The 144,179-nt window shown below is 40.5% G+C and overlaps 2 protein-coding genes across 4 annotated transcripts; both read left to right on the top strand.

The window, feature by feature from the left end:
* The first annotated feature begins 33,079 nt into the window (after nucleotides 1–33,079).
* Nucleotides 33,080–109,624, top strand: LOC142150027 (interleukin-17 receptor E-like protein). Of its 3 annotated transcripts, XM_075205284.1 has the most exons (11): nucleotides 33,080–33,254; nucleotides 57,917–57,944; nucleotides 62,174–62,323; nucleotides 64,922–65,025; nucleotides 68,054–68,168; nucleotides 76,530–76,574; nucleotides 81,783–81,922; nucleotides 87,338–87,409; nucleotides 87,910–87,964; nucleotides 106,197–106,366; nucleotides 109,549–109,624. In XM_075205284.1, exons 1-11 carry the CDS (start codon nucleotides 33,087–33,089, stop codon nucleotides 109,606–109,608), a joined length of 1,107 nt encoding a protein of 368 aa, XP_075061385.1. In that variant the 5' UTR covers nucleotides 33,080–33,086; the 3' UTR covers nucleotides 109,609–109,624. The 3 variants fall into 3 exon arrangements, with proteins under 3 accessions (XP_075061385.1, XP_075061386.1, XP_075061387.1); XM_075205285.1 differs by lacking the exons at nucleotides 106,197–106,366; nucleotides 109,549–109,624 and adding an exon at nucleotides 92,306–92,508; XM_075205286.1 differs by lacking the exons at nucleotides 57,917–57,944; nucleotides 62,174–62,323.
* A 1,276-nt stretch (nucleotides 109,625–110,900) lies between these two features.
* Nucleotides 110,901–136,508, top strand: IL17REL (interleukin 17 receptor E like). The gene is made up of 7 exons (XM_075205283.1): nucleotides 110,901–110,981; nucleotides 111,119–111,264; nucleotides 112,816–112,881; nucleotides 115,746–115,803; nucleotides 117,593–117,706; nucleotides 123,637–123,704; nucleotides 135,676–136,508. Exons 1-6 carry the CDS (start codon nucleotides 110,945–110,947, stop codon nucleotides 123,702–123,704), a joined length of 489 nt encoding a protein of 162 aa, XP_075061384.1. The 5' UTR covers nucleotides 110,901–110,944; the 3' UTR covers nucleotides 135,676–136,508.
* Nucleotides 136,509–144,179: the final 7,671 nt, after the last annotated feature.

Raw genomic sequence — 144,179 nt, 5'->3', positions numbered from 1 at the left:
TATCGTTTGGCATGTGGGCAGAGGGTGGCCCTATATGTGAGTGTGTGGCATGTGAGCAGTGGGTGGCCATATATGTGTGTGTGTGGAAAGTGGGCAGATGGGGGCCCTATATGTATGTGACATGTGGGCAGAGGGGGGCCCTATATGTGTGTCACATGTGGACAGAGGGGGGCCCTATATGAGTGTGTGGCATGTGGGCAGAGGGGGGCCCTATATGTGTGTGTAGCATGTGGACAGTGGGGGCCCTATATGTGTGTGTGTGTGTGTGTGTGTGTGACCAGAGCCGGATTTAGACCTCATAGGGCCCTAGGCAGGATACTGTTTTTGGGCCCCCTCCCTGAAACAATCCATAGCACTATATTTTTGCAGCCTACCATATACCCCTATAGTTACGTAGAAGTGAAAGCATGTGCCGCCGCATGCCTACCATATACCCCTATAGTTAAGTAGATATGAAAGCATGTGCCGCCGCGCAGCCAAAGGAGGTGAGGGCGTGGCTTGCATCTTTGGGGGCGTACCTAACATGTGAAAAGAGCAAGGCCACCCTGCTGCAGAAAAAGGCACCCCTAAATAATTACCAAGCAGTCCCGTTTTTTTAAGTAGTTGGGTCAAAACAACATAATAAATATTGAAGTCAGGGCAGAAATACTTACTTAAGTTGTTTGCAAAAATAATACGCATAAATCCAAGTATGTGCTCTTGTCACTTTTGTCCCTCTATCATCACACTGTGCCCCTTTATTGTCACTTTTGCCCCTTCACAATATCACATGTGCCCTTTCCCCATCACCTCTGTGCCCATCACCATCCCCACCTCTGTGCCAATCACCATCACCACCAATGTGCCAATCACCATCACCACCTCTGTGCCCATTATCACCTCTGTGCCCTTCACCATCACCACTTCTGTGCCAATCACCATCACCACCTCTGTGCGTCTTCACCATCACCACCTCTGTGCCCTTCACCATCACCACTTCTGTGCCAATCACCATCACCACCTCTGTGCCTCTTCACCATCACCACCTCTGTGCCCTTCACCATCACCACCTCTGTGCCCATCACCACCTCTGTGCCTCTTCACCATCACCACCTCTATGCCCTTCACCCCCTCTGTGCCAATCACCATCACCACCTCTGTGCCCTTCACCATCACCACCTCTGTGCCCTTCACCATCACCACCTCTGTGCCCTTCACCATCACCACCTCTGCGCCAATCACCATCACCACCTCTGGCCCTTCACCATCACCACCTCTGTGCCAATCACCATCACCACCTCTGTGCCAATCACCATCACCAATTCTGTGCCCCTTCACCATCACCACCTCTGTGCCCTTCACCATCACCACCTCTGTGCCCATCACCACTTCTGTGCCAATCACCATCACCACTTCTGTGCCAATCACCATCTCTGTGCCCTTCACCATCACCACCTCTGTGCACTTCACCATCACCACTTCTGTGCCAATCACCATCACCACTTCTGTGCCAATCACCATCTCTGTGCCCCTTCACCATCACCACTGCTGTGCCCCTTCACCATCACTTCTGTGCCCCTTCACCATCACCACTTCTGCGCCCCTTCACCATCACCACTTATGTCCCTTGTTTTACTTACCTTTCTATTGCGCGCTGCCCCTCCGTCAGCCCAGATGTAAAAAAAAAGAAAGAGTCACGTGATCGCTCGTCGGGTCCCGGCAGCCTCTCCTCCTCTCTCTATCACTGTGACACTGAGAGGAGAAGAGGCTGCCGGGACCCGATTCGCGGCACCCGACCCCCCCTCCCCCGATTTGTGGTACCCCCCCTCCCCCGACTCGCGGCACCCCCCCCCCCCACACGAGTCGTGGGGGGGGGGGGGGGTGCCGCGAGTCGGGGGAGGGGCCGAATTTTTTTTATTTTTTTTTTCATTTTTTTAAAAAATTACTCCTGTCCTAACCAGCTGTACCCCCCCAGAGCCGCTAGGCCCTAGGCAGGTGCCTAGGTTGCCTAGCGGTAAATCCGGCCCTGTGTGTGACATGTGGGCAGTGGGGGCCATATGTGTGCGTAAAGCATGTGGAGGGCATGAATGGCAATTTGTGTTTGTGCAGTGCACATCATAGCAATACAGGTTAATTTTACACATTGTTTAAAGTGCAATCCAACACGGACATAACTGTTAAATGGAAACTTAGTCTGCAATACAAGATAGTTTATTTAAATACTTATTTGTGAATATTATTAGTAGAAGTGTGTCAGGTGTGTTCCAGACCAGAAGATATTTGGGGTAGTTGTGATAGAAGGGGGGAATGCTTTTTATAGACAAATTTCCTGTCAATAATCTGACTGAAGGACTCTGAAGTCATCCTCTTTTACGCTGAAATGACTGATAACAGATAACAATAGCTTGTACTGTTTTGCATAGAAAGCGTAAATAAAATGAAATGAAAATGAAATATAGCAAGTTCTGTAAAGGTAACATCTTTTTACTCATATATTATTAACTATTTTATGTAAGGAACTTGTATTTTAGGGTCTGTGATCTTTTGCAGCTAGATTCCTCTTGAAATCAGCTAACTGACATGACTGTCTCACTCTGACTGGAGTGGAAAACAAGCAGAATTTTATTTACTTGATGTCCTCAACTAGTTCACATGGTCTTCACCTCTTAATGTCATTCCTTTGTCTAAAGCTCATTTTCAGCAATATTTTCTTGCCTGTTTCTACTGTATACAGTAAATCAAAACATGTGTAAAATAATGCTAAACTAACAGAGACCAGCTCCATAGACAACGGCCACTAACTAGCATTGGTCACCCATGAACAATGAAAAAGGCAGGTTTAAATAGATTACACTTCTTCCATAGTCCTAGTTTTATATACAGGTGATACTTCCACCTTGGAAAGGAATGCTCATCAGGTGTTCTGCTTGATTCCTCTCACTGCAGACACACCCTGTAGAAAAATATCACTGTAAACTACTACTAAACATCTAAGTTTAAATCACATAAATGTCATCCACCTGTTTACCTTTAAACTAGGTGCACTGTTATGCAAATCTTTCTCGCAATATATGTATATATATATATATATATATATATATATATATATATATAAAGAGAGAGAGAGAGAAGATAGAGAGAGAGAGAGAGAGAGAGAGAGAGAGTGCAGAGGATCTATGTCTTTTTTTTGTTTATACAACATAAGTCCCATCTCTCTTGCCCCCCATTCTTTACATTAATTAATTCTAATTTGTGTCAGATGAGTCCCAGGTCCCCCATGGCTGCTAGTGCTTGGGAAAGACTTACCTTTAAAAGCTGAATGCTGGTAAGTGTCACAGACGTGACCTTAGTACCTGCAAGTATTGGCACTACTACACCAGGAGGCGCGGAGTCTAACACGCTGCTGGTGTTCACCAGGGACCCCCGCAAGGAAGTTTGGACTTAGCGGCAACGACGTGCAGGTCGCGGCCCTCCCAGGTAGCTACTTGCGAGATATAGAGAAACACGTAGTTAAACAGGCAGAGTCAGGAACCAACCGGGCAGATGAGGTACCGAATCAGGAGACAGAGAATGGTCAGCAGGCCGAGGTCAAACCAGAATATCAGGATGGAACAAAGGGAGAATCCGAAAGCGAGGTCAGGAAGCCGGGTCAAAACACAGGAGACAGGATAGCACTATACAGGAACGCTGGAGACTAGATAAACCAGTTGCTCTGGCACCCTAATGGTGTCAGAGCAGACTTTAAATAGGAAGTGATGCCTCCTCATTGGTGGGCAGAGGATCGGTGGTCAGCTGTTCTGACCGCCGACAGGAACTTGAAAAACGCGTCCCGTTGCTATGGCGACGGGCGCGCCTGCGCACCACGTCGCCGGAAGACGCGTCCCCGTTGCTTGGCAACGGGGCGCTCTAGAGACAGACGTCCGTCCCTGCTCGAGGAGGAGGCGCAGGGACGGCGTCTGACAGTACCCCTCTCCTTACAATTGGGGGAATCACTGGGTACAGAACGATGTTTCAGGAAGTCAGTAGTTTAGGGGCATGCAAATCTTCTTTAAAGACCCAAGATCTCTCCTCTAGGCCGAAGCCTTTCCAGTGTACTAGGTATTGGAACCGACCTCGAACTTTGCGTTCAGCAAGAACTTGGCTAATCTCATATTCATTGTCCATAGTAGTGGAAATGGCCTGAGGAACAGTAGAGGTATGAACAAATTTGTTTAGGACCAGCGGTTTGAGGAGGGAAATATGGAAGGTGTTATGAATCTTCATCTGTGGAGGGAGTTGGAGTCGAACCGTAACTGGATTAATTACTTGAGTTACTGGGAAAGGACCAATGAAACGAGGTGCAAGTTTCATGGAAGGAACCCGTAATTTTAGATTCCTGGTGGACAGCCACACTTTGTCCCCCACTTGGAGAGCCGGCACAACTCTTCTATGATGATCGGCAGAAGATTTATAATGCCGTCCGGATTTCAGAAGGTTCTCTTTGGTGGTAACCCATAACTTAGCCATATCTTGAGTCATGGCATGGGTGGCAGGAACCGTGGAGGAGGTGGAAGAGAACGTGGGGAGGGTAGGATGAGTCCCATACACAGTGAAGAAAGGAGAAAACCCAGAACAATGGACATGATTGTTGTGTGTGAACTCGGCCCAAGGTAGCAGAAGACTCCAATTAGATTGGTTAAGAGATGAGAAACAGCGAAGGAACGCCTCTAGATCTTGGTTTACTCGCTCCGTCTGGCCGTTCGTCTGGGGATGATATCCAGAGGAGAACTTGAGAGTAATACCTATATCTTTGCAGAAGGCTCTCCAGAAGCGAGACACGAACTGGACACCTCGGTCAGAGATTATTTCCAGAGGACACCCGTGGAGACGAAAGATTTCTTTGATGAAGACTTGTGCCAATTTGGATGCAGATGGAAGGCCTTTTAGAGGAACGAAATGAGCCATTTTAGAGAACCGGTCTACTGTGACCCAAATGGTGTCAAAGCCGCTGCTGGGTGGCAAATCAGTAATAAAATCCATCGAGATGCTGGACCATGGGCGATCAGGAATCGGGAGAGGTTGTAACAATCCAGCGGGAGATTGTCTAGGCACTTTGTTCTGGGCACAAATAGAGCATGAGGCTACAAACTCTTGGACATCCGTACGGGCAGTTGGCCACCAGTAATGTCGTGATAACAGCGAGAGAGTCTTCTCAGTACCAGCATGACCGGCAAACCTAGAGGCATGAGCCCAACGTAACGCCTTTAAGCGTAGATGTGGTACTAGGAAAGAACAACCCACAGGAGGAGTACGGGTGATGGCTACAATACAGGAGGGTTCAAACACTGGTGGAGGTACAGTAGTGGGTGAAGAATCGGAGACATCAAAAGAGCGAGAGAGGGCATCAGCTTTGGAATTGAGATAACCAGCACGATAAGTAAGAATGAGATTAAAGCGGGCAAAGAATGAGGACCATCTGGCTTGCCGGGGGTTGAGACACCGAGCATCCCGGAGATAGATGAGGTTCTTGTGGTCGGTGAATACAGTAACAGGATGACGTGCCCCCTCTAGAAGATGACGCCATTCTTCAAGCGCAGACTTCACCGCCAATAACTCTTTATCCCCTATACCGTAGTTAGATTCAGAGGAAGTGAATCTCCTCGAAAAGAACCCACATGGCAGTAGTCCCCCATAAATGGATTCTTGTGAAAGAACTGCCCCGACTCCTACTGCAGATGCATCCACTTCTACCAGGAATGGTTTATCTTGATCCGGTTGAACAAGCACAGAGGCGGAAGAAAAGGCTTTCTTGAGTGCTTCGAAGGCGTCGATGGCCTCCGTGGGCCAAACATGAGGATTAGCAGTTTTCTTAGTCAGAGCGGTAATTGGTGCGATGATAGAAGAAAACCGTGGAATGAACTGCCGGTAATAGTTGGCGAAGCCAATGAATCTCTGGGTAGCTTTCAGACCCATAGGTCTAGGCCATTTGAGGATGGCAGATAGCTTGACTGGATCCATCTGTAGACCGGACCCTGACACGATGTAGCCCAGGACGGGAATCTGTGGCTTCTCAAATACACATTTCTCAAGCTTACAATACAACTTATTGGCTCGTAGACGAGACAGGACCTCTCTTACATGATCACGATGGCTGGTCAAGTCTGAAGAAAAGATTAAGATGTCATCCAGATAAGCTACTACGGAGATGTAGAGAAGGTCTTGGAAAATCTCATTAATAAAAGATTGGAAAACAGCGGGGGCATTGCACAACCCGAAGGGCATGACTAGGTATTCGAAGTGGCCTTCTTTAGTGCAGAATGCAGTCTTCCACTCGTCTCCTGAGCGTATACGGATGAGGTTATACGCCCCCCGCAGGTCTAGCTTAGTAAAGACCTTGGATCCAGCGATTCTATCAAAGAGCTCAGAGATGAGAGGTAACGGGTATCTGTTCTTTATGGTGATGGCATTCAATCGCCGGTAGTCAATACACGGCCGTAGGGAACCGTCTTTCTTCTTGACGAAGAAAAATCCCGCGCCAGCGGGAGAGGAAGATTTCCTGATAAAGCCACGTTGAAGATTCTCAGAGATATAGGTGGTCATAGCAGTGTTCTCAGGGAGAGATAGGGGATAGATTCTGCCCTTTGGAAGAGGTTTATCAGGTAGTAATTCAATGGAGCAGTCCCAGGGCCGATGGGGGGGCAGGATCTCGGCTGCAGCTTTGCAAAACACATCTTGATAAGCAATATATGAAAGTGGCAGTTCAACGTGTGGAGATATCAGATGACAAGGAAGAGAGGTCTGGCCGGGTTTTAGACCAGACAAACAGGACTTAAAACATTGTGGGCCCCAAGAAGTAACCATCGCACGATTCCAATCAAATTGGGGTGAATGAAGCTTGAGCCAAGGTAATCCTAGAATGACGGTGTTGACAGAACGAGGAAGAACCAGGAACTCGATGACTTCAGAATGTAGCACCCCTACCGTCAGCCGAACAGGAGCGCAGGCGTGAGAAACAGACCCGTTGGAGATCCGATTCCCATCTACCGCGGTGAGGAATAACGGCTGAGGCAATTTGATAGTAGTTAATTGGAGTTGCGATGCCAGAGTGGCAGAGATGAAATTTCCGGCAGAGCCGGAATCCACAAAGGCTAAGGTCTCAAAGGGGCCGACAGAGGTATGCAAGGAGATGGGCATGAGGCAGTCATTGCTAGAAATGGTGTAGGGAGTAATAACTCCAACTCCTAAATCGGCCTCCCTTCCCGATTAGGAGGGGGCGTTTCCCGGTCTCTTGGTACAAGATGAGATGGTATGACCAGGATCTCCACAATACAGACATAGGTTTTGCTTGAAGCGACGTTGACGTTCCTCGGCGGACAGCCGGGAACGGCCGATTTGCATCGGTTCTTCATGAAGGACCGGGTTTTGAAACATGGGAGCAAGGCGAGTAGAGGACCGTCTGGAAGTGGCACGTTCCTGAGTCCGCTCACGGAAACGTAGATCAATGCGATTGCATAAAGAAATCAGGGAATCCAAATCAGCGGGAAGCTCACGGGAAGTCAACTCATCCTTAACTCGGTCTGAGAGTCCTTGCCAAAAGGTTGCTACCAAAGCTTCGTTATTCCAACTGAGCTCAGAGGACAGAGTGCGGAATTGTATAGCATACTGCCCGACGGTCAGGGATCCCTGGTGGAGGTTAAGGAGACTGGAGGCAGCCGAGGAGATGCGTCCGGGCTCATCAAAAACCTTGCGGAAGGTTTCAATGAAGGTGGTGACGTTGGACAGCATAGGGTCATCTCGCTCCCACAGGGGGGAGGCCCAAGCAAGGACATAATAAATGCCACCTTAATGCGTTCAGAGGGAAAAGATGCAGGACTACACTCGAAGTGGATAAGACACTGATTAAGGAATCCTCTGCATCTTTTAGGCTCGCCATCAAACTTGTCCGGTGGAGAGAGTCTCAGGGCTGTAGAGGAAACCACTGCAGGAGAGGAGGAGGTGGCGGCGACTACCGCGGTAGTCACGGGAACATTTTGAGCAGAAGCCATGGAGACCTGGAGGGTCTCAAGACGAGTTGCGACTCCTTGGATACAGTGAAGTAACTGTGCCTGCTCCGCTTCTTGCTTCTCCACCCTATGAGCCAAGTGGAGTAGAAGGTCACGTGCAGAGGGTTCATTAGCTGAGTCGGTTGACATGGCCAGAGCAAACTGTCACAGACGTGACCTTAGTACCTGCAAGTATTGGCACTACTACACCAGGAGGCGCGGAGTCTAACACGCCGCTGGTGTTCACCAGGGACCCCCGCAAGGAAGTTTGGACTTAGCGGCAACGACGTGCAGGTCGCGGCCCTCCCTCCCATCCTGCCGTATAAGTCCAGTGGTACTGCCGTATAAGTCCAGTGGTACTGCTGTATAAATCCACTGATCCTGCCATATAAGTCCACTGATCCTGCCGTATAAGTCCAGTGGTACTGCCGTATAAGTCCAGTGGTACTGCTGTTTAAGTCCACTGATCCTGCCGTATAAGTCCAGTGGTACTGCTGTATAAGTCTACTGATCCTGCCGTATAAGTCAACTGATCCTGCCGTATAAGTCCAGTGGTACTGCCGTATAAGTCCAGTGGTACTGCTGTATAAGTCCACTGATCCTGCCGTATAAGTCCAGTGGTACAGCCGTATAACTCCAGTCCAGTGGTACTCTCCTGTGACGCATATAATTTTTAAAGGCTTTGCCGAGTGTGTGTTGTTTAGAGGTAAGCTCTCTTGTGCTGCATATAATGGAGAACAAAAATTTGGAGGATAAAGTCGGGAAAGATCAAGAACCACTTCCTCCTAATGCTGAAGCTGCTGTCACTAGTCATGACATAGACGATGAAATGCCATCAACGTCTTCTGCCAAGGCCGATGCCCAATGTCATAGTAGAGGGCATGTAAGATCCAAAAAGCCAAAGTTCACTAAAATGATCAAAAACAAGAAATTAAAATCATCTAAGGAGAAACATAAACTTGCCAATATGCCGTTTACGACACGGAGTGGCAAGGAACGACTTAGGCCCTGGCCCGTGTTCATGACTAGTGGTTCAGCTTCACACAACGATCTAAGCCCTCCTCCCCCCCCTCTAAAAAATTTAAGAGAGTTAAGCTGTCATCAAAAACACAGCAAACAACTCTGCCTTCTAAAGACATGGCATCACAAATCCCCAAGGAGAGTCCAAGGGTGTTGTTGGTTGCGATGCCTGACCTGCCCATCACTGTATGGGAAGAGGTGGCTCCTTCCACCATTTGCAGCACTCCCTCTGCATATGCTGGAAGGATCACCCACAGTGCAGTTCCAGATTTTGATAATGAAGGTGTCAATGTTGTACTCCAGTAGGAGGATATTGATGTAGCTAGCGCTGAGGAGGAAGTTGACGAGGAGGATGCTGATGTGGTTTGCTTAAATGAGGCACCAGGGGGGGGAAACAGCTGTTGTCCATGGGATGAAAAAGCCCATCGTCATGCCTGGGCAGAAGACCAATAAATCCACCTCTTCGGTCTGGAATTATTTCTATCCCAATCCGGACAACAAATGTATGGCCATATGCAGCTTATGTAAAGCTGCAATAAGCAGGGGTAAGGATCTTGGCCACCTAGGGACATCCTCCCTTATACGTCACCTGAAGACCCTTCATAATTCTGTGTTTAGTTCAGGAACTGTGGCTAGGACCGTCAGCAGTCCAGGGACACCTAAAGCCCTTGGTCCTGTTGTATCCACACCAGCAACACCCTCCTCGTCAATTTCCTCCTTGATCGGGATCGGAGATAGTCCTGCAGGCCATGTCACCGGCATGACTGAGTCCTCTTCAACATGGGATTCTTCCGGAGGATCTGCAGTGCTACGCCTACTACTGCCGCTGCTGCTGTTGCTGCTGGGAGTCGGTCATCTTCCGAAAGGGGAAGTCGTAAGACCGCTACGTCTTTCACTAAGCAATTGACCGTACAACAGTCGTTTGCCATGAGGACGAAGTACGACAGCAGTCATCCTATGCAAAGCGGATAACTGCGGCCTTGACAGCTATGTTGGTGTTAGACGTGCGTCCGGTGTCCGCCATCAGTGGAGTGGGATTTAGACGGTTGATGGAGGTATTGTGTCCCCGGTACCAAATCCCGTCTAGATTCCACTTCACTAGGCAGGCGATACTCGGGATGTACAGAGAAGTACGAAAAAGTGTCCTCAGTGCTCTGAAAAATGCGGTTGTACCCACTGTCCACTTAACCACGGACATGTGGACAAGTAGTTCAGGGCAAACTAAGGACTTTATGACTGTGACAGCCCACTGGGTAGATGCATCGCCTTCCACAGTAACAGCATCAGTAGCAGCATCTCCGAAACGCCTGCTCGTTCCAAGGCAGGCAACGTTGTGTATCACCAGTTTCAGTAAGAGGCACAACGCCGACAACCTCTTAGAGAAACTGAGGGATATCATCTCGCAGTGGCTTACCCCATTTAGACTCTCCTGAGGATTTGTGGTGTCGGACAACGCCAGTAACATTGTGCGGGTATTACATATGGGCAATTTCCAGCATGTGCCATGTTTTGCCCACACAATAAATTTGGTGGTGCAGCATTATCTTAAAAGTGACAGGGGTGTGCAGGATATGCTTGCGGTGGCCCGCAAAATTGCAGGACACTTTCGGGATTCTGCCACTGCCTACCGAAGACTGGAGCACCATCAAAAACGCCTGAACCTGCCCTGTCATCACCTCAAACAAGAGGTTGTGACGCGCTGGAACTCCACCCTCTATATGCTGCAGAGGATGGAGGAGCAGCAAAAGGCCATTCAAGCCAACACAGCCACCTACGACATAGGCAGAGGAGTGGGGATGCGTCTGAGTCAAGCACAGTGGAGACTGATTTCCGTGTTGTGCAAGGTTCTCCAGCCGTTTGAACTTGCCACACGAGAAGTCAGTTCTGACACTGCCAGCTTGAGTTAGGTGATTCCCCTGATCAGGCTGTTGCAGAAGCAGCTGGAGAAAGTGAGGGAGAAGCTGGTAAAGCATTGCGATTCCACAAAGCATTTAGCTCTTGTGGATGAAGCCCTTTGTACGCTTTGCCAGGATCCGAGGGTGGTCAGTCTTTTAAAGTCAGAGGAATACATTCTGGCCACCGTGCTCGATCCTCGGTTTAAAGCGTATGTTGTGTCTCTGTTTCCGCCGGACACAAGTCTACAGCGGTGCAAAGACCTGCTGATCAGGAGATTGTCATCTGAAGAGTACCGTGACATGGCAACAGCTCCTCCTTCATTTTCTTCCACACCTGTGGCTGCGAGGAAACAGCTGAGATTTCCTAAATGACCCTTTGGCGGGGATGCAGAGCAGGCAGGAGCGAATTTGAACATCTGGTCCGGACTGAAGGACCTGCCAACAATTGCTGACATGTCTACTCTCGCTGCATTGGATGCTGTCACCATTGAAAAAATGGTGGAGGATTACTTTGGTGACAGCATCCAAGTAGACATGTCAGACAGTCCTTACTTGTACTGGCAGGAAAAAAAGGCAGTTTGGAAGCACCTGTACAAACTGGCTCTATTTTACCTGAGTTGTCCCCCCTCCAGTGTGTACTCCGAAAGAGTTTTTAGTGCAGCGGGGAACCTGGTCAGTGAGCGGCGAAGGAGGTTGCTTCCGCGAAATGTGGAGAAGATGATGTTCATCAAAATGAATTATCAATTCTTCAATGAAGACCAGCAATTGCCCCTAGAGACTACAGAGGGACCTGTGATTGTGGAGTCCAGCGGGGACGAATTGATAATGTGTGAGGATGAGAAAGTACACACTGAAGGGGGCGAGGAATCAGAGGATGAGGATGAGGACGACATCTTGCCTCAGTAGAGCCAGTTTAGTTTGTACAGGGAGAGATGAATTTCTTTTTTTGTGTGGGGGCCCAAACAAACCAATCATTTCAGCCACAGTAGTTTGGTAGGCCCTGTCGCTGAAATAATTGGTTTGTTAAAGTGTGCATGTCCTTTTTCCGCAACATAAGGGTGGGTGGGAGGGACCAAGGACAATTCCATCTTGAACCTCTTTTTTTTCTTTGCCAGCTCGTTTTGTGGGGGTCCAAACGAACCAATCATTTCAGCCACAGTTTTTTAGGACCTGTCGCTGAAATGATTGGTTTGTTAAAGTGCGCATATCCTATTTCCCCAACATAAGGGTGGGTGGGAGGGCCCAAGGACAATTCCATCTTCCACCTCTTTTTTTGGCATTATGTGCTCTTTGGGGCCTAGTTTTTCAAACTGCCATCCTGTCTGCCGCTGCAGTGCCACTCCTAGATGAGACACGTGTTTGTGCCGCCCACTTGTGTCGCTTAGCTTAGTCATCCAGCTACCTCGGTGCAACCTTTTGGCCTAAAAACAATATTGTGAGGTGTGAGGTGTTCAGAATAGACTAGAAATGAGTGGAAATGAATGTTATTGAGGTTAATAATAGCGTAGGAGTGAAAAAAAAACAAAAATCTGGATTTTAGCAGTTTTTATGCTTTTTTTAAAAAAAATCAGAACCCAAAACCCAAAACCTTGAGGGGGGTGTTTTGGCAAAACCCATTAGAACCCAAAACCCAAAACGCGAAAAGTGGTCGGTGTATATATATATATATATATTGTGGCAAGAGCCCGCTACTGCAGGAGCACACGCGTACAACTTCTTCCTTTTTATGGTTCTTTAAAATTTTAGAAAGCTCAGCCACTTGCGCTTTGACCGTTTTTTCTTTATCATAGCGCCATTGGTGATAGCGCTGGGCTCTGCCTGGCCCGGAAACTCCAATGCGAGCCAATATCTCAGACTTTAGACACAGATAATCAGAGGCCTGTTCCTCATCTAGATCCATATAAGCTTGCTGAGCTACACCAGTCAGATATGGTGCCAGTCTCTCAGTCCAATCTTTAGGAGGCCATTTTGCCCTTTTTACACCGTATACTTGCACAGCAATTATGGAGACCATTAACGCTTACTATACATAGTCCAGCTCTCTGTCCAGATCAGCCAGCTAGCCCAGCGTTGATCTCCCTGCACAATGAAACAAGCAGGGTTTTATACCTGACACTCCTCCCACAGGCCTAGCTTGATGGACAGGTGACACACCCACCTTCTCTTTAAAAGGAAACGCCCATCCCTGGTTCTGTTTAGACTATCAGACCCACCCAGTCTGTTTGCTGAGAGGAAGCAGCTTTTAAATCATGTAAGTAAACCAATTTTAAACTACACATATGTTTTTACCTGGTTTAATCTCCACCTAGGTACATAACTGTGCCAATGTTTTACTCTACTTCACTGCTTTCTCTGCATATTGCCAACTAAATGTCTCCTTTTGTTACATATCCCTCCCCCTAGCGTCTCCAAGTAGGGGGACGTGGACTTTGCGAGGAGCGCATATTTTCGTGACAACGCATCTGCATTTTTGTGTAGAATCCCAGGCCTATGTTCTACTGAGAACTTGAAAGGTTGTAGTGCCAAGAACCAGCGGGTTACCTTGGCATTTACCTCCCGGTTGTTCTGCATCCATCTTAATGGTGCATGGTCTGTTATTAGGGTGAACTCTCTGCCTAGGAAATAATAGCGCAGAGCTTCTGTAGCCCATTTTATGGCGAGACATTCTTTTTCCACAGTGGCATATTTTTGTTCCCTTGGAAGCAACTTACAACTTAGGTACAGGACAGGATTTTCTACTCCATTCATCTCCTGTGACAAGACTGCACCTAAGCCTACACCAGAAGCATCAGTTTGGAGGAAGAACCTCCGGGTAAAATCTGGTGCTTGTAGAACTGGAGAGGAACAAAGAGCTAACTGAAGATCAGACCAGGCGGTTTCTGCAGAGTCAGACCAGGTTAATCTATCTGGACAACTTTTTTTTAACATGTCCGTAAGTGGAGCAGCTCTAGTGGTGAAGTGGCTTACAAACCGCCTGTAGTAACCTACTAAGCCTAAAAAGGTTCTTAACTGTGACTTTTTCTCTGGTCTTGTCCAATTTTTGACTGCCTCCACTTTGTCTAGCTGGGGTTTTACATGCCCTAGACCAACAATGTACCCCAAATATTTGGCTTCTCTCATGGCTATGGCACATTTCTCTGTGTTAGCTGTTAACCCTGCGGACCGTAATGAAGCTAAGACCGCCTCAAATTTGGCTAAATGTGATCCTCAGTCTGGGGTATAAATCACTATATCGTCCAAGTAACCAGCTGCATAAGCTGTGTGAGGTCGTAGCAATTTATTCATAGCCCTTTGGAAGGTGGCAGGTGCCCCATGCAACCCAAAGGGTAGGACTTTATATTGATAGAGACCATCAGGGGTGGAAAATGCAGTCTTTGGCTTGGCCGTGGAAGTCAGGGGAACTTGCCAATAACCCTTTGTTAGATCAAGGGTTGTTAAATAATTGCTACCAGCAAGATTTTCCACTAGTTCATCCACACGTGGCATCGGATAGGCATCAAACTGCGACATAATGTTTAGGCGCCTAAAGTCATTGCAGAACCTAATTGTCCCATTGGGTTTTGGGACAAGCACAATGGGACTATTCCATTCACTAGTGGACTCTTCAATTACATCTAACTGGAGCATCTTCTCAACCTCCTTTCTCACGTCCACCCGTCTGGCTTCTGGAATACGATATGGCTTCTGCTTGACAATGACTCCTGGCGCAGTGACAATGTCGTGTTCGATTAAGGTAGTGCGCCCAGGAATGGAAGAGAAGACATCCCTGTTCCGGCGAATCATTTCTTAAGTCTGTTGTCTCTGCTGAATGGACAAGGCTGGCTCTATGGGCACTTCAGACTTTTCAATGGCAGTACTCACTACCTGAGGAGAGGTTTCTTCATCATGCCAGGGTTTAAGGAGGTTCACATGATATATTTGCTCCTCCCTTCTCCTACCTAACTGGTGGACTCTGTAATTGACAGGACCGACAGCCTCTAGAACTTCATATGGTCCTTGCCAATGGGCGAAAAGTATGCTTTCCTGGGTAGGAACCAGGACTAGGACCTTGTCCCCAGGCTTGAAAAAACGAACAACAGCACTTTTGTCATAACTTTTCTTCTGTCGTTCCTGAGCCTCTTTTACATGTTGCTGCACAATGGGCCCTATCTTTTCCTAACCTTTCATACATTTGGGACACAAATTGTACCAGATTTGGCTCCCTGGGACCTTGCTGCTCCCACCCTTCTTTTAACATATCCAAGATACCCCTGGGCTGTCTCCCAAACAATAACTCAAAGGGACTAAACCCTGTTGAAGCTTGAGGTACCTCACGGGTGGCAAACATCAAATAGGGAATAAGAGTGTCCCAATCTTTTTTCTCTTGAGCCAGTGCTTTCCTGAGCATGTGCTTTAATGTGGGGTTAAAGCGTTCCACCAAACCATCTGTTTGTGGATGGTATACAGAGGTGTGAAGCGCCGTAACCCCTAGCAACTAGCACATGTCCTTCATCAGTTTAGACATGAATGAAGTACCCTGATCTGTGAGAATTTCATTGGGTATTCCCAAGCGTGTAAACATCAATACAAGTTCTTTAGCTATGGTGCTGGACATTATGTTTCATTGGGGAATTGCCTCTGGATACCTGGTTGCATAGTCAAGCACCACTAGTATATATTGGTGCCCACGTGCGGATTTTTCCAGGGGCCCCACAAGGTCCATAGCTATCCGTTCAAAGGGAACTTGTACTATTGGTATTGGAATGAGAGGTGCCCTGTACATGGGCTTGGGACAGGTTCTCTGAAAAATGGGACAGGACCGGCAATACATTTTCACTGCCATGTGTACACTGGACCAGTAAAACCTAAGCAGAACTCTTTCCCGTGTTTTATCCACCCCTAGGTGTCTCCCACAGACATGTGTATGTGCTGCTTTTAACACTAGGGTTACATGGACCTGAGGAACCATTAATTGTTCTACTTTTTCCCCCTGTACATTAGCAACTCTATACAGGAAATTATTTTTAACAATAAAATATGGTATACCTTCTGCAGGCTGGGCGGCTTTCGCTACCTCATTTACCTCAGTCACACTTTTAAAGGCATGTTCCAAAGTGGCATCATTAAGTTGGTCTCGAGCAAAGTCCTGCAAAGGAAACAAAATTGGTATTGCAGACCAGTCCGTATCCTCACTGACAGGCCGGGTGGGCTCATCTGCAACATCACCGACCAATGCTAGTTTGGACCATGTTTCCCCACAGTTGGATGCTTTTGTGGAACTCCTGCTGTGACTCCCAGGATGGCATTCCGGTTTGGCGGCTCCCAAAGATCGATGTCCAGATGTTGTGGATTCTTAGGCGGTTCCTTTAAGACCGGGCTTCCGACCGTTGCATCAGTTGCCGGCATGTCCGGCCGGATCCGCTCACCGAGGACATCATTAAACAGTGGGAAGTCTTGCCCCAAAATGAGTGGATATGGGAGTTTAGGTGGTATGGCAGCTACCACCATAACAGTTTTGTCTTTGAGTGTGACTAGTAGTATTGTTCTCTCATACTCCTCTGTTGTGCCATGTACGCAAAGAACTTTCACTTTGGGTAACCGAGAAGTTATGGTTTCGGGTAAAGCAGAGCTGGAAACCAATGAGAGTTCACTCCCCGAGTCAACCAAAGCCAGAACAAGGTTTTGGTTGATTAGCACAGTCCAAACAAACAAGGACTTCCTGATGTGGAAGTCATGGTAAAACAGCTTGGAAATGCAGGTCCAATATGTGCTACAGAACAGTCCATGGGTTCCTGTAGTTTAGGACACTCTGCCTTAAAGTGGCCTGGCTCACCACATTCAAAACACTTCAGATTAGACAGCTTTGCACCTGGCCCTCTGTCCGTAGCAGTTTTGCCATTGGGCCCTGTGACAAGGATTGTCAAACCTGGCTTTTGGCATGGCAGCGGCTTTGGCACAAATGCAGGTTCTTTAGTCATTTGCTGCAGCGCACAAAACCTTTCTACCACGGTGGCAAGCTCTTCATAAGTTTGTGGGTCTGATTGCAGAACCCACCTTTGCAAATCGCGGTTAAGCCCCGGATGCAGTGATCTATCGCCAGAACTTTAATAATCCGAGAAGGCAAATTCTCCTCAGGTTGCAGCCATTTCTTTAAAATTTTAGAAAGCTCAGCCACTTGCGCTCTGACCGGTTTTTTCTTTATCATAGCGCCATCGGTGATAGCGCTGGGCTCTGCCTGGCCCGGAAACTCCAATGCGAGCCAATATCTCAGACTTTAGACACAGATAATCAGAGGCCTGTTCCTCATCTAGATCCATATAAGCTTGCTGAGCTTCACCAGTCAGATATGGCGCCAGTCTCTCAGCCCAATCTTTAGGAGGCCATTTTGCCCTTTTTGCAAGTCTCTTGAAAGACACCAGATATGCTTCTACGTCATCAGCTGGTGACATTTTCTGGAGAACAGGACCAGGTGGTTCATTTCTGTCATGCCTCACCTGGCTTAACTCTTCTCTTAAGAGCCTTGTGTTTTCCACCTGTGCCTCGGCGACTTGTAGCATCTGAGCTTGCTGCTGTTGCTGCGCAGCGGCCACATTCACGAGGGTTCTCAGTACTTCCTCCATGTTGACGTCTGCAGGGTTGGGTAGCGGAAACTTGCTTCCCGGAGCATCCCACTCCTGACACCACTTGTGGAAAGAGCCCGCTACTACAGAAGCACACGCGTACAACTTCTTCCTTTTTATGGTTCTTTATTGTCAGGATGGTAATAATGTTTTGACACCGTATACTTGCACAGCAATTATGGAGACCATCAATGCTTACTATACATAGTCCAGCTCTCTGTCCAGATCAGCCAGCTAGCCCAGCGTTGATCTCCCTGCACAATGAAACAAGCAGGGTTTTATACCTGACACTCCTCCCACAGGCCTAGCTTGATGGACAGGTGACACACCCACCTTCTCTTTAAAAGGAAACGCCCATCCCTGGTTCTGTTTAGACTATCAGACCCACCCTGTCTGTTTGCTGAGAGGAAGCAGCTTTTAAATCATGTAAGTAAACCAATTTTAAACTACACATATGTTTTTACCTGGTTTAATCTCCACCTAGGTACATAACTGTGCCAATGTTTTACTCTACTTCACTGCTTTCTCTGCATATTGCCAGCTAAATGTCTCCTTTTGTTACATATCCCTCCCCCTAGCGTCTCCAAGTAGGGGGACGTGGACTTTGCGAGGAGCGCATATTTTCGTGACAACGCATCTGCATTTTTGTGTAGAATCCCAGGCCTATGTTCTACTGAGAACTTGAAAGGTTGTAGTGCCAAGAACCAGCGGGTTACCTTGGCATTTACCTCCCGGTTGTTCTGCATCCATCTTAATGGTGCATGGTCTGTTATTAGGGTGAACTCTCTGCCTAGGAGATAATAGTGCAGAGCTCTGTAGCCCATTTTATGGCGAGACATTCTTTTCCACAGTGGCATATTTTTGTTCCCTTGGAAGCAACTTACGACTTAGGTACAGGACAGGAGTTTCTACTCCATTCATCTCCTGTGACAAGACTGCACCTAAGCCAACACCAGAAGCATCAGTTTGGAGGAAGAACCTCCGGGTAAAATCTGGTGCTTGTAGAACTGGAGAGGAACAAAGAGCTAACTGAAGATCAGACCAGGCGGTTTCTGCAGAGTCAGACCAGGTTAATCTATCTGGACAACTTTTTTTCAACATGTCCGTAAGTGGAGCAGCTCTAGTGGTGAAGTGGCTTACAAACCGCCTGTAGTAACCTACTAAGCCTAAGAAGGTTCTTAACTGTGACTTTTTCTCTGGTCTTGTCCAATTTTTGACTGCCTCCACTTTGTCTAGCTGGGGTTTTACATGCCCTCGACCAACAATGTACCCCAAATATTTGGCTTCTCTCATGGCTATGGCACATTTCTCTGTGTTAGCTGTTAACCCTGCGGACCGTAATGAAGCTAAGACCGCCTCAAATTTGGCTAAATGTGATCCTCAGTCTGGGGTATAAATCACTATATCGTCCAAGTAACCAGCTGCATAAGCTGTGTGAGGTCGTAGCAATTTATTCATAGCCCTTTGGAAGGTGGCAGGTGCCCCATGCAACCCAAAGGGTAGGACTTTATATTGATAGAGACCATCAGGGGTGGAAAATGCAGTCTTTGGCTTGGCCGTGGAAGTCAGGGGAACTTGCCAATAACCCTTTGTTAGATCAAGGGTTGTTAAATAATTGCTACCAGCAAGATTTTCCACTAGTTCATCCACACGTGGCATCGGATAGGCATCAAACTGCGACATACTGTTTAGGCGCCTAAAGTCATTGCAGAACCTAATTGTCCCATTGGGTTTTGGGACAAGCACAATGGGACTATTCCATTCACTAGTGGACTCTTCAATTACATCTAACTGGAGCATCTTCTCAACCTCCTTTCTCACGTCCACCCGTCTGGCTTCTGGAATACGATATGGCTTCTGCTTGACAATGACTCCTGGCGCAGTGACAATGTCGTGTTCGATTAAGGTAGTGCGCCAGGGAATGGAAGAGAAGACATCCCTGTTCCGGCGAATCATTTCTTAAGTCTGTTGTCTCTGCTGAATGGACAAGGCTGGCTCTATGGGCACTTCAGACTTTTCAATGGCAGTACTCACTACCTGAGGAGAGGTTTCTTCATCATGCCAGGGTTTAAGGAGGTTCACATGATATATTTGCTCCTCCCTTCTCCTACCTAACGGGTGGACTCTGTAATTGACAGGACCGACAGCCTCTAGAACTTCATATGGTCCTTGCCAATGGGTGAAAAGTTTGCTTTCCTGGGTAGGAACCAGGACTAGGACCTTGTCCCCAGGCTTGAAAAAACGAACAACAGCACTTTTGTCATAACTTTTCTTCTGTCTTTCCTGAGCCTCTTTTACATGTTGCTGCACAATGGGCCCTATCTTTTCCTAACCTCTCATACATTTGGGACATAAATTGTACCAGATTTGGCTCCCTAGGACCTTGCTGCTCCCACCCTTCTTTTAACATATCCAAGATACCCCTGGGCTGTCTCCCAAACAATAACTCAAAGGGACTAAACCCTGTTGAAGCTTGAGGTACCTCACGGATGGCAAACATCAAATAGGGAATAAGAGTGTCCCAATCTTTTTTCTCTTGAGCCAGTGCTTTCCTGAGCATGTGCTTTAATGTGGGGTTAAAGTGTTCCACCAAACCATCTGTTTGTGGATGGTATACAGAGGTGTGAAGCGCCGTAACCCCTAGCAACTGGCACATGTCCTTCATCAGTTTAGACATGAATGAAGTACCCTGATCTGTGAGAATTTCATTGGGTATTCCCAAGCGTGTAAACATCAATACAATTCTTTAGCTATGGTGCTGGACATTATGTTTCATTGGGGAATTGCCTCTGGATACCTGGTTGCATAGTCAAGCACCACTAGTATATATTGGTGCCCACGTGCGGATTTTTCCAGGGGCCCCACAAGGTCCATAGCTATCCGTTCAAAGGGAACTTGTACTATTGGTATTGGAATGAGAGGTGCCCTGTACATGGGTTTGGGACAGGTTCTCTGAAAAATGGGACAGGACCGGCAATACTTTTTCACTGCCATGTGTACACCGGGCCAGTAAAACCTAAGCAGAACTCTTTCCCGTGTTTTATCCACCCCTAGGTGTCCCCCACAGACATGTGTATGTGCTGCTTTTAACGCTAGGGTTACATGGACCTGAGGAACCATTAATTGTTCTACTTTTTCCCCCTGTACATTAGCAACTCTATACAGGAAATTATTTTTAACAATAAAATATGGTATACCTTCTGCAGGCTGGGCGGCTTTCGCTACCCCATTTACCTCAGTCACACTTTTAAAGGCATGTTCCAAAGTGGCATCATTAAGTTGGTCTCGAGCAAAGTCCTGCAAAGGAAACAAAATTGGTATTGCAGACCAGTCCGTATCCTCACTGACAGGCCGGGTGGGCTCATCTGCAACATCACCGACCAATGCTAGTTTGGACCATGTTTCCCCACAGTTGGATGCTTTTGTGGAACTCCTGCTGTGACTCCCAGGATGGCATTCCGGTTTGGCGGCTCCCAAAGATCGATGTCCAGATGTTGTGGATTCTTAGGCGGTTCCTTTAAGACCGGGCTTCCGACCGTTGCATCAGTTGCCGGCATGTCCGGCCGGATCCGCTCACCGAGGACATCATTAAACAGTGGGAAGTCTTGCCCCAAAATGAGTGGATATGGGAGTTTAGGTGGTATGGCAGCTACCACCATAACAGTTTTGTCTTTGAGTGTGACTGGTAGTATTGTTCTCTCATACTCCTCTGTTGTGCCATGTACGCAAAGAACTTTCACTTTGGGTAACCGAGAAGTTATGGTTTCGGGTAAAGCAGAGCTGGAAACCAATGAGAGTTCACTCCCCGAGTCAACCAAAGCCAGAACAAGGTTTTGGTTGATTAGCACAGTCCAAACAAACAAGGACTTCCTGATGTGGAAGTCATGGTAAAACAGCTTGGAAATGCAGGTCCAATATGTGCTACAGAACAGTCCATGGGTTCCTGTAGTTTAGGACACTCTGCCTTAAAGTGGCCTGGCTCACCACATTCAAAACACTTCAGATTAGACAGCTTTGCACCTGGCCCTCTGTCCGTAGCAGTTTTGCCATTGGGCCCTGTGACAAGGATTGTCAAACCTGGCTTTTGGCGTGGCAGCGGCTTTGGCACAAATGCAGGTTCTTTAGTCATTTGCTGCAGCGCACAAAACCTTTCTACCACGGTGGCAAGCTCTTCATAAGTTTGTGGGTCTGATTGCAGAACCCACCTTTGCAAATCGCGGTTCAGCCCCCGGATGCAGTGATCTATCGCCAGAACTTTAATAATCCGAGAAGGCGAATTCTCCTCAGGCTGCAGCCATTTCTTTAAAATTTTAGAAAGCTCAGCCACTTGCGCTCTGACCGGTTTTTTCTTTATCATAGCGCCATTGGTGATAGCGCTGGGCTCTGCCTGGCCCGGAAACTCCAATGCGAGCCAATATCTCAGACTTTAGACACAGATAATCAGAGGCCTGTTCCTCATCTAGATCCATATAAGCTTGCTGAGCTTCACCAGTCAGATATGGCGCCAGTCTCTCAGCCCAATCTTTAGGAGGCCATTTTGCCCTTTTTGCAAGTCTCTTGAAAGACACCAGATATGCTTCTACGTCATCAGCTGGTGACATTTTCTGGAGAACAGGACCAGGTGGTTCATTTCTGTCATGCCTCACCTGGCTTAACTCTTCTCTTAAGAGCCTTGTGTTTTCCACCTGTGCCTCGGCGACTTGTAGCATCTGAGCTTGCTGCTGTTGCTGCGCAGCGGCCACATTCACGAGGGTTCTCAGTACTTCCTCCATGTTGACGTCTGCAGGGTTGGGTAGCGGAAACTTGCTTCCCGGAGCATCCCACTCCTGACACCACTTGTGGCAAGAGCCTGCTACTGCAGAAGTACACGCGTACAACTTCTTCCTTTTTATGGTTCTTTATTGTCAGGAAGGTAATAATGTTTTGACACCGTATACTTGCACAGCAATTATGGAGACCCTCAACGCTTACTATACATAGTCCAGCTCTCTGTCCAGATCAGCCAGCTAGCCCAGCGTTGATCTCCCTGAACAATGAAACAAGCAGGGTTTTATACCTGACACTCCTCCCACAGGCCTAGCTTGATGGACAGGTGACACACCCACCTTCTCTTTAAACGAAAACGCCCATCCCTGGCTCTGTTTAGAATATCAGACCCACCCTGTCTGTTTGCTGAGAGGAAGCAGCTTTTAAATCATGTAAGTAAACCAATTTTAAACTACACATATGTTTTTACCTGGTTTAATCTCCACCTAGGTACATAACTGTGCCAATGTTTTACTCTACTTCCCTGCTTTCTCTGCATATTGCCAGCTAAATGCCTCTTTTTGTTACAATATATATATATATATATATATATATATATATATATATGTATGCACAAATCATTAATCCATTGTCACGGGCACTAGGAGTCTTTGCCCAGGATATCACCAGATGATGGACTTACCAGAGTAATATAGCTGGTACTATGGTTCTCTGGTAGCAGGGTGATAACGGAACAGGAGAATCAGTAGATGGTGAGAGAATGCTCGAGGAAAGTCTATGACTAGCAGCAACTGGTAATGAGTAGATGTATGTACACGAGGAACCAGATGGACAAGGAAACGTGAAGAGAGTCAGTGGTCTGCGTATAGCAAGTTGTACCACTGCTATAGTGAGGAGGAATGTCCAGGAGTAGCGAGGAGGTAGTGAGAGTCAGCGGTCTGCGATAGCAAGTTGTACCGCTGTCTATAGTGAAGGAATGGAATCCAGGTGAAAGTAGGTAACGGGGAAGTCAGTGGTCTGCGTATAGCAAGTTGTACCACTGCTTATGTGAGAGGATACTTGAAACTGGTGTCACAGGGAACAGGAGTCAGTGGTCTGCGTCAGCAAGTTGTACCACTGCTATATATATGTGAGGATGGGCACGGGGAAATGAAAGTAAAGCAGAGTATACACGGGCACACAGAACTTGATCCCACGATTATATCCACAATCCAACAATAACTGACAAGCACTGCTTGAAGTATACAAAGTCACAATAGCTATCCAGGCAATAGGAAACAATGTCAATGGTAACAATAGCTTCAGTGGATAGGAGACTGCGGAGGAGAACACAACTCAGTCCAGATGGATATGCAATACAAAAGCAAAGTCAATGGAAAGTATGCATACCGCGGTTCAGGAGAGTAGGCTGTCAGAGAGACGTGCAGGAATACCTGAACGGCTGAAGGCCGGCAGGAGGAGAGACCACTGGAGGGTGGAAGCGGTAATCAGGTTGGTGCAGCGCACGGCAGGTAATCCAGAATCAACGAAGCAATACTCAGGAAGCAGTAGTAAGTGAAACTGGAAACATGATGAAAACGGGAGAGTTGAGGCTGTCTGGTATCCAGTAGTAGTGGTGGAGGCAGCGGAGAGAAGGCACGCTGAACACGGGAGAGTAGAGGCGGTCAGGAACCCTGTAGTAGTAACGGAGGCAGCGGAGAGCTGACACGATAAACACAGGAGAGTTGAGACGATCAGGAACTCTGTAGTAGTAACGGAGGCAGCAGATAGGAATCAGCTGAGTGCAGGCACGATGAACACAGGAGAGTTGAAGTGGTCTGGAAACCACAATAGCGGTAAACAGGAATCAGCAGGAGCTGAATACACGAGGAACACAGGAACACCTTCAGAGGCTCATGGGGAATGAGACTCCAAGATCATGCAACCAGGTAATGATCACAGGTGGTTTAAATAGGGAGGGTTGCCTGATCATCCAATCAATTAAAAGCAACATGTACTGAAGGTTTGATAAGGGCTGCACATGCGCAGACCCTCAGGATGGCGGACGGCCACGGTTCCTGAACACATGGGAAATGGCACTCACAGTCCGGTGAGTGACATCCATATTGAGAACACACTATAGGTACAACAGTTTTGCAAACTCAATGAAGAGCTTGAGTATAGCTTTTTTGGTTCTTCTTGGGATAGAAAACCTGTAGTGTGTACTGACAATCCATTCACTTTAAAGCTCAACGATCCCGATCAAAGAGTTGGGGAATGCGTACATTTGCCCCGGGCGCAACCACATGACAAATCTCTAGTGTATGTACACTTTAAATCATTCCATTTAAGATAAAAATATATTTTCACTGGAAAGTATTATATCGTATTATCATCATCATCACCATTTATTTATATAGCGCGACTGATTCCGTAGCGCTGTACAGAGAACTCATTCACATCAGTCCCTGCCCCATTGGAGCTTACAGTCTAAATTCCCTAACATACACACAGACACAGACAGAGAGAGAGAGAGAGAGAGAGAGTGACTAGGGTCAATTTTGATAGCAGCCAATTAACCTACCAGTATGTTTTTGGAGTGTGGGAGGAAACCGGAGCACCCGGAGGAAATTCACGCAAAAACGGGGAGAACATACAAACTCCACACAGATAAGGCCATGGTCACGAATTGAACTCATGACCCCAGTGCTGTGAGGCAGAAGTGCTTACCACTAAGCCACTGTGCACATTATGATATCTAATTGTAAATTTGAGAAATATATATTCTTAAGAGGCTTCACTATGTATCTGAAATTGCAGTAGTTTCAATCGACATTTTAGTTAACAACAGGGTGATCTTATTGTAATTGTTTTATAGCAGCACTGACGTGACGGGATGACAATATAGGAAGATAGATATAGCATATATAGTGCTTACAGTGGATATAAAAAGTCTACACACCCTTATTAAAATTGCATGTGTTTGTTATATAAAGTCTGAAATTAAGATAAATCCTATCAGACTTTTTCCCACCTTTTAAGTGATCTTGCAACCAACACAATTCAAGTGAAAAACAAAATAGATAATTTTCAGGAAAAACGTGAAAATAAAAAAAGTACAACACCCTGTTTGCATAATTGTGCAAACCCCTTAACTAAATATAAGAATTTACTATTACTTTAGTGCCTGATCTGTTTTTTTGTTTTTTTTTTAATTTTTTAAACCCTTTGGGGAAGATTTAATTTCCTGCATTGTTCTTTAGAACAGTGTGGGGTCCACATTATTACCTTTACTACGTAATTTTAACCCTGATTTTTGCCTGCGGCTCACAGAGCTGCGAGTAAAAATCAGAATTACCTAAGTGACGGTAATAATGTGCACTATTACCGTAGTAATGGTAATAGTGTGAAGAACAACACAGGAATTTAAATCTTCCCCTTTATGTATTTTGTTCTTCATTCTGACAGTCAAGATAGCTCAAACAGCATGCGGCTTGAGCTATCTCATCTGTGTGAACCATGTCTTTTTTTTTATTTTTTTACTAAAAAGTAGTGTTTATCTATGTAGATTGGCAAACACCACTTAATACTTGGAATGTTCTGTGTACTTCCCATGTTTAGAAATTAGGATGGCATTTTTAAACCATGCAGTTTAAAACCATGTGTTGTTTGCCCTATAGCATATTGCTCAGATTTTAAAACAGCAGAAAACCTGCTGTTTAAACAAACGGCAGGTCAGTAAATCTACCACTAAAGGGTATATTTATTAAACTTTGGGTTTAAAAAAGTGGAGATGTTGCCTATAGCAACCAAACAGATTCTAGCTGTAATTTTGTTGAATGTACTAAATAAATGATAACTAGAATCTAATTGGTTGCTATAGGCAACATCTCCACTTTTTGAAACCCGCTGTTTTGTAAATATACCTCTTAGGGCTAGATTTATTAAACTGCGGGTTTGAAAAAGTGGAGATGTTGCCTATAGCAGATTCTAGCTGTCATGTATTTAGTGCACTCTACCTAATGACTAGAATCTGATTGGTTGCTATAGGCAACATCTCCACTTTTTCAAACCCGCAGTTTAGTAAATCTAGCACTAAGTGTCTTTCATGTGTCAGATAAATGACATGGGCTGTTGCTTTAATGCTTTGCCCATGGTAAAAGGTTGTATCTGTATGGTGTCCCACTGTATAAACCAGATCTGCCTGCTGTTCTGGAATGTCCAGGACACTCCTAAATTTTGTGTAATTATCAGAGAGCCCTGGAAAGGAGGCATTTCTCTTGCCTCAATGACCCAAATTACTGAAAATCATGTCATCTTGGCCCAGTCCCTGATATAATGCAATAGTAGCATTATGTTGCGGGTGCCAAAATAATGTTATTAGAAATGCCATGCCCCCATGCATTTGCCACTTGATGTTAAAAGTTGGCAAGTATGGTATTAACAGGTAGGGTCCCCGGAATGCAGTAAGCCTAGTAAGCTCGGGAGGAGGGAGCTGCGTTTACAGAGGTGACATCCTCCATGTTCTGATTCAGAATAATCAGAGTATGCTGTATATTCTGCCCTGAAAAGTCAGATTAGCTAGTTCAGGTACAGTATGTCATATACAGTATGTCTATTGCAATACGAGTTCTGCAACTGGTACTACAATAACCTTTGCTCATATTTTAAACAGCCTATTCAGCATTTTTTATCAATTCTAATAATTGCCTTTTTAATATGTATTGAATTTCACAGATTTAGGTGGCAGGGTTACAGAAAAGAAGGGAGGGGAGGATTCAATCTGGGTTACAATTAGAGATGTGCACCGGCGACTTTTGGTGTCTCGTGTTTTGTGTTTTGGATTCGGATTTCCGCGATGTTTTGGGTTCGGATTTGTTTCGCAAAACACCTGCCGAAAGGTTTTAGTTCGGATTTAAGGTTTTGGATTCGGATTTTTTTTGAAAAAAGCATAAAAAGTTCAAAAATCAAGTTTTTGGGTTTATTTTCACTCCTACGCTATTATTAACCTCAATAACATTCAATAACAAGCATTTCCACTAATTTACCGTGTATTCTGAACACCTCACAATATAGTTATTAGTCCAAAATGTTGCAACGAGGTATCTTTCTGGACTGCGTAGTGGAGTGGTCCCCACAATATAATAAGAAAACCATCAACTGGTCTTAATCGCACCAAAAAATGTACCTGGACTGCGTAGAGGAGTGGGTCACCACAATATAAATTAAAAACCCTGAACTTGTATGATTCGCACCAATAATGTACCTGGACTGCGTAGAGGAGTGGGTCACCACAATATAAATTAAAAACCTTGAACTTGTATGATTCGCACCAATAATGTACCTGGACCGCGTAGAGGAGTGGGTCACCACAATATAATTTAAAAACCCTGAACTTGTATGATTCGCACCAATAAATGTATCTGGACTGCGCAGAGGAGTGGGTCACCACAATATAATAAGAAAACCATCAACTGGTCTTAATCGCACCAATAAATGTATCTGGACTGCGTAGAGGAGTGGGTCACCACAATATAATTAATAAAAAACCCTCCACGGGTCTGAATTTCCCCCAAAAAAATTCTGGACTGTGTAGTGGGGTGGCCCCGGTACTAAATTTGATACCTGGCCCACAATACCTCCTCCAAGTTCCAAGTGTAGTGTTTATAACATATTAACACTACACTAATTCTAGCACGTCAAACCCTCTTGTTTTAAATAATGACAGGGCATTTAACTTTTGATTAAATTTTTGTAATTTGTTGACATTTTCTTTTACTTTTTGAACATGGTAAACGACTGTTGAATGGTCACATAATGCCAAAAAAATAGTTGCAAGATGGAATTGTCCTTGGGCCCTCCCACCCACCCTTATGTTGTTGAAATAGGATATGCACACTTTAACAAACCAATCATTTCAGCGACAGGGCCTACCAAACAACTGTGGCTGAAATGATTGGTTTGTTTGGGCCCCACACCAAAATAACAATTCATCTCTCCCTGTACAAACTAAACAGGCTCTACTGAGGAAAGATGTCGTCCTCATCCTCAACCTCTGATTCCTCTCCCCCTACAGTGTGTACTTCCTCCTCCTCACACATTATCAATTCGTCCCCGCTGGACTCCACAACCACAGGTCCCTCTGTACTATCTGGAGGGCAGTGCTGTACTTCATTGAGGAATTGATTATTCATTTTTATAAACATCATTTTTTCACTGTTGTGAGGAAGCAACCTCCTTCGCCGCTCACTGACCAGGTTCCCCGCTGCACTAAAAACTCTTTCCGAGTACACACTGGAGGGGGAACAACTCAGGTAAAATAGAGCCAGTTTGTACAGGGGCTTCCAAACTGCCTTTTTTTCCTGCAAGTAACAATATGGACTGTCTGACATGTCTATTTGGATGGTGTCAGCAAAATAATCCTCCACCATTTTTTCAATTGTGACAGCATCCAATGCAGCGACAGTAGACATGTCTGCAATGGTTGGCAGGTCCTTCAGTCCGGACCAGATGTTATCAGCATCCCCACCAGCGGCTCATTAAGGAAAACGGAGCTTTTTCCTCGCAGCCATAGATGTGGAAGAAAATGAGGGTGGAGCTGTTGGCATGTCACGGTCCTCTTCAGAGGACAATCTCCTGACCAGCAGGTCTTTGCACCGCTGTAGACTTGTGTCCGGCGGAAACAGAGACACAACATACGCTTTAAACCGAGGATCAAGCACGGTGGCCAGAATGTATTCCTCTGACTTTAAAAGAGTGACCACCCTCGGATCCTGGCAAAGCCTACGAAGGGCTTCATCCACAAGAGCTACATGCTTTGTTGGATCGCAATGCTTTACCAGCTCCTCCCTCACTTTCTCCAGCTGCTTCTGCAACAGCCTGATCAGGGGAAGGACCTGACTCAAGCTGGCAGTGTCGGAACTGACTTTTTGTGTGGCAAGTTCAAACGGCTGGAGAACCTTGCACAACACGGAAATCAGTCTCCACTGCGCTTGACTCAGGCGCATCCCCACTCCTTTGCCTATGTCGTAGGTGGCTGTGAAGGCCTGAATGGCCTTTTGCTGCTCCTCCATCCTCTGCAGCATATAGAGGGTGGAGTCCCAGCGCGTCACAACCTCTTGTTTGAGGTGATGGCAGGGCAGGTTCATGCTTTTTTGATGTGCCTCTAGTCTGCGGTAGGCACTGGCTGAATGCCGAAAGTGTCCAGCAATTTTGCGTGCCACCGCAAGTATCTCCTGCACACCCCTGATGGCGGACACCGGGCGCATGTCTAACACCAACATTGCAGTTACAGCCGCAGTTATACGCTTTGCAATAGGGTGACTACTATCGTATTTTGTGGTCATGGCAAACGACTGTTGGACGGTCAATTGTTTTGTGAAAGACTTAGCGGTCTTACGACTTCCCCTCTGGGAAGATGACCGACTAACAGCAGCAACAGCAGCAGTGGCAGTAGTAGGCGTACCGCTGCAGGATTCCTCGGATGAATCCCGTATTGGAGAGGACTCAGTCTGGCTGCTGACTTGGGCTACAGGACTCAATCTGATGGAGATCGTGGAGGAAGTTGACGAGGAGGGTGTTGCTGGTGTGTATCCAACTGGACCACGGGATTTAGGTGTCCCTGTACCGATGACGGTCCTAGCCCCAGTTCCTGAACTAACCACTGAACTATGAAGGTTATTCAGGTGACGTATAAGGGAGGATGTCCCTAGGTGGGCAAGATCCTTACCCCTGCTTATTTGAGCTTTACATAAGCTACATATGGCCATACATTGGTTGTCCGGATTTGGATAAAAATAACTCCAGACCGAAGAGGTGCATTTTTTGGTCTTCTGACCAGGCATGACGATGGGCTTTTTCATCCCATGGACATCAGCTGTTTCCCCACCTGGTGCCTCATTTACAATAACCACATCACCATCCTCATCATCAAGTTCCTCCACAGTGCCAGCTACATCATCAATAGCCTCCTCCCGAGCCACCTCTTCCCGTACAGTGATGGGAAGGTCAGGTTTGACAACCACCAACACCCTTGGGGATTTGTGATAATTTCTCTTTAGAAGGCAGAGTTGTTTGCTGTTTTGTTGCTGACAGCATAACTCTCTTCAATTTTCTGTAGGGGGGGGGAGGAGGAGGAGGGCTAAGATCCTTAGGTGAAGATGGACCACTAGTCATGAACACGGACCAGGGCCTAAGCCGTTCCTTGCCACTCCGTGTCGTAAATGGCATATTGCCAACTTTACGTTTCTCCTTAGATGATTTTAAGTTTCTCTTTTTGCTTTTTTTTGAGAACTTAGGCTTTTTGGATTTTACATGCCCTGTACTAGGAGATTGGGCATCGGGCTTGGAAGACGACGTTGATGGCATTTCATTGTCTATGTCATGACTAGTGGCAGCAGCTTTAGCATTAGGATGAAGTGGGTCTGGATCTTTCCCTACTTTATCCTCCAAATTTTTGGTCTCCATTATATGTAGCACAAGATACTGCAGAATGTGTGAACCTGGTAATATTGCAGACAGTACCAATGGACTTATACTGCAGGATTGGTTTTGCAAATTTTGTTGTAATTTATTTTTTTTAAAATTATTTTTTTGTATTTTTTTTTATAACTTTTTTTTAATTTTTTAAACACTTGGGAATAATGGGGAAATAACTATGCCCTTAGAAGCACAGGACACAGGACCACTGGACCACTGGACTGAACAGGACACAGCACAGGACCCAGCAGCACCACTGAACTCAAAATTGACAGAGCACAGCACACAGCACCACTGAACTTTAACTGTTGAATGTGTGAACTTGGTAATATTGCAGTACCAATGGGCTTATACTGCAGGATTGGTTTTGCAAATTTTGTTGTAATTAATTTTTTTTGTATTTTTTTTTTGTATTTTTTTTTATAACTTTTTTTTATTTTTTAAAACACTTGGGAATAATGGGGAAATAACTATGCCCTTAGAAGCACAGAGCACAGGACACAGCACCACTGGACTGAACAGGACACAGCACAGGACCCAGCAGCACCACTGAACTCAAAATTGACAGAGCACAGCACACAGCACCACTGGACTGATATTGCAGAACACAGTGCAGCACAGCACAGCACAGAACTAAACAGCACAGCACAGAACTAAACAGCACAGCACAGAACTAAACAGCACAGCACGAGATCTACCAGGACAGAGGACCACCTAACACACCCTCCCTCTACCCTGATTAATGCCTGAGTGAAGATGGCGGCGACTAGCAGGGAATTTATAGGATCCGAGTATCGCGAGATCCGACAGCGGGATTATGACTCACAGCCTCGGTTTCAAGTTTTCATTTGGCGCCAATACCCGGATCTGTCTCGGATCCTACTCGGATCGGAAAGGTTCGGGTGGGCTCGGACTCACAAAATCCGAGTGCGCTCATCTCTAGTTACAATCATGAATACAAAGATCTATTCCTCTCTTTTTCAAGCTAAGAAAAATCTCGGACAATAGCATAATACAGGACATGTAGCAGAGATGTAATCTATATTTGTTTAAATGAGGGGGGTGATAGTTAAGGACAGGGGAGGGCTGGCAAATTTTAGCCTGGGGAAAAGACTTGACTCTGCAACCTATCTAATAGGAAAACAATGCAGGTGGCCCGGTGATTCAGGCCAAGGTAGCCCACTATGGGACTGGCCTGGCAGATGCCACCTGCCCCCCCAGCCTAGCCTGCCCCGGAGTGTGTTAGTCGGGTAAAGTTCTAGGTAGGAGATAGGCTTACAGAATGACCGGTTCAAATATCCTCTGTTTAGATAATTAAAATCACTACATATCCAGGATGACGTTGGGAAGGGGGGGACCCATAAATATGTGCTATAAAATTAGCTGGAGAAGTTGAAGAGGACGCCTGTTACATACTCAATGGATATAATTTCTGAATTTTGTTAATTACTATTATAAGTGAAGGAGGGTCATTTTCTTTTTCTTAAGAGGATGCCTAGGCAAACTGTGATACTGATCGGTCTCATCTTAAATGCAGCAAAGTGTTTGCATTTCCTGGAACGATTGCCTTTTTAATGTTATTTGTTTACATTGTTACCAATGCATTTTGATATTATGAAATATAACCGCATGTTGAAAGCATTGGGAATACAGATAATAGGGATGTTTGAAGACGTTGGATATTTTGTGCTTTTCACTTTTTTCTGTTTAACATTTGAGAACAGAATATGAGTTTTAATGTGGCTATCATAAAGATCAGCGATCCTTAGATTAAATTAAATTCTAATGTACAGGAAGTGGGAACAAATTCTTAGTGCATACAAGCAAAATGATTATATTGTAAATTAGAAAAATACCCAGTAAATTCTACATATGTTTATGCAAGGTCATACATGTATTTATTTATACATTATATATGAATTAAAGCTGTAAAAATAATAAATTACACTTCATAAATGCCCCATTTTTTCAAATTCTGAATTACAGTTACACAATATCATAAAAATAATATTGTATCTTTATTTCATTCTGACCTATTGAATATTTCAAATTATAATTGCTTATTTCATACCCCTCATACTATAACTCACATATGATGTAATTGATTATATTATTGTCAGCTGATCTCCACTGTAAAATGAATGCTGACATCACAGAAAATTTAAACTCAATCAGGGAATGTCCTCTTACGTAACTTGGGAATCAAATGTAACAGTGATTCATACAATACTTTCCTCCTACATTAAGGGACATACCACCAATCGACAAGTGAGGGCGTGTTTGACAGCATAGTATAAGGAGGTTTTTTTTAACAAAGACAACAAGCTGGTTTGCTGTTCTAGTTCCCTATGTATACAGAACTATCAGTGAGAATAGACATGAAATTTCACAATGGAAACTGTTGCTTTCTGTACTGGATAAGTTTAGGGTCTCAATTTTTTATTATATTTTTTTTTGGAATTGCTAACTGCCATTCGATACAGAGAATTACAGAATGTGGGATTACATGTACCCCGGTAAGTAGTTTCACCTGTTTCATGATTGTAATTTACAATTAAATAACATAAATATAAATTTTAGCGTACAACTGAAATATTCCTTTCAGCATGAATTATCAAAACCAAATACATTTTATTTTTGTTGGTTATTTCTAATTCTTATAATGTATAAGAAAACTGCTTGGTGATTTGAATAGCCTATAATATCGTTCATAATCTGAAACGTTGGTATTTCATTGGTTTGATTTTTTTTTTCATATATGTATTTAATATTGATGTTATGGAGACATATATATGTATGTATGCTCAAAACATACCAATAGACACACGTTTCTAAAGTGCTCTGCTGCTGTAAATGCTTCAACTTGTTTGTGTATAGTAGAATAGTATTTTCACAAGCACTAGATGTCACTGTTGTTGATATGATATGAACCATGATAGAATGCTTTTCTGTAAATGATTTTCTGTTACATTTTTTATATAAACAAAACACTATCCACTTTCTGGATTTACTAATGTATGTATTCGTTATTTGTAAAGGTTTCCTGCTCGCCAGTTACACATAGTAAATTAATATAATGTCATGTTTGCTGTATTATTATTATTATTATTATTACTGCCAGTGCTAACCATAGTTGCATACTCACCTGGAATGTTCGGGAGACTCCTGAATTTCCAGTACTTCTCCCAGACTCCTGGGAGAGCAGTGCACCCTCCCACCCACTTCCCTGGTGTAGTGGGTGATGATTGGACCTGTTGAAGCGATTCACAGTGAATTGCGTTGTCCTGGCCCTCACTGAGCGATGCTGCAAAATACAGCAATGCGCCGTGGGGGGTGGGACTGTGATGACACAATTCACATGGACACATCTCCCACACTTGGCACAGGGAGGGGAGATCTGAAATGTTGACAAGTATGGTGCTAACAGTGTTGACATTCCCAATAATTCAATCGAAGTGGCTGTATGTGTGCACATTTGTGTGCATACTTGTGTCAGATATGTTTTCTCATTTCAGAATTTGAATCATGAAAGTTACATGCTTGTGAGTAAAATATATCTACTATTGGTAGCAATTTACAGTTGTTAATTACACGGTTTATTTTGTGGAGCGATATTATTGAAATAAAATAAAAGGGATACTATCCAGTACATTTTTAGGGGTATTCTGTGCATTATGAAGGGGCACACAGCGTGTTGTACTCTGCGAAAGCACTTGTATTTTGCAACAGCACTGAGCTGGTGGTGAACAGGACTTGTCCTAAACTTTAAATAGGTATATTTATCACCTACTAGCTGTACTTCAGCAGAGAAGCGTTTGCTTAGGTGTAAAAAAATGTTCAAACACACAAAAGTGTTACATGTAACAAAAGCAGTCCTGATGTTCCGTCACTCATACGATTACGATTATTTTAAGTAGTATTTAGGGGAAAAGAAAACTTTAATTTCATGAACGGAGTAGTTCTAAAGTGACAGAAAGTTGGGCTATGCTGTGAGTTTTGAACAGTGCCTAGGACTTAAGCAGACTTGTAGTTTACACAATTGTCTCCAGAGGGTGAAAACTAGTCGTGCTCTAGGTTAACCATCTAAGCATCCAATACGTTTCGGAAATGAAGTCCTATGTGGACCATAAAACAAATCAAATTGCTAGCCCAGGCAAGAGACTGTGCTGAAACCGTCACATTTTAGTATAATGCTTTTCTGTGACCTTAAGTTACAGCCCAGTAAACAGGACATAGATAGCCATGGGCATTAAGAAACTGGTTAGCCTATTAATGCCCATTTAGTGATTTTGTGTCATGCAGACAGGGGCTTTAATCTCCTATGTGCTGTAAAAAAGACACAGCACATCAGCTGCATGCTGCTGCAAATATGGTCGCACACATTGAGCTGAGCTGTTAATTGAATAGTTGCGAGCCGCTTGATGAAACCCAATCACTGCATTACTGTGCATGCGTCAGGCCCTGCACATACTCAGAAGAACAGAGTGGGGCCTCTGGAGGATGGTTCGGCATTGTTGGACCTCCACGACCCCAAATTTTGCTATGCAGTCTAGCAATGTTATTCCCCTGATTTTATAGTAAAACAAATAAAAAGTTTACTGTTTCTTTCTGTCCTAACTGGCTGGTACACCAGCCTCAGTGAAAGCAAAAAGACAGTTGCTGTAAAAGTGAATATATATTTGAAAAATCACCCAAGATCTATTCTGACCTACCAGAGGACATTCTGATAATAAAATAAATACATACAAGTAAAAAAGTAAACTAAAAAGTGAAAGAGAAGCATGCAGAGCATTTCAATTGCTTGTAATGTTCCCTATAAACATGAATTTTTGTTAACCAGCACACAGCAAACATGCTAAAATGTATCTAGTCAAAAAAACGATAAAATTCCCTCGTCATTAAAGAGTTAAAAGGGTCTGTTATGTCAAAGTATAAACAAGTGTAGACAACCAGAGGCTCTCCTGCTGAGGCTGAAGAAAACCTTCCAGTTTGTTGATGTACATTTAAAGAGACATCATAATAAAACATTACTTATCCTAAAAATCAATGTTATGTAGTACTCTTGCCTGATTTTTTCCTGGATAGTAAGTGGTTTAAAGTAGTACTTGTTATTATCTGTCCTGAGAACTGTGTTTCCTGCCTCTCATTGGAGTAAAACAGGAGTCAGCCTGAGGCTATACAAAAGTAAGCCGATGCTAAAAATGACATAATAATGTTTATATGAAAAAGAAACAGAGCTCTTGTAGGTACAATGCACAAAATGATAAAAAGTTCTACAAACCATTTTTGTCCAAAGATCGTGTAGGATAAATATATACATTAAGGTAACAATAGTTATCAAAACACTATAAAACACAAATTGAGGTTGCATTGGAACCTGATGATATCATTGTGACACTGCTGTGTAATGTGATTGGCACTATATAATCAAACAAAAATAGTAATGTATCATCTGAAGCTCTGCCATGATAGATCACTAAAAAAGGAAGCCTAATGCTAACCATCTTTCAAATAAGCGAATATTTAAAGGGTGCGCAAAGTAAAAATTGTAAAAAAGAGAAAAAAAATAACTATTTGAAAAAGTAAGCAATGTTTTATTTTACTGATAAAGCATTTTTTCCTTACAACGCCCCCGACTAATGCCATCATGACGTGAATATAGCTGTAAGGTAAGCTTCCTTGGGCAGACCTGCCGATAACTGACAAAAGCTATCATTGGTAGGGAGAGGTTCTTAAATAGGGATAGCCCTTAATCCAATGATCTCCCATTTTAGAGATTTTCTCTATTTGATAAATAGACCCTATAACTGGCTATTTAAAGATGATAAATATGTGGGTTTGCTGCTTTAAGTGCAAAGTCTAAAGAAACTGCCTTCATTGTAAAACTACCAAATTCCATTTTCTATACCACCACTTCTAAATTTCCACCTTGACCAAAATATTTAAATATGAAACTCTGGAGTGACTTCTAATATCTGTAATATACAGTAGATAATATGTAGCACCTTATAATGCCCAAACTGTAACAAAAACAAAAAAACATACTCACACATAGGAAAACTTAAGCTGCCCAATAACGCATAAACATATAGAATAAACATACTGAAACAAACACATACATTGCCATATATACTGGCACATATTATACACCTTGCCCCTACCACAATACACCACCTATCCGCCTTTCAGACCCCACACCCAAATAGTAGCCTCTGTTACTGATCATGTAGCCCCGCTCTAAGTGGATGCACCAGTTCACACATTAGTCTTCACAGGCTTACATATTCCAGAGCCATTAGGGTAATGCTCTAACTGCTGCAGGGCCGTCTCTTCCATTGGGCACGATGGGCAGGTGCCCGGGGGCCCTGCAGGCAAGGGGGGCCCGTCCGAATCCTAAAAAAAAGAACTGCATTGCCCGGGGGCCCATAAAGTTGTTAAGGTGGCCCTGAACTGATGGAGGGTATATGAAGTACTCACCTGCTTCTAGGTCCAGTGAGATTTTCAAAGATAGTAAAATGTATAATTGGCACCTACTGATGTCAGAATGTACCTTTTATCTGTACATATAAGTCATTAGATAAAGTTCATTAATATTAATACAGATATATAATCATCCACCCATTATAGAACATCTAAAAACCTTAAAAATCTGCATAATTATTGTTTGCATTACAATATATTTATACATGTTGACTCATACTTGCCAACTCTCCCGGAATGTCCGGGAGACTCCCAAAATTCGGGTCGGTCTCACGGACTCCCCGGAGAGCAGGCAAATCTCCCGCATCCCGCAACTGCCTTCCCAAAATGACATGATTCACAGTGAATCGCGTCATTTTGGCCCCGCCCCGCGTCAAAACAAAAATTTCCGTTGCGGGGCCAAAATACCACTTTTGCCTACGCCCCACCCCTCCCGCCCTCCAGTCACACTCTCTACTGGACAGCAGTTGCCGAAAGTAGGCAAGTATGTGTTTACTTGTTTCCAATAAAACTAATTTTTAAACTATTATAGAGCATTTAACTGGCATCATAGTGGTTAGCACTTCTGCCTCACAGCACTGGGGTCATGACTTTTGATTCCTGACCATGGCCTTATCTGTGTGGAGTTTGTTCTCCCTGTGTTTGTCTGGGTTTCCTCCCACACTCCAAAAACTTATTAGTAGGTTAATTGGTTGCTATTAAATTAACTTTAGTCTCTCTCGGTTGGTGTATGTGTATGTTAGTGAATTCACACTATAAGCTCTAATGGAGCAGGGACAGGTGTGTACAGTGCTGCAGAATTTGTGGCACAATATAAATAGCTGCTGCTGCTGATGATCACTTATTTTTATATATTTAATTTTCATCTCTTCCTTTGTTACATTGTGGTACTATGATTCATAGGAATACTAACATTCTAGTGTTATAACTTCAATGTAGCATAAAAGCACAAAGAGCGCTTACAAATTGGTTAAAATAATTTTTTTCTGCAATGTCAGGTGTTCAATATGTACTTCTCTGCTTAGTTTGTAATCTAAGAACATAGTCATAACAAAATTTCGAGCCTGTAGCACCTGGTGGCAGAGCCATAGATTTAATAATTTTACACTTTTGTAACTGTATTTCTCAGCTCATTTGGGACTATGGTAATTAGTTTTGCCTATTCAGATTACATTGTGTCAACTAGTTATTTCTACTTCTTTTATATTTAGGAACTGAAATCCTCTATTGCATTTCAATACAGTATTTAATTATTATTATTACAGTTGATGAGTATATAGAGTTATGAAGTTCCTAATTTGCTATAAAGTCAAAATGGCTTATATTTTATTCTAGTTTAAACACATCTTTTTAGCTGTGCTGTAATATGTAAAATAAAGCATATTTATATATGTAACAAGTCTACTGCTTTTTTCCCGCGAGTGATTTCTCATCTTGCTTTCCAAATGGAACTGTAACGGGTTATCTGAATCTGATACTAATCTTGATTAGCACTGGCTTACTAGAGGTGCGGAGTCTAATGAACTTCCCAGTGTTCACCGAGAACCGCCGTAAGGACGGGATGGGCTTTGCTGCCGGGAGACACAGGTCGCGGTCCTCAGGTTCACCTCAAGATATAGTATAACGGGAGAAAGAGCAAGTAGAGAGAGCGTAGTCAAACAGCCAGGACTGGTACACAAGGGAGCAATGTAGTGCAGAATCAGCGAGCAGGCTCAATGTGAAGAATATCCAGGTTCGGTACAGAGGCAACGTCAGACAAGCCGGGTCAGGTTCACCAGAAATCAAAGAAGAGTCAGCAAGCCGGGACGGTACACAGGGGCAGGAGAGGCAGAATAGTCACACAGGCAAATACTGGTACACAGGAGTTCACACAGGGGCTGCAAGCACAGAGATCCACGAGAGAACAGGAGCCAGGAAGCAGACAAGTTGCTCTAACACTCACCAAGTGTCAGAGTGAAGATTAAATACCAGGTAAGATTCAAATCCTCCACCCCGAGTTGCGGTCATGTGCCCGCCAAACCCGGAAGTGCGGCTTCCGATATCAGACAGAACGGTGCTGGAATGGAGTAGAGGTAAGTCCGTAACAGGAACATAATGCAAGTGAAATAAAAGCAGGTCTGCTGTGCTCTACTACACAAGAATATGTCCAATAACTATGTGGATTATAAATTTGCAAAAGAGCGCACAGGAAAATAAAAAAATCTTTTAATGATAAGGCATAAATGATAAAACAATTAAAAAAAAAAATTTTTTTTCATTTTTGTTGTTTTCATGAAATACATTATTACAATGTTGTTAATGTCTACTGAACGTAAAATACATTTTTATAGTTGCCTGTGATTGCAAACACATGTTATAGCATGCATACACACTGCCAACACAATTAATCAGGTCAAGCCCTTTAGCTGGAGCAAGAGATACGACAGAAAAACAAGTGACTTTGAGACGTTCAGAGCTCGATTCGTATGTGGCTTTATGCACTTGAGTTTGGCACATCCTTACTGTACATTGACAATGGCAAAACGCCCCTTTCACGCCCAGTTCACTCTACGAAATCGTGGGCTGTACTAAGTGTCCTTTGTGTACAAAGACACATGAGACAGGGCTGCGTTCACGGATGTATGACCCGGTTCTGGGCATGCGCAGAGTGATTTTGAAGATAATACGCTCAAAATCGGCAGATACGTGCCTTGATGAATCAGGCGCTGTAATAGAAAAGGTTCAACTTATACTCACCAATAAAGTTAGGTAAGCTAGTAAAGCAGGACATGTTGTAAAAATCCTTCTGGAAGGAAACAAACATATTTTTGTTATTTAAAAATATTCAATCACGTTATATAAATAATTACTTAAATGTCAAAATAATTTCCACCTATTTTTGATGATTTAGCCACTGTAATTTATTTAGATTCATAACATTTGGATTTTGATAACTATCCTTTTTTTCAAAACCTTTTTTGTTTAGACAATTACAATAATTTAAGTTCTTTCCAAGAAACAGAAGAGCCAAAGGGCATTCTCTGCTTATAACCCTATTTTTTTCTCATCTGTTATTAGGTAATGGCTTTCAGACACAGCTGGAAAAATGCATGGATGGTTATGTTATAAAGTTTATTTACATTATGATTCTCTGAAAAGGGATTTTACATTGCAAATTGTACATCGAAATTTAATATGTATATAATAACAATGTTTGTTTGAAGAGCTATGATTAACTATTATTTCTTAAAATATTGATTTGAAGCTTCCGCATACAGTAACTTGCTCTAGACAAATGCTTGGATGTTTTTTCAGGACATTTCGGTTTAAATGGGAAATGAATGTTATACTTGACTACTCTCCCGGAATCACCGGTGGGCTCCCGAATTTCGGAGAGTCTTCCTGGACTCCCGGAAGAGTAGGCAAACCTTCCGGATCCTAAAAAAATGCAGAAATTCACGTCATTGAATGTTGAGGGTGGGGCTTAATCACATCATTAAGCCCCGCCCCCGCTATTCAATGTTGTGAATTTCTGCATTTTATACTGGGGGCGGAGCTATGGTGACGCAAAGACATCACCACACCCCCTCCTACCCCTTTACCCCTGTCACATAACCTGTCCTCCAGGATCTCCCGGAGGACAGAGTCACAAAGTCACAAAGTTGGTGAATGTACATATGTGATTTTGCAAGCTATTTGTTAGATTCACAGTATTCTTAAACTTAAAGGCACTCTATTCCAATTGTTTTTAAGATTTTCTCTTTGTGTTTGTCTAATGGAAATATTTATAGATAACTATAAAATAATATGATTATAGGGATTTGCTTGTTTAATATAAAGATATTACTATTTTTGCTTTCAGATCTCACTATTCAGTAGACTGTCATTTCTTTGCATCTCTGCATAATCTTTATATCTTCTTCCAAAGCCTTCCTGTAAATGTTCTCCATTTGTGATAATTCTTTTATAATAAACAAACCCCAATCCCTACATCTGAAATTATGAGGCTATGGTTTGGGTTTCTCTGTACTTTATGGGCTTGATTCATCAAGGCACGTATTCTGAGCGCAACCCACGTTCAGTATTAGATGCACGTATTTAGGCTTTGCATACCCATCAAGGCACGAATCTCTAGATAAGTGTGCTTTTGAAATCGGGGGCAGGTCTGTTGTGCTCTACTACACAAGACACTGCAAAATACGTCCAATACCTATTATAAATTCGCAAAAGAGCGCACGGGAAAAGAAAAAAAATCTTGAATTAATGTCACCTGTTAGTAACAAAGGCATTAATGATATAACAGTTAAAAAAATAAATGTTTTTTTCATTTTTGTTTTGTTTACATGAAATACATTTATTAGAATGTTGTTAATGTCTACTGAACGTAAAATACATTTTTGCATGTGATTGCAAACACATGTCATAGCATGCATACGAGACTGCCAACATTACTGATCAGGACAAGCCCCATGGCTGGAGCAAGACATACGGGTAGAAAAATAAGTGACTTTGAGATGTTCAGAGCCCGATTCGTATGTGGCTTTGTGCACTTGAGTATTGCACATCCTTACTGTACATTGACTACGGCAAAACGCCCCTTCCATGCCCAGTTCACTCTCCGAAATCGTAGGTTGTACTAAGTATTCTTTGTGTACAAACACAGAGCAGACAGGCTGCTGTCACGGACATATCTCCCGGTTCTGGGCATGCACAGAGTGATTTTGCAGACAATATGCTCTAGTGTCAAGGAAAGTGTATGACACCATTTGATGACAACTATGATGCCATTGTGGTTACCAAACCCTCATTTAATACAGATAAAAGCTAATCCCTGAATATTTGTTGTTGTTCAATCCAAATAATCAGACTGACAAGAGGATATGTGTGTGTGTAGGGGTGGGGGGTAGATGGGGCTGAAGGTCCCGAGGCTCTGGCTGGTCCAGAAACTGTCACGTTGCCTACAATTACTGATGACATGGGATTTGTAGGCACATGCGCAGTGCTCTGGGGGGATACGCTGGGGAGTATTCCCATCAACTGCACAGTGGGTCCAAGAGTCTATCTCTTGCTACTACTGTAGAGCGTTGAGGTGAGGGAAATAAAGCACTGGGCAGTACCCACTATCTCTCACAGCCACCAGTTAAGGGTCTCTCGAGTTTCAGTTTATCTACTCTATTTTATACACTATTGTGGTGAAGTGACAGATGATTAAAGGTTGGGGGGCCTTATTTCCTCTAGTCTTGGGGCTCGTGATCGCTCTCCACGGTCCTGCAAATAGTGCACCTAGATTCAGTGTCAGCAAATGAGGCCTACTGGCAGACTAAAACTACTCAGGCCATATGTCCACACTGCATATATCATTTTCGAGCCAGATTATTCATTGAAATGTCAGAATTCTTTAATATACACCATATGGCCTCATTTAGAGTTAGGACAAATTCCAGCAGGAAAAGTACAGTTTTGCATCATGGCAAAAACATGTTGTGCTGCAGGAGAGGAGAAGTGTGTGACAGATTTAGAGTTAGGAGGGAGGAGCATCCTAGCTGAACTCTAAAACCTAATGGAAACATAAAGCTGTCGGTATTTGTGTGCTGCATGTAAAAAAGAGAAGTTGCACTTGCACTCCTTGCCTCACAACAGTGTTTGTCCAAGTGCAAACTTGCACCCTTTAGCTGGATTTGCTTGTAACTCTAAATGTGGCCTTAGTCTATCATAATTCAGTCTGTATCTAGACGTGTGTGTTTACACTTCTTTCAATACTCCCAACTTAGACACATTATTATTATGTGTTAACATTCAGAAACATAGGATTAGATCTATCTGGCGTCTAAGCTCATTCACAGTTTTTATTAGATCCAGGCTTCTCCCTCCAGCAGGGAACACCAAGTTATGATCTCACAGGAATTCCCTCATGTATGCAGATGTCTATCTTCTGCACTTAGCACAGCATTCTCTAATATAATGCCTGTTTCCCATCTTTTGCTCTGCACTCTATTTGTGTTTGTCTGTGAGATATGTGTCACCTTCTGTCTCTTATTATTATTCTTATTATTCTTTATTTATATGGTTCCACAAGGTTTCTGCAGTGCCGTACAAAATACAAAGAACGTTACGAACAGTGAACCATACAGGATACAACAGTACAGAACAAGACAAGTAAAACCAAGACTCCTGTAGCTCCAAGCATAGCAAGTACAGTGATGTTGGAGAAGAAGAAAGGGAATTAAGACAGAAGGGAATAGGACCCTGCTCATAAGAGCTTACATACTAAAGGAAGGGGAAACAGACAGCAGGTAAGAGATGAGTCAGTGAATGGGATCAAGAGCTAGAGGAATGCGAACAGGAAAGAAGGAAGAGAAGAAGAAGGATGAAGACGGTTAGGTGGAAGGTTCGTAGGCTTTGAGGAGCAGTTGAGTTTGACTGTGCTCAGATTAGGGAACAGAAGAAAGGGAGGAGTCAAGGATCACACCCAGGCAGAGTTGGGGAACAGGAGAGATGGTGGTGTAGTTAACGGTGATGGAGAGATCAAGGTGGGTTGAAGATTTAGAAGGAGGGAAAACAATGAGTTCAGTTTTAGCAGTGTTAATTTTGAGAAAGTGTGAAGGCATCCAAGAGTAGATGGCAGAAAGTCAGAAGCACAGGAGAGGATGGTGGGGGGTTCAGGGGAAGAGATGTAGAGTTGAATGTCATCAGTGTAGAGGTGATACTGGAGACCAAAGAAACAGAAGAGATCTCCCAGGGAGGTAGTGTACAGTGAGAAAAGAAGAGAGTCGAGAACAGAGCCCTGAGGCACTCCAATGAGAAGGACGGAGGGGGGTAAGGAAGAGACAGGAGTGCAAACAGATAAGGAGCGGTTGTCGAGAGAAAGAAGGGTCTGCAGAAGGAGGGGGTGGTCCACGGTGTTGAAGGCCGCAGAGAGGTCCAAGAGAATAAGCAGGGAAAAGTGACCCCTCGATTTGGCTGAGATTTAGCCCTTTTTATCTTATAGTAGGTCTGTGTCTCTCTTAGCTTATGGTGGTGGGAGGCAGGGTGATACTTGTAGTCAAAACATATAGGAAGTACTATGGAGGTACTACAAGTCCCTGAAAGCCCTGGCAGCCATTGTCACTACCAGCGCTAGAACTACAAGTAGGGGTACCTCACATTCGTTGTACCCCTGCTTTAGTGGTAGCTGGCCCAGGCTATAGCATTGGTGCTGGTTACTTTTTGGGGGGGTTTGGGGAGGACATCATTTAAGAGTGTTTTTAATTAATATTTTTGAACACTGGGGATGACTGCTGTGTCTTTAATCTGGTCGCATCAAGATATGCTCAGAGCATATCTAATCAGACGGGTTGGGGGAGCAATAACTGGGAATGTCCAAATGCCAGGGTTTGCCCTCTATAGGCCAGGTACAACCAGAGCATGGCCCCAGGACCCCCTTTCTCAATGCCAGTAAAATGAGGTAGTCAGTATTCAGCGGTGCACTCTCCAGATTGCAGCGAGCATGGGAGGTTTGTTGGCTAATTCAGTCCATGATTGGCTAGGTTATGAAATCTGTCAAATAATATACTGCATTTATTTCAAACATACAAATGCATATTTTTCATTGGTTTAATGATGCCACACCAAATATACATTTTAATGCTGCTAAATTGTAGTGATGTCTATCAGTATGTCAAAATTCATGTAATTAACTTTCTTTTTTTCCCTGTAATTTATTCTCTGTATGGACAATGAGGAATGTCTTCTTCAATGCCACAAGGCTGCTTGGGAAAAGTCCAATTCTTTACTTACTATATTCTGTAATCAATTAGAATAAAAATAATTCCTTAAGCAAATGGTTTAACCATACCGGACGCAATTCTAATAGTAACACTCGTCTGAATGCATGAAGGGGTTACTGTCTCTAATAAATGACAAAAGCTGAGTATCTATGTTTATTTTTATGCTGTTTTCCTCTACAACACAAACAATCATTGTACCCGGGAACCTCAGGGAACATGGTTGAAATACAATGCTAACTGAGGCATTCAGTTGTCTTTCTAGATAACTGGCTGATGTCCTTTATGGCACTAAGCAGCATGCGTAATACCTGAACAAACACATTCACATCTTTATTATTTATAGCACTAAGGAAGAAACATTAGTTTTGAATTTCCCTGTATACTATTTCCTTGTGAAATTCTCTTTGTGAGACAGTAAATCATTTGCATGCTACCTTTCCATTTCTTCCTGTATTTACTTCCCCCTTTTGTTAATCTAAAAAATGAAGAAAACAAAGCAAAACAAAAAGTCACTAGGTTACCTGGTTAGTGAAAGTGTACCCACATCCACAGCTAACAGCAAGCTGACAGTGCCTGCAGTGAGAGCAATCGAGCAAAGCATTTGTTGAGAACTCCCTTTTAAAGGCAAGGTCAGAGTGTCTCCTGTCTGTCAAGCTAGAACTGTGGGAGGAGTGTAAACTATTTAAATCTGTTTTTTGTCAGTGTACATGCATGACCAATTCCAGACAGTGGCTGGTGTCTAGTTTCTGTCTATTTAGCATTAGGGTCATGAGAAAGTGACTTTATTTTGCTGATTACTTTGCCATCCTAACAATAAAGCAAAGTAAAAAAGCAAGAAGTTGTTTGTGTGTGCATCACCACAAGGGTTCCTGTGGCACTATATATATATATTAGAGATGCTCAGGCTCGGTTCCTCAGGAGCCGAACACACCCGAACTTAGGGGATCCGAGTACCGAGTCGAGTCGGCTCGGTACTTTCGCGCTTTTTCGGAATCGAAAACGAGGCAAAACGTCATCATGACGTCGTCAGATCTCGCGAGTTTTGGAATCTATAAATATCACCCTCCACGGCGATCTAGCGCCATTTGAGAGAGGGACACAGAAGGGGTAGCATAGAGTGTAGAGCAGTTGGGCAGGCAAAGTTATAGAATTGAAAGAGGAGGGTAGTAGCAGTGTTAAACAAAGTAATCAGTGACATTCAGGAGAGCTGCAGTGTTAAATCTCATTGCAGAAAAATACAAATACTAGTGCTGGCAGGGTTGATGTAATTCTGCAGTCCAATTCTACTGTGTTATATAGGTAAAACATAAAGGAGAACTGCGTTGCTCCATTACTAATTGTCATTGCTGAAATACAAAAACTAGTCCTTGCAGGCTTTTCTTCTAAATTTGCACCAGAAAGTGTACGGTGTTATCAAAATGGATTCACAGCAGTACACAGAAGAGCAGGAGCACCAAGCAGCTGCTGGCACCAGTCATGATGATACTACGTCGTCTGGTAAAGCCTATGTAAAAGTACATAGTGTGTTTAAATCAGGCAAACAAACATGTAAAAAAACACCTTTTGTCATGGTCAAGAAATAAAGAGCTGTAATTCAGGCAAGTTATCTGCAGAAAAAACTAAAATTGCAGACACGCCATTCTACACACACAGTAGCAAAGAAAGAATGAGACCTTTGCCTTTCTCCATGAGTGCGATATCTGAAACTGTTACTGAGGCATCTTCTTGTAAGGTCAGTCGTGACCAAGCAAGACCTTGTCGTTCGGACTCCGAAAGTGGTGCCCAAATACTTTTATGTGTAAAAGCCGAACTGGAAGAAAACAGTAAGGCATTAGAGAAAAATGTATGTTCATGTTCAGAAATGACACCAATCCCTGAGGAGAGTCCATCCACTAGTGCTATGTGTAATCGTGACCATTCTGATAGTGTACCCATAAAGAAGGCCCCTTTCAGCATTTCTACAGATGTGTGCCTGAACTGCCCGAATGTAGCCGGTGATACACAAATTGAGGATGCCACTTTGGAATTGCAACAGGATGAGGGGTACATTTGTGTAGCCGACGAGGGCACTAATGATGATGTTGATGAGGATGATGTTGTTTGTGTAAGTCCTGCACCAGTGGAAGCAGTTCTGGCACGTGATAAGAAGAAGGGCATTGTCATGCCTGGACATAAGACCAAAAAAGCCACTTATGTGTGGAATTATTTTTACCCAAATCCTGCCAACAGTTGTCTAGCCATGTGTAGTGTATGTAAAGCCACAGTCAGTCGAGGGAGGGACCTTAACCATCTAGGAACCTCATCCATGTTGCGCCATTTGATGCGAGTTCATGGCAAAATCAAGAAAGTTATTGGGGAGTTATGTTGGGAAAATCAGAAAGTTATGCTAAAAAAATAACAACAAGCAGTCTTTCATCAGCTAGGACCCTTCTCTCACCTACATCCCGACACCTGCAATCTATGCCCACAACACTGTCCTTGTCAATATCCTCAGTAGCGATCAGAGTTAGTCCTGCATCCAAGTTGCTAGAGCTAGATGACTCCTCCACTATCCTGGATTCCTCCAAGATAGAAGAATTCTTGAGCATTAGTCCCACTGCTGCTGCTGGGGGTGAATCTTCATCTCAGAAGCAGACCAAGAAGACTACTAGTAGTTTACAACAATTGACTGTTAAACAATCCTTTGCAAGTGGAAGCAAGTATGAAAGCTGTCACCCAGTCTCAAAGTGGACCACAGATGCCATGGCGACTGTGTTAGTTATAGATCTGCATCCAATATCCACTATTAATGCAGCTGGTTATAGACAGCTACTTGAGGTCTTGTGTCCCCGTTACCAAATTCCATCATGACACCATTTCAGTAAAAAAGCTATTCCTCCCCTGCAAAATTCCATTCTACCCACTGTACACTTAACCACAGATATGTGGACAAGCGGAACTGGGCAAACTAAAGATTATATGACTGTGACAGCCCACTGGGTTGGTGATTCACCTTCACCAGCAGGAACAGCAGCAGCATGTACCCAAGTACATCACATTTGTCAGAGGCAGCTACCCTGTGTATCATCTGCTTCACTAAGAGGCATACAGCTGACAATCTGTTACAAAAAAAAAGGGATGTCATCGCAACATGGCTTATCCCGCTTGGACTCTTCTCAGGATATCTAATTTCTGATAACGCCACCAATATTGTGAGAGCATTACAGCTAGGTGAATTCACTCACATTCACTGTTTTGCGCACACAATAAACTTGGTGGTGCAGAGCTTTTTAAAAAATGACAGGAACGTGCAGGAGATGCTGTCTGTGACCCGTAAAATATCTGGACATTTTCAGCATTCGGCAACAGCGTGTAGGAGATTGCAGCAGCTGCAAGAGCAATTTAATTTGCCCTGCCACCAACTGAAGCAAGAGGTGGTGACAAGGTGGAATTCAACCCTGTATATGCTTCTGCGTATGGAGGAACAGCGATATGCCATCCATGCTTACTCCACAATCCATGACACTGGGAAAGGAGAGGGGGTGTATTTTAGTCAAGCGTAGTTGAGAATGCTTTCCGTGTTATGCAAGGTGCTGAAACCATTTGAAGTCACCTGTGAAGTGAGTTCAGACATTGCGAGCTTGAGTCAAGTTATTCCCTTAATTATACTTTTGGAAAAGCAGTTTAAGAAACTGAAGGAGGAGATTAAACAAAGCAATTCCACTAAGTATGTCAGGCCAGGATCCAAGAGTTATCAAAATCTTGAAATTGGATCACTACATTTTGGCGACTGTGCTTGATCCTTGGTTTAAGAGCTATGTCTTCTCTTTGTTTCCAACTGACCCAGATATGAAGAGATACAAGCAGCTCCTCCTTCAGTTTCTCACTCAATTGCTGCTAGGAAAAAACTTAGCTTTCCCAAGAGACCCAGGGATGATGCAAATGACTCTGTACCAAATTTGACATCTGGTCTGGTCTAAAAGAATTGACCAAAAACCGTAAAACCTCTGCTGTAACTCCACCTGATGCTACTATCAACATCCAAAGGATAGTGGAGGATTATTTTCACAGCAGCATAGAAACAGACACATCAGACAGTCCCTTAACATACTGGGAGGAAGAAAAAGGGAATTTTCAGACTCATGTACCAACTCACTTTGCACTGCGTAAGCTGACCACCTTCCAGTGTGTACTTGGAAAGAGTTTTCAGCACAGTCTGGAACCTTTTCAGCAATCGGCTTATGAGGCTACTTCCTAAAAATGTGGAAAAGATGATGTTCATAAAAATAAACTTCAAGTTCCACGAGGAAGGCCTTTCCCACCAATTACATCAAAATACTGAGACTTCTGTAACGGTGCATTCCAGCGTGATGAATAAATAATGTGTGAGGATGATGTACACACTTATGAGGGTGAGGATGAGGCTGAGGATGATGGCAACAACATCTTGCCACAGTAGAGTTAATTAACAGCACTGTTACCTTAGGTGGCTTAAGGCCATTGTTACCTCGTTTTGTGGGGGCCCAAACAAACCAAGCACTTCAGCCACAAGGAGTGGCACTTTTGTTGCTGAAGTGCTTGGTTTGTTAAAGTGTGCATGTCCTTTTTAAGATCCAACATAACATGGGGTGGGAGGAAGAGCCCGGGAGGGCCCAAGGACAATTCCATCTTGCACCATTTTTCCTTTCAGCTACTGCTGTGTGCCAATGTCACCTACATGTGCTATATATTGTTGTGTGCTTAGCAAAAATCTTAGACATCCATTGATGATGCAGATGACTCAGCACAACATTTTGACATCTGGTCTTGTGTACTGTAAAAGTATTGACCAGACTTAGTGACACCTGTGCTGTAACTCCACCGGATCCTTCTATCAACATCCAATGAATGGTGGAAGATTATTTTTAATTTTTTTGAACGGTATAAAGACAACAGTTTTATTAACAAAGAACAACGTTGCTTGCAGAAGTAATGTAAGCATGGATGTCTAAATAGACGTGTATATGTATGACCTTCCACTTTGCTGCTGTTTCATCAAGTGTTTGTAATCTGCACTTTACATGAAAGGTACTTAACTAGATTATAATTTTGTGGGACTTGGGGCTGATTCGAAGCTCATGATGAACTGGTTTTTTGCTGGAATTACAATGGCTCTATTTAGTGCATTGTCTGGCACCCTCGATTGGTCTGTGTCTGATAAGAGCACGCATCCCGGAGGGGGTCAGCGCTCGTTGCCATGTATTAACTGTAGAATTACCTCACTTATCTAAGAAACATGTGGAGCGATCAAATGAACCATAACTGGTTTCATGATCCAAGGACAATTCCATCTTGCCCCACTTTTCTTCATGTGCCAATGTGTCCTAGATGTGGTAAGAACTGCTGTGTGTTTGAGTCATTGCTCTGTCACTTACCATCCAGCCAGATTGCTGTAGTATTTGTCCAAAAGTGTATGAAAATAATATTGTGACCTGTGAGGTGGTCAAAATTGACTGAAAATTACTTGAAATTAGTGTTATTGGGGTTAATAATAATGTAGGATCAAAAAAAGAGCAAAATTATGTGATTTTAGCCTATTTTAGCAATTTTTGATAAAAAATCCAGATCCAAAACCAAAACCAAAACACATAAGGGTGGTTTTGCCAAAACCAAAACACGAAGCTAATCCAGATCCAAAACCACTTCACAGGGGTCAGTGGGCATCTCTAATATATATATTTTTTATAGACATATGCCCAACATATTTGAATTTCCAAAAACACATATACCTTTAGAAGCACTAATATGTAATAACTTAGATTTCTTTCCGGGAATAATATAGGTAATCATGATCATGATTATCTTGTTTGAAAATAAGCTGCAAACATTATCACAACCATAATGAGTATTCCCTGAGGTTTTGATGTCAAGAAGTTAAGAAAATATATAAAATAATAGATTCAGCCAAATGTAAGGCTCTAAATATAAATATTTTAAAATTTACTTGCATTTGTATGGATTTCCCATTTGTATGTTATCAAAAATAACTACTCCAAAAATAAAAAAATACATACTCCAATTAGCATGATCATAAGACTTGGTACCACCCCCACTACCCAGGAGACTTTGTCCACCAGCCAGGGAGGTTTTACATGATTAAGTCAGACATATCGGTTTCCTTCAGTCACAATGAGAGGGGATATTGAGAGACTGGTTATGATCAGCAGTTTTTGGTGACAATCATACCAATCTACTTAGGTGCTTTTATGACCAACAATGGTCAAAGAAATTACCAGGAACATGCTTGTTTATACAACAACATATTGAATATTCCATGGTACCGCCTTAGTAGAAATCTGTTTACTCTTGGTTTTTAAGAACATGAATTTGAGGTTACATGGGAGATACCCACACAGAGTATCAATTGTATTATAAATATAAGCATACTAGTTTAAATATTTGTACAACATTCACTCTTCGTCTGATTGATAACATTGTTGTTACTTACATAAATTGCTTAGTTTGCACCATTTTCACTAGGAATAAAAAGTGTTAAGCATTTCAGTGTTCTCTGTTGTACACTGCTTTATAAGGGGATTGATTCAGTTTGTAAAGGACAAATTAGCCCAAACATAATCTCTCTGACAAATCACTTGGTAATACTATTCACACTTTTTTTTTTTATTTCAAAAGGGATTTCTAAGTAACTAATCAACACATTTATGTCTCTTGGTGTTCAATTGTTAGCGAGATCCCCGGAAAAATGAGCGCTCAAAATATATTAGCGTTAATACGGTAATATGCGCGTAAATACCGTTAATACGGTAATTACTCACTGAATTTCATCTCGCAGCTCCCTGAGCTGCGAGATGAAATTCAGTGAGTAATTACCGTATTAACGCTAATATTTTTAGAGCGCTCGTTTTCCGGGGATCTCGCTAACAATTGAATACCCCCTTTTTATGTCTGTCTGTTTCTTCTTTTTTAACATAAATTAATAACATATATTTATTCCAGTTACTGGGAGTTATAGCCCTTTGAGTACTTTTTTCTTTCTTTCTGTTCAAATACAATGAATAAAATATATTATTTCTCTTTAGCTCCCTCTGCCTGGAACTTATGTTCTAGTTGTTATTATGTAGCAGTATTTCTGTATTGGTATCAGGTAGCCAGTTATTAGCATGGCATGTAATATATTTATCCACATAAATTACCTATAAACTTGTGTGGGTTGCACAGCTGTTTTAACACAATTGTACCTGAAGTTAACCAAGATCTAAATGTTTAGCTTTAGTCAGCTTTTGCATCCTCATTTCGGTCACAAAATGGCATTTGTGTTGTGGGTCTTTGCATTTAATCTTAGCTTGAAAAGGTTGAAGTCGGGGACAGTAATGTCAGATCTCTTATCATGTAGCCATAATCATCCTTTTCTAAATTGTTTCCCATTACCTTCTACTTTGTCTGTTGTAATACATTTGTCTCTTGCTCCTCTGTTTCACCATTAAAGACAGGTTTGCAACCTTTAAAGTATATGTAAAAGCAGCAGTGATGTACCGAATCCCAGATTCAGTTCAGGCTGAATTCAGTCATTTTTGTAAGAAAAGACACATCAATGAGATCCCATAATCATCATCATCATCACCATTTATTTATATAGCACCACTAATTCCGCAGCGCTGTACAGAGAACTCACTCACATCAGTCTCTGCCCCATTGGAGCTTGCAGTCTAAATTCCCTAACACACACAGGAAGGACGGACCAGACAGACGAACGGGCCAGACAGACTAGGGTCAATTTGTTAGCAGCCAATTAACCTGCCAGTATGTTTTTGGAGTGTGGGAGGAAACCGGAGCACCTGGAGGAAATCCACGCAAACACGGGAAGAACATACAAACTCCATACAGTAAAGGCCATGGTCAAAAGTGCTAACCACTACGCCACCGTGCTGCCCATCAAATAATAATCTTACATGCTATAGGACTATGGCAGTGTAGACTTTCACTTACTTGCGGCCCAGCCATGCAGGAGATTTCATTATCAGTCAGTCACAGGGATGACCTTGGGGGGAGAGGACGATAATTAAAGTTAACAACAAAGGCAGGAGGAGAAGGGGACAATAGTGACAGCAATTCACTAAGAAGTGGGCAAGTGGAGGACAACAACAACAAGAAGACAAATGGTGGCAAAAACAAATACAGGAAAAGAGCTTAAAATAATATGCATATAGGGGGAGAGGAGGACAATGGCACTGGCAGCCAAAACATTAGGGCGCAAAAATTACAGTTGGACAGGACAACTAATTGATGACAACAGGGGGAGTGGAGGACAAATTAGAAGGTAACAACAACAAGCTCAACCATTCACCTTCATGGGGCAGAGGGGAATAATGACAATGGCAGGAAAAGAGGAGGACAAATGGCAACATACATTTTGGGGGAAATCAGGATAACAATTATAGTTGGAAGAAAGATAAATTGGTGACAACAGGAGAAAGAGAAGAATAAACTGGTGAAAACTGGAGGGAGAGGAGGACAAATTGGTGACAACAATTGGGAGAGAAGGACAAAATAGTGAAAATAAATTAAAAAATTAAATTACATAGGGGAGAAGTGGACAGCAAAAGGTGGAGATCGACAAATGGTAACAGAAATATGGAGGGAAAAGTCTATAGTAACATTTAGACTGGAGCACAAAATGAAAAATAAAAGGATACAGTGAAAGAGGAGGAACAAATGATGACAACAGGAGGGAAAAGCAGACAAATGTCTTTCTCAGACAAATACAGTTTTCTCAAAGTAGACAATTATGGTGATTGTTATTCGTTATCTAGCAGCAAAGAACTGTAGACATTTTTGATTACAGATCCAAAAAGAAACAGTTTGTAAAGTGACCAGTATACTTCAATTATACTCTTTCTAGAACCAGCAGCAGAATTGTAAGGATAACTAACTATAACTATTTTCATAGCTTCAATGATCACCAGATTTCATTAGGGATCCAACTGAATCATAAGACGGTGGATTTGGTGCATCCGGAGTTTTGAAAAAACTAAAAAAAATGCATTTGGGGTTTATTTGGATTATCATGTTAGGTTGTCATAAATTTGGACTCACCATGCAGCATAGCAAAACTTGTGGATAAGGCCCAAATTCCCCCCAAACTGTAAAAAATGCAGCCAAACTCAGGTCTAAAGTATTGTTCTCACCTGACATTACTATTTGGGTGCATGCAACACATTGAGACCTTTGTAACTTGTTTAAAGAAACAATTTGGACAGCTGTCATATTATTTAGTGTAGCAAATCTAACTTCAACAACTTGGAAAAATAGAGTAGTTATGTACAAGGAAAAATAACTTCTTTATCTGATAACCAAAGCAATTTTCCCATTCTGCTTCAACACTTGTACAATTTTAACACAGATAAAGGTAAATTACCAGGAGCACAATTTCCTCATCTGTCCCTAAAGTAATGTATGTTTAAAACTCTTCCAGTATAAACGTTGTCAAACAACCACTCTCAATGGAAAGGTGATTCCCAGGCAGCTGTGAAATTACAGCAATAAAGACCAAAAAAAACAATGTTAAATGACTAATCACAAATTCAGAGAATTTGTTCTAGGGAGTCAGTCAAATGTGTATAATTGAAAGGGATTTTCTGGCGGGTAGTACATAATAAATTTGCGGTATTCACCTCCATTTTCCATCATGATTTTTTTTTACACTAACATGCATACTGAGCGCATCGTACATTTGATTTAAACAGCACGTAAATCGGCTCTGTATAATCCCAAAGTCAACAAGGAACTGATCTAAAGTTACATGAGCTGTAAAATACAGGTGTAGTTTTACTCTGCTCTACTAGACCAGACACTGCAGGATACGTACATTACCTATGTTGAATATAAAGTCTCAAAAGAACGCACAGTGAAAAAAAATATTAAGCAATTAATGTCACCTGTCAAAAATATAGTCATTTATGATAATAAATAGATTTTTTGAAAAAAATGTAAAATAAATGTTTTTTATGTTTTTTTCTCCCGTGAAAAAACATTTATTAGGCTGTCCTTAATGTCTACTGTACATAAAATAAATTTTTATAACTGCTCCTGATTGCAAACACGCTTTCGCATACATACTCAGCCGTCAGCACTAGAATTTGGAACTTAAATTAGCCCCCTGGAGCAAGAGATACGGCAGAAAACCAGCGTACTTCTGTGTGCGCCAGAGTTTGACTTGGACGTTGCGTCATGGGAACGTCCTTACTGTATATTGCCTATGTGAGTCCACCCACTCCCCACCCCATTCACTTCCCTAAATCATAGGCTGTAATAAGTGTCATTTGTGCTCGAATCTGACTTGGACGTGGCTATCTTCTGTTGCTTTTTTTGAGTATAAAACCAGCAGATACCTTACTGACGCAGGCCCTCTGTGTCCATTTTTTCACAACAGCTAGCTGCATATAACTAAGTATATTGAACTAAAGTTTGAACTACACACACACACACACACAGTGGCCTAGTGGTTAGCACTTGTGCTTCACAGCACTGGGGTCATGAGTTCGATTCCCAACCATGGCCTTATCTGTGTGGAGTTTGTATGTTCTCCCTGTGTTTGCGTGGGTTTCCTCTGGGTGCTCCAGTTTCCTCCCACACTCCAAAAACATACTGGTAGGTTAATTGGCTGCTATCAAAAATTGACCCTAGTCTCACTCTCTACCTCTCTGTCTGTATGTATATGTATATGTATATGTCTATGTGTGTGTGTGTGTCTATATTAGGGAATTTAGACTGTAAGCTCCAATGGGGCAGGGACTGATGTGAATGAGTTCTCTGTACAGCGCTGCGGAATTAGTGGCGCTATATAAATAAATGATGATGATGATGATGATGATGATATCAGTCCACCATCTATGTTGATATTTGCACAAAAGAAAAACTTTACAAGTTTAAAAAAATAGCGTTTTCTTTCTATAGACAGATAATCCGTTTTAGTGTAAGCAAATACATTACAGGTTTTACAGTTATGGAATTCTCTGAAGATTAGCTTCTAATTTACCACAATTGAAAGAGTGGGTACCTTCCTTGTATGTTCTCTTCAGAATCTAAAGTGGGCAACTTTGAAAAAGCCCAATAGTACATGAGTCAAAAAAGGGTCAAAAAAAAACCAAAGCAAAAACATTTCTGCTTTGCTATGAGTGGTGCGCAAAAAGGCCACTTGCTAGAGCTCTAACCAGGCACGGGCTGGGAGATGGAAGCCCGGGGGGCAGACAGGCGGCCGCATCACATGACAGGGGATGCGGCCCCCTGTGCGCTGACGCGGTCGCATCTCATATAATCAGATGCGGCCGCAGGGGGGAAATTATGTAGTTTGCATCGGGGGGGGAGGGCATCTGACCCAGCCGTTGCCCCCCTGCCCCCCGGGCCAGCCCGCCCCTGGCTCTAACATTCTATTAGACTACTTTTGCATGTTCTGACACTTATTTTATTTAGCTGCAGCTTTTGCAAGTATATTTATTCATTTTTGCCCTCGGTGATGGGGGGAATTATTCAGTGTTTGAACTAATCATTTTTTTAATATTTGTGTACCTAATCTGCATGAACACAATTCAGTGATGCTGTTTGCAAAGCAAACAATAGCACATAGGGGCACATTTACTAACATTGCAATTAGATGGAACATTTGCACTGAATCACAGCAACCCGTCTACTGCAAGTTAGATAATTAAAATGAGCGTTTAGTCGCTGACGTTTAATGCAGATTTTACACCTAAATGCAATGTTAGTAAATGAACCATCTAAATTTTGATTCAATATACACGGAGAGCAGTTTAGATGCTGGTCTATGAAGCATGTTCTACAGGAACAGCACTCTCAGTGTCTGTTTTAATCCTCACAATATCAAAGACAGTACCACTATAAATATGAATAAAACCATATGTACTTCTCAGACTGTTTAGACTTATCCATGGTCAGACAATGCCTTAAAATATTGCTGTTGGAACATAGGCATGGTCATGGAAACAAAATAAAAATGAAATTATAGTACAGTCTTCACACTTTGCAAATAATATGATTAACTAAAAGAAGAATATCAAACACACTATTTTAGGTTTAGTTTTCCCAATATACAAAAAAGCAGAGAACTTCTCTACAGACTTTTCTGCAGTTCATCCCATAGAGGCTGTTTAATATGTGGATTACAGGTGTGGCTATAAATGAATACAGCTGTTGCATGACACTATTATCCTGTTAGCAGCAATTTACAACATTTTCATCCTTTAAATGAAGAAATAAATCTACATTGTGTTAATTTCTATTTTGTGAAAACTTTAGGTACAATTGTAAGTTATGTTGCAGATTGCAAAGGGTCCCATGAATGTGAATGTCTGCAACAGGTTGTCATGTTAGGAGGAATGTGTTCCTCTAACAAAGCAGACAGAGTGAGTGACAGCTTGGCAGCCTTGTTTTGCAGAAATGCACTGTAAGGATTGGTAGATTCAGTGATGTCACAGCAGCTCAAATGACTGCATTCTCATCTTTTTGACCAAATAAAAAATCTTGTTAGGTCATGGTTCTAAAGACATGGGAGGCACGTCAGAGGTTTGTAATGGAGTAGGGAAATAATTTTACACTGCAGCTCAGTTAAAAAGTAAACTAACATTAATGTATCTAAACTTCATGGTTGATATCTAAAAATAAACTTTTTGTGGCACTACTAGAGTTAAACGGTTCTCTGCTGGGTATTTTATAGTGCCCAGGGGAAGGCTGGCACATTTTAACCCGGGGGGCAAGACTTGACTCAGCAATCTATTTTAAAGGGATAAAACTGCAGGTGGCCCAGTGATCCAGCCCATAGTAGCCCACTATAAGACCGGCCCCCAGCCCAGCCTGCCCCTGATAATGCCCCATAAAATTCTTATTATGCCAAAGTCCTTAATATGTTTGAACAATAATATGTATGTTATAAGTAATATACATCTATATTTTGTTTTTAGGCTGTTCACTGTAAAAGTAGACCAACATGTAAGTATATTTATATTTTAAAAATAATGTTATTTTTTACATTAGTTAACAGCATATTCATAGATCTTACCAAATTAAATGAAAAATGTCATTTGCATTGTTATATTCATTCAGTAGTGTGTATGTTGCATGCATTTGTGGTTTTTATTGTATAAACTGTATAGAAACAGTATGCTCCAGTAATAATTTTTTAGCTTAGTTACAGATATGCTGTAAAATGAGGGAGTTCCCTAGGCTATTTCTTTTTTAACACATGTAGGTCTTCAGTTTCCTTAATCTCTCCAAGCCACAGACCATAAATCTTTGTCATGTTCTTTATTATGACTCTTTACCATGAAGAAAGGTAGGGCAGCAGGGTGGAAAATGTATGAGTCACCAAATGCAACATGAGTAGTAATGTTTTCATAGTCTATAAAATCCATTATGTTGTAATGGATAAATGCACTTATAGATTATAATTGAAATTGGAATATACATACTTAGCTTATGTAGGCCTAGTTGATGTTAACAACGTAAGAATAATTAACATCGAGTCATTTATTTAGTTCTCATCACAAATCCACATCAGCAAATTCTTGGATGACATGTGATTTTTAAGACAATGTGATCATTTATGAAATCAACAGAATTATGCTGCACAAAAGGTGGGGTTTTCCTGCTACAATGTCATCTGCCTGTTTTTGCACTTGTTGGTCCTGTTTTACATCCTTGTACCAGGATCTGCCTGTGAAGTTGATATAAAGGAACAATATGTGCCTTATATGACATAGAACTAGGCTTTTGTTACGCATAGCTGTCTAGTCACAATTATGCAAATGCTTGCATAGCAAAATAACTAAGCAATATTTTACTATGAGCACCCTATTTACATGAAATACAAAGGGTGGAACATGGAGGTATTTACAGGTTTTCCAGATGTCACAGGATTTTTCAGTGAGCAAAAACACCAGATTTTAACATCACATCAGAGGGTGGCATTATCAAATATTTGGATTAAATTTAGGTGCGCTTACCCTGCAGTGTTTATGCAGATAGCTAGCTTTGTACTGCTTCTTCTGCTAAAAACAAAAGTCACCTCCTATAATATTTATAGAATTGAGAGTATTTATTTTGCATATTGACAGCAGGTCTCAAGCGTAACAATCAGCAATTATTATGCTACTTTAACCACAATTAGCTTTTGTATCTCAGATGTTTATCATAGCCTACTCCATATTACTGCAGGCAGCATCATTTTGCTAATTTATTTGAAAATATTTCTATGTATGTTTAATACACCCTGTTCTCACAGCAGTGTAGGACAGTAACATACATAAATAAATCTCTGAATACCTTCTGCTCAAGTTTCAGGTGATTCAGTTTTAGGATGCAGACCCTTCCCAACAGCTTAGAGACAATGTGGGACTATATGCCAATAGATGGGTATCTAATATAGTGATAGCACCAATATATATCCCAAACTCGACTTTAAAATGTCCTTATACATATTGTTGATATCTGTCTTCTTGAGACAGTAACCTGCCAGAATGTAACAAACAAATAAAGTCCAAGCTAGAGATTTGTCAAACCTTCTAAAAGGAAAAGTGGACATGTTGCCCATGACAGCCAATCAGATTTTAGCTAGCTATCATTTATCTAGTACAGTCTACAAAATGATAGCTAGACTCTGACTGAGTGCTATGGACAACTCTTCTGCATTTTCTTTTTAGAAAGTTTGATATATCTACCCTTAATACCCAAATAATTTTATTTCTCAAGATAATAAGTGGACAATCACATTGTAGTATAATGTTGCCTGGTATTCTGTGGAATCAAAAGAAATGTTAATTCTATATATTTTTTCATGTATGTCCCATGTGCATTTGCCCAAATGGTGTGTGTTTGCATTGCCTGAAAGCACCCAACAAGCTGTGGGTGCATTTTTGAGCAACTCATAGTGCTTGGACTACAACTTTTTGATGCTGTTGAGATTTCACTTAACATAGTGTAAGGATGGAATGGTTATTCTTCAATTATCATCCAAGAGGTTTTACCTGAAATTCAAAAAAGTCTCTGCAGTTGACATGTTAGAAGCTCATTAATGATAGATGGATAGAATTATCTTTAGTTAAACCTCATTTGAGTATTATGTTTAGTCCTGTAGACCTCATCTTCTAAGTACTAATAACTGCATAAAAAGAACTACATCAATTATATAAATTATTAGGTTTTATGCTGAAAAACCTATGAAGCTCAACATCTACATCTTAGAGCAGTGATGGGCAACCTAATACACTTCAAGTGTGAGTCCCTGTGACATTCAATGGGGTTAGACATTGCCTTCAATCTCAGTAATAATTACAGTTTTATACACACATACTCATACTTTGTTCCATTATTCTTCCCTTCTGCACATCTCATCGCCCCCAAAAATAAAAATATGTTTTTCCAAAATGCAAAAATAACTGCCCCAAAATTACCTTCTCATCCGCACATACCTTTAGATCCCACATTTTCTGCAAAATACCCTTCAGACTTTGCCACAAGTCACTCAAACCCCCACAGACTCTCACATTAACTGTCCCCACCCACCATAGTACCAGTTACCACCCACTACTAATTAACAACGAATGACCTCTAGTTAACAACTAATATCCATAAAATACCTATTAACCACCAATAATTAATACTACACTGTCCAAAAAGTGAACTTACCTTTTTAGTTAGTCAGGATTGAGGGAGAGCCACTGAACTGTTCCTCTGCTGATCCGTCCTTCCTTCTTCTACAGTGTGTGGTAACGTGATATGAAAGTGGCTGCTCCAATTGTGTTCTTCTTTGTGAAATGCTGAGCTTCACTCATGCCCCAGCTTTAAATTGTTCAATAGCAGTCATAGTGGGGGATATCCATGGAAGGAGCTGGTAACTAGGTTGCAGTGGAACCAGATGTCTCAATAATTTGGGCGTCAGACCATCTCTATCACAGATCTCTTTATTTACTTTCCTCATCATTCCAGCATGATACTTGAGTTGCAAATAACACTAAAATAAATATGTATAGCTCCTGTCTCCTCTAGCACAGATCTTAGTCGGATAGTAAGAACATGGATATAGCATAGATCTCCATAAACTCCCACTGCACACACTCTGAAGACGTCTCCAGGTGTTACAAAGACAGTTCACATATCTTGAGTTGTAACGCACAGTTCACATATCATGTTACATGGGCCCAGTGGTTTCACACTTGCAGGTCACATGTCAGCCTCTCTCTGCACTCCACTTACAGGCACACTTAGGCTGTCTCCCCTCGCTAGACATGGTAGATCCTCAGTGCTGCCATTATTAATTGGTTCCACACTGCTTTGGCAGTGACCTCCCCTTCTTTATTGGGATTCTCCAATTTATTCACTCAGGGGCTCTTTTTTATTGTTATGGGGACTCATTTCCCTTATTGTGGTTCTTTGAACTTGGGGACTTCACCCCCTCTTTATATGCTGCCATACTCTGAGGTAATTTCTCCCTCAAACTTGTCCAATTTCACTCATATTCTCTCTCTTTGGCACCTTATGACAGAAAGAACCAAATTTGTCAGGGGATCCCGGGACCTCCTCTCCTCCATCCTGGGTCCCTGGCTGTCCCTCTCTCGCCATACACTTCTCCTCAGCTCATACCAGCTTTATGTTATGCAACCATTCCTAGTGTGCCTTCTCTGGGTCCTAGTGCTGGGTCCACACATTCAGTCAATGGGAGGTGTGAATAACAATGCCAGGGGGGTGTTACAAACAGATAAGTGTTTGGGAGGGAGTCAAGAATAAAGGGTTGCAATAAGTACATGATGGAAATATATTACAGAATATGTTACATTATTATTGCAAATGTACAGACTATATGGGTGTCAATAATCTATACTATGTTTATAAAGAATGGTCTACATCTTAAATTTATTATTCATTCTTTTAAATGAATTGCTTACTGTGGTATTATGAAAGGCTCAATAGCTATACTGTTAAAAAGAGGCATTTGTAGTCTTGATAAATACATATATTCTTAATTTATATTTCAATATTTAGAATCTTAACCTTGAACATTAAAATGTATTTTTCATTTCCAAGTATAGTATAAATACATTGTTGGTTTTAAAATTCAGCATAAATTCTTGATATTTTGCTACTATCCAAATATTTTTTTCTGAATGTATCATTGTTATATTATGTCAAATTATTTTGGTTTTCCTTTATTTATATTTTTGCAGATGACATTCTATTCCTATTTTGCAAGACAGCCCCTGCTTCTTTATCACCTCATGTTCTGGACAATATGAAAATATCTACAGTTATGAAATGTACACAGACTAATCGATGTTCACTCTATTTAAATGTAATTGGAACAGTAATTCTTAATGGTATGAACCTCTTACCTTACTAATATCATTGTTCACTAGTTCTTGGTATGCAAATAAGTAGAAATGAGTGAGTCGATTGTTTCGGGACATCAAAACAATTTTGTGATATGGAATATTTATAAAAGAGCTCTGTGTTAATTGCCATGCAAATGTGGACAACTAATCGATGAGCATTAATGTTAGTCACTGAGCACACTCATAGTTATAACTCCAATAATATATATATAATTAACCTGCTGACATGACAAATCACCTCCAGTTACAAACCAGGCTGGTCTAAAGGAGAGGTTTACTAAGGCTTAAGGGAGATGTGTAACTTATCTTGTTTAACAACTGCTACTGCTGTGGTTGCTACTTGTCAGTAAATATATGGCCAGTCAGTACAAAATACAATTTCCCTTGTTCATAAAATATAGTAATGTTCAATTAGGTAATAGTTTCCCTTTAACTCAGCGTCATTGTGGTGGAAAGCCGTTACACGGATGTTGAGGTGGGTCATTATGACCCATGTATATCTTATGCCTGATTTTAAGGATGATTTTAGAAGATTATTAGTATATTTGGAATAATTAACTAGTGAATGAGATATTTTGACTTAAGTATGTTGCTGACTTAAGTAGGAAATCTTTTAAAATTAAAACAAAACAAAAACAAAATCATTTTTACAACTAATCAGTTTCACCCAGCTTATCCCTATAATCGCTGCAATATGAAATCAGGTGTCCTGGGTATATAACTATGTAACACGCGTGGTATGTATGAGTGGTCTTGCAATCATTTTTAGCGGGGCAAACATGACATCTTTTTCGAACTCCTGGTACTTTTGCTGGTGTCTCCTCTGAAGATTCTCCAGTGAAATCTCTAATTCTTTCAAGCATTTCTCTTGGTAAGCAAAGTATATCTTTGCGGATGCACAAGTGTTCATTTAGGAGAGCAAGACCTAAGGTTTTGATGAATTTATGTTGTTTTTGCGTCACACTATTATTGTTTCACAGATATATTGTGATCGCATTGACTCCAGACATATTTAGCATGGCATACAAAAAGGCAGGGGCCATTTTTTCGAGTTGCGGATCACATCATATGTTGAACAAAGCTTGTCTGCAACATCTACTCAAAAGAATAAATAAAACATCACATACTAAAATGACACAAAATTGTTACAAAGACATTGAGATGGGGTCATAAAAACCTTTTTGGGCCTGTCTAGTTCTCTACGCTGACGCCGGCTGACTGAGTGGTAGTAGGAAATGGGTAGGGAGGGGTCTTTACTCCAGTTACTGTGAGGTTTGGCAACGTTGCATAGCTAATACCGCTTTCATACTGCCGCCCCAAAGTGAAAAGACACACGTAATTTAAAATGCCCCGGGTCATTATGACCCAACCTCAATGACGCCAGTTGCTATTTTAAAGTAGAAGTTTAGTTATGTTGCATACTACCTGATGCATAGTAGTGTTAAAAGTAAATATAAATTTATCTGTAAGTTATGCAGCTAAAAATAAACACTTCCCACACAATACAAAATACAGCAAAAGAGCAAAGTCTCTGGATATGAAAATTACATCTCTATACCTTCTACACTGCTCATACACAAATAGATCTGTAACTCAGATTGTGCACCAAGTGACTGGAACTGTGTTCAATTCGTCCACCACTGGGCTGGTTAATGCTGAAAATGATCAATGAAATCACATGCTATCCAGTTAATGTGGCTGCCCAATAATCACACAACTGACAGATCATAATTATTAGGTGAAAATTTCCCAGTACCCTAATTGATTTCCATTACATTTTATCAAAGTTGTTGGTTGTTTTGTGTCCATGTATGCACAGATTTTGGACCAGGTTGGTCTAAATTAATGCTTGTCTTTTTTACTAAATACCACAATATATTATGTTGTATATGTAGCTTTTTGTCCTAATTGAGTATCCTTAGTATAAAATACCGATTATGGCTACTGTGAAGTAATAATTGGAGAACTACGAAAACTTGTGGTGTGTAAATCGTGCTATAATGTCCTATGTCAAATATTATATAAGCTCTGCCGATGAGGGAACATATAGAAAAAACCCTGCAACCACAGGTGTTCAAGTTAAGGACATGCAAATGACAGTGTTATATCTTTTTGTCATGTTAATTTCAGATAAATCAATGTCAAAATATGTATAATGTGGCATATTTTAAATGTATAGCGCTATATATGCTACACTCAAAATTTTACAGTCACTTCTAAATGAGGCCCTTAATTATTATTTACTTTTTTAGCAGTTTAGTTATTGCATTATGTTATTTATCATACATAGCTGAAATAAAATACACCGCAGGAAATAACAATACAGTTTTTGCTAATGAATACTATAAATAAAATAAGCTATGAATATATATATATATCAGTAACATTTCTGGTCTACCTGGATGAATTACCCATAATTCTCATATAGAACAATAAAACTCGGGAATAGAATCTTTTGAATGTTCAGTATACATGCATAAACCCTAAAAAAGACTGTCATTTCTTTTACATGACTCATATTTTTCATTCCTTCATTTAAACATTACTATGATAATTGACAGTGTAACTTTAATTTCCTTTTAGAAAATATCCGTGGAGTGAAAATTTGTTCCATGACATTGAGCTCTCAACGGAATCAATGCATGAATGTGAGGATTGCGAGGAAAAAACAGGAAAAATCCCAAAAGGTATACAAAAATGATGCCTCAACAATAATCCTTATAGTGTACACTACAAACATAGTGATAGTCAAGAAAAACATATGTCATGTATGAAGCACAGCAAAACCCCTGATTTTGCTTTGGTGTGTCCTGATAGCCTACATCGAGCACATCAATTTGTATGTCTACTCGTCACCTTTGGGAGACACCACCGCAAGTGCACTTATTTGTAATGAATTATTATTGGTGTTTATTTAGATAACACCACCATATTATGCAGTGCTGTACAGAGAATATTTAATTATTCACTGCCCCATTTGTACTTATGGTCTAAATTACCCACCACACACACACACACACACACACACACAACACTTGGGTCCATCACAGTCAGCAGCCAATTAACCTACCAGTATGTTTTTTAGACTGTGGAGGAAAGCTAAGCAAATACAGGGGGTACATACAAACTCCACACATTTAAACCCCTGGTCGGAATCAAACTTTTGACCCCAGACATTGTCAGGCAGCGATGCTAGCCATTGTGCCACACTGCTGCCCTGAATCAAACTTCAGATTCCTACCACTAGTCCCTTTATACTACTTGGTTAAGTCTGATTTGTAGTTTAAATTACACATGAAAGTAATGGGACATCAGGACTGTCTTTATTACAGGTGGAAATTGTATGTGCAACTGTTTATTACATTACTCGGAATACAACTGGAAATGCTGAAATGCAACTTTGAAGTGCAAAATAGGTCCGATTAAAAGTGTAAGACGAGACCTGAAGACCCTGACTCTGAGCGGGTGCAACAATGAAGTGACCACCTCTGCACAGCATGGAAAGCCCTAACAATATTCCCTCTCCACCCCTTTATCTCATTGCAATAATCTTGATTCACAAGATGAAATCTAATTTCTGCACTGCTCAGCAAAACAAGGCACATGGGTGCGTCTTCTCCATAGGCCTTCACTACACCCCTCTTCCTGTGCAAACTGCCTCTCTGTAAATGCTGCCATCTTGCTCTGTAAGCTCATGCACCTCAGCAGAAATCTAAGCGTAACAAGCCACACAGCCAAACCAATGCTGCCTTTGCACTACGCAGCGGACAATTTCCACTTAATGAAAGGCCATTTTTTTAAATGTCCTTTAAAATGTGTTTTCCTCTCTTTGGAGGCTACAGTTATAGGTAAAATTGTCCAAAACACACACTGTAAGTTCTTTTTTTAATTATTTTTCTTAAAATGTTCTGAAAAGCTTGCAAACACTTGTACAGGAAATCTTATATCTGAGCATATAATGCATGCATCAGTAGATATTGCCATATTGATTTTGTGGCTGAATATGATTGTAAAACATTTATAAACACCAGGGAAATGTGCTCATCATGGTCAAATGATCAAGACCAATTGTAAAATGCATATATGCCGTGATGATTTTCAGGTGGGCCATACAGATAGGATGCTGTAGGGACTGGAGCCATTCTATACAGATTGCCCACTGAGGTTGGAGCCAGAGAAAATAAGTCATCGGTGTGAGTGGGATTCAATCTTGGAAAACATGTAAACTAAATGCTTACCACATACCGACTTTTATCTATAGTATAAAGATTTTTTAAAACAATTTTTATTTATAATCATGTTAATAACTGATGATAAGCCAACGTTCCCCTACAAAATATAATTTTTATCAGGGATACCCATTCCTCTGCAGCAGATTTTTTTCAGTCTGTTTCTTAATAAATATCCCCATATTCCTGTCAGGGGCGGGCTGGCAAATTTCAGCCCGGGGGGCGCACAGGCGGCCGCATCACATGACACACGATGCGGGCGCGTCATTGATGACGCGGCCGCATCGCGTGTCATGTGATGCAGCCGTCTGTGCGCTGATGCGGCCACATCGCATGTCACGTGAGACCCAAACAGCGGTTAGACTGATGCCCCCCTGCCCCCCGGCCCAGCCCGCCCCTGATTCCTGTAAATTCTTAAAGCATGCCCCATTATCCACCCGTGTCTGTTAATGCTTAATGGACATATTTCTGTATTTGCTTAGTATATATTTGATAAAAGCTATTTTAAAAATAAATTGAATAGATTCAAGAGCCTATTGAAACCATCTGAGGTGCCAGTGGAGTACACATGCAGCATTTATTGGCCTATGTATTAATGGCTACATTTCACCTCGTTAATTATGATCCCTTATCACAACAATAAGGGATAATAGTACGTGGCCATTTATTAAAAAAATCATCCCTGGATAGTGCATCCAATAAAAGTCTGTCCCAGCAATGATTTTACTTTAGCATAAACTCTAGGATCTGACCCAGAGTCTTTAATGCGCATGCAAGACCTTAGTGCCATTTTCATTATTTAATGGAGGGGAGAGCATGAAAGCTGCCAGAGAGGGATCCAAACATCCCTTTCCTGAAATGCTCTCATCATAGGGCAGAATGTTTAACGCCACCTTCAGATGTCATTAGCCATTGAGGTCAAGCTTCGAAAAGCCTAGCTTTTTGGAGCTTAATAAATTAGCCCAGACTCAATTCTTAATAGGTACAGCGGTTTAATGCAATATCTAGCCTAATGCAGGAGATAGCTTTGATTTCTCCTGCGTTAGGCTTTCGTTAAATAGCTCTGATACTTAAAAATGTCTAATCCATGCATAAAAGTCTGTTTCCATGTGGTTTAAGGCTTAATATATAGCCCCGTTAGAGAATCTAGATTCTTCATCAAAGACATTGTTTAAATATTCTATAGCATATGATTTTTATATAATCTTGTGTTTAGCAGTTGTGGTACCTTTAAAAATGTGTATGACCTTTAATTACTGCCTCCATAATTAAGGAAGTATCTTTTCTGATCTTGGCTGCAGTGCGGGAAATCCCAGAAGCGGCAGATAATGGGAAGTAAACATAAGTGTAATCTAGGTCACACTAATACCTGGCATGCTGAGTTATGTTATCGTTCCTGGCACATGGAAGGCTTGGACTAAAAGGAAACTGGGAGCAGAAATTATGAACCTGAGTTTGTGCTATAATGGATGCATTTTTATTACAGGTACATATTCAGGCTAACTGCTTTGAAGTTGGTGTTTCAGAACATGTTTATGTTAGCATGAAGACAATCCCAGATTATTGTGGTGTTGAATTATCAGAGCAGTATCGTGTAGAAGGTAAGATCATATAGTTCATTAATTACTATGTGAAATGCACAAGGATGTATTTACTGTGCACTTTGTGTTGACCACTGTGAATATATCAGTTTGAAGCATAAAGCGTAATGTGTATGCTTATCAGAAATTCCAGCTGTTCAAAACCAACCTGTTTGTTATCTTCCATAACTATTGATCACAGGACACTAAACATGATACATTTCCTATATACTGAGCCTTAGATACTTTTAATATATTATCATTTATGTATAAACAATCTAATACATTTTACTAATAAATAAATGTGGATTGGAACCTTAATAAATGTGCATTATTTATAAGTGTAAGTGTAAATGTGTGTGTTATGAATCTGTGCGATTGCGTCATAACACGTGGCGTATTGATCGCAATCGGACGGTAAAACAATATTAATCAATTTGGTTTACTTCATCCAATTATTTGACTTCCACTATTGTCACAGCCCCTTTTCATTACCTCAAACGCCCCTTGCCGTGGGGATAACATCCTCCATGCTGCAGTGCCAGGTATTATTCTCCCGATGCAGCAGAGTACATTTAAAATGTATGGTTTTAAGCTAGAGAAGAAACCGCACCAAGTAACCCATATAATTCCTCGGGGTGTATATATTAGTCTAGCTACATAATGTAGCTAGACTAATATATACATTTAAAATGTATCTTTTATTTATTAAATACACTTTAAGTAATTATTTTATACAATTACTAGCGCCTAGCGCTAGTAATTTAACCCTTCCTGCAATGACCATTAACCTTCCCGGCACTGGAGTACTTTTAAAGATGGCTGTCACAGACACTCACCTGCTATAGCAATATCATCTGCATTTTCAGCTCAATGTACTTGTTTTAAAGTCACTGTAAATCTGTTCAGTCACTTTTACAATTAATACTATTAAACCCTGTAATGTAACCAATGACAAACTCAGGACTTCTGAGGTGGTATTTCAGGTGTAAAAACTGAATATATACATTAACTATCATTGGGGCAAACACTGGATTCTTATTTAATGGCATATTATTTACTTGCAAATGACTTCTGTTCTAGTATCTTCTACAAACTACATTGTATAAGATTTTATTGTGGGGATTTCGAAATTATTTTAATTTTTCTTCCTGGAACATTTTTTTTTAAAATATTTCTGGGCTTAAGGGGATTCCAGTCATATATGTTATTGTCATTCCTATTTCTAGTTATAAGCCAAAGGGTTATAGGATGAAGATATTGCACAATGTAGACTAAATGTAGTTCACAATTCAGGAGATGTGTGGAAGTTTCAAGGTACCCAAATATTTTTCACAAGAGGTCCCAACTTTTATTAAACTTGAAAGTGATTTCAGCTCTACCCATTTTCAATGTATTTTTTTTGTTGATTTTAACAATGTTAAAAGGAACATTTTCTTTCATATGAATCTTTTTTCAAAATTTATAGTATGGTTCATATTTCCTTGGTCCCTCTGCATGAGTCAGTTTATTTCAATATTACTGGTTGACATTATATAAAGGAACACACAACTGACCATGCATTTGAAAATGTCTGTTTGCTGTTCCACACTGTTAAAAGCTGTAGCAGCCTTCACTTTCTTATCTTTAGTATTTTAACACACGGTCATGTTACATTTTGCAGTATTCAGGCATGTGGTTAATATTCAGTTAAAATGCTACACTGAAAAACATGTGTTTTTAATACTTTGTGTAGCAAAACAGGCAATAAGGTTTTCAAGTCACAAATTCTGTAGCACTGCAGAATCATTGCAGAAATAACATACATGAATATGATAAACACGAGTTTAAGCATGAAAACAGTAAAGCATAATAACAAATACAGGAATACAATTACACATGATAGTAACATCACAGTGGCGCACGCAGGGGGGGTTTCTGAGTCTCCAGAAACCCCCCCCTGCGCTAACTAAATGGCAACTATAGCGGCACTGTCTTATACAGCAGCCGCGGCGCTGTCAAAGAAGCGTCCGCGGCGGTGCTGTAGTGTATACAGCACCGCCGCGGACGCTTCTTTGACAGCACCGCGGCTGCTGTATAGGATAGCGCTGCCTAAACGGAGCTGCTGCGCATGCGCAGTAGCTCTCGCGCGGGTTGGGGATTTTTGGTTTTTTTGGGTCGTGGGGGGAACCCCCCCTGACAATTCTCCGTGCGCCCCTGCATTAGGTATATATAGACAGTGGTGGACTTGTCAGGGCGTCAGCTTGCCCGATGGCAAATGGTACCTATGGCCCCCTAATGCTGTGGGCCCCCTTAAACATTAGACAATATGTTAAAAATGTTAGTAGCTTGAAATATAATAGAAGTTCTAATATTATTACTGTATGCAGCTAAAATTTACATTGTATTACTATTTTAATAAAATCCTTTTTAAAGTATACTTTATATTTAAGAATATAATAAATAACTCATCTCTGAAAACAAAAATTCTGATTCAAGTTATGTGAGGCTGACACATACGTTACATAGGCTCGGATCTTTACTATTGCGACTGCTCAATGAAGCTTAGCTGGGGATCCCAATCCTGGGATCGTGACGTGCAGCCGAAGTCAACTCTGTATCGAGCTATTGCAGACATTGGAAATTGACTCTTTGGAAACAACATTGCCAGTTAAGAGGCAGAGTTAAAAGAAAAGTATGGCAGATGAGCTTATAGATGATGAAGGAAATTCCTCAGATTCTCTAGTTGATTTTCGAGTAAATGTGTTTAACCTAGTAATGAACCGTATTGTCCTGTCAGTAGATACACACTTTGTACAACACAAAAGTTGTATAAAGATTTATCCTGCAATGTTTAAAACTATTGCAGAGAAGGGCCTTGATGATGAAGCATTGGAAGGTATTATTAAGCTGTCTCTATAAATCAGCAAAGATTAGGTAATATCGGAATTTTCTTTTGCTTTAAACTTTAATGTATTAAAGTTATTGCTTAATGATGGTGAGAATATGGATTCCAGGTGCAACAAGTGTAAAATTTGTAGCACTTGCTCATCGTATGTTCTAAAAATCCTGTCATCCAACAGACCTCATGACAAGGCATATGATAACTTTTATGAACTTTATAAAGTCATCTGCACACTATCAGTTACTTAAGTCCAATGTGAGAGGACATTTTCAAAGCTAAAGATCATAAAGACAAGGCTGATAAATTCACTGTCTGAAGAGAACTTTCCATTGAAAGGGAATTGTTAGATGAATTAGAAGCAGAAGCAATTATTGATAGATTCGCACAATCATCTAGTGAATTTAAACGATTACTCTTAACATAGTGGATTGCATGAAATATGCTTTAGAAACTTTGTACCGGTTAATATGTAAAATGTTCAGTACATGCAAACTGTTTAAAATGTCTGTTATTTATTTCAAATTAATTTAAAAAAAAAATAAAAAAATTCAATTATAACAATCTTTATTTCAGATAAACTTTAATTCAACTTTTTTTTACACTGATGTATTTTTTGAAAATTAGATTTTTTTCATATAAAAATTAAATGATAGCCTTATAGTTGTGGGTGGTTCCCCTTTGTCTCCTAGCAACCAATATTTGTAGACCACTGTATATAGAGAATGAGTGATGTGTGAACAATAGAGATAAGAGCACAAATTCCGTGCATGTGAGTAAACAAACAGCATAGCACTCCCACAAAGTTCAGTAAAGGACAAGAGCAGGACCTGATTAAGGGTCACAGCCGCCCTAGCGCCCTAGGCTACTACACTCGTTGACGACCCCCCTACCAATATGTGTGTAAATGTAAATATATATATTATTAAGGTGCGTCTAATACATGGGTGTGTCTTATACAAGGCGAAATACGGTATATATATATATATATATATATATATATATATATATATATATATATTTATTCGGAGTCCTGTATTTAAAATGTGCAAAAATTGTATTATAGTGCAAAATTTTAACAAACCCTGAATGATTCAAACATAGCATTCCATTATGACCATATAAAAACAACCCTCTACTACAGACATAGACGATACAATATATGACATTTATTTACAATCATATACTAACATCTACCAGCCCTGTCTATCTAGTATCTAGTTAGTTATCTAGTGACCGCTGAAACTACAGTGAGCATCCACATCACCGCCACACAATACTGATATCCTGCCCTCACAAGCTATTTCATCACCTCCCCCACCAGCCAATTCATCCCCCCTGTCATTTTTATCAACCCGCACCAGACAGTTTATGACCCCCCTATCCAATTCATTAACCCCACCTCTAGCCAGTACATTACCTCCCCATTGCCATTTCATTAATCCACCCCTATCCAATTCATTAACCCCCCCCTTCTAGCCAGTTCATCACCTCCCCATTTTCACTTCATTAATCCACACCCTCTAGCCATTTCATTAATCTCCCCCATCCAACTCATAAGCCCCCCTCCCTCTAGCCAGTGGCAATACACTGCAGCCACACAGACAGGGCAGCTAACAGCATTGGATGTGCTGTTAGCTGCGTGATTGGGTACAGGGAAATGCTGAACAGCCCCTTGAGACCAGGGGCGGCCCCATTAGAGGAGGAAAAAGCCAATCACTGGCATTTGAAGAAAAAACCCCCCAAAAAAAACAGCTTGTTAGTGTGTCGACTACCCCCGCCAGGACTCAGCACCCCAGGCTGCAGCCTGATAAGTCTAGTGGTTAATCAGCCCAGGACAAGAGAGAGGAACAAAACTGCATGTAGTCTCAAAACTTTGATATTGCAATATCGTGCTTGTGTGAAAGATCAGTTATCTGAAAAAAAAAATGCAGCTAGGACATTTCAGTGACATAGAAGAGGATAATCCTTAAATTCATTCTGTTTGAATTGTATTTCTCCCCACTGCGGCTACTAATGCAGGAACAGAGATAGGGCCTCATTTAAAGTTTGATGCATAATGTGCGCCAAGCATACTAAGAAGAAAATTGGAAAATTGATGTTGCAAAATTGTGCTCTGGCATATAATGTGTTAAATCCGACATGTATCAAGATGCGTCACAACACAGCAGTATTCTACACCAGGCATATAAATGTGTACACTTATGCTCAAAGATAGAGTAAAATTGTGGCTTGACAGTATTAGTAATAAATGTGAAAGTTGCTTTACCCTCTTCATACACAATGCAATTTAATGAAGTGTTATATACACAAGAGACAATAGTGTCATGACAATGTTATTAATAAATGTAAAAGTCGCATTTTTCATATAAAATGTAATAAAATACAAACCACTCTCACATCTGTTGTTTACTGCTAAATCCAATGAAAATCTTCTTTCCTACAGAAGTGTAAATGTAACTGACAGATCAGAAATCCGAATAGATGTCCGCAACTTAACATAATATAGCCACAATGCTAGTGAGTAAAGCACTTTTAGTTGGAAAAATCAATATACATACAGCCAGTCAGAAGCAGCAATAGAGTACTGCTGGTGTCATCATCATCACTTTCACTAGGCCTTAGGTACCTACAAAAGACTTGCCTCTAGGAACTGCATCTGGTGATGTATCACCAGATACAATTAGGTTGCATCTCCAGATGGCATGTTACATTTATGTATACATAATCTTACATGTCCCCTGTTCTGACTCTCCAGGTAAAAGTAGCTGCAAGTCTAAGATGCTTTCATATCTAAATTTGGAAACATTTTGGTACTCAGGCACAGTATGGCAATCCTATATGTACGCCCCACATGGACATGTGTCCAATTCTAAGTGAGGCCCATAGTTGTTTCTAAAAAAGCACTAGGCATGTAATGAAAAAAAATATATACCGTATATACTCGAGTATAAGTCGACCCGAATATAAGCCGAGGCACCTAATTTTACTACATAAAACTGGGAAAACTTATTGACTCGAGTATAAGCCTAGGGTGGAAAAGAGCGCTAATTTAAAAACCTAAATAAAAATGATAGGTTCAATCTATGAAATTATTTTTAGCTAAACCATAAATAACAGTAGATGACAAGGAACATTTATAAATGATTATAAAATCATTGGCATTGGGTACAACCTAACCTAAAAAAAAAAAGGGGTAGGGATATAAATGTATGAACATGGTGGCTGTATTGTTTGTTCATTATGTAATTGCACTGTAAATTTTACAAAAAAAAAAAAAGGAGAGAGAGAGAGAGAGAGAGAGAGAGAGAGAGAGAGAGAGAGAGAGAGAGAGAGAGAGAGAGAGAGAGAGATTTTCACTTACCCCGCAGTGGAACGCATATGCGTTCCAACAACAGGAAGTTCGGCATTTGGAACGCAAGTTTGCGTTCCAAATGCCGAACTTCCTGTGTTGGAACGCATATGCAGAAGTTGAAGCCCAGGGACCGGACACCAGGTAAGTTCACCCGTGTATAAGCCGAGTGCCCTTTTTCAGCATACATAAGTATGCTGAAAAACTCGGCTTATACACGAGTATATACGGTATATATAGAGCATAGACAGTATATATAATAAATAGTGGACCCTTTACAAAGCGCAATGGAGGTACGTCTTAAACCCCCTTGTTTTTGGACCAGTGCGCCTAGATGTTTAGCCAAGCACATATCAATGTGCCCGCCTACTCTTACTGATAGATACTGTCTATGTAAATATTGCACTGCATGACAGGCATTTGATGCTGGTGGAGAAATGTTTGTAAGGATGGAAGTCATTATTTCCTGTACGTGTACCACAGAAGTGTACTCCTGGCCCCAGGCTTGGAAATGTCAAGGATATTTAGTACCGGCATGTTAACAAGATGTTTGATTAGCTTAGTGTTTATATACAATGACATTCAGATGGTTTTCACTATTCTAATGTACAGTGACATTTAATATCACATGTTAAGTCCAAATAAAGTGTTACAAGTGTTAAAGCCTCCTATTAACCCATTACTGTACTCTCTAATATATAAGACGTATTCATATAACATGTATTTAATTTTATTTGAATAATACAGAGAAATTATTCCCCCAAGGGCTGATTTAATACAGTCAACGCAATTTCTGAAATATTCTCCAAATTTTAATTTTTATTTTAATAACTAATATGCGATTTGTACTTAAATGTAAAATAATGCTGTTCTGATACAAAGACAGATCTTTTATTTTTCAAACCACAAATCTCATTTACTAATATTGCATTTAAATACAAACTTTGCACTGAACCACAGCAACCAATAAGCAAATAGCTAAATCTGCATAGTGTAAGGCAGATAATGAAAGCTGGTATCTGACTGGTTGCTGTGACTTAGTGCAAATGTTCCACTTAAATGCAGTATTAATAAATGAGCCCTTGAGTTTTTCTCAATGTGTTAATGGCAGTGAGGGGGAGAATTTGTGTTGGGTAAAATATGGTTAAAAAAGTGTTCTGGCTGCATGTCTTCTGTGTAACATTTGTATTTTTTTTCTATAGTGAAATATAATTACGTGTAAACACAATTGTTAACAAGGGTACAATACTGACATCAGTAATATACATATTATAATAAATTATTGTACACTTATGGATTTAATTATTTTAACAGGCATATAATGAGGCAGAGTGAGCCAATTTTTACAGGCAGGATGATTCGGGGAGTGGCAAAATGTCAATTGGTGGAATGGTCATTTTCTTGCTGTCATACACTAAAATCATGGTTTCTACCTTGGTGGTAGATTTTATACTGATTACAATGAATATAGTTTTCTTTTATATTTTACTCCCCAAGGTTTAAGGAATGAACAGGGCAAAATCTCAGTCATAATAATTTGGACCAATATTATTTGTTCATTTGACCAATTGACTCTGTTGCCCCAACCCTTTCCCAGCATCTCTGGCACATTTTTTAAACTATAGAGGGGCAAAGGGCATCAAATGATAGTTTCACAAAACAAGTGTAGTGTTATATGACTTCACATGAAGTGGGCAGACTACAAATATGTCTGCTCATGAATATGGCCTGTAGCTATCTCGCCCAACATTTTTTTCTCATGATATATCATTTATCTATTGTTACTATTTTTTGGTTATTGCCTTTATTACTTAGTATTAGGTCCAAGGGTTCAGGATGGGAGTAATACTAGCAGCGACACTATTTACTAATCAATTTTTATTGACTTCACAATACATTAAAAGAACGCAGAGATTGTACAGATGCCAATACTTCATGGGGCTACTTACAGCAGCAAATTACATGTCTTGTTATATAGCCAGTTAATTAGGTCATTAAAAAACAACTGTCATTTGATAAGTATGTATGATTGTACATTAATTAAATTGTAATTCATTATTGTGTTTACTTAAATGCATTGAATGCTAGATTAAAATGTTTGATTTTGCTTTTCAGGATTATATTATAACAATATGTGTTTTATTTTCAGATTGTCACAACAAGGATGTGGGAGTCAATATGTTATCATGTATATGTAAGTTACAATACTATGCTATTACTTAAGCAGTAGTGTGCTGAAAATGTCCGTTTCACGTATAGTGTATAATGTGCATTTAAAATTGCGGCAAAATGTTTTGTATAAGCAATTGTAAGTAACAGCCCTGAAACCTACCTTACAAACCTACCTTAACTTTGTTGTTTAGACCATAAATCTTTATTTAATCATATATTATATATGCATAATATACCAAAAGTATATATAATAAGCATATTAGAATTCACCCACGGGGGACATTAAAAGCAGATGGGCCTACATAGGACAAGGATAAAAGGGTGATAAGAAAATTAGAGAACCACCTAGAACCATGAGTTGCCCTGGTTTTAGCTTAAATATCATACTGTTACATCTGAGCTTGAAAAATATAAATCCTGGAATTCGCAGTGGTTGGCAATAGGCAACTCTCATGAGATTCATCTGTGGCTCTTTTAACAAATAATAATCCTCAGGATCTTTCTAATAATGCTAATGTCAATATATGATGCATTCACTCAGTATGTATACCATGTAATGCATGATCACTCAGTGACCAGTATGGGGAAAACAATCACAAAGGAACCTATTTTGGTTCTGGGTACACTATACACCGTATATACATACATTGTTTTGCTGCTGCCCTAATAGTGTGATAGTATGGGCACAGTGCAAATTATTATCGCATGAAGCATTACAGTGAGAGCTTAATAATTCCATGTGACCTAACAAATGTACTATGCTATGTATAGTTGAGGAATAATTAGAATTATTACTGTAAGTATAGGTGGCATGCAAGTAAACTGAAGAATGCTGGAATGAGGGCACTACTAACATGATTTACTTAAATGTGTTTTACATTATTAAAGTGGAACTAAACACAAAACATGTTAGCACATATATTTAAAATGTACCTCTCCATACACCTGAAGGTGTGATAGACATACTTTACTTTGATCTAAGTCTTAGACCTTTGATGTGGGCTGCCAAGGAAACTTTAGATGTATCATCCTCCTAAAATCAAAGTGAGCAACTATGGAATAATTTTCCAAGTAAACAGAGTATGATGTACAATGGAAGGGAAACACTGCCATTTACTATCCCATACAACATATCAAAATATTTATTTTAGTAACTCTCCTAAAGTTATAATATGTCAGCCCTGCTCTTTTCCAACTTAGCATGGTCTCTGTGTTTCTTTTGAAAAAGTTTAAACAAACCAGTATGTTGTACTTGTCAAAACAGAGTTTATAATAAGTTCAGCATATGTGGCTATATCCATTGCATTTCTAGGAAAGCTTTTTGTTTGAGAAAAAGCTGCTCACCAAATAGAGCAAGACTAATCAGTTTTTAGAAGCATTCCCAAAAATTTCAGATTTTTTCCACTGTGCTTTATTCTGAATTCAACATTAGAGAGGAGATTATACTGCAATCTTTTTGATGTGTGTGTATATTGTGACAGAGTCAGTGGAAGGAGGCTAAATGGCAGAGGTATGTGACCCAGGCTTCCAGCATTGTGTATGTTAAAACACCATGAAGAATGTGTAGATGTGTGGGTAAAGCATCCCATATGGTATTTCCCTGCGCTAACAAAACATGGGAAGGGTCCATGGTGTTATGTATGGAGAAAGAGAAAGGTGGGCTCCATACATAAGGTCCAGTCAGGGTCTTCTGGCCTGCCAGTCTCTAAACAGACTGATCAAGAGATGCACCTGTGAGGTGCCTGTGAAAAAGGCAGCTAGAATATGCAATTATTGTCTCAGACGTGGGGAGGAGGTGAGTTGCCTCCTGAGACATTCTACTGTGGTGAGCAATGGTATGTTGAGTGTGTGTTTGGACGCAAGGTCCAACACCTGAGAGAGAGTCACTAAAATGTATTAGCTAGTAGCCAGACGGCTAAGATTTTAATCTGTTTTGTTTTGTTTGCAAGCTCGTGAATAAACTAGCTGTGGCTTTTAACCTGAAACCTCTGGACTTGTGTGGTTTACTGTTGCTGTTCGTCGCCATCTTTCCCAAGGAGATGGTATCTATTCCCCTGATTGGTGATACAATAAATATTGTGACAGAAGTACTGGGAAAGTAGTAAATGGAAGGTATATAAGTCCTGAAATTCTGTCATTTGTGCATAAAACCCCAGGGAGATTGTTTTGTTTGGGAAAAGTTTCTCAATTTGTTTCAGCTTAGAAAAAGCTGGTATAAGGGTCCCTGGGGTTATGAATGGAGAGAGAATGGTGGGCTACATTCATCAGGCCCATTCCAGGGCTTCCAACAGACCAGACACTCTGCTGCACCTGATAAGGTACTGTTAAAAGGCTGCTAGGGAGTTTATTCACTCTCTCAATACCCAGGGAGGTGGTCAGATGGCTCCGGAGAGAAACTGCAATTTGTGATCAGTAAGTTCTGTTACTTTGTATATGTGTAGGACACTAGGTTCTTCACTTTAGAGAGGGTGTTCCTGTGTGTTATGTTAGAAGCTGGATAGGCTACGACTGTTATTTATGTTTGTTAATTTTTTCATGCCCGGAGAATAAATCTAGCTGAGGCTAGTTGAACCAGGTCACTGGACTGGTGTGATTTATCTGGCTGAAGTATGTGAGGTATAGACATCTTACCTCAGGAAACGGTACCCCTAACGCGATCATATAACACGATATATATATATATATATATATATATATATATATATATATATATATATATGTATATATATATACATATACATATGTATGTGTGTGTGTATACTGCCTTATGAAATGTGTCACTCAAATGTTTCCTTGAATTCTCTATTAAAAGGTTTGGTATTGTGTTTTCAGGTTTATACTATAACAGCTTTTATATGTGTTTTTCACACCATGGTTTGAAATGTATTTTCTGTGTTTCTACTCAAATATACAATCTATTGTACAGAGAGCAGGGCTTCAATGCAAACAAACAAAAAAAATTTGCTTTCTGAACTACAATTCCCATTATAAAGTCAAAAAGTTAGTGCTGTGAGGCAGTGTTTCCCAAGAGGTGAGATATGGTGATGTTCCTAGTCAGAATGCTACAAAACACTGAAACATATAAATACTTTTTAGAACACAACACTAAACCTATGAGATTCGCCAAGTGACAAAAATGTTTTTGACATGATTGCTACACATAATTCTCCAGCATACCAGGAAGTGGATGGGGAAACAGTACTCATTTTTTCTTTGTGCTGTCATGCATATGTATGTTTGTGGGGTGATATTTTGTAACAAAATGACACCAATAGATTTCCATTTGCCACAAAATACTACTGCAACAGTAACAAATAAGCACAGTCTTAAAAATATCTTTTACAGCGTTTTTTTTGCATTATTTTTACTTTAAAGTGTTGTCTAAAGATACATTAGGGAACACGGTATTTGTCAAGAAGGCTTCATATCCATATTCTTGTAATTTACATTTAGTATTTTATTGACATGCTTGCTGCTAGTAAGTGAAAATTGGATTATTTTTTCCTTATCTGTCCATAAAGTTACTAAGCATGGTAATGTTGACCCAGTGACAAGCATAATACCAGTGGCTCCACACCCACTGTGTGGGTGTGTCTATTGTAAGCCAAGAGTTAAAAGCAAGTCCAGAGAATAAGCAGGGGTCCAAAGTCTGATAGGTAGTTTTCTGAAAGTCAGGGATTAAGAGCCAGAGAGGTAGTCATCTGAAAGCCAAGGGTTAAACATGGGAAGACAACTAGAAAGGTAGAAGATACAGAATGCTGGTTCACCGAGACAAGCTCAATAAACTGACATGTGGGGGTAAATGTATGAACATGCGGGTTCTTCAACACCCGCGTGTTCAGCGTGTTCGGCGATTAAATTTCAAGCGGCGCTGCATTGTAAAGGGAAGTTTCCCTTTACAATGCAGTGCCGCTTGAAATTTAATCGCCGAACACGCTGAACACGCGCGTGTTGAAGAACCCGCATGTTCATACATTTACCCCCTGGTATTAACAGAAAGTTGCTTATATAGGCCTGAACCAGGGGTAACAAGCCTCAGGTGCTGGCAACACATTACTAGCAGAACATCATTAAACCATTTCCTGATGCAGGTCTGCACAGATGAGGTGATAATGAAAAGGATGCAGTAGTTTGTTAACTGAGCCTGTGGCTCACACTGCAGACGCTGCAGTGAGGAAACCTAGAATTTGCGGTTCACATCTAACAGCACCAACATCCTCCTGGTCATTGGTGGTGTCAGGTGGCACAAAAAAGTGTGCCATGCTAAAATACAGGTGTGATTTTAAACAGTGTTCTCTGCACGCTAGCAATGAGACTTTAAGGGGGATATGAGACTCATACAGCAGGGTAAGCACAGGAGAAGACACTATGATTCTTATATGCTCATTAGAGCTATTTTACTATAAAATGTCCAAGGGAGTAATAAAAAATAATTCTACATCTGCGGAAGGGGATGGGCCCCCGAAACATTGTGCACTACTATTATTACTGCCTTGGTGACCTTATAATAAAATAGCTCTTATGAGCATATAAAAACCTTTGTTCCTACTTTTCATATGTATCCTTATTCAGAGATATTTATTGTTGAAGCACCACAGCAGTAGAGGAAGCCACTTGAATAGGAGCACCACTGCCTCTGGATAGGAAATATAGGGGATCTAAACCTCATATCTATTGAACTTTGCATGGAATGAAAACAATGAAATAATATTGTGATAATAATAACCATGTAGGCTTAGTGACTAACAGCAATGCTCTTCAGTTGGCTGCTCACAGTTAAATGCCATTTGTTTCTATCAGTTGCAAATATCACATTGCTCTGATCATTTCAAATTGGACAAAAAGTAAACAAAAATTTATATATATAAACCTTCGCTCATCTGTTAAATTTAAATGCGTGGCATCTTATATATTTCTTAGATAACATAGTTAGATAGAAGACATAAACAAACTTAGTCAAGAAAAAAAATCAGCTCAGCTTAGGATAACAAGAGGCTGTTTATGTGTGAACACCATAAACACATGCTTGTTACATTTTCAGAGCACAGGACCAAATGGAAAGGTGATGATTTACAGGAATTTAGGTTATGAAGGCCTCACTAATATAGACATTTGAATTATTGTTGTTACTGAAACATCTGCATTGTGTCTTGCTGCTTGTAAGAAACATTTCACATTTGATTAATAAAATAGAAATGTAATTTTTTTTAAAACATTTTTCTTTTTTTAGCTGGGAAACTAGATTACATGGTCAACGAGGGAAAGAAAACTATAACTGTACTTGTTTCAAACTTTCTTGAAGAATATGATTACAATGTCCGTCTATGTTTAAAACATTACAGCTGTCATGACATTGGAGCTCATTCAATGGTTAGTACAATTACTTATAAATGCTACCAATACAATTACACAAAACTTTCCACTCAAAGCCAGATATTTTATGCACATGAATCTCATTTATTATGATTACTCTGTTTAGCTTGTTAAGCTACCTACCCATAGACACAAAAAATATAATATGGGTGTCAGGATTTGAACCCAGGGCTTCTGCGGACTGCTGCTCTGCTGACTGAGCTATTCTGAATGCTGGACAGCTCCTTGCCTTCACTCTGTGTTCTAGCTCAGTTTCATTGATCTCATGATGTTCGAGGAGGGCTCCTCCCCTTGAATTCCTATAAAAGCTGGCCTCTTCCTGTCTACCTTGCCAGATTATTTTGCTACCTGCAGTTATCGACTACTCTTGTACCGTCCTCTGCTTGTCCTCGACTACTCCTCTTCCTGAACCCTTTACTTATTGCCTTTCTGTGTACCGAACCCGGTTATTTTTGACCATTCCTTAATATCTTCTTGTGGTCTGCCTTTCTTCATGCTACTGGACTCTTGTTCAGTGTCTAGACTGTTACAGAATAATCTGGCCCAAAAATGGAGCCTGCGGTGGAAGCTGTTCTAAAAACTCTGAAGAACCAAATAAATGAGTTGCAAAAGTTTGCCTGCATTTCTCAGAACAAGATCAGAGAATTAGAAACCGTTGTTAAAACTCAACAGGAACAAATAGCTAAATTGCAGGAAGATTTAACAAATAATGACACTGCTACTGCACAAGTTTTGCGTCCACCATTGCCTGCAAAAAACAGTGATGATCTTCATTTATACAGAGGCTTCCTAAACCAGTGCAGCATTTATTTTCAAATGCAAACTACACAGTCTAATAATTATAAGATGAAGATCTTTTTCATAATCCATCTCGTGATTGAGGAAGCCCTTGCCTGGGTCTCTCCTTATGTTGAGCTAGACAGTGTTATCCTGAAAGATCTGGACACTATTGCAGCTGCTATGGGGCAAGTTTTGATGATCCTAATCGATGTGCCACTGCTGAAGCTAAACGCCATAGACTGCGACAAGTTAGGCGCTCTGTGGCTGAGTATACTGCTGAATTCCGATGCTTGATAGCAGATACCACAGGGAAAGTTCCGTCGTGACTCTTCTAAGCAAGTAAAAGATGAACTGGCCAGGATGGACACCCCTTATGATCCGGACAAATTTATCCAACTGTGCATTCGGATTGATCAAAGACTAAGTGAGAGGCAAAGTGAAAGATTAAGAGCTTTTGGAGTGGGCAATAATTAAAATTTCTGTTTAATAGACCTACAACATTCAAAGTCCCACCATTAGATAATCCTAATGTCTCACCCAAACCAATCCAATTTGATGTCATTAGGAAACCACTCAGCTTTAATGAGAAACAGAGATGTCGGAATGAGAATCTTTGTTTATATTGTGGTGGTCAAGGACATTATGCATTCGCTTGCCCAAATAAGTTTTGCCAAAACATCACTATGACTGACTTCAAGCAAATGGACTCCAAAAAGTCTAGTCAATCAAATTCCATCTTGCAATTACTAAATCCCTTGGCTCATGAATAGAAAACCCCCTGCCTCTCTTCTAATTGGCTATCAAGGAGTAAACAAGCTTCCTTGAATCTGGAGACTGTAGATGGTTCCCCTTTGTTTTCTGGGCCAGAAACTCATGAAACCATCCAGCTACAAATGACCATTGAACCAGGGCATCATGAGGCTATAAGCTTTCATCTGATTGCTTTACCTAAATTTCCCATACTTCTGGGTATCACCTGGTTTTCTACTCATAATCCTTCTGTCAACTGGGATACTCGCACTTTATCCTTCCCTTCTGTGCATTGCAAATTAAACTGCCCATTTAGAACTAGTATCTAGTATCTGAAGACCAGCAGGTCACCGACCATTCTTCTAAAGATTTGAAATTACCGTAATACAGTGAATTTTTGGATGATGCTTGATTTACATGGGGCATACAATCTTGTTCATATTGACCCGGGGATGAGTGGAAAACCGCCTTCAGGACAAGTTATGGACATTTTGAGTCTTTGATCATGCCTTTCGGTCTATGTAATGCCCATGCAAGTTTCCAGTATTTCATCAATGATGTCTTAAGAGATCGATTAGACCGATTTGTTGTTGCCTATCTGGATGATAATCTTATATTTTCCGATAATCTGGAGGAACATCGCAAACATGTCCGTATTGTACTCAAAAAACTTCAGAAGAACCAATTGTACATTAAATTGGAGAAGTGTGAATTTGGACAAGCTAAAATTAAATTCTTAGGATAAATAATTTCCCCTGATGGTCTGAGCATGGATCCCAGTAAGATCGATGCAGTGGTTAACTGGCCTGTACCTAACAATGAAAAGAAAGTACAACGGTTTATTGGTTTTGCAAATTTTTATCAGAAATTCATAAGAAACTTTTCTGGAAAAGTTTCTCCTATTACGCAACTTACCAAGAAGGGAAGGGCATTCCTTTTGAATAGTCACCTGAAGCTCAAAAAGTTTTTACCAGACTTAAGACTCTTTTCACATCAGCTCCAATTTTTATACATCCAAATCCTGAATTACCCTTTTGTTGTCGAAGTGGATGCTTCTGATTCTGCAGTGGGAGCAGTTCTTTCTCAACGTATCGGCGAGAAGATGTTGTTGCATATAAGACTCAAGAATTTTTAGCATGTTCCTTCTGGTGGCCAAATTTTAAGAGATGTTAAAATATTTGTTTCTTCATGCCTGATATGTGGCTGAAACAAGACTCCTCGCACCTCACCACTAGGTTTACTACAACCTCTTCCTATTCCATCTCATCCCTGGAGCTCTATCTCTATGGATTTCATAGTTGATCTTCCTCCTTCGAAAGGGATGACAACAATCCTTGTGGTAGAGGACCATTTAACTAATATGGCTCATTTTATCCCTGTTAAAGGAATACCCACTGCTGAACAGACTGCAGAGCTTTTAATTCAGGAAATATTCAGACTTCATGGCATCCCTGATGATATAGTTATAGTCTCTGATCGTGGTATTCAGTTCACTTCTAAACTTTGGAAGAGTTTTTGCACTGCCTTTGGGATAAATGTTAATCTGTTCTCTGCTTTCCACCCACAGTCTAATGAACAAACAGAAAGGACTAATCAGACATTTGAACACTATTTACAATGTTTTATTAGTTACCTGCAAGATGACTTACAATAGCTCTGAACACAGTTCTATCTCCCAAATGCCCTTTGTTGGCAACTTTGGATTCCATCCATTGTTTATTCCCAATCTCCCTGTTTCCGCAACAAATCCCAACCGTGACTGATAGAATTACAACTTTACAAGTAGCTCAAAAGAGGCTTATTGAAAATTTGAGAGAAGCTCAGGAACATTACAAACAAGCTGGTTGGAGACAAAGTCTGGCTATCCACTAAAAACCTCAAACAACAGATACCTTCACCAAAATTGGGTCAAAATTTTATTGGATCCTTAAGATCCTATCCCAAATTAATCAATTTGTTTTCCGCTTAGAACTTCCAGCCTCTATGAAAATACATCCAGTGTTCCATGTTTTCTTGCTCAAACCATTTCATAACAACCCATTTTCTGGTCAGATTTTGGTCCCACCACCACCAGTTATTGTGAAGGGAGAAGAAGAATTTATTGTTGAAGATATCCTGGACTCCAGAATCCACAGAAATAGATTACAATATTTGGTGAAATGGATGGGATATGGTCCAGAAGAAAATTCTTGGGAGCCTGCAGAAAATGTCCATGCCTCCAGATTAACCAGACTGTTTCACCTGAGACATCCTAATAAGCCAGCTCCTGTAACATCCAGAGGACATACTGAAAGGAGGGAAGTACTTTCAGGATTCAAACCCAGGGTTTTTGCTTCTGTGGACTACTGCTCTGCTGACTGAGCTATTCTGGATGCTGGATAGCTCCTTGCCTTCACTTTGTGTTCTAGCTCAGTTTCATTGCTCTCCTGATGTTACAGCATGTTGTTTTTCCTCCCCTTATCTTCCTATAAAAGCTGGCCTGTTCCTGTCTTCCTTGCCAGATTATTGTGCTTCTGCCTGTAATCTAGTTTTTGTTCCTGTTGCTGCATTCTGCCTACAGTTATCGACTACTCTTGTACCGACCTCTGCTTGTCCTCTACTAGGTTTCTTCCTGAACCCTTTACTTATTGCCTTACTGTGTACCAAACCCCACTATTGTTCACCATTCCTTATTATCTTCTTATGGCCTACTTTTCTTACTGCTACTGGACTCCTGTTCAGACTCCAGACCGTTACAGTGGGGCATTGAGGATATATTTAGACTTTATCCATTGTGCTCCACTGGATTGTATGTTATATATGAAATGCAGTAATTATTGGCAGCTGTAGCCACAGAGCAGATCAACACAGATCACCAGCAATTTCATCTTGAATAGAAAATTACCACATAATGGTAATATAAGACAAATGTCTCTTTCATGGCCATCCTTTGCATAGTAGTTTGCTGCCTGTCATATCAAATGGTGGATTCCTTCTAAACTTTCCTACACTTGATCCTTACATAAATTTGTTGTTTTACTGATTATTATGATATAGTGTATATAAAACGTTTAGAAAACCTACATTAAAATAGAAATGTGCCACTAGAACTAATAAAATTAATATAGAAATGTAATGTTATGTAAAAATAAACTCTTGAGATTCAATATACAATATTGACAGGACCGTGTCAGATTGGTGTAAGAAAATGGCTCTGCGCCTTATTAGTCCCATATGCAAATTCCCAGTAACTAGTTTTCATTAAACGTCATGCATTAGCAAATAATAGTTTATAAATATCCACATTTTAACTTTTAGTAATATTGCGGTCAGTGGAACTTAGGAAAGGGACAAGAGGGCATTGTCAAAGTTCTCACAAGGTGGCCACAGACACGATACTGGTGAGGAGACTGCCGCAGGTTTATCCACCTCTATAATATTTGTGGCAGCCTGTGTGATCAATAGTGCCATGATATAGCTATGAATTTCCCTATGCATTGCTTGGCATACAAGTATAAACCAGCTTGTATTTGACACCCAACTTTAGTCATTTAATACTAGAACCCTAAATGTATTCTCCTGTTTAAGCTATTGACCTTTGACTTTTATTTCACTGCATTTTACAGACATATAGTATGTCCTGTTTTTTTTTCATCTAGCAGTCCTCTATTGTTTTCACTTTTTGATTTTACTCTGGTCTATGAACATCTCAACCTTTCTATACTGCCAAATGTCCTATCCGGTTTTCATACTCTAGTACACAACACTGTAAAACTTCTATTCTTGTAAAAAGTGGTGACCATAGACTCAGAACTCTGTATTACCGGTGTAGCATTCCTAAACTGTCGTTCCAGGTCAGTACCACTAATCCCTTTTTGTTCATTTTACAATTTTGTCTTATAGATAAAAAAGGACAACTCTACAAAATCTGTTACTTTGCCGTATTCAGTGATTTTACCGTGTTTGTGCATTGAGGTAATATTTTAATTATGATAGAATTGTTTTCTTACTATCTTTACTTTATATTTATTAAAAAGATGCGTGTATTTTAAGAAGTTGTTCATTTAATCTCATATGTGATATTGAAATTGCTTAATATTTATGGGATGCAGGGAAGAACATCCTACTAATAGCAATTAAAATATAAAATCAAAACTACTGTATGTGCATTATACATAAAATGTAAAGCATACATTTTCCTCTCTTCTCTCCAACTGACTGGTTAACAATACCAATAAATCCTAATTTATCACACATAATCCAATCCTCTTTTTATATTGTAGTGTGTTTGCTTTACAAGTAGTCTGTATACATAGTTACACATAGTTACAGAGAGTTACACATATTAATATACACTAAATATAATAGTGTATAATGTATATACATTTAGTAAAAATAAAATGAATGTGTCACTTAATCTGATTATGTGTCTGCATAAATACATTTTATTAATTGTAATTCTCTTACCCATTAAGGGATGGTCAGCACTTCCCGATTCCAGAAGGACACGACTTTGTCCGTTTAAGAATGGTAAGTATGAGTTATTTAAACATTAGTTTAATAAACTTTTTCAAATGGGCTTATTGTTCAAGGCGCACTGTGAGTAACAAGTTTACAAGTATTTTTATTTAAACTTGTCAATGTAAGTATACATATGCCAACTGCTACTTAGAAGGTATATAAAAAGTGTGTGTAAACCACTAAACACATAAACCATATAGAATTATACTGGCATGACATAATAATAATAATAAATAATGTAGGAGGCAATCTACAATATAAAACAATTATTTAAGATGACAACATATAAACATCCTGATAAGAATCAAGTGTTACTAAAGGAAGCCACATAGACAGTAATGAAGGATTAGGATTTTATTGCAGTAAAACTCTTAGATTTTACTTATGTATACACAATAAAATAAAGTTTATGTCTCAATAGGTTAAATTTGCAAACCACATGCCATATTTCATATAATTGCAGCCACTGTTTACTTTAGCTAAGTGCATAACTACATCTCGGGCAAGAAGTATGACTGCAATGTGGCCTAGGTCATGTACTGAATCTGCTGATCAAAGCTGCGTTACTTATTTATATTTGGCATCAGGAAGAGCAGTTGCATGGTTAAAATGAAATTACTTTCATTCATACTTTTGCGCTATGATCTATGGTTTTAAAGTTGTTACTATGCAATCTATGGTTTTAAACCATAGATCTATGTGTTACCCTATGGTCTATGGTTTTAAAGTTATTATATGATTTTTGGCTTTAAAGTTGTTGAATTGTATGACTGACAACATTAAAAAAAATTCTACTGAGCAGATTTATGTCACCCCCAGATATTAGATGCATCCTAGGTATTCTCATAATAAAATTCCATTGTATTTGTAATACTCCTCTTTAGTTAAAATGAAGTCATTCAGCACTAAAAATAAAAACAGATAAGGAGAATTACGCACATCATTAAAAAAACATAAAACACCAAGCAGTGGCACTGTGAAGTTGGTCAGTATTGCAAAACCAGGAATAACATTATACAAATATTTAAAACCTGAGTTTGTGCCAGGCAATTAAGGATAGTTTAAAACATGGAATGTCATCATCACATTTAGAAAATAAACCTTACTTTTTCTTATGAAATATACTAGATATTTTATCTCACAATTACTAGTATTTTGTGTCATTTTCATTTCACTTACTGTAATGCTTAATTGCACCGGTCATGCAGCTCAGCATTATATGATATTCTATGCTATTATTCAGCACAGGGAATTAGCAGTGGTGAAATTTACTGGTATGTACCATCGCACTATGGGTCTTATTTAATTAGATGGTTGTTTATATTTTATAAACTGCACTATAAAATAACAAATTGAATCTGATTTGGTGTTATGGGTTACAGCACATTTGTGCACATAGACCGACTTTAATAAATAGGGCCCTATATTTGATTGCATTGATGATGTTGCGTTGTCATGTTTCAATGTGATGAACTCCACTGCTGTATATTTTAAAATGAAATAAGGACTTTCACATTAAGTTAGATGTGTTTATTTTAAACTAGTGGAGCCCAACCGCATCGTAATAAATTTGTGGGTGTCCTTTACATTGTTTTGGTATATACTCATCTTCCCAGTACTTTTTCCAATCTAAGTCAAGAGAAATTTATGAAATCAGGTACCTGCGTTGTATGGCTATGTGGATATAGGTGATTTTGATGCACTGGTGTTCTCCTCCATCTTGTGATTTGTACGCTGATAGAGAGAGCCTTCTTGTAGCTTCTTACTTCCACCTTTCTCTTATAATTGACACACAGCATGTAGTCGCACTCACACTTTGTATATCCATCTTTTAGAAGATAGGGTAACTCCCTAACATAACATAAATAGATGTGATCATTTTTTCTTTTACTATTTGATACAATTATTCATTGGACAATAATAGACCTAGCGTTGAAAATGTGTTAATGTTTTATAATGTATTAGGGCCATTTAATGTATCTTTATATGACCACCTAATATGTATATAAATCAAAATCTGTGCATTTTTTCATAATACTTACTGTAATTATTATTAATTTATATTGGGCTGATGCACCCTGTGGCTTTTCTGCAAGCCCTTGGCTTTGTAGTTTCAAAACTAAATAAAGAAATTAAGTAAAGAAACATAGAGTATTATACACATACAAGCCAATTTACAAAGATCCTAGTGAAGGTCCAGCCCAAAAGAGCTTACAATTTAGGGGAGTAGGGAAATGCATGAAACATGACAAGTGAGATAATTATAAGAGAGTTGAGGTTATGAAGGATTCAGGCTAATGTACAATTGCTGATTAATTGTTATCTGGTAGCTAAAAAGAATCTTTCTATTAGCTGAAACGTTCATGACTTCTTGCATTTGCAAGGGAATGAATAAAGTAAAGTAATGCTTACATTCACAACTTGATGCAAATTAATCCATACTTGCCTATTGTCCCGGAAATTCCGGAAGGTTCCAGAATTTTGGAGACTCCCGGAAGAGTAGATATCCACCTTGGTCTTGGCGGAGGCAGGGCTTTATGACGCAATTTGCGTTATCAAGCCCCCCCCCCCCATTATTCAAATGCTGTAAATTTCAGTATTTGATAGCAGGGAGCAGGGGGCCATGGTGATGCAATGTAGGGGGCTACCTGCACTTGTCAGCAGATTGGGGAGGTTTTAAAAGTTGGCAAGTATGAACTAATGCATTTGTGATCTAGTGCCAATCATGTTATCTAAGTAAGAGCCATAGGGACCTACTTTATTTGTCATTTCCAGGATTATTCTCTCACATTATCTTCAACATTGAGAGTCTGTTGCAAACATCTGCAAACATGATAAGAAGCCCTCTGTCAGACACTGTACACATTAATTCCAACTCGTACAGTATCCTATAAATTAGCAGTGGGCAATCTTGTTGCAGCAATTATATCATTACTCATGTTCTACATAAAAAAATAGTCCTATTATGTGCCTGCAAGCATGTATTGAATCTTCTGGTATACTTCCAGCATTATCAAAAACAGTACTTGTTATAAATGCTATACCTGTCCTTATTATTTTGATTTTTATTCTTTTTTTTGTTAATATTGCATTTATATATTATATACAAGTGTAAGAAACATACTATATACTTAATAATTTGCTTTTCAAGCATAGAAGTGTAATCTCTTTTTGCAATCCATTGACAAACTTGAAGACACATGTGCAGATTGTAAAACTAGATTTAGGGTCAAACAGGTGTTTTTCAAGCTTTAGAAGCGCTGTGTACATTTTTATAAGGTTTGCTGGAAAAGTGCAGTACAGCTTGAAATACTCAGAGTTTGCTCTACTATAATGTATTTTTTGTTTTTTGACAAACGTCCAAAATGCTGCAGGCAGTGTTTTAAAAACCATTTAATTAAGAAGCTAATTTGCTATACTCTCTGTTTTATTCATAGAAATTATTCCAATTAGTTCCGATTAGATATCAGTACCAGGTAAATGTAGAGTGAAAATCCCCTTTGGGACACCACATAAAGGGAAATACTATTTTTCAGAGGCTAACATCCTTAAACTCTTTGCTGAATGAGACAGTGAGGAAAAGCCAGAGGAAGAGAAAGTAGACAGATTTTTATCTCAACCATTATAAGTTATAATATTCACATGCTTCTTTAAATGATTACAAAATTTAACTAAACGTGTCTAAAAAGTGTGTGTTTTCATGCATTCTTATCAATTTTTTTAGTGCATATGTGGACCAACCCTCTCTATGTTGCACTGAAATATGAATTATTTACTGATCTACATATATTATATGCAAGCACATTTTAATAGAGTAACTCTACTTTCAATCTTGCAATATTAAGCCTACTTTCCAATCTTTACATTTTCATATTTCATAGTGATCTGATTGAAAACACAGTGTCATATGCTATCACCTGTTCAATGCATTTTTCATGCAATTTTGATATAATTTTCATACCTGATGATTCATTATTATTGTAACTCCCTAACAAGAACTGATTTGTTTTCCACACAAAAACACATCAAAACACGGATCTAATAGCTAATGTGCGTTTTACATGCATTTTCTATTCTTACCATTAAAGTGCTTCTTCAAACAAAAAAGTATAGTGAATATGTTCAGACAGAGAGTTAGGTGTAGTTGTGTTCCGTTTCTGAAATCACTATTAACCTAAATGCAAACATCTTAATGATTACTTGTTTTCCTACAGTTTGTCATATATAAATCATTATGAAATTAATTGAATTTAAATATATATCGACTTGGTATGTTGATGGGGATTTCTCTCTGTAGACAAACGGTCTTTAGAGAATTGATGTGTAGAGTAATATCTCCTCTTATTTTAGGTGGCAATAATCTCAATGATCCTGTGAATTTCATCCTACCTCAATCCCATCTGTGTACCTGATTGGAGTTGTTTGTGTTGTTTTGTATTAACTTTTATTTATTTTCATTTTATTTGTTTTATTTGTCATCTTTACTGTACAAAACTGTAAATAATAGGGTTTTGGGAATTTAGATATTAAATTAATAAATTGTTTTAAAATACTGATAATTCTCTTTTGTAAAAGTTATTTCTCTCTAGAGCATTTTATGACAACAATAATATAAAATGACTTGAAAATGCATATTGTATATATTCACAACTTTCATTGTGAATTCATTGTACTGGACCAATGCAGAACATGCTTGCCACAATATTTTTAGTACATTTTAACTGGTATCGGGAAATAAATTATCCTCAAACTGGCCTCAGGTGGTTTTAAGGTAAATCCATATTATTCTTTGGGAAATGTAAAGCGTGAGATATACAAATTTAGGGCCAGCACATGACCAGGAAAGAAAATGTAGAATCTTTACACAATTCTCAAAAGATAACAAAAGTACAGTTCTTCCCTATTCATTCGAACATAACATTGCTGCAAAACACACCAACAGACATTACTATCCCTACGTTAGCTCCTCACATTACTATAACTTGAGCAGAGCTATGTTCCTCTCACAGGAAAACCATGTGGCCATGAAAATGTGCAGGTGTCTAAACTATGTACCCTGAGATCTGCAACCTGCTCTGTCATTTTGTCTGCTCCTGTTCACTTCCTCCCTTCCATAGCAGACATAACAAGAGCCAAATTAATATCCAACGCCCACATAGTATGACTTAATTACTGTACATCATGCTGTATTTACACACTAAATAGGTATAATGCAATAGGGTGCACTCAAATGTCAAACACCTGTTAACAACAAAAGTGAACACACCTTCTATTGTAATTGATTTACTTCAAACCACACTAATCATGATGTTATATAAAATGATTGGCTCCTCTCTAACGGGCTGCCATGTATTCAGGATTCTTCCTGTTAGGTAAAGGTGGAAATGAAACATAACCTAAAGTCTATGTACATAAAACAAAACTACTATTTGAGCTGCTCCCAAACTCAGACAACTGTGCTATCACTTCACATGCATACCTCCTTATTGTCCCGATTTAGGGGGGACAGTTTGAGGGCTCTGTCTCGCCATCCCGATCTTGACAGCTTTGTCCCGATCAGTGATAAAGTTGGGAAGTATTCTGTTCACTGCTGCTCTGCATGGCAAAACAATGGTGAACAGGTAACATTATGGCAATGAAGGGGTCTGGAGGGGAGTGGAGGAGACAGCAAGGCAGTCTAGCGAGTTTTAAAGTGCTAGACACGCCCCCCATCTTGATGTGATCATTCCCCTTTCCTAACTTGGTGACTTTGGCAACATTAATACATTTTAGGTGAAATTCAATTTAATTTAATCCTGTGGGCCAGATTCATTAACTAACGCAAAGTGAAAGCAATTTTTGTGTTTTGTAAAAATGGAGAGAGAATGCAAGGATGTACTGTATTCAACAAGAAGAGGATCTGACAAATCATTTCTAGTTGAATACTGGTCTAAGTAAGCTCTGCTTTCCTGGCACTTTCCATATGCAGACAGACACAATACACTGCAGGATACGCACAATGTATATGTATATATAAAGACATTTTTTTATTAAGGACATTAACCTGTTAATAATATAATCATTGATAAAAATACATTAAAAAAAGTTTAAATGTCCCTCTTGATTGCAAACACATATTCTATGCTCTATTACTTGGCAGGCACTTACAAGTGATACGGCTAAAAATCACTTACCTCAGAGATGCCAGGAGCTTAAATCGGACTTAGTGCATGTGCTAGACCTTAGCATGCCCTTACTGTACATTGACTACCTGCATAAGCCTCTTCCCTCCACTGTTCCGCTCTTGCAATCGTAGGCTGTCGGAAGCAGAGCCGGATTTAGACCTCATAGGGCCCTAGGCAGGATACTGTTTTTGGGCCCCCTCCCTGAAACAATCCATAGCACTATATTTTTGCAGCTTACCATATACCCCTATAGTTAAGTAGATATGAAAGCAGGTGCCACCGCGCAGCGACGGCACGCCGCCAAAGGAGGTAAGGGCGTGGCTTGCATCTTTTGGGGCGTACCTAACATGTGAAAAGAGCATGGCCACCCTGCTGCAGAAAAGGGCACCCCTAAATAATTACCAAGCAGTCCCGTTTATTTAAGTAGTTGGGTCAAAACAACTTAATAAATATTGAAGTCAGGGCAGAAATACTTACTTAAGTTGTTTGCAAAAATAATACGCATAAATCAAAGTATGTGCTCTTGTCACTTTTGTCCCTCTGTCATCATACTGTGCCCCTTCATTGTCACTTTTGCCCCTTCACAATATTACATGTGCCCTTTCACCATCACCTCTGTGCCCATCACCACCTCTGTGCCAATCACCATCACCACCTCTGTGCCAATCACCATCACCACCTCTGTGCCCATCACCACCTCTGTGCCTTTCACCATCACCACTTCTGTGCCAATCACCATCACCACCTCTGTGCCCATCACCACTTCTGTGCCCCTTCACCATCACCACCTCTGTGCCAATCACCATCACCACTTCTGTGCCAATCACCATCACCACTTCTGTGCCCAACACCACCACCACCTCTGTGCCAATCACCATCACCACCTCTGTGCCCATCACCACCTCTGTGCCCTTCACCATCACCACCTCTGTGCCAATCACCATCACCACCTCTGTGCCCTTCACCATCACCACCTCTGTGCCAATCACCACCTCTGTGCCTCTTCACCATCACCACTTCTGTGCCCCATCACCACCTCTGTGCCCTTCACCATCACCACCTCTGTGCCCATCACCACCTCTGTGCCTCTTCACCATCACCACCTCTGTGCCCTTCACCATCAGCACCTCTGTGCCAATCACCATCACCACCTCTGTGCCCATCACCACCTCTGTGCCCTTCACCATCACCACTTCTGTGCTAATCACCATCACCACCTCTGTGCCTCTTCACCATCACCACCTCTGTGCCCTTTACCATCACCACCTCTATACCCTTCACCATCACCACCTCTGTGCCAATCACCATCACCACCTCTGTGCCCATCACCACCTCTGTGCCTCTTCACCATCACCACCTCTGTGCCTCTTCACAATCACCACCTCTGTGCCCTTCACCATCACCACCTCTGTGCCCATCACCACCTCTGTGCCCTTCACCATCACCACTTCTGTGCCAATCACCATCACCACCTCTGTACCTCTTCACCATCACCACCTCTGTGCCTCTTCACCATCACCACCTCTGTGCCCTTCACCATCACCACCTCTGTGCCCATCACCATCACCACCTCTGTGCCCATCACCACTTCTGTACCCTTCACCATCACCACCTATGTGCCCTTCACCATCACCACTTCTGTGCCAATCACCATCACCACCTCTGTGCCTCTTCACCATCACCACTTCTGTGCCCTTCACCATCACCACCTCTGTACCTCTTCACCATCACCACCTCTGTGCCCTTCACCATCACCACCCTCTGTGCCCATCACCACCTCTGTGCCTCTTCACCATCACCACCTCTGTGCCCTTCACCATCACCACCTCTGTGCCCATCACCATCACCACCTCTGTGCCCATCACCACCTCTGTGCCCTTTACCATCACCACTTCTGTGCCAATCACCATCACCACCTCTGTGCCAATTCACCATCACCACCTCTGTGCCCTTCACCATCACCACCTCTGTGCCATTCACCATCACCACTTCTGTGCCAATCACCATCACCACCTCTGTGCCAATCACCATCACCACCTCGGTGCCAATCACCATCACCACCTCTGTGCCAATCACCATCACCACCTCTGTGCCCATCACCACCTCTGTGCCCTTCACCATCACCACCTCTGTGCCCCTTCACCATCATCACCTCTGTGCCCTTCACCATCACCACCTCTGTGCCAATCACCATCACCACCTCTGTGCCCTTCACCATCACCACCTCTGTGCCCTTCACCATCACCACCTCTGTGCCTCTTCACCATCACCACCTCTGTGCCAATCACCATCACCACCTCTGTGCCCTTCACCATCACCACCTCTGTGCCCATCACCACCTCTGTGCCAATCACCATCACCAATTCTGTGCCCCATCACCACCTCTGTGCCCTTCACCATCACCACCTCTGTGCCCATCACCACCTCTGTGCCCCATCACCACTTCTGTGCCCCTTCACCATCACCACCTCTGTGCCCACCACCATCACCACTTCTATGCCCCTTCACCATCACCACCTCTGTCCCTCCGTTGTATTACTTACCTATCTATTGCCTTTCTTCTCCGGCGCGCTGCTCCTCCTCGGTCAGTCCAGTTTGTTTTTTTTTTAAAAATAGTCACGTGATCGCTCGTCGGGTCTCTCCTCCTCTCTCTATCACTGAGACACTGAGAGGAGAAGAGGCTGCCGGGACCCGATTCGCGGCACCCGACCCCCCCTCCCCCAACTCGCAGGGGGGTGTGCCGCGAGTTGGGGGAGGGGCCGAATTTTTTTTTTTAAATTGCTCCTGTTCCCCCCAGCTGTGCCCCCCGAGAGCCGCTAGGCCCTAGGCAGGTGCCTAGGTTGCCTAGCGGTAAATCCGGCCCTGGTCGGAAGTGACCCTTGCGCTCAAAGATGATTTGCATACACTTGTGTTCACTGCATATAATTCATTTTAGATCATGCATAGAGCAATTTTGCACAAAATAGGGCATCTATTGGCATTTACATTCCTTAATGAATCGGGCCCAAAGTGTTTATTTATTTATAATATATGATCTTCTTTTTTTATTTGAAATATTGATACACATTTTGGTTTGTTTTATTACTGTAGACTATACTACTGTTGTCTACTGGTCAATTTGTACAAACAAAGGGCCTCATTTAGAGTTTAACACAAGTCAATTTAATTGCAGACCATGAGCATTTCAATACTATACATGCACAAATGTCCCCTTATGTACAGAGAAGCAAAATATGGGTGTGTAGAAACAGGAGAGCGTAAGCACAGTAACGGCATGTTCAAATAAGTAACATAATTATACTTGCATGTATTAACAAATATATAACAAATATAACAATATTAACAAAAAGATGTAATTAGTGAGCCGAGGCTGCCAGTCACTAGTGGTCTGTTATTCCCTAATCAGAAATGAAAAAATATAGACAAAGTTTGCGACAGCTCTGTCTATATGTATTAACAAATATGCCTCTTAAGATTGTTGGTGCAAAGAAATGCAATGATTATGATGACCATCAGCAGCAGTATCTGGTTGCTCCTGATCATTTGCTTGCATATTGACCAATCCAGCTGATAATACTTATTTCACTAGCGTTGCGGCTATATTCAACTTGTGGCTGTCTGTTCACATTCATTATTGCCTGCAGTAGTCCAAATAGAAATGATGATTAAGACTCCAATTGAATTTTATAGGGGTAAACACCACATGTGGCGGTGTTTGTATTTAATTACATTTATATACTGAAAATGTGATTTTGCATTTAGTAATAACTGTTTCTCTTGTGTATATAACAACGTGAGTTTAGCACTATCAAGCCACATCTCTAGGGCTGATATAAGCCAGCAAACATAGTGCTAGTGTGCCACTACCCTTAGGGCACCAAGGGTTTTGTGTCTGCAAGTTCTAATTATATAAATCTGGCACTGACCTGTACAATGATGTATTATGTAACATGTGCTTATTACATTATTATTTTGGACTTGGGGAGGCCCTGGTTTGTTTGATGTGTCCTTTTACCAGCACTAAAGGATTGACAGTAAAATATATGTGATCAGATGCCGATAGTGGAATTAAATGCTTCCTGGCATATTCTCTGGATTAGCAGTGTTGTCATTCTCCTTACAAACAGCAGTAGAGAATTCGACATTTTAAGTCAGCAGGCGGTCTGCAAGTTGTTAAAAATAAAATATGTGAGAGTAATCCATAATTCTTTATATAGAAGTTTATTTTCTTCTTTTACTATGGGCTTTAAATATAAACATTATTGTCATACCTTAGGATTTTAACTATCCTTCCTCATTCATTTGGAGATTATGTTTGTTCCTGAATCACGTGGGGTTAGTATTTGAAGGATCTTGAAGATCCCCAACAATAGACCCTCACAATTTTTCTATTTGCAAGGATGAGGTGTTACAGTATGTTTTTATGGGTAAACTGTCATCACCAACGTCAACCGTCATCATTAGTAATCTGGACTTAGACTAGCCCTTTAGCTGGAGCAAGAGATACAGCAGAAAGTCAAATAACTTTGAGATGCCCAAAGCTTGATTTGGACACCCCTTTCCCACTCCTTTCACTCCCAGAAATCGTAGGCTGTAGTAAATGTACTTTGCGTACATAGATGCAGTCAACATTGTTGCGTTTAGCTGCGTATGGCCCGGTTCTGGGCATGTGCAGAGTGATTTTGCGTACAATACGCACAAAATTGGCAGATATGTGACTTGATGAAGCAGGCCCTTTAATTCTAAATATCCAATATATCTAGATATATAACAAGAGACCATTAATAACAGGACCAAAACAGTCAAATATTTAGGAGAGCACAGGGATATGGCAAAAATGGACAACAACAACAATGTTATTTTCACAACAAGAGAGTTAAATGGAGGAAGTAATAAAAAAAAGCATTGTTAAATATGTGCCATCTTTGGACAATGCTTTTCTAAATGATTTGCACCGAACACCCTGCAAATAGTTTTTTTTAAATGGGATGTAGCCATATAAAATAGTGGGTTTGACTCAGTGGCGGATCCATGGGGGGCGATCGGGGCGATTTTCCCCAATTTCAGGAGGTTCTTGCTGATCGGTTCCAGCTGGACACTTCTGCAAATGAAACATCGGTCGAAAGTCCAACTTTAAAGGAACCTGTCCAACTCTCACTGGACTTAGAAAAAGAGACACAGAACTGTTGATTATGGAATGTGAATACAGGTCCACAATCTCTAATCGTCCCAAGTGTCGTTCAAGGAGACGAAAGGAGCAGACGATGCAATCATTTGCTGGTTACACTGTCAAGGAATCTTTGGTGCCACCAGATGAAGCTGAGGACTGGAACCCAATTCCAAGGCTCATTTTCTTCATTACAAGAATTTTCTAGAGATCGGCTTAATGATGCTACCCTAGAAAATACAATTAAATGTTGTTGAAGTTAATGGTGTAGTGACGGCTATCAGTTGTAACTTTTTTTGTTGAGGGGGATTTATTGTATAGAGCTTGGGTTGTTTAAGAGAAAAATGTTGATCAACTGTTTGTACTACAGGTACACATTTTAGTTTTGCACACACACATCTTTGTGGGGGACATTTTGGAGAAGATAAAACCCAGGAAAGAGTATCACTATGGTTTTACTGGTAGTGAATATACATGGCAGTAAAAGGTACTGCCAGTCCTGCCCTGTATGTCAGTTTACTTCTCCAAAACCTATTTGCAGGGCACACTTGATTCCTATTCCAGTGGTTCAAGTCGCCTTTGAATGGATAGGTATGAACCTGGTGGTGCCATTGGAAAATCAGTTTGGGGGCACTAGTATGTCTTAGTGATTCTTGATTATGCCGCATGCTATTTGGAAGCCCTTCTGTTGTGTAATGTCAAGACAAATACTTAAGCCAAGGCATTACTACTTTTTTATATGAGGTTATAACTGACTAGGCCACTCTTTTCATGTCAAAGTTAATGGAATAATTAAGTCAATTACTTGGAGTAAAAGCCCTCCAAACCTCGGTCTATCTGCCACAAATTAATGGGCTAGTGGATCACTTTAAACATACTTCAAAGCAGATGATTAGCAGGGTGGTGGCACAAGAAAGAAAAGATTAGGATACTCTCCTCCCATTTCTAATGTACCTGGTATGGGAAGTACCACAAACCTCAAGATGGTTTAGTCCATTTGAACTGTTGTGTGAAAGACAGCCCAGTTCAATTTATTGCTCAGTTACATAAGAGGATGAGACAAATAGGTCCTTTTGTGAAGCAACACTTAGAGGATGCCCAGGAACGTCAGAAAAAGCATTATAACACTCAGGCAGCACTCTGTTCTTTTAACCCGGGTGATAAAGTATTAGTTCTTGGGAGGTGGGAAGAACAAATATATCATGCCAATTTACTAAAACCCTGACACAAGGAAAATCCTGTGTCTTTGATGTTAGCCGTTAATACAGAGGAATGTGAGGTGTTCATTGAATCCTCCTTTACCCCGTCTCTAAAGCAGCAGGTGGTAGAAATGGTGACTTGAAACAGGGATGTCTTTTCTCCTATTCCTGGGCATACCAATCTTTCAGAACATTAAATAATCACACCCCCTTGTGTAAAAGTTAAACAACAGCCCTACTGTACACCAGAGGCTAGATGGGCTGCGGTGAAGCGAGAAGTTGAAAACATGATTCAACTAAGCCTTATGGAAAAGTCCACCAGTGAGTAGACAATGTTTTTGCAATAATTTTAGATGTTTAAAAAGGTCTTCAAGTTTGACACTTATCTTATGCCACAAGTAGAGAACATTCACAAAGTGAACATTTGACCTCTTTAGACCTCAAAAAGGGTTATTGATGAATACCCCTGACAGCTACTGCCAAGCCCAAAACTGCTTTCTCTATGCCTAAGGGCTTGTTCCAATATAAGGTGTTGCCTTTTGAACTACATAGAGCACCTGCCACTTTCCAGAGGGCTATGGATAATCTCTTAAAGCCACATAAGGCATATGCTACTGTATATCTGGATGACATAGTCATCTACTCACGAGATTGAAAAACACATCTTCCCAAAGTAGAGGCAATGTTAAAGTCTTTGAGGAGATATGGCCTTATTGCCAATCCTGAGAAATGTGGATTGGGCATGCCAGAGACAAAATACCTGGGATATATAGATGGATGGGGGAAGGTCAGGTTGATAAATTGGAAAACATAAAGAACTGGCCCAAGTCAGAAAGAAAGACCCCACTGAGGACTTTTTTTGGCTTGGTAAGATACTACCGCCGGTTCATGGAGAACTTTGCCACTTGGTCTGCTCCACTCACGGAACTCCTCAAAAAAGCCTGTCCAGACAAGCTAATTTGCAGCAGAAGCTGCCGGGGAGGGTTTAAGAATGGCTCTATGTACAGTGCCAGTACTACAAGCACCCGATTTCAATAAAAATGTGTGTCTGCAGACTGCTGCTTCTGGAGTAGGTCTGGGTGCGCTACTTTCACAAAAGTTGGATGGGGTTGAGAAACCCATCCTGTATCTTAATTGTAAACTTCTAACTAGGGAGTATGCAACTGTAACACAATAATGAATCATCATCAAATTGGCTGGGGAAGCCCTCCAGTATTACCTCTTAGGGAGGGAATTTACCCTTGTGATGAACCATTCACTAAACCATTCATTAAAGTGGATGCAAACTAACAAAGAAGTCAATGCCACAGTCACTCAATGGTTCTTGGCATTGCAGTCGCTCCACTTTTCCATGGAGCATAGACTGGGAGCTCTGCACAAAAATGTGATTGCTCTCTCTCGAAAGTATGCATTACCTGTAGTAAGGGAAGTGGTATGTGGAAAAAAGGCCAGTTTTCTACAGATTGCTAAGAGAAAGACTGATAGTCTTTCAGAGAGTCTGAAGGCTTCTGCTGCAGACAGGGTTAATTCTTTACACTTCTCTGCACATGGGATATAGGTACAATGGTGGAAGACATGAGTGTAATCAAATTCTTGTTTAGTAGTTAATTAGTGCCCTAAGACATCCCCTGGTGATCATTACAGTGCAACACTTACACTGGAGAGAATAAATAGTTGGTTTTGTGTTGTTGGTGGTACGACCAACACTGAACTAATTCGCCAGTGCGAAATATTTTTTATTTGTTTGCTGGAAATACACCTTTGTGCCATGTTAACATCCCTGAATAAAGTTATACTGCAAAACTATATGAGCACCGCTTGTGTACCAGGTTTATCACTATATATATATATATATAAATATATATATATATATATATATATACATAGCTGCTCATATGCTTTACAAGCAGCTTTGCATTCAGAGAACATAAGATTAAGATTAACTGACACTGCTGCCTCAACAACAGGCAAGGATCAGCTTCCTTTTGGGGAGCAGTGCAGGAGGGGGAAGGGGGGATCACGGGAGGCATTGTCCAATGGGAGGTGAGTGTCCAACATGGGTGTATGTAAATGGCAGATCAGGAGATGATCCAGAGGGAGGTGATTGCCCCCCCCCCCTCTAGAATCTAACTCAGTGGTGGACAGCAGTGGTGTATTTTTATTAATAAACAACAATAAATCCAAACGTTCTTTCTGCAGACCAGTCTCATGGTGAGAGTCACCAAATTATTGCCTGAAATCCTCCACCTAACCAAAGCTTCTTGCCAATAAAGTAACTGCTGCATTCAAGCCCTGAAGACATCCCCTAGTGGTCAATACAATGCAACACTCATGAATACCTTTTTTAGAGCTGTGGATATATGCATAAACCTCTGCATCATCAATTGCTAGCCATGGAGACTCCGTGACACCAGTAATGCACAGCAGCCAGACTAAATAATTGAACCCGATCCAAACAAAATGCAGAAATTGTGTTAATGACAGCAAATAAAGTTGTTAATCAGGAATATTGTTTTCACTAGAGGTAAGAAACCTGTGGCAAAACCTTCCTGCATTTAAATAACACCAGCCTCTTTGGCAAGAGTGGGATCGGACATGTTGTATGAATTACTCAATTTAGGCAATTGAGTGAGGAGAATACTTGAGCAGACAGAGTCCTGCAGGAGTTTGTCAGTGAGTCTGGACTAGCTTTCAAACAAACCGGGGTTCATGTTCTTAGCACTCAAATGGTTATTTGTCTCCTAACAGAGAATCATTCAAAATACACAAATTGGAACAGCCACATGATCCAATTCTATATCAGTGAAATGTTTAAGGAGTGAAATAGATATTATGCTAAATGAGTGTGGGGCTAAAGATATTATGCAAAATAAATGTGAGGGATATCTTGGGGGCATTTGAACAAGTCTGTGGGGCATGAGGGGAGAAAGTGACATATGAGGGGGGTCATGTGTAATGGTTTGAGTGGCATGTGGGGAGGTCTTATGATATTGAAATAATACCTAAACTGCTCCCCCCCTCAATGAAAATTCTAGATCCGCCCCTGGGCCTAGCTGATATTCACTGCTCCTCGAGACCAGGTAGTGTATTGTCCATTGTTCGGGTTTTGCTCTGCCACATTACTTTGAATGGTGCTCTGCCATTCTTTAGATGGCTGAAGCCACCAGCCAATAGGGAGAGAGGGAGATTAACTGAGATTACAATAGGGTCACATGTGGAGAGTGGAGAGACAAAGGATACAGATAAAGGAATGGAGAAGGGACACATGGAAGATATACGGGAGAGGTAAAGAAACACAAAATGTAAGTACACAAAGGAGACATGTGAGAGATATTGGAACACTCGAGACATACAGGTGAAGAACACAGAACTGATAGTGTTGTATCTTTTAATATGTCTTACATTATACTATATAGGATTAAAAATCATCAAAAATGAATACCACACCATTAAAATCCCCTAAAGCTTCTGGAGGTCTAGACGGCCTATCGACTTCAGCTTTCCATACCAGTAATTTTAAATTTCCCCTTGGACCCAATATATGAGTGTGTGTGTGTTCGTGTGTATGTGTGCGTGTATGGATATATATATATATATATATATATATATATTTATATTTTAATCTGTGTAGAAAGTTATGTTGTTCAGGCAAACACTTATCCAGATCTTATGACCTATACAATGCATTCAGATGAACTGACATGGGGCATGCAGCATTCAAAAAGAATTGCATAGCGGTATAACACAAGTTAAATGTGTGTAAAAGTGCAGATATGTACTGTCTCATTTGGTACAATGATTTTGATTTTTACCTCTGTTTACATGCTGTTAACTTGTGTTGAAAATGCATATTAAATGCATTTTTGAGTTTTGATTTTGGAAAGTCCATCCTCATGATATAATGCACCAACTTATACAGCACCATGAGTGTAGCATTTATTGCTGTTACTGTGCTCTGAAACACATTCCATGAGTTTAATATCTTGACCAGATCAAAAAATGATATATGCGGGTTGAAGTTTTATTGGATATAAGAACTTACAGTTGAGAGTCAGACTTTCTAGAGTTGATCTTTATTAGGATTGTTTTGCTACGGTAAGTTATTTTTCCAGAGTAATTATAAATGTATGAAATAAAATAAAATCAAAAGTCATCTGACTTTCTAACAAAAGAGATGATCTATCTTATTCTTGTTTTAAATGAGAAATAATATATTTTAGACAAATGATTTATTGAGTTGTGTAGCCTGACTAACCCAAAGATACCCAGGGTTAAAGTTAAAAATACATTTCAAAATTTTAAAACATATAGTGCAAATCTCAATTTTTATTATGCAATGCTAATTTAAACCATATCCTGAAATCAAAAGTGAAACCAGCAGTTGCCCAATCAGTTTCCTGATTCTTTTTTTTAATATAGTTCTACCACAGTGGTGACCAATTGCTCATTGGTCATTCATTGTGGGGATGTCTGAGTGGTATGTAGGGAGGTCTCTCATCATCATCATCTATTTATTTATATAGTGCCACTAATTCCGCAGCGCTGCACATTCACATCAGTCCCTGCCCCATTGGAGCTTACAATCTAGATCCCCTAACATGTACACAAACAGACTGAGAGAGACTAAGGGCTGGGGGCATGCTGGGAAGTCTGAGTGGCATGTGGAAGAGTTTTGGAGTGCATGCGTAATTTAAGGGCTTGTGGGGGTCCCACGACATATGGTAGCATTTTATGGCAACTGGGAAATCTGAGGGAAAGAGATTTTTAAGAAAGTACGAAATCTTAATGCCGTGTGGTTGAAATTTGGAGCAAGTGAAGTTCATTTTGGGATAAGTAATATATATGGGTGCCAAGATAATTTTAGGGCTATTTTTGCATTACTGACATTAAGAATAATGTGCAGTCCTTATGAAGGTTGGATTGCTGCACATAATTTGCTCAAACTTAAACCTGCAAGGAGTTCTGAGCATACCTCTTGCATTCTACATATACTAGAAAAATATGTGAAAACCTTGAAAAATATGCATTTTGGTACTGTAATGCTATATTGTTGTACATTTTAGTTTAGTAGAAGTATTGTTGCAAGCTACATAATATTTATTGTATTCAGAGCTTTAGTTTCTCAAATAACACGTCTACTGATTTATAATGCACTTAATTGCACAAAAATAACAAATAATGTCTGTTTTGCTTATTCGAAGAAAGGTACAGCATCATCTTTTGAAAACTAAATGTAAACTTTATGAATCGGTTGGAATTGCAAAAGAGAACTGAAGCCGTATAAATACAAGCGCTGTCCAGAACCACCAGTGTTTTGAAGCAATCCTTGTCAATGAACAAAAATAAAATAAAATAAAATAACGTGGTACAGATGTCTTATAACATAAACATGCTATTAAGTTACTTTTCACACATTTACAATTCAAAAGGTGAAATATAGTTGAGTTAAAAGTTGTTCAAGGCAATGTCCCTGTAAGATTTCATATTTTCAAAGTGGGAATAAGGGGTTTAGGAAACTCTTTCTGGATGGCCTAGTGTTCTAAGGCCATATAATATGCAATAAATCATAACACACACAAGCCTAACAATTACAAGTTTATATCAGTATTTTGAGCAATTGTTTTGATCAGCATTAAAAAAGTTATTATTTCACTAAAATATTTCAGTTCCTTTATATCTAGTACACATGCTTTTTATTTTTTTTATTACAGATATTGGTGGTCTGTGGGACAATATTACATACAATCTTATAACTCAAGGGTTAACTTGGAAGTCACTGTGTCCTGTTAATGCCAATGTAAATCTATGTTGGATGACAGATGGGATTGAGAATGAGAAATGTGTGAATATCCCAAACTCATTAACCGGAGCATGTGACCAGGTGAGGAATATATTTTAGAATGTTTGGAGCCAATGTTAATGGGCATAATTTGACACAACAGCAAAGTGGTTCTGAGTATAGTGTGTGTGCATTATAGTGGAGTGCTTGTTTTTATGTACTGTATTTCTGTTTAGGATGCAGTTTACCAGTATGCTTTTGGACTATGGAAGGAAACTCTTTAGAATAAATAGAGTTCACAGCTATAGGAAGCCTGTCCCATTATGAAGTTGCACTGAAACAAAACATGTTGGAAGTGGCTTCTTTGTGCTTGAAATTTTAAATAAAACTGCTTATATTTGTAAATAAGTTATGTCACGGTGTACCTCCTTCTGTTACTTATACATTAATGAGGGACTTCCATTTTGTGTATCACTGTCTGTGAGGCATGTATGGAATCAGTATGTAACGATATTGGTAGTATTATCTGAAGCCCAATAGCCCAGTAGATATCCAGCGAGTAGTCAAACGTTTGCCGGTTCGGTACAAAAGAAGGTAAACAGATGTTTGCCGGGTCAGTACACAAGCGAGTAATCAGATGCAAAAAGAATTGTAGCAAGTAGCAGGAGTTGAGCAAGCAGAATACTCAATGATCCAGGAGCTGCCTATTATAGGCCCAAACAGGAAACAGGATCCAAAATGGTTTCTTCTTGATGCCATTCTGGCCATCTTGGATAAGGGCAAATCTGAAGGCAAGTTCCAAATACAGAGACCTCTAGTGGTCGGAGGTGCAAATATCAGAGTAATTCCTTGCACAGTGGCAACAGGGAGGGCTGGTCATTGTACTGGCATTTTGGAGGAAGTACCTGCTGGTAAATTAGCTCACAAATACATAACCCTGTGTAGGGACTCTTATTGTTTAGAGTTATGAACCGCCTTATAAGCAGAAGCGCCATGAAGTCGCAGGAGGCTTATCATATATTTGCAAGTGTGTGTAACTAACACATCTGCATTTTTTTAAAAAAAATAGAAGGCAGTTTTTTTTAGTCTGTTTTAGTGATTGACAGCAATATACTGTGTGATTTTTGTGTATGTTTCACCCTTGCTAAACACAATGGGCTAATCACATTACTTTATCAAGGCTTTTTGTTTCTGGTCTTCTGGTCTATAGTGATAAGCAGGGCCAATTTAATTATACCAGTTATTCTTTATAGCCAAGAGCCTTGTCTAGTGAACTCCTGTCCCAACTGACGGGCCATTCTTCCTTATCAAGTTCCATCAACAAAACACAACACTGTTGCCGCTCATACTCTTCTGGAATTGAAAACCCAAATGGGGCTCCACTGTTAATCCGCTGGCTCTAGCACATTGTCAGAACAGCAGATCAGGGACCTCCAGTGCACAAGAACACTAATCGCCCTCCTCAGTACCTCTGCTACATTGCGGCCATATGTCACAAACCGCAACACACATTGCTTTGACAAGTAATCAATGGAATGAAAAGTCTTATATGCCAAGAGATGCTTATTATAGGAGTCAGTAAGATACCAGTCCTCTACCTTTGCATCCCTAGCAGAAAGATTAAGGAATCATGGCTATAGGTGAGCGATGTCATCAAGGAAATTGGGCGTTGTTATGAAGCCCAACACAGACATTCCACAATTGCCAGATTATTGATGTCAGATCAGTATCTTGCTGCCACTTAAACCCTGGAAATCCAGTACCTATAATTCTTAAAACAAGGTTTACATAATTAAACTCAAGTTCTGTCTCTGTTTCTGTTTCGTTGGATGAAATCTTTGTTTTTGCACCACTCGTTCCCCATTCTATACCACTGAAATGGATACTGGCTACTATTACAGCCTGCATATTACTCTGTGCTCACAGCCTGCATATTGAACTGTGATTATTACACTGCATATGAGATTTTGCATATTCTACAGCCCTTATCTTAACTGGTATTTATTATCACAGCCTGCATATTCATCTGTTCTCACAGTCTGCATATTGAATTGTGCTTATTACCCTGCATATGGGACCTTGCTTTTTCTACAGCCTATATCTTAACTGGTGCTCATTATCACAGCCTGCATATTCATCTGTGCTCACATTCTGCATATTGAATTGGGCGTATTACCCTGCACATGGAATTTGTTTGTTCTACATCCTTTATATTGTCTGGTGCTTATTATCACAGCCTGCATATTCATCTGTGCTCACAGCCTCCATATTGAATTGTGCTTATTACCCTGTATATGTAGTCTTGTTTATGCTACAGTTTATATATTGACTGGTGCCCTATTATTATATTGAGTATATTCTGGTGTTCACAGTCTGTATATTGAACTGTGCTCATTATACTGCATATGCTTATTACCACAGCTATATTGCCTGGTGCTTATTACCATATTATTTATGCGCATTGGTGTTCCAGCCTGCATACTGTTTTATACTTATGACTCTGCATATGGAATCATCACAACCTGCATAATAGATGTATAACTTCTGCTATAACTAGTGTTACTGGATTACACATCTGTTGGGTCTTCAGCCATTGGGATAGTATTCAGGAAAAGACTACCATGGCACATGGGCTGCCAGGGTTGCCCTTGGTTGCAAAGTCACTTTTAGTCCAATATAACTGCATTGTTCAGTTGAGTCCTTGTTTAAAAAAATCCAATTTATTAAAAATCCTTCCATTATTTTATTAATTAAGCAATGTGTTTTAGAAATGTGTAACACAGACTACTCCAATTTGTTTCCTTAGCAGGTCATATACACATTGTGGCAAGGTGAAGGTCACCTTCCTTATCTTTCGTAGTAGTTAAGGAAAAGGTTGCCTATGTTTTGATAAGGAGAAATTAAATGTTTAATTATTATACTCTATGAATACCTTAAACAAGGTTTGTACTTCATGGATCTAGTCTAATCCACTCTCCATTTATGATACTTACAGAATACTATAATGGACTTTATGCAGCATTGAAAAAAGAATCACAGGCATTCCTTAATATTCTTACCCCTTCTTCTTACCCCTCTTATTGGTTTACCATTCTGATTTTAGGCTTATTTTTATTAGACCCCTGAGAGGGGTCACATTGCTTGGTGAATTAAACGATAATGAAAAGCAATTGACAAAAAATAACAAATATATAGATAACTGCTTTAGATTTAGCATGCTCTAAGCACATTCCTGTGTAAATTAAGTTTGTCTAATTTTAGTGTTTATTTTTTTTACAATCTAGGCTACATATAATCAAGTAGACACTCACTCAAGACTTTGCATGAAGGCAAGTACATTATAATGAGACTTTCTGATAAATACCATTAATTATAAACATTTAACGTATATTTAATTATTAATGTACCTATATAATTCAGCTTGGAGTCATATGTGTTAATTAAATACAGTTTGTGGTGAATACATGCATTTTGTTTGAGTTGGTTTAGAAATACGGTACAGCACATTTCATACTGTACATTTTGTCCAACTTTACCTAAAACTATCAAGACTAGCATACTCTCGTGCTGCACTTATTTTATTACAGGTAAATAGTTCAAGCTATCTACTAGCTACCCTATTTGCATTTTAACTTATTTGCATTTAGCCCATGCATGTGTTGAAGTTTAATAATTGGATGAAAGTGGTAATCAATATTTTTTGTACACTAATATTGGTTGTCATTTGATTAGTACTCAATCGAATAATTATTTTTAGCAAATAGCAACATGCAAATGAGTTTACTTTATTTATTTTAGTTAATATAAAATATAATGTGGTGAAAAAGCTAATTAATGTTTCTGACAAATTAATTACATTGAGTAATCAGAATGTTACCGGTGTTATTTATGTAGCATTCTCACCTTGCGAACGCTAGCTAAAAATAATATTATTTTTTCATACACAAAATAGCCAGTTCACAGGTATCATAAAAAACAGTTTATACAGGTCTAGAGGCGGGCACCTGACAATCTCAAGGAACAATGACCAGAGGAATCCACCAATGACATGTCAAGTTCTTGGGAGGTCAAGACCCTTCGACCTATGAATGAAGACCTTAGTACTGTGACTGTGTATCTTTGTGATGTCACTGCTTTTTACAACTGTACAGTGTATAAATTGTTCACCTCTGGCTTTGAAAACCAGAGCGTTCTGATAGAAGCTTGTGTTAGTGCTAACAAGCGCATGCTTGTTAGCACTAATAGTATAGTATAGCAAGACAAAGTTTTATAGCAAGACAAACTTTGTCTTGCTATACTATTGCGAATAAAACCTATGTGCTTTGGAACCATATCGATCACATCGGAGAATCTTTATTGTAACCGATACATATGGACGTAACACATGCAACACTTAATAATTGTGATGCAATCATTTTCAAATAAATATTACAATTATCACTATGTGTAGCACACAAATGATATAAAATGTTGTGAGCTAATCCAATATATCATACAGATATGTTATTGTCCAGCTTGATCATTTTAATTACTTATTACTTAAAAATAATTGTATTAACAAGTTGTAGGACATATTGTATGATTATAATTAAGCAAACACTTGCTCATGTTGCTAACACTTATTTACTTAGATACACTTATTTATTATTATTTTTTTAGTTTTCGACTGATGTGGACTCCATGGTAAAATGTCCCTTTGTTTCTGGACAATTTTCAGGTAAAATATAACAGCAAAACCTTTAGCCTCTTGTTTTTATTTAATTACAATAATCCAATAATATTTTAGTCAAATAACTAAATAGAATAGATGTTTAGAAGTTTAATAGATTACTATGTTGTCCATATCAATTTCAGCTTGGCATATGAAAACACTTTTTATGGAGGGAACAACACAAATAATAATTACATCACCAGCTAAAGCAAAGTTTTCTGTTTTTATTTGTAACCGGACACATCTTAATACCTGTGACCCTGTTCAAATACACGCTTTGGTCTATGTGGTGAGTATACTAATTAAATGCACGATACCCAACATTTTGTTTACGTAAATTGTAAAGTGTGAGATACAGCAAAGCAGAGTGTGGAAATACACTAAAGGGTGACCAGTAATGGCCTTAAAGTAGCAATAGAAAAAAAACATAGAATTTAGTTTCCAAAATGCTTGCTGACTGATGCCAAAATTCTTAAATAGGAAATACATATAAGTATGACCAGAAACCTTTCAACATATGTATGTTAGCCTCTGCAATTAATTAACATCCAATTGCCTATAAATGGATTGGCGAGATTGGACTAATGAAAAGGATATGCTTTCTGTCTGCTCAGATCCTCCACCCTTTACAACCCTCAATATAGTATCATTAATTGTTTCTGTGGAGAGAGAATATCAAAGTAAATGACTACTCAAAAGTCTGAATTCCAACCTAAGTAACTTATACAGTTTCCATGAAGTTTGGTTGTATGAAAACTGGATCTATAATGCTATAAAATCGTATGGTTACACATTTATAACACAATTGCCCTTTCTGTGTTGACAGTTGTTATTGCGTTGCCCTATTTCTAAAGTAGCAAATTGCAATTTTCATCTATTCTATTTCAGTCAACTGAATGGTGTAGACATTAATGCATAAAAAGAAAGCAAAAACAAATTAAAAGTGCTTCTTCTGTGTTCTCTGATGAGAATACATGAAAATGGGAATAAGCCATGAGTCAGCCTCCAGTCCAGCAGTTATGCTCCCATGCCCACAGTATACTGTACTGCTCCCATGTCCACTGTATATTGTACAGCTCCTGTGCTCACAGTATATAATTGCAGTTACCATGCCTTGCTATACAGTACAGTTCCATGTCCACTGTATACACTATAGCTCCAAAGTGTCCTATATTTACATAATACACTGTAGCTCTAAAACCATCAGCATTTGTACATGGTTTTAGAATATAATAATTGGTTAATTATATCCAATAAGGAAACTCCACTCACAACACTGCTTCTTCCAGTCTTGGTAATTACTTCTTGCAATGCTGTGAAAAGATGAAAATCTTCTTGGACTGTGAAGACCAGGGCAGAGAATGGAGACTCTTTATTGAAGGTAACTCATCCATGTCTGCCGCAATGCCTTCCTACTGCAAAGAGCACTGCTGAGAGTAAAGTGATCAGTTGCTTAACACCCTATCACTTTACCCTCATTCTATATCTTCCTATAGACAGACATTGCTGAGATAGATTTGTACTGTAGTTCCTTTCTAAATATGGCTAAACAATATCACCTTCTGTTTTCAGTTAACAGCCCTTTCAGTAAAGGTAGTGTTCTACCCTGGTGGTAAGTGCCCTTCCAGCCAGGATGCCCCTGAGGATTACACATATCAGGCTTAGAATCAAATGAAGGGGATTGACTTTCTTTAGGATTACGGTAATACTGAGAACTGGAATAATGAATATATTTAAATACATTAAATGCACAAAATATCACTCAATATGACAACCAAGTTAAGAGGAATATTATATGTTTCAATTCCTTTGTTAAAGTACAATTATTTCACATTCCTAGGGAGGATCAGATCATGTGACTCTCAATTTGTCAAGAGAAATATGTGGCCCCAATATTTGTGTTCAGGTAAGTTTTCATTGACGAAAATACTATTTATTTACAGAAAAATGTTACATACAATATATAACATCCAGCCATAGTGCTTTGTCCTGCATTGCATTCAGTGGAAGTTTAATGTAGCTATAGCATTTGTCAAAATAGGGTAACCAGTAATCACTATGACAAACTCTGATACAATGCAAATGACAATATTAACAAAATACCAGACTGACCATAAATACAGCTTTTTGCATTTGTGTGGATGAGTTAATGGTAGTATTGAGATTCATATGGTGAATTCTGTTTGTTTTTAGCCAATAAAAGAAGATGTAAGATGTTGCAAAAGTGTTTTTTACTCAAGTACTTTTTGTAGGCAAGTTTAGTGAAATCAGTTGGTAAATCATCGCTGACTACATTAGACTGTACAAATCTAACATATTTCAGTGCGTTATCAAGCAGGAAAGCACGTCTTCCTTTCCTCTTTGCAAACATCATAACTCACAGCCTATTACCAAATGTAGGAGTAAAAGGCAACAGCTTCAGTAATGTTATGTGAAAAGACAGCAATTTCAGTAATTTTATTTGATTTGAGTGTTTTAAGCACCTCCTAAATCCTGGCGTCCTAGACGACTGGATCAGGCTTGGTAATTTAAAACAGCAATGGCTTTCAAGGCAACACTTGCCTTGAAAGTCATTGCCGTTTTAAATTTCCTCTGCAAAGTCGCCGAGTATCAGCGACTTGCAGAATACGCTACTTAATACATTTATCCCCAAGTGTCGTATAGAGGCAGACTATCAAAATCCCTGCACTAAAATACTGTGCAATTAAAATATTGTTATATAGTAGTAAGCTAAGCTTTGTATATTATTATGTTTCAGTCTTTTTGAACTGATTTTACAAACTGCATTTTGAGAGGAAGAATATGTTTTACTAAAATCTGTTATTTTCACTACTGTCAAATACTTTCCCTGAACCTCCCTTCCTGAATCTTGACCATACTTGCCGACTTTTTGAAAACGGCACCCAAAAGCTACCAGGGGCGGGGATCAGCAAATTGCGTGATTTTGTCAAATGCTGTGATTCCCTGAGAAGGTTCAGCCAAACATAAGTGTCAATTTTGTTTGCCCTTTAAAAATGGTAATGATAAGGGTGAAAATTTAAGACAAGTGCTTATACAGACTAATTGTGGTCCTCACTGTTTATAATCTCTCCATAACCTGTATTTTGGAATTATAGCTGTCAAAGTTCAGCTCCATACACATATAAGGCATGATTCATCAAGGGACGCATAGTGAGTGCATTGTGCATTTGTTTCAGAATGCACGTAATGAATATGGGTGTCGGCGCCATGCTCTGCTAAACAGGACAGTGCAGGATAAGTCCAATAACCATGTGGAAAATACTTTCCTAAAAAAACGCATAGAAAAAAAGAAAAAATATTGAATTAATGTCACCTGTAATAATATAGACAATAATGACAAATCTTGAAAAAATATTTTTTTTTCCTTCAGAAAATACATTTGTTAGCTCTATTGCAGAAAAAGATGCCCCAAGTCTTACCATGCACCAAGTCTTGCTTTGCACCAAACTTGTGTAAATGAACTTTGATTTCAACCAAAGTGTATAAGTTTAGGCAGTAAGGTTATGGAATTTGCAGTGGAGCTGAAGTTTGCACAGGCCAAGGGAAGGAGATTCACAGAATACGCCACCCAATACACATACTTTTGCAGAGTAGGACGAAAAACAAGATTTTATTTTGCAGAGCAAGGTTATATAAAGGTATATCTTGTATAGGAATAGTGAGGATACCGTTTTGGGGGTGTCTCTTGCTGTGTAGAGGGGCACATGACCATTTTAGCTCATACTTGCCAACTCTCCCGGAACGTCAGGGAGACTCCCGCATTTTGTGAAAGTCTCCCGGACTCCCGGGAGAGTGTGGCAAACTCCCTGATCTGCCCTGGGCAGAATTCGCCCGGAATGGCTGCGTTTAGCCCCGCCCCCGCTGTAAAATGACACGATTTGCGTCATTACGTCACTGCACGCCCACGTCCCAGCCGGCATCTACCGGAAGAAGAAAAACAAATGTTGGCAAGTATGTTTTAGCTTCAGAAAGGGAATTTAATGGTACACCAGTAAGGTCTCATACTGTACTTTTAATGGGCTACATAATTATTATTATTATTATTATTATTATTAATCTTTATTTATATCGTGTCACAAGGTTTCTGCAGCGCCGTATAAAAATAATCCACTTTGGCCGAGAAGCACATCTCTAAGTGAATTTTGAGCATCCTCCGATATACACAAAAGTGACACAAGTAAAAAACAGTGCCGATTTTTTCTTACTCTCATGATTCATTTAAGCAATACATATCTTTAAACTGACGAGTATTTTAAGAGAAAAATGCAAATGTTTAATTTAATGAAAAGGCTGGGTTTAAAGTGGTCGGTGATTGGACCTCGACCTGTAACATTTTCACTTGTGTACAGTGCACCTCTTCAGATTGTTTCCCCTCTCTGCACACTTAGGTGTGTTTTTTGCTTGTGTCTCCAGAGTATGTCCACTTTCATGTGTTTTGCTGGGCAATTTGCCCATTAGGACCAAATTCTACCTTTTTAATTGGAAAAGTATGCTTTAGCAATAAGTCATACATAGCAATATATGTAAACTAAACATTAGCAATGTGCTTTAAAAAAATTGAGACTTCTTGACATATTGAAATATGTGTAAAATGGATATGCATGGAGATATTATGTCAGGCAAATTGGCCATTCTGTGACCACATTGTTAATACATTCCTTAATATGTGGTCCCAACATAGACAGTATTCATAATTAGTTTTTTACTTATTGACTATTCCTAGCAAATATTGTTCTTCTTATTTCACAGAGTTTGCGAGTGGATGTGACTTACTCATTTCCTGTGCAGATCTGTGATATACCTTGCAGTAAGTATCTTTGATATTATTTTAATTAAACAATAACATACAGTATAATCAGTAATACACATCAATAATATTACTTTTAAAGATTGTATATCATTCATAATCTGAAATACTATATTCTTCACTGTAGTATAACTATTGTTACAAAATCAGCTCTAGTGTAAAATACAGTAGTAAGATAATACAACAACTAAACCACTGCTTAATCAACAGATACAATTAAAGCAGTATTTACATAATTGGAACCTGTAAATGTAGATCTTGTTATTCCTTAAACTTCATCCCATTGACTAGTCACACCTGACTTACACTGCTCATTACATTAACTCACAGTACAATAATGGAATAAGAAATGGTAGCTAGTGGAATACTTTAGGGATCCGTCCTGGGTCCTTTTTTATTAATGCATTCATTAGTGATATTAATTTACCCTACAAGGAAAATTGTTTTGTTATACAAAAGATACAAAGATTTGTAACAAGCTTCATACCCCAGTATGGGTAAAACAAATGCATATTGATTTAGAGAAAATAGAGGTATGAACTGTGAAATATGGAATCTTAAATGTAATGCATCAAGTTGTACAATAATATACTGTGGCCACAGAAACAAAAGAAGAAAGGGAATTTGGAGTCAAGGTCATAACTATAGAGTGTGAAAGTGGTGTCTGGAGATGAGGGGAGCTTACAAATGCAGCTCCCCCTCCTTCAGCTAAGTCCTCATACCAGCTAAGTCCTTTTGGGGTCTTAGAATCCACTCCAGTGTATTTAGTTGTGCCAAGCTCGTCTGCCAGTTATTATTATCTGTGTGTGTATGTACTTTGCTACACTTGCTGTCTGTCTCTCTTCTACAGGGTCACTGTAATATACTCCTTTGTATACATTTGTTTACTGCCTTAACAATATTGACACCTTTGTGTACCTTATTTCACGCTATGAGTTGTTTAAACAGTGCCAACACATCTGCGTACCTCCTTACACAATAAGCGCTGTTGATCCAGTGCCAAAACATCTGTTTACCTTTTTACATGCTGTACAAACAGTGCCAACACATCCGAGTACCTCATTACATGCACTGTTCAACTAGTGCCAAAACCTCTGTGTAACTTATTGCCCACTACGCGCTGCCCAGACAGTGCCTACAAACTGCATGTTATCAAATCCCCACACTTCATTTACTCAGCTGTACCCTCAGCATTTTGCCTACAGTGTCAAACACATCAAAATCCCAAGTTAGCACAGACGGAGGTAAATTTATAGGTGACTGGCAACATCTCACCTTAATTTCTGTGTACAGTTCCGTAGAAAAATACATAAATAAAATAGAAAACATCAAAAAGGACTAAAACGGTGCATTAGCTGCATAACAAACCTATGAGTAAAGACTTGAAGAGCTGAACATATATAGTTTAGAGGACAGAATGGACAGATATTATATGGTATAAACATTCAATTAAATTAAAAGAATTAACAGAGTTCTACAAGGCAGTATTTTTAAAAAATAAAAGGATTTGTAGAGCAAGTGAAAGGGTGATATATTTATGGAATAATCTCCCAGCAGTCGTGACGCAGACATACAACATTCAAAAAAGGCATGGGGCAAACATATATCTATTGTTAAAAACATCCCCAAAAACAAACACAGAAAATAGCAGACTAGATGAACTTGTAGGGCCGTGTTTGTCTTTAAATTCTACATTTCTTTGTTTAATATCTGAAATGGATAAAAGCAAAAGGGAAACAATATATGTGGTACAATTCTCCATTCACTATTCTTTTTTTCTGTTTGGCAGTATTAGAAGACACATTGCCCATTGAAGATAGCTCTTTGCAGATGCTTATAGTGGGAACTGTGGTGATGGTATTGGCTATTATCTTCACACTTGTTGGATATATAATATTGAAAGGTAAGTTTCTGAAAATGACAAGTTCCATGACACTTGCAAAATATTATGTTTTAATAAAATTTAAATTACCACATTATTACCAATAAACAGTAAAATTAAGTATTACTATTCTGAAATATTTGGTTAATTTAAAATCCGTAGCCCTACTATAATAAAATGATTCCATAGTTTAATTAAGTGGAGCAGTTCTAAACAATAAACAAATAAATAGTGATCCCAGTGTCAGTTTATACTTTACACACCAGGGGGTAAATGTATCATGGTAAATTTAAAGCTGCAATAGCTTTAAAGGCAAGTTCCCCTTGCCCTTACCAGTGAAAGGGTTACTTTGAGTTTCAGAAATGTGTAATCTATAACAAAGTCTACTTAGAAATATGGATTTATATACGATAAGGCTGTGATCATGGCTGACCCTTCTGTGCACATTAGATTTCACACCTGTAAGGGAAAGGGTTGATGGGCAACTTTGTCAACTACAAATTGGAATCTAATATCTTGTTTGGACATACTTATCTACTCCCGGAAACTTGTTTCCGAGAGAGGGGCGTGACTGGAGGGCTGGAGGGGGCAGGGTTCGCCCAATCGCGTTATTTTGCCCCCGCGAAAACCGCAATTTACGTTGCGGGGCCAAAATGACGCGATTGGCCGAGCCCCGCCCCCTCCCGCCCTCCAAAATGGTGCGATTCACCGGTGAATTCCGGGATGCAGGAGAAATGCCAGCTCTCGTGGGAGCCCGGGAGACTGACCCGAATTTCGGGAGTCTCTTGGACTTTCCGTGAGAGTTCGCAAGTATGTGTTAGGAATCTCATAGAAAGACAGATGTGTCACAATGCAACTTGTAGCAAAGTAAAGGCATTTCTTTCTAAGCATTATTTTACCTGTTCAGTCACAGTAGTAAATGTGGTATCGCACGAGCACTTTGCAGGCTGGTACTGTTACAACTTTAATTTTAATAGAGCTTAAATTGCTACTGTGAACTCCTTCCTTCTGATTAAAGCCTACAACTGCACGTCCCTTCTCTTCCCAGGTCACTCTCTAAGGAGTTATTAAGCTCTGAAAGCAGTGCATGCAATATTCTCTGAGCAATGTCGCTCTTGTGCAACAAGGGAGGGGCTTTCTCTATTCACTTCAACCTGTGAGAGCGATTGAACTCTATGGGGGGAATTAAATTTTGGCAGTAACGCAGCCTGTGCACTATTACCGATATTATGGTAATAGTGCGCGTAATTACCGTTAATATGGTCATTTCAATGCCGGCTTTTTGCTCACGGCTTCCTGAGCCACGACCAGAAAGCAGGGTTAAAATTACCATATTAACGGTAATAGATTTAGCGCCGTGTTGCTTGCGGCAGAATTGAATTCTCCCCTAAGAATGTTAGCACTTCTCTGGGTGGGAAAGTCTTAGCGTTCAAATTGTCAGTATAATACTACAGATACTCCCTGGTGTTGTGTTTGGCTATTTTAATATTTGTAAAAGTGTGAGTGAAAATGTATGTAAACACAAATACATTTGATGTGCTTTTGTTACTAGCATTTTAGACTTCACCAATTTGTTTAATCATGGTCGGTAAATCAAGCGCAACAGATCTGAATGCTAGTAAAAACAAAGGTACAGGTCCTTAGAGGAACTAAATAGAGAAAGTGTGTCACTGTTGCCAAATTTTCATCCAGACCCAACATCTTGCATCTACACCTTGCATAACAGCCAATGGGAATCATATGTAGTTTGGTTTGAATCCAAAACATACACGTAAAATGCATAGTGAATACAGTGCATTTATGTGTTTATTTTGAATTACACCTTAAGATAGTCAAGATATGTTTAAATGCTTAAAAATCTTCTTTAAGCATATAATGATGAGGCCGCATATAGAGATGCCTGTCATCATCATCATTGATAATGATGTGTAGCTTTTTAATGTATAATTTTAAAAATACAAAATAACTAATGGCAAAAAAACCTGCAGCCCCCCCCCCCGTAAAGTGAACTAAACATCAGCACTCTTTGCCTGAGCTGGCTACCACTAATGCAGCGGGACAAATAGTGTGGGGTCTTCCCTCAAAAGTCACATTCAGCAATAAGGTATGAGAGGCAGGGCTGGTCACACTATGATAGGTAATTTGAGCTTGCATTATGAACATCACAAAGGTCAATGCTGAGGATTTTTGCTCCAGGGTCGAAAACCCACAAGAAATTTGCCTTGTGTATATCAAAATTAGGTTAACACATCTATGATTGCACATCCGTTCTCTCCCCAATTCTGTGTGTCCAAGTGTAAGGAGATGCAAGTAAGGATATGCAAAAAATATTGATAAGGACGTACACATGTTCATTTGTAGAGCACATGTGCAGTATAAAAATGCTTAATCTCTACACAACTGGACTTGCGTCACCTCTAAATGAGGGCCAGTGTGCTCCAGCAGTATATGACACACAGAAGCCAAACTAGTCTTACAGCTGTAACAAAGTCCCCTCTATAGCCCTTAGCCTTCGTCTTTTGACAGAGTATGCCGTTAGTACTAAAATTGAAAGAACAGAAACAAAGTTAACCTTTTAGTAAATGTTAAAGGAAAAAAAGTTAAAATGCTCTTTGCCTGACAATCTTTTTACACAATTAGATCCAAAGTAAAATAAACAGATATGGTGTTACCACAGACCACAGATGGAAAAGCCTGGTATTTTGAGGCAAACTAATGGTGTTTCACTTATTTTGTAACCATGAAAACAATCAGAATTTTGAAAGTATGTATTTTTTCCCCTTATGTTTTTATGAATGTATATTACTTTATATTACTTTATACTGCTACTGGTATATGTTGATTTTGCGATAATGTATTGGAGGCTTCTGATATCAGGGGGTAAATGTATCAAATAGCGATTTTTGCAAATCACCGATATTGGGCGATTTTGCATGGTAAATTTAAAGCGCCAAAAGCTTTAAAGGCTAGTTTTGCCCATAAAGCTATTGCCTCTTTAAATTTACCATGCAAAGCTGCCGGATATAAACAATTTGAAAAAATCGCTATTTGATACACTTACCCCCAGGACAGCTTTAAGTGGTTAAAGGGAGTTTGCCAATGATCACACTAGCTCATGACCACTCATGAGATTTTAAGGAGATTTTACTTAAAATAAGGGACTCTTCTCTAAATCAGGAATCATTTGTATATTATACTGAGGGACAGATGATATTTTGAGCCTTCCTACAGCCAGAGTAGTATAATTGTGGCAATCTCCCTGGTTTTTTTTTAAACAGAACTACTTCATACATTTTATCTTGTCTCTTTATGTTAAGAAATGTCAATATTAAGATGTGCAGAAAAATAAAATTATCAAGGTATATTTAGTGTAGAATACACTAAATAAATTATAACAAGAATCTAATTGGTTGCTATAGGCAACACCTCCACTTTTTCAAACCCGCAGTTTAGTAAATATACCCCGTAGTTGTTAAAAATAAATGTTGTAGAACTGCAATAACATATTTAATGCATGTGCATGATAAGCATTCTTAAGGGTATACCTCACAAAGTTGTTTGTTTTTCTTACACAGCATTTTAGCAACCAGTAGTACAGGGAAATTCCCATTTCAAAATGCAGGTGGTGTAATACTTCCAGCTACTGACTGATAAGATAATTGACACAGAGCTATTTTAACAGCTTGAATTATACCCTAGTTTCTGTCTAAATGACTATGCCAGTGGTTCCCACATTTTTTCAGTTCACGGCACCCTAATTTTTTCAAGGCACCCCTCCAAAATAATTACTGAGCAGTCCAGTTTTATAAATATATGGGTACATGACATAAAATGACATATAATGACATAATAAGTATTTAGGCCATGACAGAAATACTTATTAAGTTGTTTGCAAAAATAATGGATATGAATCCAAGGGAAAAGAATATTTTTATATATTTTTTTCAATTTTATTTCTGTCAATGAACAATTTACAGCTATCATTAAAAGGAATAAGATCAAACAAAATAAAATAACAATATTACATAAATGTCCTTCACCATTACACTGTGGTCCTTCATGCTCACAATGCCCATTCACCATTACATTGTGCCCATTCATGATACCACTGCCCCTTCATGCCCACACTGTGCCCCTTCATGCTCACACTATGCTCCTTCATGCTCACACTATGCCCCTTCATCATTACACTGTGCCCCTTCATGCTCACACTGCCCGATCACCATTACCCTGTGCCCATTCATGATCACACTGCCCCTTTATGTCCACACTGTGCCCCTTCATGCTCACACTGTGCTCCTTCATGCTCACACTATGCCCCTTCACCATTACACTGTGCCCCTTCATTCTCACACTGTGCTCCTTCACCATTACACTGTGCCCCTTCATGCTCACACTGCCCCTTCACCATTACACTGTGCACCTTCATCCTCACACTGTGCCCTCCTTCTTTCTTTCCCTCCATCGTTATTTCCTTTCACTATTTCCCCTCCGTTTCTTTACTCACCTTACTTGGCTTTCTTCTTTTTCTTCTGTCTTCTTTCTTCCAGCTCCTCTCTGCATGGCTCCTCACTGAATATGTCGGGCGTGATGGCGTCACACATTCAGTGAGAAGGGAACAAGGAGGAGTGAGGAGGAAGAAGGATATTGGGTCCCGGGCGTCGCCAGATTGGTAAATAATTTTTTTAATTTTTTTTGTCCTGGCCGCGGCAAACCAGGGAGCCGCATCGCACACTTTGGGAACTGCTGGACCATGCACAAATATAAATAAGTAATTAGCAATTGTAAATTTTCAGCGCTCATTCACAGCTGTTTTTTTGTGTGCTTTTTACACATTAATAAATACTTGAAAAGTGCATAATATTAGATAATAAAAGTCGCTGGCACCATTCCCACCATTGCATTCTAAAACTTGAATGCATATAAAATTAATTTTAATGTAGGTGCACAGAAATTTCAATCGTCAATGGCTACTGATAATACCTCTGCTTTATAGTAGCCACACCCACCAACCAGAGCCGGATTTAGACCACATGGGGCCCTAGGCAAGATACTGGTTTGGGGCCCCTCACTTAAAAAATCCATAGCACTATAGTTTTTTAGCATAACATATACCCCTATTCAGGGGCTGGCTGGAAGACTTTAGCCCGGGGGGGCAAGCACATAGCACTGGCCCATAAGTAGCGGGCCCATTTTTAAAGGGTAGTCTCACCTCCAGCCCTGGGAGGGCCCTCTGGGGACCGCTGGGCCCTAGGCAATTGCCTAGGTTGCCTAATGGTAAATCCGGCCCTGCCACCAACAGCTACAATGTTTATGTACCTACCTTACCTATCAAGTGGTCCACACAACTCTTGCATTGTATGCTCATTTGGTCAGGGCTATTTTTTCCTTCCGTTTCATGTCATTGTATGTTTTTTATTTGTATTGAGATCCCCTGAATGTACAGAGCTGCATGCTATGTTTGCGCATTATAAATAAATGATAATAATAGTAAACACATCACTAAAGCACACTTTGTTTTTCTGCATCTTTGACCCCGCTCATATGTGTGATCAAACCCCCAGGTTTGAAAAACAGCCATAAAGAGAATTCTGTCCATTTTGCTGAGTCTTGGGTTTATTTTGTATATACAAACACTAAAAATAGACAATCTGTGCACGTAAGCAGCTCTTTTGTTACCATAAGTTCTTTATTCTTTAATACCAGGATCACTTGGTTGGTTTGTGAGAGGTGTTATGGTAGCAACAAATGGAAATGAATAAGTGACCTTGACTAAAGTAGAGATCACACAATCACATACATACGCCACGGTTAGATAGCTTTTAAAATCTATTCCAGGGTCTACAGTAAATGGAGTAATGTATGCATTAAATATATGACTAAAAATATATGTATAAAAATAAATTACATCCTATTATTTACCATGAATATCTTGATAAATAATTTTCCAGTATGGCATCAAAAGAAACTGCAAAAGAAAACTTTCTTGAAATCCAAAGTGAAACATTTTTGGAAATAGGTGAGTATTCAGCAATATCCAGATCTTTTTGTACACCTGTACATATGCTAGCAGTATTAGCAGAAAAAGGAAAACCTAGAACAATGTATAATGCATGAAATGATAGCTTTAGTATGTGTAATAAGACATTATATTAATAATAATATTAATTCACTATACTAGTTTAAGAAATTTTCTGGACCTTTCAAGCATCCATATTTCATTAGCTGCCACTGTAAATATCATAATGGAGAAAGACTAGAAAAGACACAACTTGCTTAAAGCAGTGATATTCTGACAGTGTTTTGTACCTGACTCCCTGTGGATATTCTTAGATAGTTTTATATGACACATTTTATCCTTATAAGGTGCTGTTCCTTAAACATACATTTTCTATTGAACAGAGTTGTCTTCAACCACAATAATGATCTAATTACAACATATCAGCACTGCTGTATTATAAATGGTCATGTTGAGTAGCTAGTTCATCCTGGTACTTTTCACACCTCCTCCCTTAGTGATATTACTAAACCAAGCAGATATGCTGGAAATCTGGGCAGGTTTGCAGCATCTGTGGCTTTTACAACAAAGCATACAATTAGTTTCCCATTTTTGTATATGTACATTAGGGGTGTGCACCGGCCACTTTTAGTGTTTTGGGTTTTGGGTTCTGATTAGCTTGAGGTTTTGGGTTCTGATTTGTTTTGCCAAAACACCTGACGAAAGGTTTTGGTTCTGATTTAGGGTTTTGGGTTCTGATTTATTTTTAAAAAAGCATAAAAAGTGCTAAAATCCATTTTTTTTTGTTTCTTTTCACTCCTACGCTATTATTAACCTCAATAACATTCAATAACAATCATTTCCACTAATTTCCAGTCTATTCTGAACACCTCACACCTCACAATATTGTTTTTAGTCCAAAACGTTTCACCGAGGTAGCTTTCTGGACTGCGTAGTGGAGTGGGCCCGGTACCCAATTTGGTACCGGGGCCACAATACCTCCTCCAAATGGTTTCAATTCCACTGCACATATGGCTGCTCCTACATCCTCTGCAGCATATACAGGGTGTAGTTCGAGCGCGTCAATACCTCTTGTTTTTGATGATGACAGGTCATTTTAATTCATCATCATCATCATCACCATTTATTTATATAGCGCCACTAATTCCGCAGCGCTGTACAGAGAACTCACTCACATAAGCCCCATTGGGGCTTACAGTCTAAATTCCCTAACATATGCACACACATACACAGGCGGGCAGACACAGACAGACAAACAGACTAGGGTCAATTTGTTAGCAGCCAATTAACCTACCAGTATGTTTTCAGAGTGTGGGAGGAAACCGGAGCACCTGGAGGAAACCCACGCAAACACGGGGAGAACATACCAACTCCTCACAGATAAGGCCATGGTCGGGAATTGAACTCATGACCCCAGTGCTGTAAGGCAGAAGTCCTAACCACTACGCCACCATGCTGCCCTAATTAATTTTGGATTTGGCAGCAACAGTCAACGTTTTTTAATATCTGATACGCATCTATCTGGACTGCGTAGTGGAGTGGCCTCGGTACCCAATTTGGTACCGGGGCCACAATACCCCCCTCAACTGTTCTAAATTCCACTGCACATATAGCTGCTCTTACATCCTCTGCAGCATATACAGGGTGTAGTTCGAGCGCGTCACTACCTCTTGTTTTCTATTATGACAGAGCATTTTACTTTTGTTTTAATCTTGGCAGCAACATTGAACTTAGTTTAATATGTAATACGCATCTATCTGGACTGCGTAGTGGAGTGGCCCTGGTACCCAATTTGGTACCGAGGCCACAATACCTCCTCCAAATGGTCTCAATTCAACTGCACATATGGCTGCTCCTACATCCTCTGCAGCATATACAGGGTGTAGTTCGAGCACGTCACTATCTCTTGTTTTCTATTATGACAGGGCATTTTACTTTTATTTTAATTTGGCAGCAACATTGAACGTAGTTTAATATGTAATACGCATCTATCTGGACTGCGTAGTGGAGTGGCCCCGGTACCCAATTTGGTACCGGGGCCACAATACCTCCGCCTTCAAATGGTCTGAATTCCACTGCACAGATAGTGGACACCAGATGCACGTCTAACACCAACATAGCTGTTAAGGCCGCAGTTATCCGCTTTGCCATACGATGACTATTGTCGTACTTTGTGCTCATGGCAAACGACTGTTGAACGGTCACATAATGCCAAAAAAAGAGTTGCAAGATGGAATTGTCCTTGGGCCCTCCCACCCACCCTTATGTTGTTGAAATAGGACATGCACACTTTAACAAACCAATCATTTCTGCGACAGGGCCTACCAAACAACGTGGCTGAAATGATTGGTTTCTTTGGGCCCCCACACCAAAAAAGCTATTCATCTCTCCCTGTACAAACTAAACTGGCTCTACTGAGGCAAGATGTCGTCCTCATCCTCATCCTCTGATTCCTCTCCCCCTTCAGTGTGTATTTCCTCATCCTCACACATTATCAATTCGTCCCCGCTGGACTCCACAACCACAGGTCCCTCTGTACTATCTGGAGGGCAGTGCTGTACTTGATTGAGGAATTGATAATTCATTTTTATGAACATCATTTTTTCAACGTTCTGAGGAAGCAACCTTCTTCGCCGCTCACTGACCAGGTTCCCTGCTGCACTAAAAACTCTTTCCGAGTACACACTGGAGGGGGGACAACTCAGGTAAAACAGTTTGTACAGGGGCTTCCAAACTGCCTTTTTTTCCTGCCAGTAACAATATGGACTGTCAGACATGTCTATTTGGATGGTGTCAGCAAAATAATCCTCCATCATTTTTTCAATTGTGACAGCATCCAATGCAGCGACAGTAGACATGTCTGCAATGGTTGGAAGGTCCTTCAGTCCGGACCAGATGTTCTCAGCATCCCCGCCAACGGGTCTTTTAGGAAAACTGAGCTTTTTCCTCGCAGCCATAGATGTGGAAGAAAATGAGGGTGGAGCTGTTGGCATGTCACGGTCCTCTTCAGAGGACAATCTCCTGACCAGCAGGTCTTTGCATCGCTGTAGACTTGTGTCCGCCGGAAACAGAGACACAACATACGCTTTAAACCGAGGATCGAGCACGGTGGCCAGAATGTATTCCTCTGACTTTAAAAGAGTGACCACCCTCGGATCCTGGCAAAGCGTACGAAGGGCTACATCCACAAGAGCTACATGCTTGGTGTAATCGCAATGGTTTACCAGCTCCTCCCTCACTTTCTCCAGCTGCTTCTGCAACAGCCTGATCAGGGGAATCACCTGACTCAAGCTGGCAGTGTCGGAACTGACTTCTCGTGTGGCAAGTTCAAACGGCTGGAGAACCTTGCACAACACGGAAATCAGTCTCCACTGCGCTTGACTCAGGCGCATCCCCACTCCTTTGCCTATGTCGTAGGTGGCTGTGTAGGCCTGAATGGCCTTTTGCTGCTCCTCCATCCTCTGCAGCATATAGAGGGTGGAGTTCCAGCGCGTCACAACCTCTTGTTTGAGGTGATGGCAGGGCAGGTTCATGGTTTTTTGATGTGCCTCTAGTCTGCGGTAGGCACTGGCTGAATGCCGAAAGTGTCCAGCAATTTTGCGCGCCACCGGAAGCATCTCTTGCACACCCCTGTCACTCTTGAGGTAATGCTGCACCACCAAATTAATGGTGTGGGCAAAACATGGGACGTGCTAGAAATTGCCCATATTTAATGCCCGCACAATGTTACTGGCATTGTCTGACACCACAAATCCCCATGAGAGTCTAAGTGGGGTAAGCCACTGGGAGATAATTTCCCTCAGTTTCTCTAAAATGTTGTCAGCGTTGTGCCTCTTATTAAAGCCTATAATATACAATGTTGCCTGCCTTTGCACGAGCAGCCATTTTGTAGATGCTGCTACTGATGCAGCTGTTGCTGTTGCTGCGGAAGGGGATGCATCTACCCAGTGGGCTGTCACAGTCATATAGTCCTTCGTTTGTCCAGAACCACTTGTCCACATGTCCGTGGTTAAGTGGACAGTGGGTACAACCGCATTTTTTAGAGCACTGAGGACACTTGATCGTACTTCTCTGTACATTTTTGGTATCGCCTGCCTAGTAAAGTGGAATCTCGACGGGATTTGGTACCGGGGACACAATACCTCCATCAACCGTCTAAATCCCACTCCACTGATGGCAGACACTGGACGCACATCTAACATCAACATAGCTGTTACAGCCGCAGTTATACGCTTTGCTATAGGGTGACTACTGTGGTACTTTGTGCTCAGGGCAAACGACTGTTGGACGGTCAACTGTTTGGTGAAAGACGTAGCGGTCTTACGACTTCCCCTCTGGGAAGAGGACCGACTACCAGCAGCAACAGCAGCAGTGGCAGTAGTAGGCGTACCGCTGCAGGATTCCTCTGATGAATCCCGTATTGAAGAGGACTCAGTCTGGCTGGTGACATGGCCTGCAGGACTAAATCTGATGGAGATCGTGGAGGAAGTTGACGAGGAGGGTGTTGGTGGTGTGTATCCAACAGGACCAAGGGATTTAGGTGTCCCTGGACTGATGACGGTCCTAGCCCCAGTTCCTGAACTAACCACTGAACTATGAAGGATATTCAGGTGACGTATAAGGGAGGATGTCCCTAGGTGGCCAAGATCCTTACCCCTGCTTATTTGAGCTTTACATACGCTACATATGGCCATACATTTGTTTTCCGGATTGGGATATAAATAACTCCAGAACGAAGAGGTGCATTTTTTGGTCTTCTGACCAGGCATGACGATGGGCTTTTTCACCCCATGGACATCAACTGTTTCCCCCCCTGGTGCCTCATTTAAAATAACCACATCAGCATCCTCATCATCAAGTTCCTCCACAGCGCCAGCTACATCAATAGCCTCCTCCCGGTGTCAGGGCCGGTGCTAGGGTTTTCGGCGCCCTAGGCAAAACACCCCCCCCTTCCTGCCCCGCCCCCCCCCCCCCCCCCGCCGAACACAATAAATAAATAAATAAATAAATGATTAGATTTTATTTACCTGGTCTGTAGATGCAGGGGGGCTCTTCAAACCTCTTCTCTTCTCTTTTCTTTTCTTTTTTTCTCTTCACTTCTTTTCTATTGCTGCTCCTCACCTTCTTCACACAGGAGGCGGAGTGATGCATGCTGGGAGAGGAGGGGGCGTCTGGAAAGAACTTTATTCACACTGTCTGTCACTGACAGACAGTGTGATAATACAGCAGGCGCCGCCGGGTAAAGACCTATCACCTGATCACTGACGTCAGTGATCAGGTGTGCGATGCGCCAGGCAGCCCGGGCGCATCAGAATGAATTTTTGACAGTGGAGGCGGGCGCCCTAGGCAACTGCCTAAGGTTGCCTAATGGGAGCGTCGGGCATGCCCGGTGTACAACATTGACACCTTGATTATCCAAATCTGGATCTACACTGTGGGTGATTCTTCCAGCATATGCAGAGGGTGTGCTGCAAATGGTGGATGGAGTCACCTCTTCCCGTACAGTGATGGGAAGGTCAGGCTTCACAACCACCAACACCCTTGGACTCGCCTTGGGGATTTGTGATGTCATCTGTTTAGAAGGCAGAGTTGTTTGCTGTTTTGTTGTTGTTGCTGACAGCATAACTCTCTTAAATTTTTGTAGAGGGGGGAAGAGGAGGGCTTAGATCCTTGGGTGAAGCTGAATCACTAGTCCTGAACACGGGCCAGGGCCTAAGCCGTTCCTTGCCACTCCGTGTCGTAAATGGCATATTGACAAGTTTTCGTTTCTCCTCAGATGTTTTTAATTTTCTTTTTTTGGTAATTTCAGTCAACTTTGGGTTTTTGGATTTTACATGCCCTCTACTAGAAGATTGGGCATCGGCCTTGGCAGACGACGTTGATGGTATTTCATCGTTTATGTCATGACTAGTGGCAGCAGCTTCAACATTAAAAGGAAATGGTTCTTGATCTTTCCCGACTTTATCCTCCAAATTTTGGTACTCCATTATATGCAGCACAAGAGAGCGTACCCCTAAACCACAAACACTCGGCAAAGCCTTCACAAATTATCTGCGGCACAGGAGACTTTTAAATAGCAGTACCTATTATTTTTGGGTACAGCAGCAACAGAGAACGTAGTTTGACTTTTAAATAGCAGTACCTATTATTTTTTTTGGTACAGCAGCAACAGTGAATGTAGTTTGACTTTGAAATATCAGTACCTAGTATTTTTAAACTAATTTTTTTATGGTTTTTTTCAATTATTTTTGTATAATTTTTTTTAAAAAAAATTATATTTTTTTTGTATAAGTTTTTTATAATTATTTTTAAAATTTTTTATAACTTTGGAATACATTGGAAATAACTATGCCCTTAGCAGAACAGAGCACAGGACACAGGCAGCACCACTGGACTCAGCAGGACAGAGTACAGGACACAGCACCACTGGATTCAGCAGGACAGAGCACAGGAGAAAAGCACCACTGGACTCAGCAGGACAGAGCACTGGACAAAGCACCACTTGACTCAGCAGGACAGAGCACTGGACAAAGCACAAAGAACAACTAAACTGATCAGGAGCTCCCTAACTACAACCTCCCTCACGAGTGATCACAGCCAGAATGAAGATGGCGCCCGCAAGGTGAGTATTTATGACATCCGAGTCTCGCGAGATCCGACGCGAGACTTGGATGTCATAGCCTCGGTTTGGCTCCGTTTGCCGCCCGGAAGTTCCCGAACAGTGCTCGGATCGGCCTCGAATCCGGGTGGGCTCGGATTGCGAGAATCCGAGTCCGCTCATCCCTAATGTACATGGCTTGCACACATAGAACTGTAAGACCACCAATTTAAATTAAAACATAACCTTTGGAGCAGGCACCCAACCCCGATCTGCTGTAATAAACAGGTTACAATACAGGTGAGCAAAAGCAGGGTCCTGGAGTTGAGAGGGTCTAAATAAATTTAGGCATGCCGGAAGGTGCAGCCAAGGCTGATTTGGATGATCACTGAGCTAGGGTGAGCATTATCTAAATAAAAATAGTACATCTGACTCCATTACAAATAACCGGTGCAATGATGGTATGAAATATTTACCTGTGCATGAAACAGAGGATGAAGAGATTAGTAATTTATCTTACCCTCTTTTCTGATTTAGAACTAACACTTACTATGCTATATTTACATAAACAACCACACTTAGATCAAATCCACACTTGCAAAACAAGCTAACACTGACTAAGGCTAGGTACATACTGAAGAAATTTACCCTCTGAGTTATTTCAGCCTCATCCTGTTGCTAATACATGGACTTCAACCATTTACTCTCTGAGTGAGTTTAGATTCATCCTGTTTGCTGTTGTATGGATTTCAAACCATTAACCCTTTGTGTGAATTCAGCTTCATCTTGTCACTGTTATATGGACTTTGAACAATTAACCCTTTGTGTGAATTCAGATTCATCTTGTTGCTGTTATAGGAACTTCAAACCATTAACCCTTTGTGTGAATTCAGCTTCCCTCTGCTTGCTGTGATACAAAGTTTAAACCCTTAACCCTTTTTTTTATTTCAGCTTCACTCTGCTTGCTGTGATACAAACTTTAAACCCTTAACCCTTTCTTTATTTCAGCTCCACTCTGCTTGCTGAAATAAAGACTTTGGCTATTTATTTCTCGTGTGGATTCACCTTCATTCTATCTGCCCGTGTACAGTTTCCAGCTGTTACCTTCTGTGTTGATTCTCCTCTCATCAATCTATTCCTGTCTCTCCTACTGGCCATCTGGGGTAGTAGGTTGTTGTTCTGAGTCATCCACTTTCTGGAGCCATCTCGGGGTACCGGCTTCCAGTTCCAGGCCTACCTCAGGTTCTGGGTTCTGAGTTGTCCAGGGCCAGCTACAGGCTTATTCTGATCAGGAGGTTGCCACCTCCTGTATAGTCTCTGCCTGAGTCCTGAGTCTTCCCAGTCCCGGTTGTGGTACAATATTTCTCTGAGTTCTTGGTGTTATTGTCACCAAAAGTCAACTGTAGCATATGTAAGCTTACATCTTGACCGCTTTAACTGGTTTGAAATGCCCAGAGGTAGCAGCAATTCCCAGGGTCATTCTCAGGTTCTTGAAAAGTAACAGCAAACACAAGAACTCTACCTTCTTCAACCTGAACATGGTATTCTCGCCATAATGTTTTCATGTTCCAGAGGGAGAGATATCTATTGTCAAATCCAACAGCCAGCTGATTAGTTCGGCTTATAAAGCAGAGTGCTGATACTGTGGTCCCAGATGGTGCAAGTAGCTGAATACACAAAAGTCGTGACTCTCAATCAGGGTCGCCATCAGGGGGGTATGGCCAGTACTGCTGTGAGGGGCCTGGACAGACTACGGGGCCCGGACAGACCTCTCCGTCTGTCCGGACTCCCTGGACTGTTCGGGCCCCTCAGTCACCAACCGTGCTGCCCCTTATTCTTCTTACCTTCTTCTCCACGATGCTGCAGCTCTGCCTCCCAGGCTCTGATAGGCCGGGAGCGCGGCACAGTGATGTCATCACTGCGCGCAGCGCTCCCAGTGTATCAGTGACCGGGAGCTGCAGCATCGGGGACCTTAACTGTGTAGGGAAGAGGTAGAGGGGGACCTTAACTGTGGAGGGGGGTGGAGAGGGGAACCTTAACCTTGGAGAGGAGGGAGATGGGAACCTTAATTGTGGAGGGGTGGAGAGGGGAACCTTAACCGTGGAGGGGGGGAGAGGGGAACCTTAACTGTGGAGGAAGGGGGGGAGAGAGGGAGAGGGGAACCTTAACTGTGGAGGGGGAGCAGGGGTCCTTAGGACCTTAACTGTGGAGGGGGGGGAGGGGGACCTTAACTGTGGAGGGGGAGAGGAGGACCTTAACTGTGGAGAGGGGGTCATTAACTGTGATTTTGAGGGGGGAGAATGGGACATCAACTGTGGGGGGGAGGGGGGCCTTAACTGTGATTGAGGGGGGAGAGGGGGACATTTACTGTGATTAGGGGGGGCGGGGGATATTAACTGTGCTTGCAGGGTGGGGAGAGGGGGACATTTACTATGCTTGCAGGGAGGGGAGAGGGGGACATTATCTGTGCTTGCGGGGAGGGGAGAGGGGGACATTAACTGTGCTTGCAGGGAGGGGAGAGGGGGACATTAACTGTGTTTGCAGGGAGGGAAGAGGGGGACATTTACTGTTATTGCGGGGAGGAGAGAGGGGGACAATTACTTTTGGGGGAGGGGAACATTTACTGTGATGAGGGAGTGGGGGGAATGTACTGTGATGAGGGATGGGGGCGCATGTATGGCAAAGAGCGAGGGGGGCACATGTATGGGGATGTGGGCCCTGCCAAGTTAATTAGTACTGGGCCCCACAGTTTATGATGGCAGCCCTACTCTCTATATGCGACTTCCATGAGTTTGGGTATTTCAGCTGGTATCCCACTCATCACTTCAAGATCTGATGCATCCATTTCATTCTGATTGCTTGATACATCATCTAAACACAAGTCAATAAGAGGAACATGGCCAACATCTGTAACCACTGCTACAACACCAAAGAACCCCTAAACTGGTGTAAGTACTGAGTGTGTTCATTGGCCCCTTCATGATTTACTATAGGCTCAACAGTTGTTACCGATACAGGAATCACAACTGCGTTAACAACTCTTGATATCCCCACAATGTACAAGCAGAGAACACCGCTTTCTGCTTCCACAAGACCTACAAGTAGTCCAATTTTTCTTTGCCAGGAAGACTTTTTTACAGCTACAACACTGAGTGATCATTCAGTTATCCCGCTAAAACGATAGGCAGAAAGCCTTTCACCAGTTTTAGAGTTAGTTACTTCCAATTGGGGCCCACAAACCAACCATGCAGGTCCAGATTTCTCAGAAGTAAACTTTGCACGTAAGACAGAATCTAAGTTTATTTCATTCTCATGAAGGGCTTTTACTGTTGACTGAGGAAACTGCAGTAAGGTGCTGGTTACTTCTGTAGCTGAAATTTGCATGGTTCTGCCTGAGTGCACAGGCCATCTGGCCATTTCCTAGCAGCAGGACACCTCTTACCACATCTACACAGAACAGGAAATCCCCACACGGTACTAGGGACACAGAGGATAATGTGCTCTGCTAGTTCAAGACGATACTCAGAACAATTAATATGACAATTATATATGACAATTAACTGATAAAAATGTTCGGGAGCTAAGTTAGTTCAGTTGTGCAGCCTCTCTGGTAGCAGTTGCAGGCAGCTTTTTAAGGGCAATAGACTTCTCCTCACAGGCCCGTTACACCATCATGGCAACCATCGCTAACCACTAACGGTCATCCTCCTCGACCTCTCTGCAGCCTTTGACACCGTGGACCACCCCCTCCTGCTGCAAACTCTTCTCTCTCTCTGCCTCTCTGATTCTGTCCATGCCTGGTTTGCCTCATACCTCGCTAATCGCTCCTTCTCTGTATCCACATCTGGATCTTCCTCCTCCCCCTACCCTCTCCCCGTAGGAGTCCCGCAGGGCTCTGTTCTTGGCCCTCTACTCTTTTTGCTCTACACTTCCTCCCTTGTTACTCTCATCTCCTCCTTCGGTCTTCAGTATCACCTTTATGCTGACGACATTCAACTCTATATCTCCTCTCCTGATCTTTCCTCCACCCTCCTCGCTCGGGTATCCAACGGCCTCTCCGCCATCTCCTCCTGGATGTCCGAGCGCTTTCTCAAAACCAATATCTCTAAAACTGCACTCATTGTCTTTCCTCCGCCCAGATTCCCATCCCACGATGACCTCTCTATTGTCGTCAACAACACCACCATCTCCTCTGTCACCCAACTTCGCTGCCTGGGTGTCACCCTTGACTCCTCTCTCTCTTTTGCCCCCCACATTCATTCCCTTGCCCAAGCCTGTCGCTTCCAACTACGCAACATCGCCCGCATCCGTCCTTTTCTCTCTCAGGATGCCACCAAAACTATCAACCACGCACTCATCATCTCCCGCCTTGATTATTGTAACCTCCTACTCACTGGCCTCCCCCACTCCCGTCTCTCCCCCCCTCCGCTCTATACTCAATGCGGCCGCAAGACTCATCTTCCTCTCACGCCGCTCCTCCTTTGCCTCCCCTCTCTGCCTTGCCTTACACTGGCTTCCCTTCCCCTACAGAATCCTTTTCAAACTCCTCACCACCACTTACAAGGCTCTCTCCAACTCTACTGCCCCTTATATCTCTAACCTCCTCTCCATTCACACTCCTGCCCGCTCCCTGCGCTTGGCCAACGACCGCTGCCTCTCCTCCTCCCTTATCACCACTTCCCACTCCAGAATCCAAGACTTTTCCCGTGCAGCCCCCCTTCTCTGGAACAACCTCCCTCGTTCCATCCGTCTCTCTCCTACTCTGTGCTCCTTCAAACGTGCACTCAAAACTCACCTCTTCCTCAAAGCCTACCAACCATCTACTTAACCCCCATCTCCTCCCTTTACTCGTCCTCCCTTCTATCCTCTTGCCTCAACTGGCTCCTCTTGTGCCTGGTCTGTTTACCCCCCCTTAGGATGTAAGCTCGTATGAGCAGGGCCCCCTCCCCTCCTGTCTCCATACCTGTTCTTCCGCTCCGTCTTTACTGCATATGACTAGCCGGAGTTTCTGAAGTATTGGTACTTTTTGTTCATTGTTCTGTATGGTTTCACCCTGTATAGTCTACTGTTAGTACTGTTTGCGGCGCTGCGGATACCTTGTGGCGCCTAACAAATAAATGATTATAATAATAATAATAATGCCTCCTCTTCCAGTTCCAACATTCTGTTGTGACATCACAAAATGAGCGGTATAGGGAAACACGTACTGGACTTCGGGGTGGGCGTTCTAAAGGGATATGCTTACACATATATATGCTTGAAGATACATGCAATTTAAAATATAATCCTGATATAACTGATGCATTGTACAAATATGTATAAAAATATGTTTGCATGTTCATTTACTTCTGTTTCTTTTCTTTTTTCAACTAGCCTCTTCATTAGAGCAGCAAGTGAGACTTGATTAACAAAACTGAAGGCGACAGATAAATTGGAATAAAAAGACAGATCTTTTTGCAAACAAGCACATTGATTTCAGAGTGGATATTTTTTCAGATCATTTGAAAATATTTGGTGTAAAAAAATCTTAAAAAAATTATTCATGTGCACTAAGATTTGGATTATACTTATTTACATTACAAGTATTTATAACCAAGACAGACAGATTCATGGATAAAAATGCAAGATAATGTATTCAAATCTGGAGTGTAACATTATTGTAGCACAATTAACTTTTTATCATATCTCTTCGATGCTGTTTTGCAGCATTGCCAAGCCTCCGCCTTCCCACTTGCATTTTAGTCATTCATTGCATGCCTACATTTACTATGTAATGACTCATGCCTGTGGTAATCCCTGATTTTAAAAAGAGCTTTTTAAAGGTCACACTATAATACGTCATTTACTTTTTCCTGTTGTATCATAACTTCATGGTATTTTCTCTGAGTCGTAACTATAAATAACTGAATTATATCACATACATACCGGTTACCCATATTAGTCAGCAGATATTTTGTTGTGTTTTTTTTTAACAATGGTCCAATTATTTTCAAGGGCAGACAGCTATTACTTATATTGTATATTGTTATTACCAGTCTAACCATGCTATAACATTTTGTGCAAGATAAAAAGAGATGTGCAGCTTAGCTGATAAATATTTTCTTGTCCTTTACTTTCTTTGTATTTAAATTGTATTTCTATATATTTTAAAACTTGTTTGTATTTTTTTGTTCTGTGTGCTTATAATGAAATATTTTGTTAACTAAACTAGGAATTATATATGATTATTGCATATCTACAGTATTTTAATACAACATTTTCATACATTTCTTTGTACTTCTTTACAACATTTATAAAGCTATATTTTATAGTTAGTATTATTAGTGATGGCTGTTTTGTTTATCAACATTTCTATGGTAAATTACTTTTTATGCATGGAAAATATTATGACAAAGTGATAGCTTACACTGGGCTACAAATGGGCTATATTCACAAGCCACTGATGCTGGAGAAATGACAATTTGTTTAGAGGCTCTTTGTTCTATCGTGAACAGGATTTTAATTAGCATTTTTCTTGGGGAACAGTTATCTGTGGATAGGCACATCACAACTATTTCTGTGCCTGATTCTAGCAAAGAGCAGGTTCTTCCCCCTAAAAAATTTAGTTATATATATATTTTTGTCACATTTCTAGAGAAACAGAGTCATTAGCTAGAAAACAGCACCTACCACTCGTATTAGTTAACAGTCATGTGCATTCTAGTGGATTATTGTAGCCAATAGACCTTCCAACGGGACCCCTTAAAACAGTGCAAAATGCTTTGAACTAGAGCTTCCCACTTAATTTTGTATTGCAATTACCAGTTCAGAACTAAATTATTGATGAGAAAGGTGTTTTATTTGACACCAATTATTAATTCAGCACAGGTAACTTAAACAGTATCACAAATTGGGGGTCTTAGTCCTGTTTACACCACTCGGCGGTACCATATCACCGTACATCTCCCTTTTGGTCGAAGACAACGTTCCATCCTGGGACAAGCGTGACTTCTGTCTGCAGTACTGGAGGCTGCCATCTTGGGTGAGACATTTGCTAAACATCCTGCTGAGTCTGAACACCTGGGGGTAAATGTATCATACCCCGGTTTTTGCAACTCGCGGGAAATCAGCATTTTGCAGCTTAAATTTAAAGCGGCGCTGCCTTGTAAAGGGAAACTTCCCTTTACAAGGCAGCGCCGCTTTAAATTTAAGCTGCGAACACGCCGATCTACCGCGAGTTGCAAAAACCGGGGTATGATACATTTACCCCCTGATCTCATTCACCAATTAGCTTCCTCTGCAGACTATAAGAGTCTCCTACTACATCCAACAAATAGCCAGTGCAACACTTTCCTAGTTCCTGGTTCCAGACTACCACAGTTGCTGTTTGTTTGCCGCTTTATTATGTCTGCTGTATACAGATCTCAACCATCAACCCTTTGTGTGAATTCAGCTTCATCCTGTTTGCTGATTCATTCTGCCTGCTGTATACAGATTTCAACCATTTACTCTCTGAGTGAGTTCAGTTTCATCCTGTTTGCTATTGTATAGATTTCAAACCATTAACCCTTTGAATGAATTCAGCTTCATCCTGTTACTGTTATATGAAATTTGAACAATTAACCCTTTGTGTGAATTCAGATTTATCTTGTTGCTGTTATATGAACTTCAAACCATTAACACTTTGTGTGAATTCAGCTTCACTCTGCTTGCTGTGATACAAACTTTAAGCCCTTAACCCTTTGTGTGAATTCAGCTTCACTCTGTTTGCTAAAATAAAGACTTTGGCTATTTATTCCTCGTGTGGATTTACCTCCATTCTATCTGCTCATGTGCAGTTTCCAGCTGTTACCTTCTGTGTGGATCCTCCTCTCATCAATCTATTCCTGTCTCTCCTACTGGCTATCTGGGGTAGTAGGTTGTTGTTCTGAGTCATCCACTTTCTGGAGCCATCTCTGTGTCTTGGGGTACCGACTTCCAGTTCCAGGCCTACCTCAGGTTCTAAGTTCTGAGTTGACCAAGGCCAGCTGCAGGCTTATTCTGTTCAGGAGGTTGCCACCTCCTGTATAGTCTCTGCCTGAGTCCTCAGTCTTCCCAGTCCCAGTTGTGGTACAAAATTCCTCTGAGTTCTTGGTGCTATTGAGTCTCTGGTCGTGGGGTCAGATCCTCCCTGTTTCCATGTCCAGGTTCCAGTCCATCAGGTCCAGATTTCAGTAGTTTATTCCAGTACAGAGTTCAGTCCAGCATTTTTCCTTCTAACGTCTGGTATACAGGAATAAAGGTACATCTTTATTGCCCTATGAGCAAGACACTCATCTGACCTCCCAGTTTCCACCACATCCCTGCCACAGCGAGTCCCAAGGGTCCCAGATACCCTATTGCTGTGACAAACAGTAAATTAAGTGGTAAATTGGGAGCAAAACATTTTGCACTTGGTTAAAAGGGTCATGTTGAAGGGTCAGAGCCAATCCAAACTTTTTCTAGAATAACACCAGAGCCACTCATTGAATCATAATTGAACTGAGTGGACTCCAATTGGCTTTCAAAGACCAATCTAGCATGGAGAATCTTCCAATGGACCTTCTTTCACACAGCTAATATTGGAGCTGCCATCAGTCTGTACCATTTTACAGCTGATAAAGCACCTTCTCTTTTTGCAGTGAACTCTGATTGTTTACAGAGTTTAACAATGAAAGGAAAGGTTGCATTATTAGACTATAATAGCACATGCTGATAGATCCAGAATCCGGCAGAAAAGGGAGCTTTTAGAGTCAGTGAAGTTTCTGAACATAGTATTACAGTGCACTCTCCAGAGAGGGTGTATAAACTAGCCACAAGATTAACCAAAACATAATGGCCTCAACATCACAATGGATTCATCTGTATATGATCCACAACTAGCTTGCATTGTAGGCAGCAGCTATGACTCAATCTTATGGACTTTTTCTATATACTCAAATCCCATAAGTCCCACGACATCATGAACAAACATTAATTAAACATTAAACAGACAAGAACATGAAAATAAGGAAGTGTTGAAGATATCATAAATAAAGCAAAAATGGAACAAATAGATTATTACTAGAAGAATTGCTAGGTGAGCTGTAGTATGGCTGCCAAGCAACCAGTAAACATGGAAAATCTGATCTCTAAAGACCACTGATAATCACTGTTAGAGCAAAACAGAAAATACCTACAAAAGTAACTATAATAATTAAAAGCTATCTGGCCACAGCCTCAATTCAAACAACAATAGCAAATAACTGGTTGCTGTCAACAAGATCATATAAAGATAGCTGAATATATGAGATAAGCAAGAAGTGTGTATACAGAAACAGCTGCTAAGCAACCAGACAAACTGCAGATCGTGAAAAGGGAAAAACCTAAGATAGTAGAAATGCAAATGCAAAGGAAAACTGTTAAAATAAGGAAGAAATTGTACAAAGTGATAAAGTCCAAGTAGGGGAAGCTCCAAGATCCCCAAAGTGTGTTTACATATCAATGGAAACTCTGTGGATCATCTTGTAAACAAAAGAAAATGAAAGGGAAAAGAGACATGCTATACATTATTGATAATAACTATGAGAGATCAGACCCACAGCCAACAGGGTATATAGTAGCTAAATAGCACTGAAACAAGATAATAAATATAAGCTCAAAGAAGGATGCAAGGGTAACCACAGAGAGAATACACAACACTAAGTTACTTGTATGAAATTCAAAGAGATTAGTTATGACCTAAAAGTAAGATAAATATAAAAGTATTAAGCAGAATACAAAGAGCATAAAAGCTAGGTAGAAACTGAATGTATACTTTTCATTAAGACCATTAGGATTAATGGTATTCATCTTGAAAATCCAGGCTGCTTCCAAGCATAGAAGCAAAATTGCATGGTCACTGCCTCTATTAGATACAGGTACGTCAATGATCACGTATTTTAATGAATCAGCTGGATGTTGCAACTTGGCTAATGATCTGCCACAGGTTGCTCCCTCAATCCTTGTTGGATGCCTTTTTTATATCTGACTGATGAAGAGCCATTCCCTCACAGGAAATCTATTCAGTTCTCCAGCTATAGTATTTCCGACAGGTACAAATAATCATATACATTTCATATGAGCTCAGACAAGAAAGGAAATATTTGAAGGTACATTTATGTTCTTTATTTGGATGGCTGAACTAAGAACATGAGATCATCAAGTGTCATATAGTACATTTGATACATATAAAACATCCTTTTTTTAGGTATCACGTAGTGAATGTACAATCCTGCTTTTCAAGTTCATACCTCTTTTGTAGCTCATTAATAGCCTATGTTGATTTAACAATGGCAGTGTGGTATATGTATTGATCAATGGCCAAAAATACTTCATTATAAACAGCAATAATAAGAAAAACATTGCCCTTTCTCTTAGAACTGCTGGTGTTACCCGGCAAGACTGTGTCATTCATTTTGCAAGAAGATTCAGCTCTATTTTCTCTATGTCATACTTGACGCGAGATGCATCTGATATGATGCGTAAAATTCAGAAAAATATTTGTGTGCGGTAAACATGCTTTTAGTTTACTTGGATGAATCTTGTGACTAGCAAAGTACTATTGACATCTGTTTCCTTGGTCTATAAAGAAGTTGAAATTTCACCATGACGTAATTAGAATTTTACATGCAAAAAGTTAACCTCTTATTGACTGAAGGACAATAACAGGCCAGTTTAATTGGAGAGTTATTGATATTGTCAATGGTTGTTTGTTAATTATTAAAAAAAATGCCATCAATAAGACATGAATAGGGGCATAACATCAGTTGGAACTGCCTATGTAGCTGTTATGGGACCTTTCAGTGAGGAGGACCCAATGATGCATGTCCATCCATCCCTCTCTCTGCCTTCCGGAGTTTGTGCTGGGGCCAGTGCATTTGCAGTGTGTGGTGATCCCCATTTAACCTTTCAATTCAAATGTAATAATTATATATTGTATATTAAATACAAGTCACAAGATTTTGCTCAACTGTATTTGCTAGCCTGTTGGACATATTCTGAATTTACTCTTTTTATATTTTGGATCATTAAAGCTATAAAAAATAGCTAGAGGTAATGATTAAAGGATTACCTAAGTTGCTTTACTTACAGTTCTGTTTCTGGTGGATTGAGGCCAGTCTCTAATTGCTTTTAACTTGTCAGAGTCCATCTAAATGCCAGAACCAGACCTGTAGAAAGTTGATGTTGTTTGAAAACACATTTCTCAAGCTTACAGTGTAAATGGTGAGAAATAATCTTGCAAGCACCTCCCCTACATGCCCTTCTATGAGACTTAAAATCTTGAGAAAAGATGAGAATATTATCCAGATACACAATAACAAATTGATAGAGCACAAAACATTTTCATTAACAAAGTTTTGTAATATATAGAGATGAGCGGGCTCGGATATCTGAAATCCGAGCCCACCCGAACGTTGCCGATCCGAGCCGGATCCGAGACAGATCCGGGTATTCCCGCCAATTGCAAAACTGAAAACTGAGGCTCTGAGTCATAATCCCGCTGTCGGATCTCGCGATACTCGGATCCTATAAATTCCCCGCTAGCCGCCGCCATCTTCACTCGGGCATTGATCAGGGTAGAGGGAGGTTGTGTTAGGTGGTCCTCTGTCCTGCTATATCTCGTGCTGTGCTGGGGAAATAACAATGCCCTTAGAACAGGGGTGGGCAAACCTGTCCTCAAGGGCCATATCCAGTTCATGTTTTTAGGATTTCTTTAATCATGTACAGCTGAGTTAATCTATTTGGCTGGGTCAGTAATTATCCCACCTGTTTCTACAGACAGAAATCCTAAAAACATGACCTGGATATGGCCCTTGAGGACAGGTTTGCCCACCCCTGCCTTAGAAGGACACAGCACAGCACAGCACAGCACAGCAAAAAATAATTATAAAAAAAAAATTTAAAAAAAAAATATCCAAAAACAATCCTGCAGTATAAGTCCATTGGTACTGCAATATTACAAAGTTCACTGATTCTGCAGAATAGACTGGGAATTAGTGGAAATGATTGCTATTGAGGTTAATAATAGCGTAGGAGTGAAAATAAACAAAAAAACTTGATTTTAACACTTTTTATGTTTTTTTCAAAATAAATCCGAATCCAAAACCTTAAATCCGAACCAAAACCTTTCGTCAGGTGTTTTGCAAAACAAATCCAAACCCAAAACCTCAAGCAAATCCGAATCCAAAACACAAAACACGAGACACCAAAAGTGACCAGTGCACATCCCTAGTAATATAGTGAGTGTGTTGCATAAACCAAAAAGCATCAGTTGATGTTCATAATGCCAGAATTAATTGTGAGAAGATAGTCACACCCTTTGATCCAGACGAATAATTCTGAAATGAATAAGCAAAGGATACCTGTTTTTAAATCATTAAATTATTTAATTTACAATAGTCAATACAGGGGCACAAATTCCTATCCATTTTCTTGACAAAAAAAAGAAGTCTGCCCTGCAAGTAATGAAGACTTCTTAATGAGATCTCAGATTTTTTGCATATAATCAAATATGATTTGAGTCTCAGATAGACAACTGTAGGGAGGAATTTTACTCAGGAGATCTGTAGAACAAGATAATTCAGAGTGGGGAGCTAGGTCTTTTGCTTTTTGCTTACTGAAAATGTCCACAAATGAATCATATTGATGAGATAAATGATGCTCCACACTGGTGGAGAACAAGGGTAGTTGAAAAAGAGGAACAATCTTTTGAAAACACTGGTGATGACAGGAAGGACTGGAGAGTGTTGGCGATGCAAGGGAAGACCCAACACAATGAACTTAATCTCCTTGGGAATAATGTAAAAGAAAATAGTCTCCTTGTTTAAGACTCCTGTATCAGTGGTACTGTCACTGTCCGGAGACTAGATAGGAGCCCAGTGGCAGGGAGGAAGGCTGGCCAACAGGAGATTATAATATAAGAATAGTCAAACGTAGCCGGATACGGTACACAGAGAGGCAATGAGGTCCAATGGTTAGGGAAGAAGCGAAGTCAAGGGCAAGCCGAGGTCGGTACACGAGTAGTAGATATCTGCAGGTAAGAGAAGCAACAGGAACAGGAGCTAGATCACAAGCAAGGAGCACAATAATCAGGCACTGGAGACAGAAACTGGCCAGGCTTTGATAGGAAGTCAAGGGGTGGAGCTAAGGCATGCTGGAACATCAGGAAATCACTAGAACTGATCTGGAACACAGGATAAAGGCAAGGAACTGTACAGCAGCGAGAATAGCTCAGTCAGTAGAGCAGCAGTCCACAGAGGCAGAAGCCCTGGGTTCGAATCCTGACATTTTGATAAAGAATAATGCCAGAGAGATCTTGTTACCATCAATGGCAGTGAAAGATATAATACGATGCAGAGCCTTGCAGGCTTGGAGACCATGTATTTCATGCTATGACATGATTAATTTACCAGCTAGGCCAGAGTCCAAAAGGGCTGATAAGAAACCAAACCCTTGGTATGGTGCAGAATGACCTTGATAACAACATTGTATACTATTATTAGTAGAAGGAGAGTAAATGAAAGAGCCTAACATCGACCATCAATCAAACTGCTGTTTCAATTAGGGATGTGCACCGGCCAATTTTCGCGTTTTGGGTTTTGGGTTCTAATTACCTTCAGCTATTGGGTTCTAATGGGTTTTGCCAAAACACCCCCCTCAAGGTTTTGGGTTTTGGGTTCTGTTTTTTTTTTTTAAAAAAGCATTAAAACTGCTAAAATCAAGATTTTTGGTTTTTTTTCACTCCTAGGCTATTATTAACCTCAATAACATTCATTTCCACTCATTTCCAGTCTATTCTGAACACCTCACACCTTACAATATTGTTTTTAGGCCAAAAGGTTGCACCAAGGTAGCTGGAT

This window comes from Mixophyes fleayi, chromosome 4 (genome assembly GCF_038048845.1).
Source record: "Mixophyes fleayi isolate aMixFle1 chromosome 4, aMixFle1.hap1, whole genome shotgun sequence".
Taxonomy (NCBI): domain Eukaryota; kingdom Metazoa; phylum Chordata; class Amphibia; order Anura; family Limnodynastidae; genus Mixophyes; species Mixophyes fleayi.
This window is presented reverse-complemented; position numbering and strand designations above follow the sequence as displayed.

Bases quoted from the DNA above. Each gene is read 5' to 3' on its own strand.
- LOC142150027 (XM_075205284.1), top strand. From the start codon at position 33,087: ATGTATACAGAACTATCAGTGAGAATAGACATGAAATTTCACAATGGA. The intron at 62,324-64,921 runs GTATGAACCTCT...ATTTCCTTTTAG, and splicing joins TGGAACAGTAATTCTTAATG to AAAATATCCGTGGAGTGAAA. The intron at 106,367-109,548 runs GTGAGGAATATA...TTTACAATCTAG, and splicing joins TAACCGGAGCATGTGACCAG to GCTACATATAATCAAGTAGA.
- IL17REL (XM_075205283.1), top strand. From the start codon at position 110,945: ATGGTAAAATGTCCCTTTGTTTCTGGACAATTTTCAG. The intron at 110,982-111,118 runs GTAAAATATAAC...TATCAATTTCAG, and splicing joins TGTTTCTGGACAATTTTCAG to CTTGGCATATGAAAACACTT. The intron at 117,707-123,636 runs GTAAGTTTCTGA...ATAATTTTCCAG, and splicing joins TGGATATATAATATTGAAAG to TATGGCATCAAAAGAAACTG.